This window comes from Phocoena sinus, chromosome 19 (genome assembly GCF_008692025.1).
Source record: "Phocoena sinus isolate mPhoSin1 chromosome 19, mPhoSin1.pri, whole genome shotgun sequence".
Lineage (NCBI taxonomy): Eukaryota > Metazoa > Chordata > Mammalia > Artiodactyla > Phocoenidae > Phocoena > Phocoena sinus.
Genome location: NC_045781.1, coordinates 11,472,039 through 11,593,934, shown reverse-complemented (window position 1 = coordinate 11,593,934; position 121,896 = coordinate 11,472,039). Strand labels below are relative to the sequence as shown.

The 121,896-nt window shown below is 51.6% G+C and overlaps 9 protein-coding genes across 20 annotated transcripts; 4 read left to right on the top strand and 5 right to left on the bottom strand.

The window, feature by feature from the left end:
* Positions 1 to 1,742: 1,742 nt before the first annotated feature.
* On the bottom strand, positions 1,743 to 16,438 carry TGFB1 (transforming growth factor beta 1). Of its 2 annotated transcripts, none has more exons than XM_032612091.1 (7): positions 15,179 to 16,438; positions 11,991 to 12,151; positions 10,024 to 10,141; positions 8,142 to 8,219; positions 7,807 to 7,954; positions 2,536 to 2,689; positions 1,743 to 2,032 (listed from the first exon to the last, which is right to left on the bottom strand). In XM_032612091.1, the coding sequence occupies exons 1-7, from the start codon at positions 15,531 to 15,533 to the stop codon at positions 1,874 to 1,876; spliced, it is 1,173 nt and encodes a 390-aa protein (XP_032467982.1). In that variant the 5' UTR covers positions 15,534 to 16,438; the 3' UTR covers positions 1,743 to 1,873. The 2 variants fall into 2 exon arrangements, with proteins under 2 accessions (XP_032467982.1, XP_032467981.1); XM_032612090.1 differs by having other exon boundaries at positions 7,807 to 7,957; positions 15,179 to 15,979.
* A 608-nt stretch (positions 16,439 to 17,046) lies between these two features.
* Positions 17,047 to 24,694, bottom strand: B9D2 (B9 domain containing 2). Of its 2 annotated transcripts, none has more exons than XM_032612093.1 (4): positions 24,036 to 24,694; positions 23,519 to 23,610; positions 20,483 to 20,608; positions 17,047 to 17,648 (listed from the first exon to the last, which is right to left on the bottom strand). In XM_032612093.1, exons 2-4 carry the CDS (start codon positions 23,604 to 23,606, stop codon positions 17,335 to 17,337), a joined length of 528 nt encoding a protein of 175 aa, XP_032467984.1. In that variant the 5' UTR covers positions 23,607 to 23,610; positions 24,036 to 24,694; the 3' UTR covers positions 17,047 to 17,334. The 2 variants fall into 2 exon arrangements, with proteins under 2 accessions (XP_032467984.1, XP_032467983.1); XM_032612092.1 differs by having other exon boundaries at positions 24,095 to 24,693.
* Positions 24,695 to 33,046: 8,352 nt separating this feature from the next.
* Positions 33,047 to 37,117, top strand: TMEM91 (transmembrane protein 91). The gene is given in 6 exon segments (XM_032613268.1): positions 33,047 to 33,248; positions 34,124 to 34,362; positions 36,195 to 36,227; positions 36,229 to 36,270; positions 36,273 to 36,347; positions 36,890 to 37,117. Coding segments are annotated over 5 exon segments (519 nt in total). The 5' UTR covers positions 33,047 to 33,248; positions 34,124 to 34,152; the 3' UTR covers positions 37,049 to 37,117.
* A 2,501-nt stretch (positions 37,118 to 39,618) lies between these two features.
* On the bottom strand, positions 39,619 to 47,610 carry EXOSC5 (exosome component 5). Of its 5 annotated transcripts, XM_032613267.1 has the most exons (7): positions 44,234 to 46,109; positions 44,100 to 44,158; positions 43,857 to 43,970; positions 42,993 to 43,114; positions 41,806 to 41,946; positions 40,737 to 40,826; positions 39,619 to 40,019 (listed from the first exon to the last, which is right to left on the bottom strand). In XM_032613267.1, exons 2-7 carry the CDS (start codon positions 44,134 to 44,136, stop codon positions 39,927 to 39,929), a joined length of 597 nt encoding a protein of 198 aa, XP_032469158.1. In that variant the 5' UTR covers positions 44,137 to 44,158; positions 44,234 to 46,109; the 3' UTR covers positions 39,619 to 39,926. The 5 variants fall into 5 exon arrangements, 3 of the variants coding, with proteins under 3 accessions (XP_032469158.1, XP_032469156.1, XP_032469157.1); XM_032613265.1 differs by lacking the exons at positions 44,100 to 44,158; positions 44,234 to 46,109 and adding an exon at positions 47,363 to 47,604 and having other exon boundaries at positions 42,993 to 43,113; positions 43,856 to 43,970; XM_032613266.1 differs by having other exon boundaries at positions 44,100 to 46,109.
* Positions 47,611 to 48,004: 394 nt separating this feature from the next.
* On the top strand, positions 48,005 to 66,413 carry BCKDHA (branched chain keto acid dehydrogenase E1 subunit alpha). Of its 4 annotated transcripts, none has more exons than XM_032613258.1 (9): positions 48,005 to 48,128; positions 55,943 to 56,122; positions 56,232 to 56,318; positions 59,990 to 60,098; positions 62,161 to 62,322; positions 64,017 to 64,223; positions 64,321 to 64,462; positions 64,695 to 64,866; positions 65,898 to 66,413. In XM_032613258.1, exons 1-9 carry the CDS (start codon positions 48,021 to 48,023, stop codon positions 66,066 to 66,068), a joined length of 1,338 nt encoding a protein of 445 aa, XP_032469149.1. In that variant the 5' UTR covers positions 48,005 to 48,020; the 3' UTR covers positions 66,069 to 66,413. The 4 variants fall into 4 exon arrangements, with proteins under 4 accessions (XP_032469149.1, XP_032469148.1, XP_032469150.1 ...); XM_032613257.1 differs by lacking the exon at positions 65,898 to 66,413 and adding an exon at positions 65,135 to 65,470; XM_032613259.1 differs by lacking the exon at positions 62,161 to 62,322 and having other exon boundaries at positions 65,898 to 66,408.
* Positions 66,414 to 66,565: 152 nt separating this feature from the next.
* B3GNT8 (UDP-GlcNAc:betaGal beta-1,3-N-acetylglucosaminyltransferase 8) lies at positions 66,566 to 68,664 on the bottom strand. 3 transcript variants are annotated; one of them, XM_032613262.1, is made up of 3 exons: positions 68,554 to 68,664; positions 66,963 to 68,197; positions 66,566 to 66,903 (listed from the first exon to the last, which is right to left on the bottom strand). In XM_032613262.1, the coding sequence occupies exon 2, from the start codon at positions 68,164 to 68,166 to the stop codon at positions 66,973 to 66,975; it is 1,194 nt and encodes a 397-aa protein (XP_032469153.1). In that variant the 5' UTR covers positions 68,167 to 68,197; positions 68,554 to 68,664; the 3' UTR covers positions 66,566 to 66,903; positions 66,963 to 66,972. The 3 variants fall into 3 exon arrangements, with proteins under 3 accessions (XP_032469153.1, XP_032469152.1, XP_032469155.1); XM_032613261.1 differs by having other exon boundaries at positions 66,566 to 68,197; XM_032613264.1 differs by lacking the exon at positions 68,554 to 68,664 and adding an exon at positions 68,481 to 68,506 and having other exon boundaries at positions 66,566 to 68,197.
* Positions 68,665 to 72,080: 3,416 nt separating this feature from the next.
* DMAC2 (distal membrane arm assembly complex 2) lies at positions 72,081 to 77,836 on the bottom strand. Its single transcript, XM_032614696.1, has 6 exons — positions 77,800 to 77,836; positions 76,445 to 76,641; positions 74,951 to 75,031; positions 74,064 to 74,197; positions 73,792 to 73,954; positions 72,081 to 73,410 (listed from the first exon to the last, which is right to left on the bottom strand). The coding sequence occupies exons 1-6, from the start codon at positions 77,815 to 77,817 to the stop codon at positions 73,230 to 73,232; spliced, it is 774 nt and encodes a 257-aa protein (XP_032470587.1). The 5' UTR covers positions 77,818 to 77,836; the 3' UTR covers positions 72,081 to 73,229.
* A 3,605-nt stretch (positions 77,837 to 81,441) lies between these two features.
* Positions 81,442 to 83,536, top strand: ERICH4 (glutamate rich 4). Its single transcript, XM_032613698.1, has 2 exons — positions 81,442 to 81,635; positions 82,779 to 83,536. Exons 1-2 carry the CDS (start codon positions 81,462 to 81,464, stop codon positions 82,968 to 82,970), a joined length of 366 nt encoding a protein of 121 aa, XP_032469589.1. The 5' UTR covers positions 81,442 to 81,461; the 3' UTR covers positions 82,971 to 83,536.
* A 12,845-nt stretch (positions 83,537 to 96,381) lies between these two features.
* On the top strand, positions 96,382 to 107,700 carry LOC116744511 (carcinoembryonic antigen-related cell adhesion molecule 7-like). Its single transcript, XM_032614343.1, is given in 5 exon segments — positions 96,382 to 96,541; positions 97,469 to 97,747; positions 97,750 to 97,839; positions 101,593 to 101,868; positions 105,532 to 107,700. Coding segments are annotated over 5 exon segments (885 nt in total). The 5' UTR covers positions 96,382 to 96,477; the 3' UTR covers positions 105,708 to 107,700.
* The last annotated feature ends 14,196 nt before the right edge of the window (positions 107,701 to 121,896 follow it).

The following is a 121,896-nucleotide window of genomic DNA, read 5'->3' as shown; positions in this document are numbered from 1 at the left end:
CACACCATCCTCCCCCAGGGCAGTCACTGAGCAAAGCAGGTCAAGGCCCCGGACCTGGACCTGAAGGGCCGGGGAGAGAGAGGGGGAACTGAAACCAGGGAGGAAGAGGGGAAACTGAGAAGCAAGAGAAAGAGGAAGCGGGAGAGAGTTCATCAGCAAGACCCCAGCAGATGGGAAGAAACACAGCAGAGGGAAACTCACCCCAGCTCAGGGTGCTGTCATTTCTCTCCTGGACAACTGGTCTCCCTGCAGTCACCCTCACACCCGTTCAGTCTACTCTCAACCATCAACCAGAGGGACCCTCTGAGCACTTAAGTCAAATCACATCCCTCTTCTGTTCCAAACCCTGTCATGGTGCCTTCCTCTCTCAGAGTACAAGTTCTCACAGGTCCCCACAGGCCTGATGTGGTCTGGAAGGCAGGACCAGTGCAGAAGTTGTGGGCATAAGCCCTCAACTCTAGCTGCCTGGGTTTGAATCCCAGCTGTGCCGTTTGCTAACTATGTGACCATAACAAATAAGTTAACCTCTCTGTGCCTCAGTATTCCCATCTGTGGAGTCGGGAGCAAATGATCTCCAAAGCAGGAGTTGGCAGACATTTTCTGTCAAGGGTCAGATAGTAAATATTTTTGACTTTGCACCGTTTCTACTCAACTCTGCCCCAGTAGCACTAAAACAGCCACAGACAGTACAGTACCAAGTGAGCATGGCTGTGCTCCAATAAAACTTTATTGACAGGGCTTCCCTGGTGGCGCGGTGGTTGAGAGTCCGCCTGCGGATGCAGGGGACACGGGTTCGTGCCCCGGTCCGGGAGGATCCCGCATGCCGTGGAGCGGCTGGGCCCGTTAGCCACGGTCGCTGGGCCTGCGTGTCCGGAGCCTGTGCTCCACAACGGGAGAGGCCACAAAGGTGCGAGGCCCGCTTACCGCAAAGGAAAAAAAAAAAAAAAAACTTTATTTACAGAAACAGGCAGCAAGTCAGAATTTGCCTGCAGGCAATAGTTTGCCAACCCATGCTCTCTTGGGCTGTGGGGAGAATGCCGTGAGCTAGTAGCTCCATACCTGGAGTGGAGAATTGTTATTATTCTCTGGCCTGTGTTACTTTCTGACTCAGATCTTAACACCCTTCCCCTTGCCCCTCCCTTCCAAACGCACTGGCCTCTTTCCTGCCTGTGTAGCTCACCCCAAGTTCATCTTTACTTCCAGGCCTTTGCTTTTGTCTTCCTACCAAGAACACCCTCCCCCACGCTGCCTTCTTGGCTTCCTTCAAGTCCCAAATGCCACCTCATCCAAGAAGCCCTCCCTCCTCCCCAAAGCCATCTCTTACCCATCCTGCTTTCTTGTTTTCGCACAACTTTACTATGTCTGTCTCCTCCCCAGAAAGTAGGTTCCTGGTAGGCAGGAACTATTCCCTTAACCTCTCTGGGCTTCCATTTCCTTACATTTAAAGTGGGTGTTATCAGAGTCTATCTCAGAGCTTTGTTATGGTGGTTAAATGAGTTAATTAACATAAGGGTCCAAGGTGCTCAATAAGTAAATCTAACCCTTGTTCACCAGGAGTAAGAAACATAACAAGCGCTAAGAAGTGTTTGTGTGAGGAGGGGCAAATGAATGATGGGCAGAGACAGGAGGAGGCAGATGTAAGTGTAAATGTAAGGAGATGCGGGGGGCATTGGTGGGGGGGGGAGGTCGGGGAACGTCGGAAGAGAAACCCTAGTTAGGCACCCAACGACACAGAGACCCAGTCCTCTCTCCACCTTTAATGGACCCCAGGTGGGCTTGGGCGCGGTGTCCTTAAATAGAACCCTGACGAGGCGGGCGGGGGGCGGGGCCGGGCCTGCCGGGGTGGGCGGGACCTGTCGGGAGGGGCGGGGCCTCAGCTGCACTTGCAGGAGCGCACGATCATGTTGGACAGCTGCTCCACCTTGGGCTTGCGGCCCACGTAGTACACGATGGGCAGCGGCTCCAGCGCCTGCGGCACGCAGCACGGCGCCGCCGACGCGCCCGGGTTGTGCTGGTTGTACAGGGCCAGGACCTGCGGGGCGGGTGGGCGGGGTCAGGGTCGGGGGTCATGGGGAGGGTACCCCCACCCCGCCAGCCTCTCCCCATCTCCCTCTGTCTTATCTCATTCCGTTTCTTTCTGTTTCTCTGCCTCTCCCCAGTTTCCACTCTTGGCTTGTGTCTCATTGTCTTTCTCCTTCCATCTTCCTAATTCTCTATCCTCCTGCCTTTTTCTCTCTCATTGCGTCCCTCCGTTTCTCTCTTTCTCCTTCCATCTCCCCACCTCTTCCCAAGCCCAAGTTATGCATCTCCATGGGTCTCCCCGTATCTCTGTCTCCCTCTGCCTCGCGTCTTTAACTGCTCAGACCCTGCCTCTAGTTTCTCTCCCATCCCTTTGCCACCTCCCCGCCAATCTCCCTGTCTCCTCTCTTTCTGACTACTATCTCGCCAATTCATCTGGTTTTACCTCTTTTTCTCCCTCTCCTCCCTCGGTTCCTGCTACCCTCATCCCACCCCCAGCCAGGGCTCCAGACGCACCTTGCTGTACTGCGTGTCCAGGCTCCAGATGTAGGGGCAGGGCCCCAGGCAGAAATTGGCGTGGTAGCCCTTGGGTTCGTGAATCCACTTCCAGCCCAGGTCCTTGCGGAAGTCAATGTAGAGCTGCCGAACGCAGCAGTTCTTTTCCGTAGAGCTGCAGGCCGGAGGGAGGGAGGAACCCGAGTCAGGAGAGCAGAGGGATGCCCCCCCTCCCCCGGCTGTGCATGTGTTTCACCCTGGTTGCCCGCCAGCACGGTCTCCATCTTGGTCTCCCTTGCAACCCCTGTGATGCTAACAGCATTAACAGTAATAGTAATGATCATCACTAACACTGATAAAGCACTTCCTCTAGTCCAGCACTGCGCTAAGGGCATCCTCATAAACATTATCTCAGGCAATGCTCAAGCCTGTAAGAAGCCAAATGAACGTCCAGAGGGGGCTACACCAACCACAGCACATCCACACACTGGAACATAAAAAACACAATGCAGCTCCACGTGTACTGATATGTTCTACGTGTGCAACAAATGTTCACTGAGCTACTACCATGTGCTGGGCTGCGGTCTACTGGGGACGCAGTACAAACAAAACAGACAGAAATCCCTGCCTTATGGGGCCACATACTAGAGACTGTCTGTCGCTCTGCTCTGAACAAGGCAAATGCGTCATGGACCACAAGGCGCTACCAGATCTGGCTGATCTCAACTCCCTCCCCACTCCCACTCTCACTCTCCTTCGGCCACATTACCATCCTCACCGTTCCTGAGTCCCAGCTCAGGACATTTGCACGTGCTGTTCCCTCTGCCTGGCTTGCTGTTCCCACAGATACCCACTCTGGCTCTGTTTCTTCACTCCGTTTGTATGTACGCTCAAATATCCCTCACTCAGGGACCCTTAACTCCTAGAACACTGCCTGGCATGCAGTAGGTGCTCAATAAGTATCAGTCAAACAAATGAATGTCGTCACCTCAGAGTCCTTCCTGGACCATCCTACCCAAAATACCAATCCAAATGTTTGTTAATTCCATACAGTGTATTAACCACATTCAGTTATGTGAGAAAACATGAAAATGACTGCAGCTGAAATGGGGCAAATCTTAATACTTGTTGATGCTGGATGAGAGTTCACGGGGGTTCCTTGTACCATCCTGGTTGCTTATGAATACATTTAAAGTTTCCCCTAATAAAAAAAATTTCAATCAGAAGAGGAAAAATAAATCATCACAATGACTTCTTTCTTTCCCCTTCCTCAGATTTGTTTTCCTTCTTGCCACCTACTCTTTTATTAGATACTGATTTATTTATCTGTTCGTTTGCTGTCTTCCTCTGAGGACAGGACTTTTTGTCTATTTTGTCCCTAAATGTGTCCCTGCAACACTGCCTGGCATATAGCAGGTGCTTAGCAAGTACTGGCTGTATAAAATAATTGATCAATATGTTAGGTCTTTTAAAAGCACATTGGAGGCACTTCCCTGGTGGTCCAGTGGTTAAGAATCCTCCTCCCAATGCAGGGGACGTGGGTCCGATCCCTGGTCGGGGAAATAAGATCCCACATCCTGCGGGGCAACTAAGCCTGCACCCCGCAACTACTGAGGCCACACACTCTAGAGCCTACTGAGGCGCCACAACTAGAGAGAAGCCAGCCCACGCACCACAACGAAGAGCCCGCTCACCGCAACAAAGAGCCCGTGTGCCGCAACTAAAATCCAATGCAGCCAAAAAAAATAAATACTTTTTAAAAAACAAAACAAAATAAAAAATAAAAGCACATTGGAGAGCGGTGGTATGTAAGACTCTACTGCCCTGGACTCATGATCTCTGTCCCAGGCTCGGATGCAAAAGTCAGTCCTCCCCAGTCTGCGGCCCTGGCTCCTTCATGTCTGGAAGGAAATGGGGCATTTTCTGTGCTGGCCCCTGGGGCCATGGTTGAGATGGGCTGGGAACTTAACTAAAAAGCTTGACTCATGGGCAGCTGAGAACACTTTAAATTCCGTGTTCATAACATATGAAAGAAACACTATGCAAAGTTACAGCTACAGTATGATCCAAATTCTGTTTTGAATAGAAGGACTGGAGGGCAATATATTAAAATGTTGACAGTGACATTTCATATGTGGCAATGTGATGGGGGATATCGTTCTGTGTTTTCCAAATTCTCGATAGTGGGTATGTGTTACTTTTAGAATCAGAAAATAAAATTTAAAGAAAGAAAATGCAGTACCCCCCCCCAAAAAAAAAGACTATACCATTTGGACAAAATAAAAAACATATACATGGCTATGTGTAAGTGTCTCATACAGAGACTCTCTGGGAGGAGACAGAAATACAATAAAAGCCTCCTCATAGAGGGGCTGGGGGCCGGAGCTGGAGGGTCTCTGAGTATCCTTTCTGGGTTTGATCCAAGTGCATGCATTTTCCTACTCAAGAATCAATAGAGGAAAAAAAAAATCAATAGCGGGAATTCCCTGGCGGTCCACTGGTTAAGACTCCATGATTCCACTGCAGGGGGCACGGGTTTGATCCCTGGTCAGGGAACTAAGATTCCGCATGTGTGTGGTGCAGCCAAAAAAAATATCAATAGAGAATTCCCTACAAGGCAGGTCTTATTATTATTCCCATTTGCAGGATGAAGAAATTGAGCCTCAGAGAAAGGGGGATGTTGTCTGTTCACTTGTAGCCTACACGTGGTGGAGTTTGGGGCCAGGTTCACAGCTAACTCTGTGCGGCCCTGGAGTCTGTGGCCTCATCTGCCCAGGGCAACCATGTCAGCTTAAGCAGAGGGGGAAGAGGCAATGTGACAGGATCACCCAGGGCAAGACAGGCCTCTCCCAAGAGCCACAGGACGTTGAGAAGGAAGTTAGGAAACTTAGATTCCTGTGAGTTCAGCCTGGCGCCTCCCCAGTCTGGCTGGGCCGCAGTTCCCTCATCTGTACAAAGATGCAAGGGATGTTGGATCAAATAAGATGTTGTTAAGGGCCCAGGAGGCGTCAGGAAATCCATGGATGGGCTGAGGGAGGGGCCTGAGCCCCCCAAACCATATGCACCTACGTGTGTATGTATAGGCATATTCTGGGGAAAAAAGGTTCCTGGCTTTCGACTTCTCAAGGGGTTCCCGGACTCACAAAAGGGGAAGAACCACTGTCCAGAATAATCTTTCATTTCTGGTCCAACTGTGCCAGGGTGCTGAGGTCCTAAGACTTGAAGTGTGTGATTCTATTATCCAACTCAACTGTTCTCCCTGTAGGGTCCCTGGAGCAGCAGCACCGCCTGGGAAATTGTGGGAAATGCAAATTCTCAGGCCCCACCCCAGACCCACTGAATCAGAAACTGGGGGTGGGGATGGGTGGGAGACAGCAGGCCACATTTAACAAGTCCTCCAGGTGACCCTGAGGTGCATGCCTGGGGCCTGCTGCTTTCCAGGTCCTGTGATACACGCAGCCCAGGCCCTTGCAACTCTGCCCTCCAGTCTACCAGGACCCAACAGGGCCTGACGAGTAAAAGAAACCCACTTGGGGGACTTGCCTGGCAGTCCAGTGGTTAAGACTCTGCACTTCCACTGCAGGGGGCAACAGTTTGATCCCCAGTCAGGGAACAACTCAGATCCCACATGCTGCGTGGCTCGGGCCAAAAAAGAAGAAAAAAAAAAAAAAAAAAAGAGCCAAATATGGTCTATACGCGGCAATTATTTGATACGTATTTTAATATTCTATTTTAAAGTCTACAGAACCATCTCTCTGTTTCCCCACTTTGTATTGTATTTGTTGAAGAAACTGGGTCAGGTTTCCCACGATCTAGATGTTGCTGACTGCACGACCATGGTGTTGTCTAACATGTTTCCCTGTTCTCATATTTCTGGAAAATTGGATCTACCACACTGATCAGCTTCAGGTTTGATTTTCTGGGAAGACTTCCTAAGTGACGTTGTGTCCCTCATGTGGCTGGCACTCTCTCACTGTAATAGTATAAGCTGCTGGCACTCAAGACCTCAATCCATTCATTCATCCACAGGACTGTTGGGCAGAGGGTGGGATCTGGTGGTGAAGGAGTTTGGGAGCAGAGCTGACTTTCCAGCAGGAGAACTGCATGTAACAAAGCCCAAAGGCACCATCAAAATATCAAGCAGGGGAGGGCCAAGGTCACATTATCACTCTACCCTCGGCAACATTCTAACTCTGAACTTCAACATTCTAGGACTACAGCTTTTCAGTTTTCTTAGACTGCAATACACCAGCCTCTCAAGATTCTAACACACCAACAGCTTTCCAGCTTTCTAGGATTCCCACATTCCAGCTCTCCAAGATCTTGGCATTCTTGAATTCCAATATTTCAAAACTGCATTCCAGGGCTTCCCCGGTGGCGCAGTGGTTGGGAGTCCGCCTGCCGATGCAGGGGACGCGGGTTCGTGCCCCGGTCCGGGAAGATCCCGCATGCCGCGGAGCGGCTGGGCCCGTGAGCCATGGCCACTGAGCCTGTGCCAACGGAGCCTGTGTTCCGCAACGGGAGAGGCCACAACAGTGAGAGGCCGGCGTACGGCAAAACAAACAAACAAACAAACAAAAAAACCTGCATTCCAACATTCCACAATTCTGAGCCTGTCACTCAAGAGGTCCAAGCTGCCACTTTCTAAGATCACAGCCTTCCAAGATTCTCACAAGATTCCAGCCCTGAGTCCCAACATTCTAGGTTACCGAGACTCTGGCTTTCTCCAACTCCAACATTTGTGGATGCAAATATTTTAACACAGGATTCCACTATTCTGGGCCCAATAGTCAAGGACTCCAATCTGCCGATACGGGAGACTCTAGTCTGTCAACAGTATAGGAATCCAACATGGGCAATCTTCCAGTTCTGAATTCCCAAGTTCTAGGATCCCAACGTCCCTTGAGTCCAACATTCTCAGATTTCAGTAATGAATACCGATTCTCACATCCTAGAATCCCCACATGCTCGAACCCCAACCTGCCAGCAGGACGGGAATCTAACGTGGCGACCTTCCAATATTGAATTCTCACATTCTCAGTGTTCAACGTTCTAATAGTCTCTGATTGCAACCCACCAGCAAGAGAGCCACCTGATCTCAGCATTCGAGGACTCCCAGTTCCCACATCCCAGCATCCTAGGCCTCACACCTCATCCCCTGAACGTTCCAGGCTGAAGGAGATGCCAGCCCAAGCATAGCACCAGCCAGGTGCCCAATTTGCGGTGCCTGCACAGCAGACGGCAAGGAGGCCCCCAGCCCAGAAGGCGTCAGGGAAAGGCTGCAAGGTTCACCTGAAGCAGTAGTTGGTGTCCAGGGCTCGGCGGTGCCGGGGGCTGTGCAGGTGCTGGGCCCTCTCCAGCGGGGTGGCCATGAGGAGCAGGAAGGGCCGGTTCATGCCATGAATGGTGGCGAGGTCACCCCGGCGGCCGGAACTGAACCCTGCTTTGGTTTGGGAGTCAGGAGGTAGGGAGGGTCGAGGAGACATACACACACTCTCAGATGGATGAATGGGAGATGGTCAAGGGGAAGAAACACACACATATACACACACACACACACACACACACACACACACACACACACATCACTGGTGGGCATGGGGCCGGGCCGGGGAGGTGGGCCTCACCGTTAATGTCCACTTGGAGTGTGTTATCTTTGCTGTCACAGGAACAGTGGGCACTGAGGCGAAAGCCCTCTATTTCCTCTGTGGGAGTGGAGAGAGGGAAGCCAGTGTGAGGGGGCGGCTCACCCAGCCCCTGGGAGAGGAGAAAGGAAGTAGCAAACCCCCGGAGTGGGGGGTGGGGGGACCTCCTTCCTGCCCCTTCCCCTGCCTGGCCTCTCACTGCACCCTCGTGCTCCAGTCCTTTGCCTTGCAGCCTCCTCCTCCTCCAGGTCTCAGCTCAAAGGCCACCTCCTCCTGGAAGCCCTCCAGGACACAGCCCCTCCCCCACTATGACAGCACTTCATTTTCTCCATAGCACTTACCCTGACGTTTGTATCTGGCTATTTATTCCCCTCTTTGTTCTCAGTGGCAAAGCAGGATACGTGGGGGCAGGGATCCTTGTTTTCTTGTTCCCCACTGGGCCTGGCCCACAGTCGTAAAAACAAACATCTCCTGAGTTCGCACTGGGTGCCAGACCCTGTTCTAAACACTTTTTGTGCGTTATTTCCTTTAATCCTCACCAAAGCTCCCCATTTTACAGATGAAGAAGCCAAGGCCCACGGAGAGGGGGTGACTTGCCCAAAGTGGGAAAAGGCAGGGCTGGGATGCAAGTGCCTGGGCTCTTGTCCCAGGGCCGGTGTGGAAGAAAGTTTTCTTGAATGAATGAGTGAATGCCTTTCTAAGCTCCCACTATGTGTTGGACCCTGTGCTGGGGGCTCTGGACTCAGCAATCAGCCCAGGACACTTGTCCCAGCACTCATCTGCTCCCTAACCCCCATCTTTTCCTCTAGCCAAACCATCACTTATCTCATGAGTCTCAACACCATCATCCTCATCCAGGAAGCCCTCCTGGACCCCTCCAGATGGGTTTGGATGCCCACTCTCGGCTCCCACAGCACTTATGGCCTCCCCCATCCCGGCCCTGGTCATTGTGGCCATCACAATGGGAGTCAGGTGGGCTCCCTGCTAGGGCTTTAGCAAGATTTCCTAGGTGTCTAGAAGTGACTGTGGGCCCCACGAGGGCAGGCCTAGAAGTTGTCATGGTTACCACTGTGTCCCCTACACCACCCGCACAGGGCCAGGCACATAGCAGGAGCCTACTGAGTGAAGGAATGAATGAGAGGGAGACTAGGAAGGGAGATGTGGGTACTGTGGACTCAGATGGGACAGGACAGACAGTCCTATTCTGGACAGATCAGGTGTGTCAGGCTCTCCCTGGACTTGAGGGCTCTGCACAGCCTATCACTCCGCCTTGAACACTCTTGCCCCTCCGTCTTTCCCAGGCTGGCTCCACTGATCCCTCAGACAACCGCTCTAATGTCCCCTCTTCCAGGAAGCCCTCCCTGATTTCCCAGGCTGGGTCAGGCACCGCCTCTGGGCTCCCCCTCCCAACCCTGCCCACTCTGGGACATTATTACCTGGTTTTCAGGTCTTTCCCCCAAATCCCTTAACCCGAGCAATGGATGATAAGCTTCATGAGGGCAAGTATGGTGCTGTTTTGGTTACTGTTGTGTCCCCAGCATCACCCAGCACAGGGCAGGTGCTCAGGAAATGGATTTACCATTAATCACTCAGGTTTGAGTGCCTGGAAGGAGGCCCAGGTCTGGGCTCTTTGGCACCAACACGGGGTGGGCGGTGCTAGGCAGGGGAGCCCCAGGACAAACAATGGGGTCAACCCCATTACAAAACAGGGGTTGGGGGGGGCTTCCCTGGTGGTCCAATGGTTAACAGTCCACGCTTCCACTGCAGGTTCGACCCCTGGTCGGGGAGCTAAGATCCCACATGCCACGCAGTGCGGCCAGAAAACACAAAAAAAATAGGGGTGGGGCAGACAAGCAGTCCTCACCTCCGTGGGTCAGCCACTGCCGCACAACTCCAGTGACGTCAAAGGACAGCCACTCCGGCGAGTCGCTGGGGGCCAGTAGCCGGTTGCTGAGGTAGCGCCAGGAATCATTGCTGTATTTCTGGGGGATAATGAATTGGGGGGAGAGACAGTGGGTAGATGCTGCCACACACCCCTCATGTACACTGCACCCCTGAATCCATCTCCTCCCCGAAAAGGGCTTCCACACAGTCCTGCAGACTGTCCCCTCCCAGACACCCAAACCGAGGGGCCCACAGGAGCCACCCACCCCACAGCAGCCCAGAGGGGAGAGAGAACCCCAGGCTGGGGGGGTCAAGGCACCTGGGCTGCTCATCCTCTATGCCTGACTCCGGCGTGGCCATGGAAAATTCCTCTCCCCTTTTGTCCTTGGTTTCCTAACTGATGAAATGCCAGGCGGCCCCTTTCAGCTTGGACAGCCCACGATGCCACAATTCTCCTACTGACATCGCAGGGGTCACTGACTATAGACAGTTCTGCAAATTTGGCCCCCCAAATTCTGAGAGTCTATCACGTTCCTTCTTTTTTGAAAAAAATGTATTTATTTTTTATTTATTTATTTTTGGCTGCTTTGGGTCTTCATTGCTACGCGCGGGCTTTCTCTAGTTGCGGCGAGCGGGGGCTACTCTTCGTTGCGGTGCGCGGGCTTCTCATTGCGGTGGCCTCTCCTGTTGCGGAGCACGGGCTCTAGGCGCACGGGCTTCAGTAGTTGTGGCACATGGGCTCAGTAGTTGTGGCTCGCGGGCTCCAGAGTGCAGGCTCAGTAGTTGTGGCACATGGGCTTAGTTGCTCTGTGGCATGTGGGATCTTCCCGGACCAGGGCTCGAACCCGTGTCCCCTGCGTTGGCAGGCAGATTCTTAACCACTGCGCCACCAGGGAAGTCCCGAGTTATCACTTTCTAGAAGTTATGTTAGAAGTCATTCCATAACGCCAGTGCTCAGTGGCACCCCAAGAATTACACATTCAATGAGCCTGAGACATTCCAGAGGACTCATGTTCTACAAACCCACGAGTCTGACATGCCACAAACCTAGACCTTGCAGACGCCTGACATCCATGTGGAATGATCCCCTGGGAGCTGGCAGGATAAAAGCCAATTCTCTAGACTCCAAGAAGTTAACATCAGACAAAGTTCCCTTGTTTTGGTTTTTTTTTTTGTTGCTGTATGCGGGCCTCTCACTGCTGTGGCCTGTCCCGCTGTGGAGCACAGGCTCCGGATGCGCAGGCCCAGCGGCCATGGCTCACGGGCCCAGCCGCTCCGCAGCACACGGGATCCCCCCGGACCGGGGCACGAACCCGTGTTCCCCGCATCGGCAGGCAGACTCTCAACCACTGCGCCACCAGGGAAGCCCAAAGTTCCCTTGTTGTAAGAGTCTAACACCTACTACTGAATCTAACGTTCCACATGACAAGGATTCTGGGTCACATAACCTTCAAGAGAATCCAGAACTTCTTGAGGCTCCAATCTTCCTGGAGACTCTTCTAGAAAAGAGTTAACCAAGAGAACTTTCTGTGATGATGGAAAAGTTCTTTATCTGTGGTGTCCAAAATAGCGGCTGCTAACCCCATGTGACTACAGGCCACTTGAACTATGGTCAGTGAGACTGAGGAACTGAATTTTTTCTTTTATTTAATTTTGATCAACTTAAATGGCCATATGTGGCTAGTGGCTACTGTGTGGGGACAGAGCACTTTGAAAGTCTGCAACCTTTACAGAGATTCAAACTTTCAAAAGTCCTGAGTTCTTAGAATCCAACTCCTAAGATTCCGGCCTGCTAAACGTTTAACCTTCTAGGGCTCTAGGAGTCTGAAAGCTTCAGAGTCCTGTGAGTCCACAGTCTGTGCCTTCAGGATCGGTCACTGTGGACCCTGAAGCCACCAGCCTTCCAGCCGCCCCAGCCCAGGCCACCTCTGGGGCCCTCGCCCCCACCTGGTACAGCTCCACGTGCTGCTCCACTTTTAACTTGAGCCTCAGCAGGCGCAGCTCTGCCCGAGAGAGCAACACAGGTTCGGGCACCGCTTCCCGGAGCTCCGACGTGTTGAAGAGCATATACATGCTGTGTGGGCTACGCTTGATTTTCCCATAGATTTCTAGGCAGAAGGAGCCGAGAGGGGGGATGTCAGGGTTTGACGGGGCAGGGGAGCTGGCGCACCCCAAGTCAAAGAGCCCTGGGTTGGAGTCTAACCCTGACACATTTTAGCTGTGTGACCTTAGGTGACTGGCTTCTCCTCTCTGGGTTTGTTTCCACCTCTTTAAACGGGATCTTATCCACCCTTCCCTCCCATCAACTGGGAAGTGCCCCCTCAGTACAAAGCTGGCACCGGGCTGGGCACTGCTCTACCTACTTAGGCCTCCCCAGCACTTGGAGCCTCAAACGCAAGTTATGTCACAGCACAGGGATCAAGGGCATTTGAATCGGACTGTGCCTCTACTGCCTTCTTTCTTGGGCAAGTCACAAGCCCTCTCGGAGCCTCAGTTTCCTATTCTTTGGGGAAAGATCAACCTGACATCAAGTCCTATGCCTCCCAACCCAGGCTCTCCTAACTGAAGCGCGGGAACTTTGGGCAAGTGAATTCCTCTCTGTGTGCCAGATTCTCACCTGTAAGACAAGGACTGATTACAGGTCGCTAGTGTGAAATAAGCGAGATGATGCAGATAAAGTATGTCGCACAGAGTCTGCATACAATGCTTACTCTAATGTGTGTGTTCACCAACCCCATGAGGAAGATACTACTAGTATACCCGTTTTATAGATGGGAAAACTGAGGCAAAGAGATGAAACAATTTGCCCCAAGATCACGCAGCCAGGAAGCTGCAGAGTGGGGATTCAAACTCAGCCAGTCTGATTCCAGAGACTGTGCTCTTAAGCCCTAGGTTATGCTGCCTCCCTGCTAATGAGACATTACTCTTGTTGTATTATTATTGTTTCCTTCCCCAGCTGGTTAGAAAAGACAAAGTTCATTCTAGGTAAGAATGGCTTCGGGGGCGGGGGAAGGGGAACAGAGAAAATTAGGAAGTTTTCTAGTCTAGGAAAAGGTGGGGGTTGGGAAAGAGCGGGGCAAGCCATGAACTCCTGGATCAACTGGGACAGCTGCTTTAGGCCTCTGCAGTGGGGGCATGGAAATGGTGGAGACATCCGATGAGAAAGGACAGAGGAAGCCCCTTCTGTGGGTCTCCTTCCCCTACTCCTCCCCTCTCTAGCCGGGCCAGCCCCTGCCCCGCACAAAAAAAAAAGCCCTATCTTGGCCCAGGAGTTACTCAGCAGACCCCAAAGGAAGGGTAGAGCCCAGGCCTGGGAGACAGATAGGGAAGAAGAGAGATAGAAGGGGCAGGAACGGTGAGAGGGAGAGATGGAGAGTAGGGTATGGAGGAGAAAAAGCGAGAGAGAGGGAAGAGATGGAGAGACAGAAACTGGGAGACCCAGACTGGGACAGAGAGAGTAACGGTGATGCGGGAGAGATGGAAAGGCAGAGATGGGAGACAGACACACGGGGAAGAGAGACACAGGGTTTGGGAGCGAGATGGAGGCAGAAGAGGAATGAAGAGAGATTGAAGGTATCAGTGTTGGAAAAATCTCTACAACCAAGCCCCGAGTTATCACTTTCTAGAAGTTATGTATGAAGCTACGACGGAAAAGGTGAGACGGAGATGTGGGAGGGTAGGGGTGTCATTCGGCTGAAGCGGCAACTGGGTACACAAATGGGCCAGAGACCCACAAGTCTAATGCCCAAGAGGGAAAGTGAAAGCAGGGGGGTCGCCCCCAAGCCTCTGGGCCACGCGGTACGCCTGGGTCTCCGCGGGCGCCGATGGGGCGGGCCCAGCGGTAGTGCCGCCCTGAGCTGGGGGTGAAGGGGGCGGGAGGCGCCGCTGCCACCGCGAGGGCGGGGACCGGACCTGCCTCGTCTCGCCCCAGGCTCCGCGCGCGATCCCCGCCCCCCGAGGCACGGGAAGGAAAGGAAGGGAGGGAGGGCTAGGCGGCCGGACGCTGGGGTTTCCCCAGCCTCCTAGAGAGGAACTAGGAGTTTGGGGTCCAGGCTCTCAGCATTCAGCTCTGCTGGGGTTCTCCTGTCCCCTTCCGGAAGCGCAGGCTCCTCCCCCCGCGCGTGGCACACACGTGGGGCTTCCTCACCCCTACCAGCTCGGTTTTCTCACCCGGGTATTGTAGAGTCGCACCCACCCACCTCTCCCTCTACGGCTCGACTCCTCACTCAGCCCTCTCCCTTCCATCCCGCGGCGTGGCGGAGGCTCGCTGCTCCCAGCATGGCACCGTCCATCTCTCCTCTGCCCGCTCCCAGGTCCACCTTTCCCACGCTTGTCTCTCCGCTCTGTATACCCCTTCCCACGACCCAGTATTCTAGGTTTCCTGGGGGCTCGCTTCCTCCGCTGGGCTTCCTCCTCTCACGTCCGTCTGCGAAATAGAGCACCTCCCGGCGCATCCCCGGCATCCCCCTGGGGTCTGGTCTCCGCTTCTCTCCCGCCAGTTTCCCCCACCCTACGACCTCGCGCCCCCTTTTGACCTCGCATTGATCACCCCCTCCCCGCCTCTCTCTCTAAGCCCTTCCCCAATCCCGCGTGTTCTTCGCACCGTGTGCAAATGCGTCCACTCTCCACTTTCTGGAACCTCTGGGGTTCGCTTCACCTAGTTTTTCTGTCCTTCTTGAATCTTCCTGCCTCATGACCCCTGAGCTCTGGGTCAGCTTTCCCCACTACCTCTCCTCTCCCCAATGCCGGGGTCCTCGCTTCTCCCAAAGCGAGCTCCCTCTCTGCGGGCCCCACCCACGACCCCTGCACTCTAGTGCACCCTGCAAGGGGAAGTCTTTTTCTACACTCCCACCCCGTAACTGCTTCGCTTCTCTCCCTCTTAGGGACTCCCCCCGCCCACGATCTCGCATGTTCCTGTAGCCCTCCAAAAGCGGTCCACTCCGCTCACTATCTCCTCTTCAAGACCAGATACCTGGGGGGTAGGGAGCTCAGCCCTATCCTCTTTGAGACTCCCCCTCCCAAGTTCCCGGCGCCCCCGGGGGTCCTCTTCCCCCAGCCAGTTTCCTCTACCGGTAATTTCCTCCCCGTGACCCCTGCACTCCGGCGCCCCCTGTCCCCTGCCCCTCCGAGCTCACCGTTGCTGTTTTCCACCATTAGCACGCGGGTGACCTCCTTGGCGTAGTAGTCCGCCTCTGGCTCAGGCTCAGGTTCGGCACTTTCCCCGGCCACCCGGTCACGGGTACTGTTGTAAAGGGCCAGTACGGCCTCGGGCAGCGGACCGGGCGGCACCTCCCCCTGGCTCGGGGGGCTGGCGAGCCGAAGCTTGGACAGAATCTGGCCGCGGATGGCCTCGATGCGCTTTCGCTTCACCAGCTCCATGTCGATGGTCTTGCAGGTGGACAGTCCGGCGGCCGGCCGGCCAGGCGGCAGCACTAGTAGCCACAGCAGCGGCAGCAGCAGCGGCAGCAGCCGCAGCCCCGAGGGCGGCATGGGGGAGGCGGCGCCCCCGGCACAGCCGAGAGCGCGAGCCGGGCTGGGGTGGGAAGAGGGAGGCCCAGCCCCTACAGGGGCTGGGGGGGGGGGTCTCCCGAGGAAAGGTAGGAGGGTCTGGGGAGGGAGGGAGTTGAGGCCCTCAGGGAGGACGGAGCGGAGCTGGAGGGGCGGCTCTGATGGGTGTGTTCTCGGTATCCCACGGCAAAAACCGAGATGAGCGAGATCTAGTACCAAAGGTGGGTGGTCTTGAATAGGAAAGCTGAGGCAGGTCTGAGATTAATCCCGTCTCCTGGATCCCGGAGGAGAAGGGTCCTTGGATGCGCGGGGGCTCAAGAGAGAGGCTAGGAGTTGGGGGCCGTGCGGAAGGGTGCGACCGATGTCTGGGGTCGAGTCCTCGCGGGAGTCGGGTATGAGGCTCCTGAGGGCTGGTCCGGAATGGGGGCGCCCGGGGAACGCCGTGTGGGGGGAAGGAAGGGAGCAAGCGTCCGAGGTGGTGCAGGGCGGAGGTGCGGTCTGGGGTCCCCCAGTCCTGCCTCGCGGAGCAGCGCTGCGCGAAGGTCCCCGCGCCTTTGGCTCCCAGCGGCAGCGGAAAAGTCTCAAAACTTTTTTCCTCTTCTCCCAACCAGCTCGTCCCTCCTCCCGCTCCTCCTCCCCCTCCTCCCCGCAGTGGCGGCGGCGGCGGCGGGGGCGGCGGCGGCGGCTCGTCTCAGACTCTGGGGCCTTGGGCTGCTCCTCGGCGGCTCCTTCCTCCGTTCCCGGCTGAGGCCGGCCCCGCGGGCGGCTTCGAGCCGGGGGGTGCCCCGGAGGGGGCGTCCCCCCTGCCCCCGGCCGGGGGCCTCGCTGTCTGGCGGATCCGCGGCGGGAGGAAGGGAGTGGGACGGCCTGGGGCGCGAAGGGCGGCGGCGGCGGCGACCGGCTGGGGCGGCGGGGGGTTTTTGAAGCCGCCCCGGCCCCACCCAGGAAGCGCGCGGGGCGGGGGCGGCCCTCAGGGGGAGGGCATGGGGGGGGCCGGTCCACAGTCCTCATCTCGCGTGGGCGGGCTCCGAGGGGGGTCCCTTAAGCCCTGGGGGGAGGGGGCGGGCACCCGGCTCCGCCCCACCAACAGGGTGCTGCCTCCTGGCGGCTGAGCGCTACCAAAGCGGGCGGCTGTGCTGCGTGTGGCTTTGAGGACTGTGCGAGGGTCACCGAGGGAATAAAGACCCGGCGGGGAGGGCTCAATCAGAGGATGGGGACGCAGGGTACAGGGACTCCGAGGACGACCACCCCGAGTGGAGAGTGGGAAGCTGGGGCAGTGGGGGAGAGGGTCAGCCAGAAGACAGGGAGCCAGTGGGGAGAGGGGCACAGAGGAGGGGGACCCCCAAGGAGTGGGGGCCATAAGAGCATCACCCAGAGTGTGGAGCGGGTCAGAGGTTGAGGCAGAGGACAGGGGAAGGGGGCCTGAGGAAGGAGGGTGACAGTGAGAGGATGGGGCACTGGACATCCAACAGATGGTCAGAAAAGCACTCACATCTGAAAGAACTGCTCTCCTTTACTGAGCCCTTCCATGTGCCAACAGCTTCTCTGCACCCAACCCCTGTGAGCCCACACATTTACTGCCCCCATTTTACAGATGGGGAAACTGGACCTGGGAGGGGCAGCCACTGGGCTTGAGATGCTAGTCAGGATAGAAGCCACACCAGTCTTGGCTGGGGTCAGGTCTGACAGTCTCCAGAGCCCATGCTTCTGACCCCTGTGCCATCCTGCCCCTCACCGGGTGTCCAGAGATATGGCTGGGGGCCAGCGGTCCATACAGGGTCCTTCAGCATTCGACGCCATAACGATCGAAGTGGCGCAGCAGCAGGCCCAGCTCAAGGTGCACGGTGCCACCGGCAGCAGTGTGCAGGCGATAGCGGTCAGCCCCACTGTAGATGGCATCTCCATGCAGCAGCTGAGGCCCGCCACCCACGAAGGCCCTTGCCAGCTGCTCCCGCCAGCTGCCTAGGGGCCGCCATGTGGGGCAGTCCAGCTGGTGGGTGCCTGGACTGCTGGGCACATGGCAAAAGCCGTAGCCTGCAAGCTGGCAGCGGCCGAAGCTGTCCTGGGACCATACCTGGAGATGGAGTCGGGGCCAACCTGCAGTATAGGAGGAAGGGAGGCAAAGTGGGATGGGTACAGCCCAGCAGGAGCTCCTGAAGATCCCAGGCCCGTCCTTCCCCGCCAGGTTTCTGCCCCAGCCTCCTCTCTGGACTCCTACCCCCACAGAGCAACCAAAGGGATCCTTCTGAATCCGTATTCCTCCCCTGCTCAAAACCCTTCTATGATTCCCCAGTGCACTCAGTATAAAGTCCGACCTGAACATTCAACGCCCTTTAGGTCTGGCATCTGTTGACTTCCCTCTCCGTGGCCTCTTCCTCTGTGTCCCCATCTCAGGGGAGCCCAGTCCCCAGGTGAGTATGTTGGGCCTTGCCCTCGATGCCTCCCTCCTTCCCTCCCCGTGGCCACACCCTGTCCTCTTTTCTGGCCTCAGGGCCTTTTTTCCTGCTCCCTCCAATCCAACTTTCACCTGGCAGCTGGAAGCATCTTTCTCTCCCTTCCATAGGTTTCCCAGTGTCCTCACTCAGAATATAATTCAGCTCCTCAGCCCGTAGGCAAAGCCCTTGGAGACCCAGCTCCATTTCACCCTCCTTTCTGAGTCCCTCTGTGCTAGGCCCTGTTCTAGAAGCTGGAGACACAGCAGTGAACAGAGCAGACAAAAATTCCTGCCCTTGTGCAGCTGACGTCTTAAACAACGAACACAGTAAATACACAAATTATAGGGTACGTCAGATGGTGATAACTGCTCTGAAGACAAACAAGCTGGGTACGGTTGGGGTAGGCATGCAGTTTTTGTTTTTTTAATATTTATTTATTTGGTTGCACTGGGTCTTAGTTGCAGCAGGCAGGCTCCTTAGTCGTGGCATGCGAACTCTTAGTTGCGGCATGCATGTGGGATCTAGTTCCCTGACCAGGGATCAAACCCGGGCCCCCTGCAGTGGGAGCGTGGAGTCTTAACCACTGGGCCACCAGGGAAGTCCTGGCATGCAGTTTTAGAAAGGGGGTGATCAAGCAAAACTTTCCTGAGGTGACATCTGGGTGAATGTTTAAAGGAGGAGAGGGAGTGGGGGCTATGTGGATATCTAGGGAAGAACGCTCCCAGCAGAGGGAATAGCTAGTGCAAAAGCCCTGAGGTAGGAGCTGCCTGGTGGGGCCGATGTGGCTGGAGCAGAGTGAGATGGCGGAGAGGGGGAGGAGGTGACAGAATCAGACTGAGCAGGGCCTTGTGATCCATGGTAAGGTTTTGCCTTTTACCCTGAGTGAGATGGGGACCACAGAGGGTTCTGAGCAGAGGAGGAATGTTACCTAACTTAGGTGTTCACGGGGGGACAGACTTACGGGGCTGAGGTGGGAATACCGGTAAAGAGGCTACTGTAATAGCCCAGTGAGAGGTGAGGGTGGACAGATCAGGGTGCTGGGAAGAGGGCAGGGGGAGTGGTGGGATTTAGGATTCATTTCAACGGTGGGGCTAATGGGATTTCCTGATGGACAAAATTGGGGCGGGTAGGAGAAAAGAGGAGGCAAGGATGATGCCCACATTCAGAGACTCGGGGTCCTTAAGAGCTGAAAGGACTGTTGCCTGCCTCACTTTCCAATCCATAACCCACAGGCAGCCAGAGGGATCTCTTAAAAGCAAAACCTGACTTGTCAATCACCTGCTCTGGCTCCCCAGTGCCTTCAGGATATGGCCTCCACTCTGCGGCCTGGCATTCAAGGCCTTGCAATGGCCTGTCCCCTGTCCCCTGTCCCCTGCCACCTCACCCCCCGCAGTCCTCCTGCTCTCCGCGGGTCCTCCAAACGCCCCTGGCTCACTTTCCCCCTTGAGGCTTCCGCACATGGTTTTCTGCCCAGAACCCTCTTTCATCTTTCTGTTTTAATAGCTCCTACTGTCCTTTCACAGCAAAGCTCAAACATCCCCCTCGTCCAGGAAGCCCTCCCTGAACCCCCCAGCAGGGTCAGGCACCTCCGCTGGCCTCCCATAGCCCTTCAAGATCCCCCATCCCAGTCCTGCCCACTCTGGGTTACCACTGTCTGAGGGCAGCTCTGTCTCTCCCAAGGGATGATGAACTGTGTGGGGATAGGGCTGGGGAGCTGTCTCAATCACTGATATCTCCCTGGCATCACCTGACACAGGGCAGGCACTCAGTAACTATTATTTATATGGTAGAAATATATGGCATATTTACCTAGGCTATTTCCTGGAATCCACCCCTCTTTTTTTTTTTTTTTTTTTTTTTTGGGGTACGCGGGCCTCTCACTGTTGTGGCCTCTCCCGTTGTGGAGCACAGGCTCCGGACGCGCAGCCTCAGCGGCCATGGCTCACGGGCCCAGCCGCTCCGCGGCACGTGGGATCTTCCCGGACCGGGGCACGAACCCGCGTCCCCTGCATCGGCAGGTGGACTCTCAACCACTGCGCCACCAGGGAAGCCCCACCCTCTTTAATGACCCAAATGTTCTGCCAGAAGAGGTGTTCTGACCCCTCCTCCCCCACGTATTCACCTCCCCTCTGAGCAGCTGAGGGGCCCTACCTGCAGAATAGCCACCAGCCCTCACCTCTCTCTCTCATAACCCCTCCCAGCTTCCTGCTGATTGAAGACTCTCTTGCTTTGTCTCTGTGAAAGCCACCTCCCTCTCCCCCTGGCTCTCCCCTTGACCTTGCCCCGTCCACCCCTGCCTCTGCCCCACTCCTAATGCACTCTAGAGCCGGCCTGGGGAGGCCTCAGCTCACCCTCTCCAGGGCCAAGCCTGGTCAGGAAAGGGACCCAAACGGCATGGGGGCAGGAACAGTACTTGATGTTTCCAGTCTCCGCAGCACTGAGTGCCTCTAACCCACCTCCCCTTAGTCTAGCCTGGGGCCCAGGCCAGGAACTCACCTTGTAGGCCTTTGGTGGCAAAGTGCAGGTCGATGGGATGGGACCAGTAGGCCATGTCCCCTATCTGGGGGGTGTCCACCTGTGTCTGGCCCTCCCGCACGCCTGACAGGAGCTTCCATGCTGCCCCTGCAGTGAGAGCCAGGACACGGATGAGGCAGGGCGGGGTGGGAGGCAGCCATCAGGAAGGGGATCCCACTGTGGCTATAGGACCCCATTTCTCCCTGGCACTGGGGAGTGGAGGGTTGCAAAGCATGGACCCTGGAGCCAAATGTCTGGGTACAAATCCTGGCACTATTTCTTCCTGCCCATGCAACCTTGGGCCAGTTACCTTTCTCTGCCTCCGTCTTCCCATCTGTAAGGTGGGTGTAATAATAATGCATTCCTCCCAGGCTTGTGAGAAGATTAAATGAGTTAATACACACGAGGCACTGAGAACAGTGTCTGGGGCACAGTGAGTGCCGGATGAGTGCTGGGGATCATTCTACTACAATTCTCACCCCACGTTTAGAGGCCTAGTCCAAGGACTAAGATGGAGCTGAGGCAGTCCTTCACAAGCAGAAGCACAGAGCAAATCGTGAACGGTGCATCGTAATAGCAATCCTACTGAGGGTGATAATAATAGCAAAAATGCACCGACTGCGTACTAAATGCCAGACGCTGCGCTAAGCGCTTTAGTAATGAATTCATTTAATCCACCCTCTGGGACTCTTAATCCCCACCCCACCCCCAGTTTACAGACTCTCCTCCACAGGAGAGTCTACAAGGCCTTACATGGCCCGGCCTGTGCCCCCCCCAACCCCTTCCTGAACTCATCTCCCATCACTTTCCCCATTCCTCACCACCCTCTAGCCTCAATGGTCCTATTTCTTTCCCCTCCTCAGGGCCTTTGCACTGGCTGTTCCCTCTGCCCAGAAAACTCAGCTCCTGGATGTCCCTATGCCTGGCTTTTTTTCATCCTTCAGGGATCAGCTCAAGTGCCACTTTCACAGAGGGGTTCTCCCTCACCCTCCTATCCCAAAACTAACCAGTCCCTCTCACATCATCTCTCATCTCATTTCTTCCTAGTACCTAGTACACTACCTGTAATCATTGCACTCACGTCTTTACCTGCTTGTTTCTTTTCTGTCTCCTCTGCTGTGAGCCCTGAGAGAGCAGGGATGTTGTAAACTACTGGATCCCTAGAACCTCAAACCCAGATCTTGGTACACAGAAGGTGTTCAATAAATGTTTGTTTTGGACAAATAAATGATCCTAGGAGGTGGGGGGCCAATACAATCCCCATTTTGCAGGTAAAGAAACCTTTACCTTTCATTCCACAAACCTTTACTGAACACCTACTCTGTGCCAAGCACTGTTCTCCATGCTGGGGCTACAGCAGGACCGCAGCAGACCAAGGTCCCATGGTGGAGCTGATTCAAATGGAGCTCTGCTTTCGTTTTTAGGTTTTCGTTATTTTTTTTTTTTTTTGGCTGTGCCACGCCGCATGTGGGATCTTAGTTCCCCGACCAGGGCTTGAACCCGTGTCCCCTGCAGGGGAAGCTCGGAGTCTTAACCACTGGACCGCCTGGGAAATCCCTCAAATGGAGCTCTGACTGACGGCAGAGACCAAGCCCTTTGTCTGACCGCGCCTTGGCTCTCTATTGGATTAACTGCCCCCTACCCCGCTTCTCCCTGACCGAGAGCCCCCTGAAATAATAAAAATCACGTCGGTTACTGCTCCCTTGCGGGCCAGGTGAGGAAAGCACCAAGCCTTGAGTCAGGGTCCTCACATACAAGACTTCCTAACACCCCTATGAAGGACAAATGGTCACGCTTTACAGATAAGAAAACTGAGGCTGCGAGAGGGAATAGCACTTGCCAGGGTCACAGCGCAGGTGAGTGGAGGAGGGCACTGGAAACCAAGTCTGATTCCAGGCCTTGCTTCTCAACCACCAACCTACCCACCAGTGAAATCGCAAAGAACCCCAGGCCTGAAAAGATGACGATGGCAATGGCCACACTCATTTCTTGGGCATTTATCTGTGCTAGGCAACATACCTAGGGCTTTAGGAACAAGAGCCCATCCAATTCTTACACAAGCCAGGCAAACACTGAGGACTTACAAGTCTAGGCCCTCTTCTAAGTGCTACTGATATTCATTTAGTCCTCACAGCAACCCCATGAGGTAGTGCTATTATTCCCATTTCATAGACAGGGAAATCGAGGCAGAGACAAGTGGCCAGGGTCACATAATTAATAAGCAAGAGCTGGTTTTGAAGCCCAGGCAGTCTGTGCTCTTAACCTCGGCACTCTGCTGCCTCTGCCGCCATTAGCTTTATTTTCAGACAAGGAAACTGAGGCTCAGAGAGGTCAAGCCCAAAGGCTTCCAATCAATAGGCAAGGGAGTGCGTATTTGAGCCCAGACCTGGTGGCCACCTGGTGGCCTGTGGCCCTAGCCGTCACACCACCCACCACACTATACTGCCTCTGATGGAGAGGCATGAACATTGAGACCTCCAAGGTCCCTCCTGGGCCTGTGTGGATCGACTTGGATAACTGTCAGAACAGGGTTCCTACATTCTCACAGAGAAATAGGAATACAGGAAGGTGGCCTCTCCTCTTCATTTCAACATGGAAACTTCCATTTTACATTAAGAGCTCAATACATGGAGATGGTTAAGCAAAGAGTTAAGATGGGGGAGGCACCAGAGCAGCCCTAAGACAGTGAATGAAGTCCAAGCAGTGTCGCTACCGCTGTCAAGTGTTTTGAGGACAGGGAGTGTGTGCTGGGGTAGCTGGGTGGGTCCAGCCTATAGTCTCATATCCTTAGGGAATGTGTGTTGAGAGAGTGGGAGTCTGAGTCCCCAGAGATGGGATGGGAAGGGATTAGAAGAAGGGAGCCTGAGACTCACATGAACAAAGCGTGGTCAGGGTTAGGAGTCCTGAGAGCCCATGGAAGCTGAGGATCAGGGACTGAGGTCAGGGGATCAAGGAAAGTAGGTGGAGGCGTCTAGGCTGCGGGGTCTTGGTGGGGAAATGAACCATGCCCGGGAATACCTGTGTGGATGCCCCACTTGCAGAAGAGGCTACTTTCCGAGAAACCGGTGGCCCCCATGATCTGCCCAATCACGTGCACCTCAGCCATGGCCCTGGGGAAAATATAATCACAGCCTTATGAGAAAAGTGTACAATTATCTCCACCTAATAGATGGGAAAACTGAGGCCCACCAAGTAAGGAGCAGTACTTGGGATTCCAAGCTAGTTTCGTCAAACCACTGAGGCTGCGGTCTTAACCATGATACTAACTGCCTCTCCAGGAGAGCCGCAGAAAAATGAGGGGCGAGAAACGGACGCTCCAAGGAGCTGGCATCTAACTCTGCCTGCCTCTAAAGAAACCTTTTCATCCCGCTCATTGCAGCAGAAAGTCCCGCCCCAGGGGCACATGGCTCCGCCCACAACACAAAGCACCGCCTCCTCGGGTCAGATTTCCGCCCCCCACCGCCATGAGGCGCATGCGTTCTAAGTGCAGGGCACCTTAGCTCCACCTCTGAGCCCGCGCATGCGTTATTCCTACCTCAGAGCGTCTAACGGTTAGGAGAGGCGAAAGCGGGGATTGGAGTTCATGGACCTGACCTGTCCCTCTCTCCGCAGGCGCTGACTTCCCAGGCCTAGCTCGCGCCTCTCGCAGGACCTTCCCGGCAGCAAGATTGCTGAGACGCCAATCCCTCCGAAGCCGCGCCCGCCTCCCGGCTCCCTGGTTGTTGCTGGGGCAACGGCAGCCTCCTCCCCTGGCCTTGTCCCCGCCCTGCGGGTCGCTAATTGGCCCTAGCAATCTGTGGGGGCGGGGCTAACCTGTGATGGACACTTTATCTCCCCCCTCTCCATTTTGGGAAAGGCGTCTCTCCAACCGCGAACCACGGTTCAGCCATTTGCGGCGTGGCCTTATGTGGCCATCTTGAGCGTGGCTGAGGAAGTTTGTGCACCAACTGTTTGTCCCAGACACTCTCATAACAGAATAAGCAAATCCATTGATGTCCCGTGCCCCCCTAAAACTCTCTCTCAATCGGGGCCACAAGTCAGAGACTTGAGCCAGAGCCAGGGGGGAAATCTCCCTCACGTCATTGTGTGCATCCCCCTGCCTCATAACTGGAAAAAAAAAACCCTCATTCAGAGAAGTTGGGGAGGGGGTTCCTTTTTAGAATTCCTCCAAGCTCCTCAAGAACTGATAAATTCAACTCCCTTCACTGTTGGTGCTGATTCTGAGCAAGCAGGGGGTGGGTTGGGGGAAGGGGTATGAGAAACGAGGAACTGAGGCCTCTTTATCTGCAAAAAATCCTGTTTTTGAAGACTGGACTCTGTCAGTGACTTGTGACCTTGCACAGCTCTAGGTCTCAGTTATCGCATCCATGTAATGGACACAAGGGGAATGACTGAGTCAGAGGCACTCACACATTGTGATTTCCTGAGCCGGTGCCTTCCCCACCGTAGTTCGTGCCTTATTCCTCCAGCCCAGACCGGGAGTCCAAAAGGAACTTATTCCTCTCCTTTTTGCAAAACGGGGACTGCAAAAGTTAGAGTCACCAGCTGAAAATTATAGGGAGAGGGCAACGTTTCAGTAGGATGGTATTTATATAGATAAAATAATTCAATAGGTATACAATTCAATAATATTTCACTAATAGGTATATTTGAAAGCTACCATTTATCGAGTGATTTCTCCGTGCCAGCAGCTGTAAATTGATTGTTTTGCATGCATGATCTCCTTTAATCCTCACAGATATCCCACAGGGTGGGTAATTATCAGCCTTACTTAAGATGAAGAAATTAGGGCAAAATCGTTTGCCTTAAACCAAATTGATGGGCTTCCCTGGTGGCGCAGTGGTTAAGAATCCCCCTGCAGGGGACACGGGTTCAAGCCCTGGTCCAGGAATATCCCACATGCCGCGGAGCAACTAAGCTCCTGCACCACACTACTGAGCCTGCGCTCTAGAGCCCTTGAGCCACAACTACTGAAGCCCGCACGTGCCTAGAGCCTGAGCTCGGCAGCAAGAGAAGCCACCGGCGATGAGAAGCCGGCGCGCCGCAACGAAGAGTAGCCCCCGCTCGCCGCAATTAGAGAAAGCCCACGCGCAGCAACGAAGACCCAACGCAGCCAAAATTAAAATAAATAAAAAATAAATTTATTTTTAAAAAACCCAAATTGATTATAGCTCTGTCTCACTCCGTCCCCACACCTTATGTTCTTAACTTCCTGCTGTCCTGCCTCTCTTGGATACACATCTCCCAGTATCAAAGGAATATGGAGGTTATGGGTGTCATCCTCAACTCCATCACTTACCACGTCCAACCAGTCATCAAAGTCCCGTACATGGGACTTCCCTGGTGGTCTAGTGGATAAGACTCCACGCTTCCACTTCAGCGGGCATGGAGTTCGATCCCTGGTTGGGGAACTAAGATCCTGCATACCACGTGGCATGGCCAAAAAACAAACAAAAGTCTCACACCATGCTCCTTCTTAAATATTTTTTTCTTCAGTTGGTTTCTTTCCCACTGGTTGACATTAGTGATTAAGACAATGCTTCCCAGTTCAACTACCTGGATTTAAGTCTTAGCTCTAGCTCTTCTGTGTGACCTTTAGCCTCTCTGTACCTTAGTTTCCTCATCTGTAACGTGAGAATGAGTGATGGTACCCACCTTGTTAGATTATTGTCAGGATTTAATGAATGTATGAAGCTGTTTTAAAATATGTCCACAGATTCTTTGACACTCCTTCTTTCACTAGATGGAGCCTAATTTCCCTCCTCTTGAGTATAGGCTGCACTTTGTAACTTGCTTCTAACCAGCAGAATATGGTAGAAGTGTTGCTGTGTGACTTCTTAGACTAAGCCATAAAAGGCATTGAGGCTTCTTCATCCACCTCTCTATTGAATGGCTCACTTTGAGAGAGACCAGCCACCATTTGTGACAGCAGTGAAGCAGCCAGCGGAGAGACCCAAATGGAGAACAACCGAGGCCCCTTGCCAACAAACCAGCACCCTGTGAGTGACCCATCTTGGAAGGACATCTTTCAGCCACATCAAATCTTCCAGTGACTGTTGCACCTGGCCAACATGCTGACTGTAGCTTCACGACACCCTGAGCGAGAACCAGCCAGGTAAGCCATCAACAGATTCCTAACCAACAGAAACTGTCTGACGGTAAATGTTTGTTTATTTATTTATTTATTTAGGCTGTGTTGGGTCTTCTTTGCTGCGCGCGGGCTTTCTCTAGGTGCGGCGAGGGGTGGCTTCTCCTGTTGCGGAGCACGGGCTCTAGGGCGTGCAGGCTTCAGTAGCTGTGGCTCGCGGGCTCTACAGCACAGGCCTAGAGCGCAGGCTCAGTAGTTGTGGCACACAGGCTTAGTCACTCCGCGCATGTGGGATCTTCCTGGACCAGGGATCGAACCCCTGTCCCCTGCATTGGTAGGAGGATTCTTAACCACTGCGCCACCCGGGAAGTCCCTGTTTGTTGTTTTAAGCCACTAAGTTTTGGGGGATAATTTGTTATGCAGAAATAATAACGAATACAAATGCCTAATGAAATTAGAGCAGGGCCTGGCACATAAGAGGCACTATAAATGTTTGTTATTATTGATGGTTTTTATTGTTTATGTTGTTGTTACTGAAATGGCATATTTTACATTTTTTTTACGAGCACACTGAATATGTACTTTTTATGCTTTTTTAAAAAATTTATTGATCTTAATTATTTATTTTTGGCTGTGTTGGGTCTTCGTTGCTGCGCGCGGGCTTTCTCTAGTTGCGGTGAGCGGGGGCTACTCTTAGTTGCAGTGCGCGGGCCTCTCATTGTGGTGGCTTCTCTTGTTGCCGAGCACGGGCTCTAGACGCGCGGGCTTCAGTAGTTGTGGCTCACAGGCTCTAGAGCACAGGCTCAGTAGTTGTGGCGCACAGGCTTAGTTGTTCCGCGGCATGTGACATCCTCCCAGACCAGGGCTGGAACCCATGTCCCCTGCATTGGCAGGCGGATTCTTAACCACTGCACCACCAGGGAAGTCCCTGTACTTTTTATTCTTAAAGTTTTAAAAATTGTGATAAAATACACATAACATAAAATTTACCATTTTCACCATCTTTACGTGTACAATTCAGTGGCATTAAGTACGTTCACATAATTGTGCAACCAATCTCTAGAACTCCTTTCATCTTACAAAACTGAAACTCTGTACCCATTAAACAAAAACTCCCCATCCCTCCCTTCCTCTAGCCCCTGGAAACCACCTATTTACTTTCTATTTCTATGAATTTGACTACTCTAGGTGCCCCATCTGAGTAGAATCATTATTTGTCCTTTTATTACCGGCTTATTTCATTTAGAGTAATTTAGCATAATGTCCTCAAGGATCATCCATGCTGTAGTGCATGTCAGAATTTCCTTTTTGTTGTTTTTAAGTGTATGACAATTATTTATTTATTTTGAAGTATGATTGACCTACAACACCATGTTAGTTCCAGGTGCACAGCATAACGATTCAGTATTTCTATACACTACAAAATGGTCATCAAAGAATTTCCTTCCTTTTTAAGGCTAAATAATATCCCATTGTATATATACACCCCATTTGCTTTATCCATTCATCTGTCGATGTATAGTTGGGTTGCTTCCACCTTTTGGCTATTGTGAATAACGCTGCTATGAACACGGGTGTACACATGTCTCTTCAAGACCGTGCTTTCAGGACTTCCCTGGTGGCACAGTGGTTAAGAATCGTCCTGCCAATGCAGGGTACATGGGTTTGATCCCTGGTCTGGGAAGATCCCACATGCCTCAGAGTAATTAAGCCCATGCACCACAACTACTGAGCCTGCATTCTAGAGCCCACGTGCCACAACTACTGAAGCCCGCGTGCCACAACTACTGAACCCACATGCCACAACTACTGAAACCTGTGCGCCTAGAGCCCATCTCTGCAACAAGAGAAGCCACCACAGTGAGAAGCACGCACACTGCAATGAAGAGTAACACCCCCTTCACCACAACTAGAGAAAGCCCACACACAGCAACGAAGACCCAACACAGCCAAAAATAAATCAATTTATTTTAAAATTTTATTAAATTTATTTTTTTAAAAAAAGACCCTGATTTCTGTTCTTTTGGGTATACACCCAGAAGTGGAATTGCTGAGTCATATGATAATTCTATTTTTAATTTTTTGAGGAAGTGCTGTACTGATTAACAGAGTGACTGTTCATATTCTTTTACATCTTGCTTTTTTTTTTTTTGGCGGCGCTGCACAGCTTGTGGGATCTTAGTTCCCTGACAGGGATTGAACCCAGGCCCTCGGCAGTGAAAGCTCTGAGTCCTAACCACTGGACCACCAGGGAATTCCCACACCTTGCATTTTTCACTCAGTGATACATCTTGGAAAGTTATCCATATCTTTAGATCTAACTCGCTCTTTTTCAAAAATAAATATTTTGAAGTGTACAGAAAAGTGCACAAATCATAAGTGAACAGCTGAATTAAATTTCATAAACTGAACACACCTGGTAACCAGAACTCAGTTCATGAAAACAACATGACCAGTCCCTCCAGGATGCCCTTCATGCCTGTTCCAGGATGCCCCCAAAGGAAACCACTAACTGGACTTCTAAAAATATGGATTAACTTTGCATGTTTTCGTACTTTATATAAATGAAATCTCGCAATATGCATTGTTTTGTGTCTGCTGTCTTTCGCTCGGTGCTTTTTTTTTTTTTTTTTTTGCGGTACGCGGGCCTCTCACTGTTGTGGCCTCTCCCGTTGTGGAGCACAGGCTCCGGACGCGCAGGCTCAGCGGCCATGGCTCACAGTCCCAGCCGCTCCGCGGCATGTGAGATCTTCCCGGACCGGGGCACGAACCCGTGTCCCCTGCATCAGCAGGCGGACTCTCAACCACTGCGCCACCAGGGAATCCCTGCTCAGTGTTTTGTTTGTGAAATTCATCCCATGCTATTGCATGTGACTGTAGCTCTTTCATTCTCATTGCTATGTAGTTTCCTCTGTGTGAAGATGCTACACTTTATCCATCTGTTGATGGGAATTTGTTTTTTGGTGGACATATGTTCATATCTGATTGGACTGCAATTGCTGGGTCATAGGATACGTTCAGCTATAGTAGAAACTGCCCAACAGTTTGCCTAGTGGTTGGACCAATTTGGATGCCCACCAGCAGTGTATGAGAGTTTCCCCACTCTATATCCTCACCAACACTTCCTGGTGGTGTCTTCTTTCATTTAGCCATTCTGGTGGGTGTATATTGGTATCGCACTGTGATTTTAATTTGCATTTCCCTAATGATTAGTTGAGTAACTTTTTTTTTTTTTTTTTTTAATTAATTCATTTATTTATTTATATTTTTGGCTGTGTAGGGTCTTCGTTTCTGTGCGAGAGCTTTCTCTAGTTGCAGCGAGCGGGGGCCACTCTTCATCGCCGTGCACGGGCCTCTCACTGTCGTGGCCTCTCTTGTTGCGGAGCACAGGCTCCAGACACACAGGCTCAGTAGTTGTGGCTCACGGGCCCAGTCGCTCCGTGGCATGTGGGATCTTCCCAGAGCCTGCAGGGCTTGAACCCGTGCCCCCTGCATTGGCAGGCAGATTCTCAACCACTGCGCCACCAGGGAAGCCCTTGAGTAACTTTTTAAATGTTCCTCTCTCCCTTGGATTTCCTCTTTCTGTGAAGTTGTGTTCAATTCTTTTGCTTGCTTTTCTGCATACATACACACACACACACACGCACACATATATTATATTCGTAAATATAATTCATAATATTATATTAGTAAAATTCTCCTAAGAACAAGGGGATCCTCCTATATAACCATAATACCAATTTAACATTTCCCCAAGTATCAGTTTAAGATTGATAGAAAACTATCATCTAATTTATAGTTTATGTTCAAATTTCTCCCATTGTCCCAATAACATACCTTTTAACCATCTGCTTTCCATCCGGGATCACACTTTGTTTAGTTGTCATGTTTCTTTTTTTTTTTTCGGTACATGGGCCTCTCACTGTTGTGGCCTCTGCCGTTGCGGAGCACAGGCTCCGGACGCGCAGGCTCAGCGGCCATGGCTCACGGGCCCAGCCACTCCGCGGCATGTGAGATCTTCCCGGACCGGGGCACGAACCCGCGTTCCCTGCATCGGCAGGCCGACTCTCAACCACTGCGCCACCAGGGCAGCCCTGTCATGTTTCTTTAGTCACCTTTAATCTAGAACTGGCTGCCAGCTTTTAAATTTTTGTTATTGTTTTGGCTTTCATGACACTGACATTTTTAAAGTGTACAGACCAAGTACTTTATAGAGTGTCCCTCAGTTGGGCTTTGACCCATGTTTTCTCATGATTCAATTCGGATGATGCATTTTTGGCAGAAAAACATCACAGAGATGATGTTGTGTCCTTTTCGGTGCATATCAGGAGGCACACGATGTTCATTTGTCCCGATACTGGTGATGTTAACTTCTATCACCTGGTTTTAGGTGGTGTCTGCTGGTGTTGTCCGTTAATACTATTTTTTTTCCCTTTGTAATTAATAAGTAATCTGTGGGAGGATATTTTGAGATAAATAAATATCCTGTTCCTCATCAAACTTTCACTCAGTGGTTTAGGCTTCTGTTGATGATCCTGGCTGGAATTTTGTGTTTAATATTCCAGGACCATCACAAACCCCAAGAGGCCTGGGCCTCTAGTGACATCCTGGAAGGGGTGGGGAGACTGTACGAGGCTGATGGTGGCCAGAGAGATCTGTTGGAAGTGAATAAATCTCTACGGTGGCCTAGGGGGTCGAAGGGACCCACATTGCTCAGGGATTTGGTAAAAAACTGAGGCTGGTGAGAATTCATGCCCTCACCCTACAAATATGTATCAAAGTCCTGCTTGGGGCCAGGCACTGTTCTAGGCCCTGAGGCACAGCAGTAAACAAAAGAGATCAAATCCCAGCCAAGCTGGAGCTGGCACTGGTGGGAGGATTCAAACCAGCAGAAATATGTAATATGTTTCATAGTGATAAGAGCGAGGTTAAGGAGATACAGAGTAACAAGTGTGTCTCTCCCCATTAAACAGTTCTGCCTCCTCTCCTTCTCATCTATGCTCCTGTGGGTCTCCCTGCCTGTTGTCTGCCAGAAACTCTGGCTGAGCCAAGGTCACTTCCAGACACTGTCTGTTCTCCCCAGGAGTGGGGCCTGTACCAGCTTCAGCGTCTGGACTCTTGGCACGGAGCCCCAGAGCCCTGGAGCGAGGGAACGCTGGCCTGCCCCACATCAGGAAGGGAATCCTCCAGTTTGGCTGTCTGGGACTGGTGAGATGGAGGGCTTCCGAGAAAGAGAAGCCAGTGCAAGCTGGGTGGCCTCCCTGAAGGAGGTGGAGGACTGCTGGGCGAGAAGAGTTCCTTAATTAGACTGATGAAGACGGATGTAAACAATTATATTCCTAAACACCATCAAACACGTTCAGAGTGCCTAGTTTGGGGCAAATGTTGGACATTTGTTATGGCATCTAATCTAAGTGCTTTATATATGTTATCACAGCTAAGAGGCAGGGGGTATTTACGCTATTTCACAGATGAAGAAATTGGGGTTCAGAGAGGTGATGCCATTTTCCAGAGGTCACACAGCGAGTGCTTTGAAGAGCCTGTAAAGGAACTCAGGTCTGTGTGGGTCCAAATACTAACTCATAACCACCACCTGTACCACCTGCTAAGCAGCACGCCATCCCTGGCCCACTCCCAGCACCGCCCCTTTCCCTGGAAGCCCCCACCGCACCTTCTGCCTCTGCTTTCTCCCCTCCACTTGGGCCGGCAAGAAATACAGCCCTGGGTTACAATCTGCGGGTCGGTCCTAGTACCAGTTGTTTACCTTGGCCAAGTGAGCACACATCTCTGAGCCTCAGTTTCCTTAACTGCCTAATAGGGATAGAAATAGAGCTACTGAGAGGAGTCCGTGCGTTGATGAACTTAGGGTATCTAACCCCCGCGCCGGGCGTAGTCTGCACTCAGTGACCCGGCGGCACCCTTTTAGGCAAGTTCTAACTCTCTGCGCCCGTTTCGTCCTGGCACGACAAGACAATCAATGATAGTGCCTCTTAGGTCGTTCTCGGGAATAAACGTGTATGTGTACATGTAAAGCACCAAGAACCGTGCCCACAGTTAGCCGGGGTTGCTGTTTTTACTGTTGGGGACGGGGGAGGGCAGTGGGGTGGGGACGGGGGAGGGCAGTGGGATGGAAGCAGGGCCAAGCCAGGAAGGCTCTGGAGAATCGGGGCGCCCCGTCCTCCGTCCTGCAGCGTTTGGGTCTAGGTTCGGGATGTCAGGGCCCGCTGACCTCGGAGACCTCCGCCTGCTCCTCCGCACCCAGGATGGCAAGGGCCAGCGCCGGGCGCTGACGTCGGCCTTCAAGGCCCCATTCCCCTCCCCCCACCCCGCCCACCGCGGCCTCCTCTGAGGGCGGAGCCCGGGAGCCCACCGCCCCGCCCCTGCGCGCCGCGGGCCCGGGGCGCTGAGAGGGGCGCGCAGCGGAGCTCTCAGACCCCGTACCCCGAGGCCCAGACCCCTAGGAGCGCGGGGCTCACTGAGTTCCCCCACCCTGAGCGGCAGGATCGGGGAGGGTGTCGGTGCGGAGAGCCCAGGAGGTCACGGCCTATAGCCGTGGGCTGTGAGAGGCGCAGCTGGGGGGTGGGGGTACCGCTCTTCTCCCGGGTCCTGGCGCTGGGGACAGGGAGGCAAAACCTTGGCCAGGAAATCGGCTCAAGCCAGGTTTGGACTGAGGGCGGGAGACTTGGGGACCCCCGCAGGGGGATTGTGAGGGCGAGAATAGTCTCCGTGGTTGAGTTGTGTGGTCGGTTGGTGGTGTTATGGGGGAAGTGTGCAAAGGTGGATTCTGGTAAAACAGGAGGTTGTAGCGGAGCGGGTGAGTGTGGGCCATGGATGTGGGTGGAGAAAGAGGGGTGTGTGGCCCCGGGTGTTTGGGCAGATGTGCAAGGGAAGTGATGGGGACAGGGGAGAGTGTCCAGGCTGCATGTGTGGGAAGCCTGTACATATATGTGCATCTGGGGAGAATCTGATGCTGGGGGGATTAGTATGAATGTGCAAGGAGTTATTTGGGGTGAGTGAGTAAGACCTTTGGGAGCTCCTGTTGTTTGGGGCAAGTATGCAAACAGTCCCTTGGGATGTGAATGTGCATAGGTGGAGGTGGGGATTGGGCTTGTCTGGATGGGTATGTGTGGCAGGTATTGAGAGTGTGCAGGCTTGGGGGCACAGGCGGTGTGTGAACTAAGCATCATTGGGGATGGGTGTGGGGGAGAGGGATGAGAGTGTCAACCCAGGATGGGTGTGTAGTTCATGGGCCAAGTAAGTGTGTAAGGCATGGTTTGGAATAAATGTGCAACAGGTATGTGGTTTTTGCCTGAGGAGAGAGAAGCCCTGGAACTGAATGTCCAGAGTCCTGAGTTCTCGTCACAACTTAGACCAACCTCTGTTACTCTCTGGGCCTCGGTTTTACTATCTGTAAAATGGGTCTGAGGATGGTTCAGCTACCTAGTCTCTGCCTGGAGTCTCTCCAAAGCCAGGAGTCAGGGGAAGGATAAAAGTGAGACTTTTACAACTTGTCTTTTTCTTTCCCCTACTCCCAGGAAGCCCCTCTGGGAGCCTCTCCCGAGCCATGGACAACCCCAGTCTTCCAGATCTCCAACAGCCTCTGCTGGTGGGTGTAGGCGGTGAGCCCCCTGTCCAGAAGCCTGGCGAGCCTGAGCCAGGGCCTCCCTTTCGAGAGACAGCCTTTGCAGAATCACTGAGGGATTGGCAGTTCCTGCCACCATCTCTTCCTTCTGTGAGTGCTGTACTTGGGGAGCCAGGGCTCCCTGACCTTGAGGTAGGAGCAGGACCACTAAGGTAGGCTCCTTAGTGGGAGGCTGGGGGAGGGGCTGGAGGTGAATCCAGCTGTGGCCAACATCCGGCAGGCTGCTGGCCAACTCCAGCTGCCAGCTGCTGGCCAGGAGTCTCACTTCGCAACTGCGTTTGGCCTTCCTGGGTTTCCAGGTGTGGTTTTTCCTGTTCTCCATCCCCCCTGGCTTCTTTACCTTTTTCTCTCCAGATTCATCTCTCATGTTTGTTCCCTTTGTGTCTGTTTGTCTTCCCTCTGATTTCTGACCCCCCTGTTCTCTATCAGTCCATGTCTTTCCAAAGCCGATGCATCTCTGTGCCTCTGTTTGCCCCTGGTCTCTCTCTCTTTCTCTCTTTTCCAATTAATGTCAATTTTTTTATAATTTCTTATTCCTTGTGCGTATTGTCAAGCTTGTCCTTTTATCTGCTAAACATGGTTTTCCAGTTGCTATTGCCACATAAGAAATCACCCCAAAGCTTAGTAGCTTAAAACAACAACAATCATTATCATGGCTCATGGTTTCCACGGGTTGGGAAACTTGGGAAGGACTTGGGTGTTTTCTGCCTCAGGGTCTTTCATGAGGTTGCGGTCAGCCAGTGGCTAGAGCTGGAACAGTCAGGGTCTGAAGCAGCTGGGGTCTGGTTGACTAAACTCTCTCTTTATGTAGTCTCAGGGCTTTCTGCAGGAGTCTCCCATGTGGGCTGGTTTGGGCTTACAGCACGGCGCCTTCAGGGCAGCCAAGACTCATGTGCCTCCAGCCTCCGGCAGGAGTGTTTCAGCAAAGCAGAAGCTGCCTCACCTTTTCTGACTTATGCTTGCAAGTCGCACTGCATTACTTCCACCACATTCTATCAATTACAAATGAATCATAGCCTTCCCAGACTCAAGGAAAGTGGACATAGACCTCACCCCTGATGAGATTATCAGTAAGAAGAGCATGTGGGAGGGGAGGAGATGAGTGTGGCCATTTTGGGAAACACGGGTCTGCCCCACTGTGGCAGTAAGCTTCACTTTGACATGGTTTGTGTCAAAGAATCCCATTATTTGAAGACCTTGAGGGCCTTATTACCTAGCTCTCCTCCGTGGTTCCTGTCTGCCTGGTTATCTTTGCATGCTGGTCACTGTATTTGAAAAATTGTTTTGAGAATGAAAGTACCTTCCTCAGGAGAGGATTTGGTTTGCTTTTGTCAGCTGTCTGGGGGTACTACCAGTGAAAGATCATTTTTAATCTAGTTCAAGGTCTGAATGAAAGGTTAATTTTTCATTCAGGGATTGATAAATGCCTGCAGGGCAGAAGGGGCCTTCTCTGTTCATTTGACCTCTCTGTTAAATTAACCTTGATTTTCACTTCAGTTTTGGCTTTACAGTAACTCCTTAAAGTCTTGTGAGCTATTTGATGCAAGATTTAAAAATATATATTTTTAACCTAGAACCTGTAGTTTCAGCAGGCAGGTTTGTCCTAGTAATTTAGGCCACCAGAGCTGGCTCCCCTAATCGCCATCTTTTGCAGGTTCCAGTCTCCATTGGTTTCTGTCTCCACTTCAGCAGTTTTTAACTCAGAGCTTATAAGCAGCTGTAGTATCCATGAGTGGACCTGTGAGCTTGAAATTGAACTCAAAGCTTTTGAGTGTGGGTGAGGCTTTTCTCTGGAGACAGGGTCCAGAGCTTCCCGTCAGAGGGGATCCAGGATGTGGGCAAGTGAAAGGGCCTACCTCTTGGAACATTTTTCTCTCTTGGTGTCTTTGGGGGCATGGGGAGTGGAGCAGTGGGGCAAGGAGGATGGGTGGAGATGACCACTTAGGCTGGTCTCCTGCCCATAGGATGTGTCATCCAGTGACAGTGACTCGGACTGGGGATGGGGGCGGCCTTCTCTCCCCACTCCTACCCCACGACCACCATTGGGCTTGGCTGTCTTCTCCATGCTGTGCTGTTTCTGGCCCGTGGGCATTGCCGCCTTCTGCCTGGCCCAGAAGGTCAGTCTGTGGGTGGAGCTGGGAGGGGGTTGGATAGAGAAGAGAAAAATGCATTCGAAAGAAAAGAAAAAAAAGAGGAGGCATACTTGGGGGGGGAAAAAAAAAGTGATGGAGAAAGGATTTACATAGAAACATTCAGGGGTAAAATGAGGCATTTTTCACAGAGGGCAGCCCAGAGTGGTGGTTAAGAACCTGAGCTCCAATCCTAGGCCTGCCACCCTCTGGTAAGGTTGTGGGCAAGCCACTTAAAACTCCTGGTGCCTCATTTTCCTCATCTGTAAAATGGGAACGAATAATTCCTGCCTCAGGGTCATTGTGAGGCTCAGCGAGTTAGAACTGTGGCATATAGTAATATATGCATATTTTTATTAATCACCCAGTATCCCCAGTGCCCAACTGTGCCTGACCCACAGTAGCTGCTCCCTATGTTTTGGAACATATGAATGAAATACATGGGTGTGTTGGGTGGGGGAGGGTCGGGCTGTGGGAAGCAGGGTGGGATGAGGGGATACCTGAGTCACCGCTGCCCAACGCCTCCACAGACCAACAAGGCTTGGGCCAAGGGGGACGTCCAGGGGGCAGGGGCCGCCTCCCGCCGCGCCTTCCTGCTGGGGGTCCTGGCCGTCGGGCTGGGCGTGTGCATGTACGCGGCCGCCCTGGTGACCCTGGCCGCCTACCTCGCCTGCCGGGACCCGCCCTAGTTGCCCCTGCGGTCCCCACTGTGAACCCAGGGGCCGGCCGCCCAGCGCGTCCGCGGTCGGAGTGGAGAATCCAGGTGGATGAGGCGGCGGCGGCAGCAGCGTCCAAAAATGGGGAGTGAGTCGGTTCTCCCCCTCCCCCGCACCACCCTTCCTGGAGGCCGCAAACAGCGATTAAACACCAGACACTCCTGCCGCCAAACCTGTGTCTGTCTGTGTGGGAAGGCGGAAGGGACGGGCCAGAGTGACAGGGTGCCCCCCGGGGTGCTTCCGGACACCTCGGAGCCAGAGAAGAAGGGAATCCGAGGAAGCTCGGCGGGCTTCCAAATTGCAAAATATTCTCTTCACGACGTGGGTGATACGTAGGGAAATTAGAGAAAGCCAGGTTCCAAGGCCTTCCTCCTCCAAGTTCACTGTGTAACCTCTGGCCCACGCACCTCTGAGCCTCACTTTTCCTCATCTGCAAAATGGGACTAATTTATCCCACACCTGGAGCAGTTCTGAAGACTAAATGAGTCGTACAGTGTAAACAGCAGCCTCCCCCAGAGCTCTTCGCCAGCAAATTGGCAGAATCCAACTCAGACTGCCTTACAGCCACAAAAGGGAAGCTGAGGGAGAACTGGATTGAGGCCTCAGATAAATAGTCTGGTCTCCCCATCTCTTGGCTTCACATGCACAGGCTCCGCCTCGTGGGGGAGGAAAATGGAGCAGGCAGTCTCTGGTACCGCCAAGGGTCCTCTTTCCCAGACACCCTCTCAGTGGCCCACCCGGGCTAGGAGAGCAGCCCATCACAGAGCCTGAGATTGGGAAGGGATGGGGCCTTCAGGCCTCAAAGTGCTGGCACTCTGGCAGGCAAAACAGCCCTAGGTTCTGAGCTTATCAGAGTACAGTCAAATGGAGCCTGATATTACCAAGTAATAAACTGAGAGTGGTTTAGTTTTGTCATTCCACTTAATGCCATTTAATCGTGCTTCTTAAGAAAACACTATCCCGTTTGTGCTCTCCTGCACTGTCTTCACGGAGTGTAATTTCAAGGTAAAGATATTTATGCATTTCCTTCTTGTTTACTGGGGATGAAACTGACACCTGCTCAAAGGGGGCAATTGTGGGCACCGTGTGGGCCAGTTTAAGCATGTGAAGTGTGCAGCACAGGGCCCCCAGATGTGTCATAAAACCCTACACGTCAGTGGCAGACAGGACCTGGCAGCCACGTGGCCCTCCTGTGGGACGTTATGCCCTGCTGGATGCTAGCGTGATCTTGGCTCCTGACCCCTGAATGGGAGGGTGGGGATCAAGTCAAATCAGAACTGAAAATACACCCACTTTCAAAAGCCCCTCAGGGGGTGCCATCACCCCTGAGAGAGAACCAAGAGGCCTTGGCCATTTCCTTTCACAGACAGGGACCCTCCGAGGTCCAGAATGCGCTGGCACCTCCAGTGTTTGTCTGCACAGTGAGGGCTATGGGTCTGGACCTTTTTTTTGGCCGCACCAAGTGGCACGCGGGATCCCCAACTAGGGATCGAAGCCGTGCGCCCTGCAGTGGATGCGTGGAGTCTTAGCTGCTGGACGGCCAGGGAAGTCCCTGGGTCTGGACACTTGAGTGGGGCCCGTGCTCCACCACTTAACTAGCTGGTGACCTCTGGCGGTTAACTGGCTTCTGAGCTTGTTCCCCTTACCTTATTCTTCTCTTTTTTTTGCGGTACATGGGCCTCTCACTGCCAGTGCCTCCCCCGCCCGCAGAGCACAGGCTCCGGATACGCAGGCTCAGCGGCCGTGGCTCACGGGCCTAGTTGCTCCGCGGCATGTGGGATCTTCCTGGACCGGGGCACGAACCTGCGCCACCCTGCATCGTCAGGCAGAACCCCAACCACTGCACCAACCAGGGAAGCCCTCTTTCTTGAATTTTATTTATATTTTTGGCTGCGTTGTGTCTTCGTTACTACACGCAGGCGCTCTCTGGTTGCAAGCGAGCGGGGGCTACTCTTGTGGAGCACGGGCTCTAGGCACGTGGGCTCAGGCAGCTGTGGCACGTGGGCTCAGTAGTTTGTGGCTCGAGGGCTGTAGAGCACAGGTTCAGTAGTTGTGGTGCACGGGCTTAAGTGCTCCTTGGCATGTGGGATCTTCCCGGACCAGGGCTCGAACCCATGTCCCCTGCATTGGCAGGCAGATGCATAACCACTGCGCCACCAGGGAAGTCCCTTGTTTCCTTACCTTAAAACAGACTGTAACAACAGCCACACCTCACAGGGTTGTCGTGTGGGTAAAGGCAGCATTCAGAGCCAGATTCCCCTCTGAGGCCCACGAAGGCCACTGCCTCCCTGACCATCTCCTTACTCTCCTTAGTCCTCTGCTCCCACTGGCCACCTTGCTGGTCCTTGAACCTCTGCCCGTCTCTGCCAGGGGGTCCTCCCCCAACATGTCCACGAGTCCCTGAGTTCGTCCCTGGCCTCTTCCTGGGCTTCCCTCAGATGTTCCCCTCTCCATGGAGGTGTCCTCGACTGATGTATTAAATCTGCCCTCCCCCGACTCACCTAAACCCATCTTCCCTGTTCGTTTTTCAATAGCATCCATCATCCAAAAAACACCAATTTTATTTGTCCATTACATCACTGCTCCTCGAACCTGGGATGTGGGCCTCATTCACTGCTGAGGCCTCAGCACCCAGCAGGGCCTGCACACTCTAACGGCAGCCCACTTCACCGGGCTGTTAGAATGAGTAGTCAGTCAATAAATGCACCATCCTACTAGTGTTTTCCTGGGGTGGGGTGGAGTCTGTGCCCCCCTGGGCCCAGGGGCTGGCTATAGCCACTTCCTCAGCAGGGCTGGGCTACCAGTTTATTTGATGCTGGAGGTGGGGGAGGGGCAGCTTGCCCAGTGTGCCTCAGCTCTTGGAGTAACGCCTCTGCAGAGATTCCCGGTAGAAGCGGAAGACGTGCTGGGAGGCAGCCTGGGCTGCAGCCAGGCACTGCTGGAGCTGGGAAGGGAGAGGGGCTTAGTGCTGCGGGGCCAGGCCTGCACCCACACGGCCTGACAGGCCGCACCTCCCAGTTCACCGGGAGCCCGCCCCCCAAGGGAGGCAGGTGGAGCAGGATTTACTCTCAGTGCATTTCCTTCTTCCCCACTTCATGGGCTCCTTCAAGGGGAAGAGGGCTCAGGGGTCAGGTTCCAGCAGCTCCAGGCCCTCAGACCAAAGGCATCAGGCATCCTGACCCTGGACGTGACCCCAACCTTGTTGAGCTCCGGGGCCAGATTGGAATTTTAGAGCCACAGGCCCTGTGACTCCAAATAGTCTTAAAAGCCATGGAACCTGAGACCCCAAATCTTTATGGCCTTGTATACCTGGATTCACAGGAGGGCCAGGTGGGAAATATTCTTGGAGACCATTTGGCCCAACAGGTGCCAAACTCTGTTTTTCAGACACACCCCGAGTTCCGGGGTGCACAGCTCTGAGCTGGAAGCTGGGAGGCCTCAAGGCGCCCCCATCTCTTGATTTCAACCTGTCCCTCTCTCATAAATTGGTCTTCCCTTTAAAATTCCCACAAAGGTTTCTATGGCTACAAAGTTTGAAAACTCCTATTTACAGAAGGGATGCAAGGACGAGGCCCTCCTTAAGCTTCCTAGGATTGGGACAGGACCTCATGTCAGGTGGGTGGGAAGGATCTGGCATTCACCCCCAATTGCACACTGGTACCTCAGCATCAGAGTAGAGCCCCTTAGTGGTGGACATCAGCAGCTTCCGTTCCACGCTGTCAAGTGCAAAGGTCAGGACTGCCCGGGCCTCCTAGGGATGAGGGGTACAAGGTGGGGGACCTGGGACTCTCCTCAGACACAATCTTAGCTGGTCCCAAAGAGGGGGTTGCTTTTCACTCAAGTATCAAGTGTATTTTTTTCTTTTTGGGCTACATACCACCCCTTCCCTGCTTCCTTGAGTAATCGCGACCCATGCCAAATTCTACCACATGGTTCTGACAGGGGCTTCAGAGCACAGTATCCTGCACCTCAGGGGCAGCAACCACAGTGCCGGTCATTCCCCGGTGCCTCCCATCTCCCTGCAGTGCTCTGTACCCCTGGGGCTGGAAGCCAGCAAACTGTATTTCCCAGATTCCCTGCCAGTTAGGTTCTACCAGGAATCTGGTGGGAGACTGGGAGGGAGGAGAGAGCATCTTGGTCCTCATTGCAGCAGGAGTTTGGGGTATATCACTGCCACAGGAGGCATGGAGATGGGGTGGGTTCTGGACTTCAGCAGCCAGGGCAAAGCCAGCCCATCTCTGTGCATCTAGATCTGACTGCATCAGTGTCTCCACCAGTACAGAGCAGGAGCTGGCTTCCGGCTTCTAATCTCTGGGTGTCCTCTTCTTCCCTTTGCTCCTTCAGCTCTTCCAATATGGTTATAACTAGTTCCTTGCATTAAATTCTGTCTGAAATCCCCCAGGGGTTTCTGCTTTCCCGACTGGATGTGACTGTTACAGTCCTGAGCAGATAACTGGGAATAACCAGAACCCTAGCACACTGTGACCTTGAGCCAATGAAGAAAAAACTCTTTCCTCCTTTGCTTTTGTTTTTGAACCTCTCAAAATCAGTTCCCTTTTTGCTTCAGCAGGTTAGAGTCGGGTTTCTAGCACTTACCCAGATGAACAGGGCAGAGCTTACCAGCTGAGACTGAGGTGGTACAAGCCAACTGTTTTGGAGAAGTGAGGCCTAGAGGAGGAGAGGAAGAGTGTCTGCCCAAGGCCTTTTACCACCCTGCCCTTCATACCTACCTTTTCTTGCTTGGCTGTGGGGTCCAGCAGGAGGGTCCCATCAGAGTCCAGAGCACAGGTGACCCCACAGAAGAGGGCCCGCATGGGCACACCTGCGTCCACCAGTGCCATGCAGGCGGCATTCAGGCAACAGGCCAGGAGCTGAGTGCCACAGGCAGTGGTTAAGAGTTTCTTTTTTTCTTCCATTTTTTGGCCGCACTGTGAAGCTTGTGGATCTTAGTTCCCCAATCAGGGATTAAACCCAGGCCCTCAGCAGTGAGAGAGCAGAGTCCTAACCACTGGACCGCCAGGGAATTCCCAGGTTAAGAGTTTCTACTGGAGGGCTGGTCAGCAGAACATATCCATGCCTCTATTCACCCTGCCAGTGCCTGTAGCAGACATCACTAATTGATCACAGAAAGGCAGAGTAGTTCTGGGATCACGTATCCTTGGGTTCCAGACCTGAATTTGCCACCTCTAAGCTGTGTGACCTTGAGCAAGTTATGTATTCCCTCTGAGCCTCAATCAGGGATCATAATGATATTCAACAGATATGCACCTTCAGGGAAACGGAGGGCAGAAGCCTTCCAAGATCACACAAGTAGGCAGTGGCAGAGCCAGGCCTGGAGCTGGGGTATCTAGAGCATGCAGTGCTACCAGGCAACAGATGGGCAGGGTGACAGAGGGAGGGGTCGGTGTCCTCAGGGAGCCCACAGTCCAGGGGAGAGGTGTGGCCCTGGCATAGTGCAAGGTGAGCACAGGCCTGAGTCAGACAGGTGGCCCCACCTCAGTTTCCTCAAGTCTTTCCTCCCCAGGGCCCAGTTTCACAATCAATCAGTCCCACCTCTGCCACTGACCCTCCATTGCCTCCCCTCTGTGAAATGGGTTCGCAACAGTCCTCCTTTTCCCTCATCTGTGAAGTGTCTGCCCAACGCAGGGCCATGCACCTGCAAAGCCATCTAGAAATGCCTGTTTCTGGTCCTTGGCCTCTTGATGCTGGAGGTGGTGGGAGGGGCAGCTTGCCCCAGTGGGACAAGTCCCTGAGTTCGATCTTTCAAGGCTGAGCTGCTGAACCTAAGGTTCTACCTGCTCAGGGCTCCCCCGGTGTTGAGCCTCAAATCCAAGCTCAGGGTCAGAGTTGAGGTCACTGGCACAGGCTTTGGATTCTGGAGGACTTCCTGGAGGAGGTGGCCTAGGGGAAAGGATACAGAGCCAGCATCGCTGACGACCTGCAGCACCACGGTTATGGAGGTGCGGGGGTGCAGAGCTCCCAGCACCACCGCTTCACACGTGTTTCTGATCAGCCGCTCCCGGCTCTTCTCCGCTACGCTGGGGAAATCAGGGGTGGGGTGGGGTTGTCAGGCTCTTCCCTTCCATCTGGCTCACCTTCCTCCATATGCCCCACCCAAGCCCTCTGGAAAAGGGCCTGCAGTCCCAGTCTGGGCTGCTGGAAGACCCTGAATGGATAACAGAGGAGTCCCAGTGGGAAGGAGGCAGGGCCTGACTGCCACCCACCAGACCCCTGCCACTTCCAGCACCCACCAAAGGAGCCTCCCGGGGGAAGAGAACCTCTGAGCTCCCATGTCCAGTGCTGCTGTCCACTCCCATCCCAGTGGGCCCAGCCCTGGGGAGTGAGGGGGACAGAGTAAAAGAGTGGAAAAAACAGGTTAATGGAAAGGAGGAGAGATGGAGCCAGGAAAGAGGAGGGGAAAGTGAAGATGGAGAGAGACAGGGAGAAAGAGAGAAAAGTGACAGAAACAGGGACTCAGAAGCAGAGAGTTGGAGAAAGAGACGGAAATAGCTGAGGGCAGGGGACGTCCCTGGTGGTCCAGTGGGTAAGATTCCGCACACCCAAAGCAGGGGGCCCACGTTCGATCCCTGGTTGGGGAACTAGATCCTGCATGCATGCCGCAACTAAGAGCCCGTATGACGCAACTAAGACCCGGCACAGCCAAAATAAATAAATATCAAAAAAAAAAGGAAAGAAATAGCTGAGGGGTGATGAGTGGGGAGGGGGGGAGTGGAGACCAGGAAAAGCAGTGAGGGAGACACCGGGTGAGAGGCCCAATTACCAGGCAGACCGATCTTCGGCCTCAGGGTCACCTCCAGTGTGGCCTTGTTGAAGATCTCTTTGCTGACTTTCACCTCTGCTGGCCCGTACACGCCTGCCAGGACGGAGGTATCCCCTGGGGAGACAGCATGGGACGCCTCACCCAAATCTTCCCTGCCTCTGGGGCCCAACGCCTGGCACTTAACATTGTGGGCCCTGAGCCAGGTGGCCAGGGGTTGCCCACATCACCCTCACTGTGGCTCACCATTTGTTGGCAGTGATTCTTTGAGCACTTGCTTCATTTCTCTGCCTCCATTTCCTCATCTGTAAAATGGGGATAACTACAGTACCTCCCTCACAGCTGTGAGGATTACATGAGATAAAAAGAAAACCACTTACGACTGTGCCTGTAAGTGCTGAGTGCCCCAAAGACTTTAGCTATTACTATAAACTTTAATGGGAAGTTCTTCCTGAGAGCTAAACTTTCTCCCTCTTACTGCTGCTGGTCCCAGCTTCTCCATCCAAAGCTTCCTTAGCCCAGCTCTCTTCCCTCAGGCACACATCCCCAAACTGTGCAGCAGTCAGGACACCTGAGAAAGAGATAATATCTGTGGGTGGGGCCTGCTTATTTCCTCCAGGCTCTGTAACCTCAGCCGATTTTGCTCACTTCTCTGAGCCTTAGTTTCACCATCTGCAGAATGAGGAGACTGGTCGTCAGCAGCAGCTTGCAAACTTTCCTGACCCTAACTCCCAATAAGAAATACGTTTTAGAGCAGGACCTAAAACTCACCCAAATCTGTGTGCATGTAAATGGAACAAAAGCCTCACAAAACAACTCTTACCGTTATTGCTTTGATATACTCTGATATCTTCTACTCTATTCCAGTTAAAAATAACCACGAATGACGCAGTGGTTCTCAACCCTGGCTGCACAACGGACTCACTGCGTAGCTTTAAAAGATACTGATGTCCAGGTCCCCCCCCCCAGAGAGCCTAATTCCATTGCTGGGAGTTGGGGCTCAGGTACCAGCAGCCTCAGAGCTCCACAGGCCATTCTACTGTGTAGCTGGGCCTGCAACCTGCAGTGGGAAGAAACGGAGCTCCAGCAAAGCTTCCGAACACTGGGCTGCGATCAGACTCACTACAGCAATTAATTCAAAAATGTAGAAGGCCAGCCTTAGTTGGGAGTGGGTAGGTTCTGAGGCTTTGCATTTTTAACCTCATCAGAGATTCTGAGGCCAGAAGCATGTGGGACACACTTCTGAAGGTCTGCAAAGGACCCTGCTCCAGGGTCCTGGGCTTTGGGGTTTTAGAACACAAAAGGGGCTCAGTATTTCTTAAGCGCTAAGGAACTCCAGGCATCTGCATTTAGCAAGAGAGCTAAGCCTTGGGGAGGTCCCGGGTAGAGGCCTTTTTTCCCTGGGGTTGGCGGGGAGGAGCTGCCACACAATGGAGGGGATTCTCCCAGCTCCAGGAGAACGCACCCGAAGGGGGAAATTATCCAAGCAGAACAAGAGCCACACTGGGGCCTTCCTTCCTGTTACTCCAGTGAGCACAAGAGTCCCTCCTCTCTGGACCCCACATCCATCTAACTCCTGCCCCATTTATCCGATTCTCTTACAGCAAAGCTCCTGAAGAGCTGTCTCCACTCACTGACTCTTTCTTTTCCTCCTTGACCCATCCCTCCACCAGAACAGCTTTTGACTGCGCCACCAATGACATACGTCCAAGTTGTCAACCCACAGGTCCTAGCCCATCCTCACGTGATGCAGCCTCTCAGTAGGACTAATGCGGTTGGTTGGCCCTTACAGCTCAAACACGTTCTTCTCTGGGCTCCAGGTCACCGCCCCTCTCTTGGTTTTCCTCCTACCTTACTATCTTCTCCTTCTCAGTGTCTTTTCCTAGCTCTGCACAAGCTAGAAGACCCAGGGCTTAGTCCTGGGACCGCTTCTCTTCTCCATCTATACTAATTTTCTTGGTGATCCCATCCAATCAGTAGCTTGAAATACCATTTACCAATCGGTAGCTTGAAATACTATTTATAGCCGAAGGATTCCAAATTCCAGACTTGTATGTACTACTGCCCAGTCCACACTGCCACGGGGATGTCTAGTATGCGTTGTAAATTTAATGTTCCCAACTGAACTCATCTTCTCCTAGCACAGCTGATCTGGGAAAAAAACTTTCGCGTTATCCCCGACTCCTTTTTTTTTCATATCCCCAAACCAAACCATCTGCAAAATCTGTCAGTTTTCCCTTCAGAATCTCACCCCCCTGCACTGCTTCCACTCTGGTCTGAGCCACCCTTACCTCCCCCTTTCCCCCTCTAACCTCAACAGTGCAGCCTGAGAGATTCTGTTAATATATATTCAGATCATGTCACATGGCTCCATTCTCAAACACTAGGCCTTACATGACGGGCAGGCCTCCTTACCTCCCTCCCGCCTCCTGTCTCTGCTGCAGCACACTTGTTCCCTGACTATTCCTCACCAAGCAAGTTTTGGCCTCAGAGGTTCCTAATGCTTGGTAAGTTTTCCTCTTGATCTCTTTAGGGTTTGCTCCCTTACCTTTAGGTTTTTATTCAGAAGGTACCATCTCAGTGAGGCCTTTCCTTACCATCCTAATTAAGACTGCAACCCTTTCTGGCACACCCTAATCCTCTTCTCTACTATATTTTTCTCCACAGCATTTTACTATATATTTTACTTAGTTATCTTTTGTCTGTCTCTTTGACTAGAACGTAAACTCCATTAGGGCTGGGATTTAAAAAAAAAATTTTATCCATGTATTCTCAGTGCTAGCAAAAATACGTGTGTTCAATGAAGGAATGAATGAAAGCAGGTTCTGTACCTGGGTCTGAGGTAATGCCCTAAGGCAGGCCTGAAGCATTTATGGGGTGATCCTTAGGCCTGTCTCCAGAGGAATATTTCCCGGGGTCAGGGAGGTGAGTCTAGTCTGAGAATTATTTAGCTAGGGGAAGGGGATATTTACCTAATAGGTAAGACCTGCCCCAATCTTAGGGATATAGAAAGAGTTGTGTATCCCAGTCAAAGGGATATTTACCCAATGGGTGGGGGTGGGGCTGGGGACATCACCCTCAATCTGATAAGTATCTACTTCGGTAGAAGATCTGCCACGGGTCCAGGGAGTTATTAAACCGCTAGTGGTGATCTGCCAGTCTACCGGGTATTTATGCGAACAAAGGGGTTTGCCTCACCCCGGGATGTATGGACGCAGGGTGCGTGTGTGGGAGGCGGGGTTGGAACCTAGTCAAGGGAGGACACCCGGGTAAGGAGATTTCCCCTTATTCTGGAGTATTCGTTCTTAAGAGGAGGTCTGCCCCTCCCTCATTCTGAGTACTTACCAAAGTGGAAATACCTTCTCCCGGCTAGTCTGGAGGGAGAGGTATATGTATGCAGTAGTATCCACCCCGGCAAGAAATGCACCAGTCCAGGAGGAATATTTACCAGCTAGCACAGTACACTGTAACCGCGCCCTAAAACGAATACGACCTGGGTGAGTTCCTACCTTGCAGGAAAGAGGCCGAGCCATCGGGCCGGGACAACAAATTCTGTTCGCAGGCAAAGTTCCGGAGGCTACAACCGGGACCCCGAGGGCCGGACTCTATTCCAGACTCAGCGCGGATCTTAGTCTCAGTCTGCATCACTCTCTCCATCGCCCCGGAGCCCACGTGCAGCCGGGATTGTCGCTTCCGCCCAGAAGCGCGGGCTTGCTTACAGACTGCGTACCTAGTGCGCACGCGCCGACCCGGGGCGGGGGAGGGGCGGTCTCCAGGATCAGCTCCCGCACGTGGCTCCGCGTTTACTAACAATTTGGTCCCTCCCACTCCCCCGCCCCTCCCACTCGAAAGTCCAGGAAAGCCGTTGGACAGAAGAGAGGGAAGGCCTTGACACGTCCTACCCGAGGTCCCCGGGCCCTGAAACCCTGAGGCTCTGGTCAGGTTGCCCTCTTCTTTGCCTGTTACAGGAACAACTGCGATGAGGCGGCCAGAGTAATTTTGGGGAAGCTAGATTGTTTTATCCATCTACATATGTGCCCTAGAGACCGCAGGACTAGTAGCAGCTGGTTTCTTGACAGGGTAATGCTGGCATTTGTGTCAGGCTTATGAAGTGGCAGCCCCAAGCTCGCCGTTCAGGGGCGGATCGGAGAGGGATTGTTAGCCAAGATGGCGGTGGCGGCTGCCGCGGCGAGGGTTTGGGGATCAAGTCGAGGCTTGGGCCGGGTTGGCCTTCTCCTTCTGCGGCGCTCAGGGGCTCGTGGGCTGGCTAGATCAGTGAGTACCTGGGACAACGGGGAGTTTTCTCCAAGGAGGTATAGGGATGTTTACGCTGTCTTCAGAGTGTGGGGGTCCCTCTAGGGAGTGGAGGAAGGGCTTTTACAGAAGGGACAAGGGCTGGGAGAACCCCTTGGAGAGGACACCCAAGGGAAGAACTTCCAGTTCCTTAGGAGGAGAAAAGCCAGGCAGCTTCTTTGTAACCCTGAAGGAGAGAGACAACTTGGAGAGAGCGAGGGAGCTTCTTATTAGTTGCCGCCGTACCCCAGGGGAGGCCGCTTGGAGGACGCGGAGTGGGGGGAGGTGTGACCTTTCCTCTCAGTGGTTGGAGAAAACTGCCTTTGTAAGGGACAGACTTTCTTCTCGGTAAAGACTCCCCCGCTTCAAGGAGGAGAAAAGAGAGATCAGGTTTCCCATCAGGGGCTTTTATGGTGCCCTTTGCTCCAACTCTGATTTTAAAGTGAATTGCGTAAAAATGTTTGATCCTGTGCCCCCGATAGAATGCCTTGTCGGTTTTGATGACTGTACAGAGAAGATGATCAATAAATATTTGTTGAATTAATGAGGGAGTGGGAGCGGGGGCGGGGGGAGAGAGGTCTTAGCCCACATTTCTTAGAAACACTTGAGAAATGCCTTGTTTCTTGTCAAAAGTGTTAGGTTGATACTGCTAATTGCTAGCTCACACAGCAGAAATCTAGTTAGAAGCCGCTATTTAGGGCACCATCCACACAGCCGGGGGCTGAGAAAAGCAGTGAACTAAGATTTCGCACATAAGAGAGTCGTGGTTAAGAAGATGGGCTCAGGAGCTAGACCATGTGGCACCATGTCCCTAATCTGCCACTTTCCAGCTCGGTAGCTTTGGGCAAGGGACTGCTCCTCTCTGGACCTAATTTCCCCCTCTGTAAAATGCTAACAATGGCCACATCTTAGGGTTGTGTAAATTAAATGTGTAAAGTGCTAAGAACAGGACCTGGTATATGACGAGTGCAATCAGAATGTTGGCCGCTGTTGAAAGTGAGGGTGGAGGGAAGGGACAGAAACTGGCCTCGGAGATGGGGGAAGAAGAAGAAAGGAGGTGGCCTTGGGAGGGTCTGGATTGGTGAGGGCCTTGGCGGGAAATCTATCAAGGTCTTGTGGGGTTGGGCCTGACGGTCTGATGCCCAAACCATTGGGAAGGGAAGATAGAATCTGTGGGAAGAAGCTCTAGCTAGGGAGAGAAATGGGGGCAAGAAGATGGGCTGGAGTGAGGTGTGGGGACACCTGGGAAGGGAGTTGAAGCAGGTAATTTCCGAAGGGCTGCTGGAGCAAGATGGAGGTGGAGAGTCCCTGCCTTTGGGCTGTTCTCAGTCAGTTTTGTTTTGTTTTTGAGCAGTCAGATTCCCCACAGCTGAGCTCCCTAGAGCCCATTGGTTGGGCCTGCGCGGTGGGGGTGGGCTGGACTGGGGCAGGAGTAGGGAAGGGTCATTCATGACTGATTAAATTGGCTTCCTTCCTGGCTCAGTCTCCTTGCTGCCCTTCACGCTTACTTCCCCTCCTTTTATTTATTTTTTTTTTTGGCGGGTTGGGTTGGGAGCAGGAGGTCTTTCAGAGTCTCTACGTTTTGTGTTTATATTTTTAGAGTCCCTGTTTTTTCTTCTCCACTTTTAAGTATTTCACTTTTTTTTTTTTTTGCGGTACGCGGGCCTCTCACTGTTGTGGCCTCTCCCATCGTGGAACACAGGCTCCGGACGCGCAGGCTCAGTGGCCATGGCTCACGGGCCCAGCCGCTCCACGGCATGTGGGATCTTCCCGGACCGGGGCACAAACCCGTGTCCCCTGCATCGGCAGGCGGACTCTCAACCACTGTGCCACCAGAGAAGCCCCTCACTTGTTTTTTTCTTAAGATTTAAAAAGGAAATTTTTTTTTTTTTTGAGGGGAGGGAAGGAGTAGTAGCATTTAGTCAAAGATTTTGAGCCTGATCTGGTCAATAGGACTTTTTGTAATGATAGGAGTGTTCTAAATCTATGTTGTCCAGTACAGTAGCCACTAGCCACACGTGGCTGCTGAGCACCAGAAATGTGGGTTAGCGTGACAGAGGAATTGCAGTTCTCATTTAATTTTTTTAAATGAATTTATTTATTTATTTATGGCTGCGTTGGGCTTTTTCTAATTGCGTTGGGCGGGGGGCTACTCTTTATTGCAGTGCACGGGCTTTTCATTGTCGTGGCTTCTCTTGTTGCGGAGCAGGGCTCTAGGCTCACAGGCTTCAGTAGTTGTGGCTCGTGGGCTCAGTAGTTGTGGCACGCGGGCTCAGTAGTTGTGGCGCACAGGCTTAGTTGCTCCGCGGCATGTGGGATCTTCCTGGACCAGGGCTCGAACCCGAGTCCTCTGCATTGGCAGGCGGATTCTTAACCACTGCGCCACCAGGGAAGTCCTTGGCTGGTCTTCATGAAGCACTTTATCTTTTATAGTGCCAACTGACACCGTTATTGCATTTTTAAATTTTTTTCATTATTGTATTTAATACTGCCATATTGCAAGGTATGTACTGGTAGTTTCCTTCTATTGCAGGGGAGGAGACTGAAGCTCAGAGAGGCGAGGTCTGAACTTGGAGCTCCGGACTCCAAAGCCTAGTCTCCTTGCACAGTACCAGGCTGCCAGGGGGAGAAGGAGTAGGGCTTCGGTTCAGGTCTTGCAACATCCTGTTTAGTCCACACGTGGTGTGTATCATCAGACTCTGCCTGGGGCTGGTGGGAAGAGGGGGTGGGCAGAGCCGGCCTCAGCCCCCATCATGCCCCCCCTTCACTGCCCTTCAGCCCCACTGGCCGTTTTCCCCTTTCCTTGGATGAGCTCCTCCCACCCGGAGGCCTTTGTAGGGATATGGTCCTTCAGGTGTCAGGCTAAGAGTTCACTTCCTCAGAGAAGCTTTCCTGACCCCATGACTGGTCTCAATGTGTAAGACAGGGACAATAGCAGTACCTCCCTCAGAGAGATACGCTGAGGGTGAAAGGAAACAGCTCTTAGGAAGCACTTACACGTACGTCCATGTGCTCGGTAAGGGCTCAAGAAATGGCGGCTGCTGCTTTCCCCCAGGAACAGTGAACCTGTCGTGGCCTTGACTGGTGCAGGGAAAGGATGCTTCCCATCTTCAGTGGCTGGGGATATTAGTGCTGCTAAAGCCGCCGGGTCCTTGAGGCCAGAGAAAGCCTGACGCATGTCCACGTTTCCCTGGCCTCCCCAGCCGGATCTCCCTGGAAGGGGATGCCGCTGATGAGGTCCCCGACATTCCTGAGCTGGAAGTAAAGCCAGGGTCAGCTTTGCACTCTTTGAGGCAGAGCGCCTCAGGCTCCAGAGAGAGAGCAGGCTTAGCTGGCCTCAGCTGTCCTAGCCTCCGAGGACTCGGTTACCGGGCACCACCCACACAGCCTTCCCAGGCCGGACCCCGCTCCTCTCTCCAGCTGCCCTGTAGTGGGCAGGCTGCCTGGCTTCAGATGCTCACATCACCGCGCATGACCTCCCTGGGTCACGGCCAAGTCACCGAACCCCTCTGAGCCTCGGGGCCACCTGTGTGGTACGGAGGTGTGGTCATGGCGCCTGCTTCACCTGGGTACCGTGCAGGTTCCGTGAGTCGCAGGCACCATACAGCAGGTGCCTAGTGTGTCACCGAGGCACGTAGTTAACTGCTGTGGTTAACGTGCTGCAGCCAGGTGGTCTCCAGGGTGCCAGGATCTCTCCTCTTGCCTCAGAGCCTTTGTCCTTCCCAAGGACTGACGTGTTCTCCCCCCAGCCTCTGCCTGGCTCACCCCTGCTCGTCCCTCAGGCCTCGGCTTCGCTCCGCCTTCTCCAGGAAGCTTTTCCTCCTGCATGCGATGCAGCTAGGGAAACGCTTCCTCCTCGAGCTACGGCAGGTGCTTTATACCCGCCTCACCACCAGCCAGTGAAATAGAAACTCTTATTTCCAAAAGGGGACGCGGGTTCAGGGAGACAGTCTCCTGCCCAAGGTGATGTGGCTGGAAAGGGACAGAGCCAGGCTTCAAACACAGGCCGCTTGGCTCTCCAGCCCTCATCCTACCCTGCCTGTGTGTTAACTAACCTCTCTGCGATCCTGCCTCCTCCGACATCGCCCCTCCTGACTATGACTGTGTGTTCAGTGTCTGTCATCCGTCTCTCCCCGTTGTCCCCAGCCCTCAGTTCAGGGCCTGACTTGGAGCAAATATTCAATGATTACTTGTTTGACCGCTACGGTCACCAAGTACACTTGTTAGCTAGTCATAGTTATCAGGTGTTTGTTACGTGTCAGGCACTGGGCTGAGCACTGTACACACAGGGGCTCTTTAAATCCTCAGGACCGGGCTTCCCTGGCAGCCCAGCGGTTGAGAATCCGTCTGCCAATGCAGGGGACGTGGGTTCGAGCCCTGGTCCGGGAAGATCCCACATGCCGTGGAGCAACTAAGCCCGTGCGCCACAACTACTGAGCCTGCGCGCCACAACTACTGAGCCCTCGTGCCAAAACTACTGAAGCCCGCGCGCCTAGAGCCCGTGCTCTGCAGCAAAAGAAGCCACCGCAATGAGAAGCCTGCGCACCGCAACGAGTGGCCCCTGTTGGCCGCAACTAGAGAAAGACCACGCACAGCAACGAAATAAATAAATAAATAAATAAATGCGGCCAAAAATAAATAAATTAAATAACTTAAAAGAAAAAACCAAAGCACTGTAAAACCGCCCTTGGTTTACACATGAGGAAACTGAGGCTCCGGAAGCTGTACTTACACTCCTGAGGGCAGCAGTCAGCTCAGAGTCCCTGCCCTTAACTGTGGCCCCGTAGGGAGTGGCTCGAGGAGGGGCCACCCCAGTACGTGTGGGGCAGACCTTGGCCTTCCAGAACAGGCGTCTGTGTCCTGTGTGGTAGGAGAGAGCGTGGCTTCAAGGCTTGTGTAAATCTGTGCAGCTTCTGCCATTGTAGGTCACTGCCACAGGACAAACCCACTCCCCCACCAAAAAGAAGGGAGAATGGGTGGAGACACGTATTTCCTCTGCAGGCATTTTACCACCCACTCCCATTATGGAGCATTTCCTCAGGGCCAGGCACTGTGCCAATCCCTTTGGTAGCTCAAGGAATCAACACAGTAACCATGGGGTAGGTACCACCTTCATCTCTACAGGCCCAGGAAGAGTGGGCACGGCCAAAGCCCAACTCCAGGGTACAGGGGGCATCAGTGTACCCTGACTGTAGCTCTCCAGCCTCTGGAGGCAGACAGTCCTGCCCTGACACCAGGGTTTGTTCGGAGCCCCATGACCCTGTCCTCCTGGCCCCTGGCCTCCCGTCCTAGAGCCCCTCCTCAGGTGGCATCTCCCGTGTCTCAGCCTCTCTCTGGAGTGTCCGCTGGAGCCTCGGTCTGGAATTACAATACCGTCTTGAGATGCAGTCAGCCCTTCTCCCAGCTCCTCTTTTCCCCATCTTCCCAGGGTGCCAGTCAGTTTCCTTTTTCCCATTTCCTGACCCTAGATTTTGTTTTTTTTCCTCTTTTACCAATTTTTGAGCATGTAACATGTCCCGTGCCTTTGCTGAACCCTTTGTGTGCCTTAGGAACTTTTTGCAGCAGCCCCCTGCAGCCTTTTTGCAGATAAGGAAATTTAGAGACCCAGTGTTTTGCAGAGGGCTGTGCAGTGAGCTGAGAAATTGGAACCCAGGTCATCCAGGTCAGTCTGATTCTAACTAAGCCAGTGCACTTAACCGCTCATTCATCCGTTGGGTCAGTAATTGGCTGTTGAAGTGTGTGCTCTGTAAACCAATGTGGACATGCTTCTTGCCTCCCTGGAGCTTGTGATGTGTGTGGGAGATACACATGAGACGAATGGATCCTCTAGGTGAATGGAAGGGTCCGGCCGCGTGAGCGCTCAGAAGGCGGAAGCACGGTCTGCAAGAGTTGGGCTGCTGCCGTGCTGTTGTCAGGCCTGGGCCCACCCTGCCGTTGGGAGTATAATTTCCTTTATATCCTCACAATCACAAATGCAGATAAATGCACACAGGTTCACATTCCCCTGCTGGAACCTGGGAACGCCTCTTTGCCGCAATTAAAGGAGGGAGGGCGGGGAACACATTTGAGCACCCATGTGTGAGCTCCAGCTCACGACAAGCCCAGACATTCTTCTTTAGCACCTATTGGAAGTGAAGCCACAGTTACTGAGCTGAGAGGAACCTGGCGACCGGTGGAAAGTAAAGATGCAGATGTGTGCAAAGTGGGCCAGCAGTGGCAGCTGGGGTTCGGGGCCTGGGTTTAGGGGTCTGGGTGTCAGCCCTGCCCAGGTTGGAAGCCCAGTCCTGACTTACCTGTTTTAGCCCTGGGGCCTGGCGCAGGGCAGTTATGTTACCTGCCTGAACCTGGGTTTCCTCGTCTGAAGGGCAGCAGTACATACTCTGCCTCACGGATGTGCTCTGAGGACTCAGTGAGGGTTCTGCACGCGGACCTCAGCCTGGTGCCCGGCAAAGGCTTTCTACAGGGGCACTGTTGCAGTGCTCAGCCTAGTTCAGGGCATTCTAGCTCAAGTGCTGAGAAATGGAATTCGTTCCCCTCCTGGTGCACGTGTAGGCTTCTCCCGGGCTCTCCCCAACAGGCCTCCTCTCAGCCGGGGGGGCCGGGGTGTGGTGCTTCCCACGGGGCTCCTTCCCAGGTCCACAAGGGGCATGCCATTGCGTTACCCCAGCTTCAAATGCTCTTTCCCTGACCCCTAGATATCCTTCAGGTCCCAGCTCTCCTATCACTTCCTCAGGGGAACCTTACCCTCTTTCCACTCTGCTCTCACCCCATGGCTTCTCCTGGGAGAATACGCGTCACCCTCATCCGCTCGGCGTTACTTGTTGAACCTCTGTCTTCCTTGCTGGGCGGCAGGGACAGGTGTCTTGCCTCGCTTAGGTCGCCAGAACCCACCACAGGCCGTGGAACGAAGCAGGTGCTCAAATATTTGTTGAATGAGCCAGTCTGGCTCCTGACTGGAGCGGAGAGGGTGGTAAAGTGTGTGGAGCAGTTTGCAGGTGGTGGGGAAAGAGGCCTTCCTGGTACAGAGAAGAGAGCAAGAGATGTGGTGGTAGAAACGATAATCGGCATCTTTTTGAGCCTTTACTATACGTACAAGTACTCTGCTCGCCATTTTATACACGTGATTTGTTTGAGCCGCGCAATGTTTCCATGCGGTGTTCTCCATTTTACAGGTTGAGAAACGGGAGACTTGGAGAGGGGAAGTCCCGTTCCCATGGTCACTCAGCAAGGGATTTGAACTTGGCAGGCTGACTCTTAAGGGCTCACAGACATAAGCTCTAAGCTGGGTGGCCTCCTTGTGGGTAGAGGGGTCAGTAAAGAGCCCTTCTGGCTGACTGGAGGTCGCTGTGCAGCGGTGTGTGTGTGTCTGTGGTAGCCGTGGGAGATGGAGAGGACGGGGTAGCGGCGGTCAGCCCTGGGGAGGCCTTGAATGCCAGGGTGAGGAGTTTGGGCCTCTGATAATAATAGCTACTGGTTCTTGAGCTGCCTGCCACTTTATTAGATTATTTAACCTTTACAGCAACCCTGTGTGATAGACATTATGATTTTTCACCCCAATTTTACAGCTGAGAGCTGAGACACAAAGCAGTTGTAGGAACTTGCCCAATGTGTGACACACTGGGAAGGTGGCCGAGCCGGGATTCAGACCCTGTGCATCAGGCCCCAGAGTCCACCGCGGCTGTGGTGGCTTAATCACCAGGCCGTGCTGCCTGCCGCTGCGGGGTTGAGCCTGCAGAGCCTCTGCTGCTCCTGACATGGGTGTCTGCTCCCCCCTCTCCCCCGCCTTCTCTCCGCAGCATCCCCAGAGGCAGCAGCAGCCCTTCTCGTCCCTGGATGACAAGCCCCAGTTCCCAGGGGCCTCGGCGGAGTTTGTAGACAAGCTCGATTTCATCCAGCCCAATGTCATCTCTGGGATCCCCATCTACCGCGTCATGGACCGGCAGGGCCAGATCATCAACCCCAGCGAGGATCCCCACGTGAGAGGCCGCTTCCCCCCCGACCCCGTGCCTCCATGCCCAGGCCCCTTGCCCGTCTCCTCCCCTCTGGTCCCAACTGGCCCACCTATGTCTGTGCCTCCATCTGCAGCTGCCCCAGGAGAAGGTGCTCAAATTCTACAAGACCATGACGCTGCTCAACACCATGGACCGCATCCTCTATGAGTCCCAGAGACAGGTGCGTGGGCACGGGCTGGGGAGAGGGGCATGGGATTACCTGAGGTCCCCCTACCTGTGTTTGGGCCAAAAGACAGCTCCCAAGGAGGCGGGAGTGCAGTGGAGAGCCTTGTCTTGAGGTCCCTAGAGTTCTTGGGGTTCTCCTGGGGCTCTGGAGGAAGAGGGTGGGAGGGTCCTGCCCAAGGGCAGAAGGGCGGACCAGATCATGGAAAGCCTGCTGTACGCCGGGCTGGGGGCTTAGCTGTGCTGGGAGAGGGCAGGCAGGAGAAGACTGGACTCCCCTTCCTGTCAGGCGCTCACAGTCCTGAGAAACAGGGTGGCTCTCGGTGCTTCTGGGAGTGCCCGTGTCCACTGTGCTGCGGTGGGACACTCAGCTGACAGAGACCCAGTCAAAGCAGTGTCAGCAAAGAGGGAATCGGGTGACTCGACTAACCGCAGGTCCATAAGGCCCTGTTTCAGGCACAGGGGAACCAGGGGGCTCAAAACCTGTTTTCAGACGTGTTTCTCTCTCTGAGTGTCTTTTTGGCTCTCCTTTGCCTTGGCTTCCTTCATTCTCAAGCTGCGGTGGTCTCTGGAAGCTCCAGGTTCACGGAGAGGTGGCAGAGAAAGGGTTCAGGGTACGGGCTCTGGAGCTAGACTGCAGTTCGAGTCCACATTCTGTCACTCTAGCTTTGTGGCCCTGGGAAAGTTGCTTAACCTTTCAGTGCTTCAGTTTTCTCGTCTCTAGCTACTTTATGGGGTTGCTGTGAGGATTGATGGTGACCTGTGTAGTGGCCTTAGGAACAGTGAGACTGGCATTTGTCATGGATACCAGTCTTGCAATTATTATCCTTTCTGTTTAGCAGTGGAAAGAGAATGTCTGGTCCCTAATGTTCCAGCAAAAGGCCCAGAGCTGATGCTTACTGGCCAGGCTTTGGTCACAGACCCCGCCTTGAGCCAGCCCGTGTGACTGGCCGGCCAAGCCGGGGCCACGCGCCCATCCCCAGGAACCAAGGGCGCAGAGGCCTGGAGTCCGTCCCTCCCAGGCTGCGGAGACGGAGAGCAGGAGCACGGGGCTCCTGTCAGGAAAGTGGGGAGGATGCTGGGCAGGCTCGTCCTCAGGGGTGGGGGTGGGCTTGGCAGTCTGCACTCGTATCAGGCCCCCAGGTGACCCCACTGTGACCCCACTGTGCACTGAAAGCACGAGGCCCACTGAGAACAGTTCCGAGCAGATCAGACGGGCAGCCAGCTCCCTGGTTCTCTTGCTCACAGGAGCACTGTGTGTGGCGTCTCCACCTGCCCAGAAACTTCCCTTGGCTCCTACCGTCCACAGGATCAAGACCTGTCCTTCCTGTCCACCCCGTCTCCCATTCACTGTGGCCTGGGCCATCTGCTCCCCTCTGTATGGCCTCAGTGCCAGGCCACCCCTCCCACCCTCTCTCACATGGCTGGGCTCCTTCCTGACCCCTGGGTTGTCTGCGCAGACGGGGGCTTTGGAACCTGGCAGACGTGGGTCCAGTCAGAAATGTGACTTTAGGCAGGTGATTTTTCCTGTCTTTGCCCCGGTTTCTTTAGTGTATTAAAACATAGAAATAATGAGAGAACCCACCCCACCCCACCCGACCAGGTGAGACCCGGCATGTAAAGCCCCTCGCCCGTTGGCTGACACAGGGAACCCTCAGTAAGATCAGCTCAGCCATCAGGTTTCAGCCTTCCTTAGCTAGGGTTATCTCAGCAGCACCCCATCCCAAGAGAAATAAAAGCAGTAGTTTAAACAGATTAATAGGTTTTTTCTTTGAATGAAAGAAATGCGAAAATAGGTGGTCGGGGCTGTATGGTGGCACCACAATGTCATTGGATACCCAGCACTGGCCTCTAGCCTCCAGGGCCCCTCATAAACCAAATGGCTGCTGGAGCCCCCTCCGTCATGTCTCGTTCCAGGCAGGAGGTAGAAGGAAGGTGGAAGGTCACACATGGCACCGCCCAGCTATCTCCCCACACCCACATTTATAGAACTTTCCAGGCAGTCCCACCAAAAAACATCACACGTTTCATCGGTCACTCCCAGCTGCAAGGGAGACTGGGAAAGTAGTCTTTTAGTCCGGGCAGGTGCTGTCTGTGGTGGAATGAGATCTGTTAGCAAAAAGGAAGAGGGATCTGCCCCTAGCCCAGGTCCTGCTTCCTCAGGGGGCCCTCCCTCAGGCTCCTCCCCACACCAACCTCGACAGCCCTGCCAGGCCCTCAGCACCCAGCATCCGCCCCACCCATTGCTTTCAATTGGCTCCCCACTTGGAAGAAAGCGTTCGTCTGTGGTTCCCCCCCTGCGACAGGAGGCCCCTGTGGAACACATGAGGCCTGGGTGCAGGGCGTCCTGCAGCTGCTGACCTGGTTGGCTCCATTTTTACCTTACATACAGTCCTGCTTACCTCCATCTCTGTGCCAGGGCTCCCGGATCTCCAGCCAGACTTCACCTCTTAGCCCCCGATCTGCTTGGCTTCTCACCCTGGGTGTCCCTCACCACATTCAGCCCATCCAGGCTTGAGCTCAGCACCTTCCTCCCGGACCCGCTCCTCTTCCGCCCTTAGGCCATTTCTCAGTGACGGTACCACCGTCCACCCATTTGCCCAAACTGGAGACCTCCTGGTATTCCCTGTTCCCTCCCACCCCCTCACTATCGCTTTCCCCTTTCGTTCACTCTGCCCTTAGGTATTTAGTTAGAAATCCATTCTGCTCGGCACCACCGTCAGGAACCCAGACTTCTTTTCTGCTTCACCATCGCGGGCGACTTGGCTTTCGGCCCGTGCTTCTTGCCTCACGTTCACAAGATGGCTGCCACAGGTCCAGGCTTCAGGGCTGTGTGCAAACCTGGAGGGAAGGGGTGGCAGCAGCTGCAGTGACCTCTTCTATCAAGAAAGCAAAAGCAGAATTCCGCTTAATTCTCTGCCTAGAGCTTGTGTCCTGTGGCCACTTCTGACTGTAAGGGAGGCTGGGAACTATACTTTTCCAGGCTCTGGGATTAGGGGGCTCAGGAGAAGGGAGTTGCCTTGGGCACCGGTGTAGCGAACCAACGGGGGCTGCCGCTCCCTGCACTGCTCACTCTGCTTCTCAAGACTCTCAGTCATCCTCTCCCTGCCGCCTGCCACCACCAGGCCAGGCCGCGCCCCCTCCCACCTGGCGCTTGGCACTCGTTCCTGTCTCCTCCATCCGTTCCCACGTGGTAGCCTGAGAGACATTTTTAAAACATCTCTCCCCTGAGAACTGTTGGCGGGTTACCGTGGTCCTCAGGGTAAAGTCCGGATACGTCGTTCCCTGCCTCTCTCTCCCTCCTCGTCGTTCTCCACCCCTCCCACTTGGTGTCCCAGCCCTTCTGACCTCATGGCCTTTCTTGTTCTCTCTGCCTGGAAACCTCCACCCTCCCTGCCTTTGCTCGGCATAGGCATTGCTCCTCGATGCCCCTCCACAGTGGGGCGGGTACCCCTTCAGCCCCCATCACGCAGCCCCATCACCCTGGCTGTAACCAACCTGGCGGTTCCTCTGTGAAGGCAGGAATGCCAGCATGGCCTGGCCCAGAGCCGGCCTCCAGGAGGCATCTGTTGAATCACAGAGTAGTCGGAAGTCGGTCAGTGTTCGGATGTTTCTGTGGCATTGCCCAGTCTAACTGAACCTGCCCTCTGGGCCCTCCTCCACCCCCAGGGCCGGATATCCTTCTACATGACCAACTATGGTGAGGAGGGGACGCACGTGGGGAGTGCAGCGGCCCTGGACAGCACGGACCTGGTGTTTGGCCAGTACCGGGAGGCAGGTACGTCTGCCCGTGGCCCGGCCCTGTGGAGCAGGTGCCAGGGACCTGGGTCTGTGGTCCCCATCGAGACTAGTCAGGCCCAGTCCCTCCTGCTATGAAGGCGAGGCCCACATCAGTTACCAATGTGCTCTTCTAGGAGCGGCACCTTGCCAGAGAGGCCTAAGGGTGCTTCCCCTCCGCGGAGGCCTGGCAGTTTTGTAGTTAAGAGCCTGTGCTCCTGACCATTCCATGCCCTGCTGGTGACCAGCTGTTCGATTTGGGGCAAGTCACTTCCGTTCTCTGAGCCTCAGTTTTCTCATCTAGGAAATAGAGATTATGATGGGATGGCAGCCCCTTGTGCTGTGGGGCTGCCGCGAGCCTGCAGTGAGGTCAGGCCGCGAGGGCCTCTTCCCAGGTGCCGTATCCTTCAGATGGGTGGGCGTGTTCCAGCCTGGGAGTGGCTAACTTCTGAGTGAACGAGGGAGAGGATGGAAGGAGCGACGACTAGGAATGAAGAAAACGGATGAGTGTTAAGGAGAGGCTGGGGGTGCAGGAGTGAGCCCGGGGAGCTGAGGGTGGGGCTCCACAGCAGTTGTTGGTATGGGCCCAGCGGGGAGCCAGGTCTGGCCCTCCCTCTCGGGTGCAGCACGACCTTGGGCAGGTTGCTTGACTGCTCCTCGCCTCAGTGCCCTCATCTACAGTGGGAGACGGTGGACCCTCCCAAGACGGTTGTTGAGGGGTTTCAGAGGGCAGGTGACGTAAAGCCCTCAGCACAGGGCCTGGCGTGGGGTAAGCACTCGGAGTCAAGGCGGTGTCGTGACCAAGGCCTCTCACCCGGGGACAGCTCTTCAGTGGGGAGGTGTGGCCTGGCCAGGCAGGCTGCCCAGAGCGCTCCCGGGACCAGCACAGCCTTCCAGTCTGCTCTCAGACTATCTACTGTCTCAGCTGCACCAGACCCCCCCACCCCACATGCTCCAGGGGAACAGATGCCCTGTGATACTGTCCGTGGTTCCGCATCATTAGGTTTGCCTGGGCATTGGGCCGCGAGCCAGGCCCCTGCCACGTTTGCTAAGCGCTTCCCACTGTTTCTGCTGAGGGGATCTCTCTGGGGAGGGCTCCAAGCAGTGCCTGGAGCGAGGGTCCTGGAGTTACGGGCGGCCGCTGGGCTCTGCACGTGGGGGCTGTTTGGGCCCCAGCCGCCTCTGCAGGAGTGAGCCGTCCTGCACCAAGGGTCATGGAAGGCCCTGCATCCAGACAGCTGCCGAGGTGCCTGTGCGGGGCAAGGAGGAAAGGCAGGCCCCGCTTGTCCCAGTCCTGACTGGGCAGCTACTTCCCATGTGACTCTGTGTCTCCTGTGAAGTGGGGAGAACAAGGGCACTGAGAACGGTAGCGCTCACTGAGCTGTCCTCAGTGCTGGAAACCCTGGAGCCTGTGTCGGTTCCCCTCACAGCAGAGTGGAGGCCCCTGCCCACCTCCCACTGGAGCGGCCGCAAGGGACCCCCACCAGCCCTACCAGCTGTGTGAGCCAGCTAGTGCAAAGCTCGCGTCAGAGAGGTGCGGCCTTGTGGCGCCTTTGATGACGAGGTGGGCATCCACCGGGGTTTTGTTTGAAGAAAGGATTTTGCTGCCATGAGCAGGTTTGAATATTTCCTCTCTAGTCCACAGGTCGTGAGCACGGCCCATACTTCTTTTTGGTTCATATGATGATTTTTTTTTAAGTAGATGAATTAGTGGATACTCTTAAAAATCAGGTAGCTTCCCCTCCTCTCCCCTAGCGCCCCCCCCCCAAAAAAAAAGCACGCTGGATTGCTCCTTTTGAAAAGCTGGACCATCTGGCCTCCCTGAGCAGAGGTTAGTTGGCTTGAACAGCAGCCGCCGTCTTGAGGCAGGCCTGTGCTTTCTGCTCTGCCCGCCTGCTTCCTGCACCCGCCTGGCCCCTATAAGCATCCGAACGCACCTTCCCTGCTGTAGGACAGTCAGCGGAACGGGTCCCGGGCAGGAAGGGCCTGGCCCAGGGGCCCTCACAGGGTTGGCCTGTCCCGCACACCACCCGCCACGGTAACCCTGCCTTCTCCTGCACCAGGCGTGCTCATGTACCGGAACTACCCCCTGGAACTGTTCATGGCCCAGTGCTACGGCAACGTGAGCGACCTGGGCAAGGGGCGCCAGATGCCCGTCCACTATGGCTGCAGGGAGCGCCATTTCGTCACCATCTCCTCTCCACTGGCCACGCAGATCCCTCAGGGTGAGGATGCGCGCCCCGGGCCCATCGTTACCCTGCTCGGGCCCTAGCCTCCTCCATCCCTTCCGGGGGCTTCCTGGTGGCGCCACGGTCCTAGCGCCGGTCTGGGCTCTAGACTTACACGACCCCTCTTGTCTGGGACCCTCGCAGGAGGGCTCTAGTGGCGTCTTCGCCCCATTCGGCAGGTTTGAGCACAATCACACTGTCAGTTTCTCAGGCTTGTGCCCAGCCCGTGTCCGTTCACCGGCACAGCCAGCTGCGTGGGATGGAGCGTGTGCCAGCTTCCTTACTAAGGGTCACCCGGCAGGTAGCAAGAAGAGTAGGCACTCAATTGTGGACCACGTGGCTCCAGAGCCTGGGTTCTCCACCCCGGCCCTGCCTGCCTCTGTCCCGAGTGACTCCCCTAAAGCTTACTCCGCAAGTCCACGATGCTTAGCGCAGTTGGTGTGGCTTCTGTTAAAGGTGACTGCTTGTGAAGCAGACCCGCCAGGGGGAGGGCTGTGGCCAGCCCCCGCCCCCCGCCCTGTGGAGCCGGCACTCGGTCGAGGGTCAGTCTGCTCCAGGGCAGACACGTGAACTGATGTGTACAGGGCTTAGAGTGCCTGGCATGTCAGAGGGCCCTGGGCACCTTCGCCCGGTGTGTTCTATCTGGGAACAGGAGCGGTTTGTGTCTGAGGTGGGAGGCGGACAGGGCAGCTTTCTGGGAAGAGGTAGCATTTTCACTGATTTCCATTTCGTAGGCTTTCCATAAGGTGGGGCCTGGCCCTCATCTTCCATTTGGGTGACCAGTTAAGTCACTCAGTTGGCCAGTGTATGGAGTCCATGCTGTGTGCTGGGTGCCATTCTAGGTGCACTGAACAAAGGCAGCAAAAACCTCAGCCTTCCTGGTGCTGACACTGGTGGGAGAGACGGACAATAAACAGGATGAACACATGGAGTATGTCAGGGGTGATAAGGCCCACAGGGAAAAGTAAAGCTGAGAGGGAACGGTTCAAGCTGAGAGGGAACGGTTCATGATGGGGGAAGGTGGGGACAGGTGTCAACAGGTGACAGGACAGACCAGAAGGTGAGAGGGAGCCGCTCGGGATGTGGAGGCAGGTGCCTGCTCGGTGACGTGTCTGAGGTGCCAGGAGGAGCCAGTGGGGCAGGGGTGAAGGGAGGGGTGCGCACAGGTGGGGTCTCAGGCTGTCGACTTTTGAAGACACTTTGACCCAGAGTGGACCCGAGCTGGGGGAGGGGGAGGAGTCCGCTGCAGAACCACCTGCCGGCTCGGCTGCTGCCCTGAGGGTAACAGCTTGGGTGGGAGGAGCAGGGGGCTGGGGAGGAGGCTGCTCGGGCCAGAGGTGGGGCTGGGACCACCAGGGAGAGGTTAGGGAATGGGGAGAAGGGGTCGGATTCTGGCTCCGTTTTGAAGGCCGAGCGGGCATGGGGGCGTGACAGAAAGTCAGGAGTCAAAGATGCTGAAGTTCGTGGCCTGAGCAGTTGGAAGGTTGGAAGGATGGAGCTGCCGTCAGCAGAGGGGAGGAGACTGTGGACGGGGCAGCTTCTGGGGGAGGGGGAGGGGCGGCTCAGGTGTTTTCTTTCCCCTCAGAGCCCGGCAACAGCTAGCCTGAGGGCCGGAGCCCCGGGTTGGGGTGCGAGGGTGTGGACGCGGGGAGGGTATGAGTGCAGGGAGACGCGTGTCTCTGCTCCTGCAGCGGTGGGGGCAGCCTACGCGGCCAAGCGGGCCAACGCCAACAGGGTCATCATCTGTTACTTCGGAGAGGGCGCGGCCAGTGAGGGGGACGCCCACGCCGGCTTCAACTTCGCGGCCACCCTCGAGTGCCCCGTCATCTTCTTCTGCCGGAACAACGGCTATGCCATCTCCACGCCCACCTCTGAGCAGTACCGCGGGGATGGCATCGGTACGGGCCCTGCGCCCTCTCCTTCCTCCCCTCTCCCCACTCCCTGCTCCTGTCTCACCTGAGCCCTGGGGCCTGACCTGCCTCCCTGTCCCTACAGCGGCTCGAGGCCCCGGATACGGCATCCTGTCCATTCGCGTGGACGGCAATGATGTTTTCGCTGTGTACAATGCCACCAAGGAGGCCCGGCGGCGGGCCGTGGCGGAGAACCAGCCCTTCCTCATTGAGGCCATGACCTACAGGTGGCTGCCGTCCCCCCCACCACCACCCCGTCGGCCCCCAGCCCCAACCGCTGCCGTCCTCAGCACCTCCCCCACGTTGATCACCGTCCCCGCGGTACAACCCCACTGCCCTGCACCGTGTAGCCCCTTCCGGCCTTTATTCCATTTCCCCCTCTCCCCTAGTCCACCTGTTCCTTCCTGACCTTCACCTGAGGGGCGCCAGCCTGACCCTGGGTCCCCCTCCCGCTGGTAGGATTGGACACCACAGCACCAGCGACGACAGCTCAGCGTACCGCTCAGTGGATGAGGTCAATTACTGGGACAAGCAGGACCACCCCATCTCCCGGCTGAGGCACTACCTGCAGAGCTGTGGCTGGTGGGACGATGAGCAGGAGAAGGCCTGGAGGAAGCAGTCCCGCAAAAAGGTGAGGAAGGGCCACCCTCCGCTGGAAACCACCCCAGGGGTTGTGTTCCGGGATGGTGTGTCACAGAGAACCCTGGAAGGATGGGGAGGCTGGGGGTTGGGGGCCACTGAATTGGCAGTCTCGGGGATAACCCTGGTGACGTCTCTAATGTCATGATGCCAGGACACGTGCACCTCAGCCGTGTTCTGCCCTCAGCTCCTTCGCCTCTGAAGGGGGATACTGGGGTACCCACCTCAGGAGCTTGTCTGAGGGTTTGCATCTGATCCAGATGGGGTGTAAGTGTCTGCCAGAGTCTGTGCACTGCCCTCCTCGGCCCTGGTCGTCAGACACCAGAAGCACTGCGGCCCAGTGGGCAGGGCAGACCCTGGTGTCAGGCAGCATGTGCTTCCTGGCTCTGCCCCTGACCACGTCCTCGTGGGCACATCCCTTCTCTTCGTGCCTCGGTCTCCTCACCTCTGAGCTGCCTGCTTCTTAGGGCTGCTGAGAGGCTGAACCAATTCCACACTCTTAGTGCCTGGCTCTGCTAAGGGTGGATTTGGGACATCAGTTGTCACCACTATTTTTTTTCCTTTTTAATTTATTAAATTTATTTATTTTGGGCTGCCCTGGGTCTTCGTTGCTGCGTGCGGTCTTTCTCTAGTTGCAGCGAGCGGGAGCTACTCTTCGTTGCGGTGCGCGGGGTTCTCATTGTGGTGGCTTCTCTTTGTTGCGGAGCAGGGGCCCTAGGCGCGCGGGCTTCAGTAGTTGTGGCGCGCGGGCTCTAGAGCACAGGCTCAGTAGTCGTGGCGCACGGGCTTAGCTGTTCCGCGGCATGTGGGATCTTCCCGGACCAGGCCTCGAACCCTTGTCCCCCGCATTGGCAGGCGGATTCTTAATCACTGTGCCACCAGGGAAGCCCGTCACCACTATTTCTGTTGTCCACGTGGGAACTTGAGGCTCAGGGGGCTTAACCCCTCGCCAGGATCCCACAGGTAGGAAGCATGTTCCTGGGTGAGAGGTCGGCTGCCTGCCCACTGCCGCTTGTCCCCCAGGTGATGGAGGCCTTTGAGCAGGCCGAGCGGAAGCTGAAGCCCAGCCCCAGCCTGCTCTTCTCAGACGTGTATCAGGAGATGCCTACCCAGCTCCGCAAGCAGCAGGAGTCTTTGGCCCGTCACCTCCAGACCTATGGGGAACACTACCCCCTGGATCACTTCGAGAAGTGAGGCTACTCGTCCCATCCCCACCTACGTCAACTCTGCCTCTGAGGGCAGAGGTGACGGGCAGGATGCTACCCCCTTCCCCTGACAGCTCCCTGCAGCACACTCGGGCCAGGGCAGCACTTGGGGCGGCTCCTGCCTCTCCATGCTGTTAACATTGGTGGGGCCTTGGTCAGCCTCTTCTTCGCCTTTAGTTACAGGGTCTTCTCCCAGGGGCTGGGCAAGGGCACCTCCAGGACTGGAAGCCCCTCAGGGCTGGGGGTGGACGTGGCAGGTCAGCCTGTGGAACTTACTCAGAGTGAGAGGTGGTCAGCAGGTAGTGAATAAACTATGTCTCTGCATTTGGCTTCATGCTACCTCTGGTTTCTGTTTCCTGGAGTTTGGGATGTGGGAGGAGAGGCCAGCATGACTGGTTTGGGACCACCGCTGCTTCTCCAGTTGAGATAAATAAGGCCAAGGCTGTTGAGCTATCTTCTTCCTCCAGAAACTTTTGTAAGCTGGAAGGTCAGCTTCAGCAAACAGGATGGGGGTGGGGTCCTCCGGAGATGGCCTCTTGTCTCCCATAGAACGGGTCAAAGCTGGTGTCCAGCAAGGTGACCAAGAGGCCATCGGAGCCGGCCTTGCCCAGTAAGGGTGGGGAGAGCGTCTGGTGTGAAGGTCAGGGTGCAGCTGAGCTTTGCTCCATAAACTGCCTCAAGGCCCCGTAGACAGAGACGACGACTCCAGGCCTCAGAAACTGAAAGACGGAAACAGTCTGTCGCCTCTTGGGGAGGCCCAGGGAGGGCTCAGGCAGCCTCCATTCCAGGACCTCCTTCCTTGCACCGAGGCCTAGAAAGAGAGGCTGAGCAAGGGGCTGGCGCCAAGGCACAGGCCAGGTCTGCCCGCCCCGCCCCGCCCTACCTCCAGAGTCTCAGCACTGGAGCTGAGGGTCCCGCAGCTGTTTCCAGAGCCGGACGCTGTCCTGGGGGCTGAGGGGCCGCACCAGCAGCAGTTCACGGAAAGCACAGGGGTCAGCAGTGCGGCCTGCCGGCCAGGCTGTGAAGAAGCCTTTGTGGGTCCTGGGGGCCAGGCCCAGGGCTTGGAAGCACAGGCCAGTGTAGACATCATCGAAGGGGAAGGGGGCCACGCGGGCCGCCGCCCGCAGCAGCCAGGGTGCCAAGCGGCCCGCGATGATGTAGCCGCCCCCACTTGCGTAGGCTGGGTAGCCGCCTTCAAAGAAGGACCCAGGCACGTAGAAGGGTCCTCCAGGCTTCCGGAGGGGCTTGGCCTGGGTGAAGACCTCACCCAGGTAGAGGCCACGGGCCGTGCTGGGCGGCAGGGCCTGCAGGTGGTCCAGAAGGGCGGGGACGCGCACGAAGGCATCATCCTGGGCTTGCAGGATGAAGTTCACGCTGGGGCAGTGGCGGCCCAGCCAGGCCAGCAGCAGGAGGTCCTTGAGCGTCTGGTTGAAGGGGGCGTCAAGGAAGTCCCAGAGCAGCAGGTCGCTGTAGCGGCGGCTCTCCCAGGCCACCAGGGAGCCTAGGTCAGGCCTCCCCTCGCCCGCCGGGGACCCCAGCAGGAAGAGCAGCCGGACCCTGGGAGCCGGCCTGCCCCACGTCTCCCTCACGGCCTGTCGTTCCGCAAAGCGCCCTGGTTCCGACTTGACGGCCAACAGCAGGTAGGGGATGTCGGGGTCCTCGCAGCTGGCCACCTGGCCGCCGCCACCCCTGGGCAGCCACCGTGGGAAGCTCCTGCAGGCTGCCGACAGCAGGAAGTGGCGGAGGTCCTCGGGGTAGGAGGCGAAGTCGGGGATCTCGGCCGCAGCGGCAGCTCCCCAAGCGCGGCAGCCCCCCACCTCAGTGCTGTTCCCACCGGGCAGGGTCCCCAGCCGCCACTGCTGCTGGTTCCAGTAGGCCGAGGGCAGCGGGTCAGTCTGGCCCAGACGGGCCGAGAGGTTAGCCGGCAGGGTGGGCTCGGGGCTGGCTGGCGTGGGGCCTGGTGGGGTGCTGTGGGGTCCCGGGTAGGCCTTACCCAGCCGGGGCTCGGACGTCCACTCGATGTACACTTTGAGGCTCAAGAGTGTGAGCAGTGCTGACAGGCAGAGAAGGCACTTGGGACAGCGCATGACCCGGCCCAGGAAAGGGCAGCTGCGGGAGCTGCAAAAGAGCCACAGAGGCCTTTTGGGGTGCAGGGGCGGGCCCTCGGGCCCTGCCGAGCCCTCCGAGGCTTCTCGTAGTCTCAGACCCTAAACCAGCCCTCCACCAACGACCCTGTACGAATCCCTATTCTACTCGCATTCCAGCACCCTGTTCTTTCCACTCAGCCCAGCTCCTTCTACTTTCGTAGAAACCCGGGAGGCTACCTATTCCCCATCCGCACCCCAGAGATCAGGGACTCCGCCATTCCAACCTCCCTCTCCCCGCAGTTCATCCCCCTTACCAGGAGTCAGCATCACCGGGGTCCAATCCTCGCCCGACAGTCCCCACCCCAGGCACGGCTCCCTCCCCTTTACCTCTGGGTCCGGCTCTGGCCAGCTCCGGCGCCCTGGGCCTTGGGCCGGCCCTCTGCCCTCGTCTGGCAGCACTGGTGTCTCCAGCACTGTTGTTCTCCAGCCCAGCCCAGCCCAGCCCAGCCCAGCCCAGCCCAGCCCAGCCCAGCCGGTCTGCGGGAGGCTGGGAGGGCCCCAGGGGCCGGGAGGGACTGGGGCGGGGCTGAGGGAGGGGGAGGGGGAGGGGGGAGGACAGGAGGCAGACCTGAGGGATGGGGCTGTGGCGTGTTGGGGCTGGTTTTCTGGTGAGACAGCGGGAAAGGTGCAGGGGTGGCTGCAGAGACCGGGAGCTGACAGGCGGGGGAGGGGAGAACCAGGGGGCCTGGGAGAGAGTCCGAGGGAGGGTAAGGCCGAGGGGCTGGGAAGTGTCAGAATGGCCCAAGGGCAGGCAGAGTCCTAAAGTGGCCTGGCTGGAGGCCAGGGGCAGGGCCTGGCCGGGGGAGGGGAGTGTGTGTGTGTGTGTGTGTGTGTGTGTGTGTGTGTGTGTGTGAGAGAGACTGTGCTGAAAGGGCATGGGTGACCTTGCCAGAGGTGGGGGTGTGTGGCCCGGAGTCAGGGTGGGGATGGGGAAGGGGGCTGGTGGGGAGGTGGGGATACAGGCAGAGACCGACATTGCAGAGAAAGAAGAGACAGCCAGGGAGACCCCGGGGGCAGGCAGGGAGGAGAGACAGGCGGCAGAGATTCAGGAAGGCCGGGAGGAGAGAGCTGCAAGAAGAGAGATGGGACGGGAAGGTGGAGACAGCTGGCGAGAGATAAGGGAAGCCCTTGTGGGGGAGGGTGGAGAGATGTGCAGGGGCAGGTGGAGGGACGACCGGGTGGGAGCAGAGAGCAGGGAGTCTGCCAACGGAGCCAGAACCAGGCAGAGGCAGCCAGACCCAGAGAGGAGCCGGGGAGGAGCAGATGGAAGGTGGGGGGGAGGGGGGGCCAAGCCAGAGGGCAGTGAAGGGGGGGTATCAGGAGCCCTGGAGCCGTGCTGACCCCCGTGCCTCCTCCATCCCTCTCTGGTCCCACACGCCGGCCCTGGCTCTGCCACGCCCTGAGGCCCTGGCTCTGCCTACAGCGGCATGGTGATTCCAGGGACACTCCCATCCGGCCCCCCGGGACCAGAGAGGGTGTCTGCCGGTGTTTCCGTCGCAGCCCTCCGGAGGCGTCTGCTGTTTGGACTGCATCATCTGTCTGGGGTGGCAGGCAGGTGGGGCCGCCTCATACCAGAACTCCTGGAGCCTGGGCTGGGACGCAGGGCCCCCCAGTGAACCCGGCCTGACCCCCTTCACCCCCACCTGGGTTGGGAACTGCCCAGATCACCTCAGGAGCCCTGTCCTGGACAGGCAGCAGCAGCAGCTGATCATCTGTCTTAGCTGATTCCCTCTCCCCAGGATTGAATAGTGGAGCCCATGGGACCAGATGGAGGAAGAGGGTATGGAGAAGGTGGGAAATACTGATGGAATAAAAGCCAGAGTGGGCTGGGGCCGGGCCCTGAGAAACCTTGGAAGGGGTCTCCAAGCCCTCTTCCCCCAAGGCCGGGGTGGGGCGGTCCAGGCCTCCCGACTCTTGGCTCATCTAGCTTTGCCCAGGGCGCGGAGGTTTCTCCACCGGGGGCCGAGCTGCCGTGTGCATCAGTCTGCAAATGCTCCAGTCAGGAGAAACCGCTCAGCAGCCGCAACAGGTAAAGTCGAATGTCGAGAATGACTGAAGAGGTGCCCTCTTGTGGAACGTGGTTGGGTGGGTGTGCGGGTTGAAAGCGGAGGACCCCACCTTCCTGTCTCCCCCAGCCTTTGAATCTCCCTCTCCAGATTATGCCAGGGTGGTTCTGGCTTCTCGCCTTAGTAACCATAGGTCACTGTTGAGTCCAAATGCCGACCAGCCAACTAAGCAAGCTGTCAGGACCACGCCAGCTGCACTGGCTAACTTGTTATACCCAGAAGCTCTAGTAAGTGCCCTCCTAGCGGTGAACTTGGCCCCATGCAGTGTAAGATCCACTCTCACTGGCCTAACACCCTGAGAACCCACTCCTGTGCAGGTTCCCCAGGGTTGACTCTACATCTGTTTGCAAGTCTTGCCCTTCAGTGTAAGAGCTGTTCCCTTCTGGGTCGTAGTGAGCACCTGTCCTCTGGAGCGTGCTGAGACTTGACCCTTGGCATCTGTGGGTCTAGTGGCAGCAGGGAATGCTTGTGAGCAGGATGGCTGGTGGTCTCCTCACACTGGTAAGGGAGGCTCCCAGTAACTTGGGAGTTCGAGATAATCTTTCCTTTGGGTCCAACCAGATGACCCGATTCCAGATTTCTGGATCCCACTGTTTACCAGTCAGTGCCCTCACTTTCGTATGAGAAACTTGTCGAGACTGGGAATTCAACTGTCATAACTCAGCAACTCGAAAACCCAAATGTTGTATTTTCAGCAGTATCTCCAAGTAAGAACTCTGGGGGGCGGTGGGGGACTGCCATGGGAGCTTTCCAGTTCTGCAGGGGTGACTTGAGCTGGGCTCTCCAGGCAACCTGCCTAGCCCTATCGTTGGAACTGTCATGACTGCCACAGCGTCAAGCGCAGTGGCCACAGGGCCTCCCAGGGCACAAGGCTTCAGTTGGCGCCTCATCGCGACCCCAGGCAATAGCGTGTTCGTGATGCGGTCGCATGCCTTAGATTTTGGGTTTTTTTTAAAAAAATGTTTATTTTATTTTATATTAGAGTTGATTAACAATGTTGTGTTAGTTTCAGGTGTACAGCAAAGTGATTAATATACATGTATCTCTTCTTTTTCAAATTCTTTTCCCCTTTAGGTTATTACAGAATATGGAGCACAGTTCCCTGTGTTATACATTAGGTCCTTGTTGGTTATCTATTTTTTATTTTTTAAATGTTTTTGGCCGCACTACGCGGCTTGTGGGGTCTTAGTTCCCCAACCAGGGATTGAACCTGTGCCCTCAGCAGCGGAAGCACGGGAGTCCTAACCACTGGACCACCAGGGAATTCCCTATCTATTGATATTTTAAATATAGCAGTGTGTACACGTCAATCTCAAACTCCCAGTCCATCCCTCCCCCGCACGCTTCCCCCCGGTAACCTTAAGCTTGGTTCTCTAAGTGAGTCTGTTCCTGTTTTTTAAGTTCATTTGTATCATTTTTTTTTTTAAGATTCTGTATATAAGTGATATATTATGATGTTTTTCTCTGTCTGACTTAATTCACTTAGTATGATAATCTCCAGGTCCATCCATGTTGCTGCAAATGGCATTATTTCATTCTTTTTAATGGCTAATATTCCATTGTATATATGTACATCTTCTTTATCCATTCATCTGTCGATGGACATTTAGCCCATGGATTTCTTATGTCTCCTTTCCCACTGCCGAGGAGCTTAGCAATGCACTCAAGCCAAAGGCGGGATGAAACCAACCCCCAAATCCCATCTTTGTGTGTTTATCTCTGGGAACACTCCAAATGCCAGTACTCTATCAGTTTGGATCCAGTCTAGAGAGAAGAAAAACCGTACGGTAATTTGAACAGGGAAAAGTTTAATACAGAGAATTAATGACTTTCACAGCAAAGTGAAATAAGGAGGGAGATTCATTGGTAAGGTGCCTTGGAATTTACTGGAAATCCACCTTCAGGGGTGTGGTGGAGAGGCATTCACAGGGAGGTGCGTCAGTGGAGGTTCTATAGAACTGCCAGGTCAGGGGTGGTGGGTGCCGGGGAAGCTGCTGACCACCTGACGCTTCAGGAAGCAGGTGCGCGGGGCAGTCATGTGCTGCAGGGCCGCTGAGCTGGCACTCCTGAGCGCCGCCAGGAAGCAAAGCCTGGCCTCTCTCGAGGAACGTCTCTCGAGCGCCCTCTACTGGCAAACCTTATCAGGCCACTTAGCAAAGGAAAAATATTTCAAAGGCCCAGATCAATTTTCAGAGCAAACAAGCAAGCTGAATTTGGAGCTGAGTCAGTAACTCAATAAGCGAGAACACTGTGGGACTTGGGATGCTCCCAGCATTTAGTGGGTGTGGCCCAGGGATGCTTCAGCCTGCAGTGAGCTTAAGTCGTCCCACACAGGGAAGAACCATCCCTATAAAATGCCCATAGCACCTTCTGTATCAGTCGGGTCCTGGCAGGAAACAGTAGCACACTCAAGTGAGATAATCCCACAAGGGTCTTCTGAGAAAAGTCGAGAAGTTTCTCTGACAAAAGTCAAGAGAAGTTTCTTGACATAGAGGTGGGCACGCTGTGGGAGAGTTCAACTTCCTGAGGCTACTTGAAGCCAGAAGCCCTTACCTCCCCCAGGCCTGAAGAGGCAGGAGAAGGGGGTTCCTAGAACTGGGAAGGAGAGAATGGTGTGGAAAGGGCTGCCTGACAGGCTGCCAGGAGCTGCGAGCTTCCCCCCAGGGTGCAGCCAGCCAGAGCACCCCCGCGGTAGGGGACAAGCCACCTCACTCCCCTTGCCTCTGACCTGCCAGTGCCTCTGATCCTAGCCCGGCCCCCCGAGGTGAGTGAAGCCAACTGGAAGCTAGAAGAAGGGTGAACTGTTAACCTCTCAGCACAGCCCGGCTGAGACCCAGCTCCACACGGACAGGGCCGAAGGCTAGGCAGGGACGGGGCTGCGGGCTGTGTGGCGGGACTGCTCCTCTGGCCCCAGCTTGAGGCCCTGGGCCCCGATGGCTAGGCAGGGACGGGGCTGCGGGCTGTGTGGCGGGACTGCTCCTCTGGCCGCAGCTTGAGGCCCTGGGCCCCGTCAGCCCCCAGAACCTCACAGTAGGGCAGCATCTCCTCCACCAAGATCTGAGTGAGGCCCGGGTTGGACACGGCAGGAAGGTGAGAGATGTCCAGTCTGCGGAGGTTCCTGAGGAGGCAAGGTTGGGGCGTGAGGACACGCATGAGGATGGCGTCTGTGGCAGCGGGTGTATGGGGGCGTACCCACCCCCACGTTAACCCCTAGCTTTCTAATAAAAATCTTTGTTCAACTACGTGAGACCCACCGTGTTCATTACAAACGGACACCGCTGGCTCCTACTGTTCTGCAACAGTGTACATTTCTTGGGGTCTCATTAAAACAAAAAGAAAGGCAGGCTAGGAGTCCTCCCATCCTCCTAGAGGCTCCCTGTGCCACTCATCTGTGCTGACCCACCACAAACACTCTAGGTCCACCGTGGAGGCAGGGATGTGGGAAGTGCCCAAGAGCGCCCCTCCCTGGCTGGGGGCCCAGCCTGAGCTGAGGTCTCACTGGAGGTGGTGGAGGCAGGCGAGGCCCCGTTCAGAGATGCGGGGGCAGCCGGCCAGCGAGAGCTCTTGTAGCGAGTTGGCTAGCTGGTGGAGGCGGCTGAGACACCAGTCATCCACGTGGGGACAGCACTGCAGCGACAGGGACTGGAGCTCCTTCAGGGCCACTGCAGGGGCAGAGGGCAGACGGCGCTGAGGGTCCTTCTGGAGCCCACCACGAAAGGGAAAGCGCAGAGCCTTGCCCATCTCCACCCCTCCCCGCCACACCCTACTCACAGACGTTGTCCAGGCCTTGGTAGTTGATGGCACAGCCACTGGCGTCAACAGCTTCTATAGGCACCTCCCAGAGCTTCCAGAGCTCACCAGAGAGACCACGCCCATTTGGCCGCATCCACTCCTTGTCCTGAAACCTGGAAGGGGAGAGAGGGAGTGTCAGCAGGGTCCCCCAGGCCACCAACCTCTTGAGAACACTCCCAGCCCCGTAATAAGAGAACATGGCACACTCACTACACACCAGGCCCTGTACTAAGGGCTTTATGTGTCTGGTCTCACTGGATCCCCTGACAACCCCATCAAAGATGGAACATCTGGCCAATTTTACATACCTGGAAGTTGAGGGTCGAAGAGATTACTGAGAACAGAGAAAAGAGCTATACAAGAATCCTTGTAGATGGGCAAAAGTTGAGATGTTTTCAGACAGGTACATCATTTCTAAGGAAGGTGCTGGAGGAAGTGCTCAAACCAAGTGAAAATTTTACTTGGAACCAAGATGAGGGACAGATGAAGCCTACATGAATTGTTTTCAAAAAAGGAAAGTAAAGGGGAAAAACAAAGGGACGAGGAGGAAGGCAAGAAAAAGGAGGGGAAAGGAGGAAGGAAAAGACGCACTAACGCCGACTGAGCCACGTGCTAAGCCAGCCTGTGACCTGTGACAAGTGTCCAGATTGCAAAGTATCTTTGAATCTTTACAGCGCACCTTGTAGGTTAGACACAACTACCATCCCATTTTACAGATGTCAGGAACAAGTCCCTAGCCACACAGCCAGGAGGGGGCAGACAGCAGGACACGCACGGAAGCCTGTCTGACTGACTGAAGAGCCCGGGGCTTAGAGAGCCGCTCTCCCGCCTCCCCCAACCCCATTCTGACACCTTTGCCATCATACTTGACTGCGCCTCCCTGCTTCAGGATGAAATAGGCACCTGCGACGTAGGGGCCATATCGCTCCTTGATGTAGGTGAAGGACCTGCCGGGAGAACAGTAGCCGAGGGTGAGCCTTGGGAACACCACACCCCTCGCCAGGCCCCAGTGCAGCTGAGAGGGTCAGAGTCCACAGCACAGGACTGAGACTGGCAAGCAGGAAAGACTGCAAATGTTTACTGAGGGCCTGTGAAGTGCTGGGCACTGGGGGACAGCGGTAATCAAAAGGCAGGTTAGTGTCCCTGCCCTTGTGAAGTTATTTCACCGGGGAAACAGGTAACTGGGAAGTAAAAACAAATTGCAGAGTGTCAATTCTGTGATAAAATTAACACCAAGGGACAGACCAGGAGTGGCTTGGGTCAGGGGTAGGGATAGAGGAGGCTAATTTAATTTGGGTGTTAAGAAATGCTGCTCGGAAGAGGTGACACTTGAGCAGAGACTTGAGTGTGGGAAAGAATGCAGAGGCCAAGGTAAGAATCTGCCAGGCTAAGGGAACAGCTAGTGCAAAGGCTCAGGGCTTGAATTACGATGGTTGAACGAATAGCAATAAGGACACCGAGCTAGCGGGGGTGAGGGGTGTCCCTGGTAGCACTCTCAGAGCTCAGTAGGGGCCAGGTTTTCGGCCTTTAGAGTTTGGCTTTTATTCTAGTTGCGGTTGGAAACCATTTGAGGGGTTTTTTTTTAAGATTTTTTTTTTTTTGATGTGGACCATTTTTAAAGTCTTTATTGTATTTGTTATAATAATGCTTCTGTTTTATGTTTTGGTCTTTTGGCCACGAGACATGAGGGATCTTAGCTCCACGACCAGGGACTGAACCTGCACCCCCTGTATTGGAAGGCAAAGTCTTAACCACTGGACTGCCACGGAAGACCCCATTTGAGGGTTTTAAACAAAGTAGTAATGTTATCTGTTTCCCTTTCTTAAGAGTCCTCTGGCTGCTGTGTAGACTATAATAGGGGCAAAAGGTGACCAGTTAGGAGATGACGGCAGTAATTGAACCATAAAATGAAAGGGCTCAGACCAGGCTATAAACAGCGAGGAGGTGACCGACCACTGGTCAAATTTGGGATATTCTGGTATTTTATTGATGGACTGATGTGGAGGGAAGGGATGCAAAGGGAGGAATCAGGGATTCCTTAGAATGTGGTCTGAACAACTGGGTAAGCAATGGTGCCGTTGACTGGGATGGAGAAGGCTTGGGGGTGAGAAGACTTTTTACGGGGGAAACCAAGGGTTAGTCACGTTAGGTCTGAAGTGCCAGCGAGACCTCCAAGAAGAGATGGGCATTGGGCTGCGTCTGTGAGCCGGAGGGCTTGGGAAGTGTGTGGGCCGGAGACGAAGATGCAAGTGGGCAAGGCTGGCACTGGAAGCCCCAGGGCTGCCAGGAGTGGCAAGGGCAGGGTGGGCACTGACTGGGGAGGCCTGAACAGCAGGGTCGTGCAGGCCAAGGGTTCTCACCGATTTTTCCGGAGCACCTTCAACACCTGCTTCTGGAGCAGGTACTCCCTCACAGCCTCCACATCATAGAAGTGGTCAGCCAGGAACTGGAGCAGCGTCCTCCCCTTCCTCTGACTGCCCTCCGGGTCCACTGACCTGCTGAGGCCACGGATGCCGCTGGTACCCCTGTTCCATACTGGAGCCACCAGGCGAAGGGACTGGGGAGGAGGAGAGGGGAGGAGAGGCTGAGCCCGGAGCCTCCTGTGAGACACACAGCCAGGTCCCCCTGCTTTTGCTCCCAAATCTCCCCTCCTCAGTGCTTCCCTGCTCACTTAATTCTTCTCTTAGAACTTCCAATTCTTTCAGATCCATAAAATTTCCCCATGTTTCCCCCAAGTTCCTCCCCTTAATCAACCTTAAATTCTCTTTGATTTGGCCAAAACGTCTTGGTTTTCCTAAATTCTCCCAATTTCCCCCTAAGTCCTCACTTTCTCTCAAAACCTCTATTATCTGAATTCTTAATGTCCCACAAATTCTCCCCTTAATTTTATCCAAATCCCACCAGACTTCCTGAATAACGCATTCCTTTCCCCCAAATATAATCTTAATTTCTCTTCAAACCACCCTTAGCTTATCTCTTAAAGCTCCCAAACTCTTCCTTCAATTTCCCCTCCAAACTTTTCTCTTAGTCTACCTCAATATCTTTTTGCTTTAACCAAGTTCTCCCGATAATTTTGTCCAAATCCTTACTTTACCTTAAAATTCCTCTTAAGTTCCCAACCTCTTACTTTAAGTTTTCCTAGGCCCATTCCTTGATTTTGCCCAATTCCTTCTAAATTCTCTCCACAATATGGCAAATCCTCCCCTTGATTTCCCCTAGGTCCTTCCCTTAGAATTCCCAAATTCACCTCTTGGATCCTGCCCCCACCCCCCATCATCCCTTTGATTTTCCATCAAAATTTCTAACTCTCCCATGACTTTCCCTCACCTTTGGTTCCCTACCCTTGCACCTCAAATCCCAGTTTCTCTGCCAGTCCCTCCCAAACCCTCAACCCTTGCAGGTCTCACTCTCGCCAGCCCCTCGGCTCCAGGAGCTCGCAGTCGGATCCCTCCCTCTGATTGGCTGGGCGCGCTTTCTCGGACCGCACGCGCTGCTTCCCCATTGGTTGCCACTGGTTTCTCTCCTCTGCGGCCTGTGAGCCTCACCGATCCTTCCCGGCCCCCGACGGCTACAGGTCTCCGTAGGCCCAGCTCGAGGCCTAGCGGGAGAGGCCCCCTGCTCCCCCTCGCTACTTGGTCCCTGGGTGCCGACAGAGGCCCTGAAAGCAGAGCGGACACTAATTGGGGGGGGGGCTCCAGAAGCTCCGTTCACTTACCGCCCCGGAGGCCGCCATCTCGCTAGGATTACGTAACCGGAAGGGGCCGGTCTTTTCTTACCTAACCCACCCGGTTCAGGGTTGGGCGCCTTCTCTTATGGCCACGCCCCCTCCATTTTCCCAGCCCGCCTCCTAAAGGAGCACACATTTATTACTCTTCTCGGGTTTAGGGATCGCTTGGAACTCCCTCTGCCTTGGGCCTTAAAATGGGACACGGCAGCCTTTCCCTAGGAGAGCGTGGGCAGTTCTTCCTGTCGGAATACCATCCTTCCCTCCGACTGCACTTTTAGTCCGCCTGAGGTTCCGTGTTCTTCTACCTCTAACTTGCTACCTCCTTAGAACAGGGAATGATGCGTTGAGAAACTGTCCGCCTCTTCTTTAAAGCAGGGTCAGGGAAGGGAAGCGTCCAGTAGATGGTGAGGTTAGACCTCAGGGTAAAGGATAGAGGTGAGATCTCAAGACTAGTATTGTGATGTGTTGGCAATTTCAGTTTGGAGTTCCAGGCTACATCTTAATGTGAAAATTCAATATGAAGTCTTGTGGATAGAATTACTCATTCATTCCTTCTACAAATATTTACTGAGTCCTACCACGTGGCAGGCACTGTTGCAGTAGTGAGGTTGCCATGGGACCAAGACTCTTTCTCAGGGAGTCGACATTCCAGGCAGGAAGAGGCTAGATAAGAAACACATGAATAAGCAAGATAATTTCAGACAGTGTTTGATAAGAGGCAAATAAAAACAGGCAATATAACAGGGAGTGACTGGGGCACAGGGCCATGAGCAAAGACCTCTGTGAAGTGGTGACATTTAAGTGGAGGTGAAGGATAACAAGGAAACAGCCATTCAAAGATCTGGGGGAGGGCTTCCCTGGTGGCGCAGTGGTTGAGAGTCCGCCTGCCGATGCAGGGGACGTGGGTTCGTGCCCCGGTCCGGGAGGATCCCACGTACCACCAAGCAGCTGGGCCCGTGAGCCATGGACACTGGGCCTGCGCGTCCGCAGTCTGTGCTCCGCAGCGGGAGAGGCTGCAGCAGTGAGAGGCCCGCGTACCGCAAAAACAAAAACAAAAACAAAGATCTGGGGGAAAAGTGTTTCAGGCAGAGAGGTACAGCCAGTGCAAAGGCCCAGAGGTGGGCCCAGCTTGCAGAGAGAGAGGTGGGAGACTGGGTCAGAGAGGTTAGCAAGAAACTGCTTTATTCCATTCGCCGGGGCATGCCACGATCTGATTTACATTTTGTAAAGATCATTTCTGCCAGGTGGAGAACAGACCTTAGAGAGCAAGGGGGGAAGAACGGAGCCAGCAAAGAGGCTACTGCAGTCGTCCAGACAAGAGATGAATGGGGGCAGCAGCAGGGACTGAGCAGTGGAAGTGCTAAGTGCTCAGATTATGAGTCTTTTTTTTTTTTTTTTTTTTGCGGTACGCGGGCCTCTCGCTGGACGCGGCCTCTCCGGTTGCGGAGCACAGGCTCCGAACGCGCAGGCCCAGCAGCCATGGCTCACGGGCCCAGCTGCTCGGTGGTACGTGGGATCCTCGCGGACCGGGGCACGAACCCGTGTCCCCTGCATCGGCAGGCAGACTCTCAACCACTGCGCCACCAGGGAAGCCCCTATGAGTCTGTTTTGAAGACAGAGCCAATAGTTCGAGAAACTAAAAGGATAGCGATGCCATTTTTGGAGAGGGGGAAACTGGGAAAGTAGCAGGTATGGAAGGGTAGGTGTGGTAGGCTGAATAGTTCCCCCGCCCCCCAAATGTCCACATCCTGACTCCTGGAACTCGTGAATATGTTACATTGTATGGTAAAGGGAACTTGAGATGGGGAGATTATCCTGGATAATCCCGACAGGCCCAATGTAATCACAAGAGTTCTATTTTTTTTTTCTTTATAAATGTATTTTTATTTATTTATTTATTTTTGGCTGCGTTGGGGCTTCGTTGCTGCACGCGGGCTTTCTCTAGTTGCAGCGAGCAGGGGCTACTCTTCGTTGCGGTGCACAAGCTTCTCATTGCGGTGGTTTCTCTTTGTTGAGAAGCACGGGCTCTAGGCGCGCGGGCTTCAGTAGTTGTGGCTCGCGGGTTTAGTTGCTTCGCGGCATGTAGGATCTTCCCAGACCAAGGCACGAACCAATGTCCCCTGCATTGGCAGGCGGATTCTTAACCACTGCGCCACCAGGGAAGTCCCAAGGGTTCTATTTTACTTTTTTTTTTTTTTTTTTTTTGGCCACGCTGCACAGCATGTGGGAATCAGTTCCCTGACCAGGGATCGAACCTGTGACCCCTGAAGTGGAAGTGCAGAGTCTTAACCGGTGGACCGCCAGGGAAGTCCCACAAGAGTCCTATTTATTTATATATTTATTTATTTTAAAATATTTATTTATTTATTTGTCTGCGCCAGGTCTTAGTTGCAGCATTCAGGATCTTTAGTTGTGGCGTGCGAACTCTTAGTTGCCTCATGTGGGATTTTAGTTCCCCGACCTGGGATCGAACCCCGGGCCCCCTGCGCTGGGAGTGCAGGGTCTTAGCCACTGGATCTCCAGGGAAGTCCCAGAGTCCTATTTAGATGGAGGCAGGAAAGTCAGTAAGTAGAGGACGTAATGACAGGTGCAAGAGGTTGGAATGTTGCAGGGAAGGGCGTATGAGCCAATGAATGCAGGTGGCTTCTGGAAACTGGGAAAGGCTAGGAAATGGATTCTCCCCCACAGCCTCCAGAAGGAACCCAGACCTGTGGACACACTTTAGACTTCTGACCTCTAGAACTGTAAGATAATAAGTCTGTGTTGTTTTAAGCCACTAAGTTTGTGGTCACTTGTTACAACAGCAATAGGAAACTAAGACAGTGGGGTAGATCCCAGCTGAGAGCTCTGTTTTGACCACATTCACCCTGAGATGCCTGAGACGTCCAGCAGGAGATGCTGAGTAGTGGTCTGGAGGTCAGGACTGGAGTCAGAGACTTGGGAGACTTGGGAGCCATTGGCATATAGGTGGAATTTTAACACCCCTGCAAGAGGGGTTCTAGCGGAGGGAGGCCCGCAGTGCCTCCCCACCTTCTCCATGACGGGCCCAAGCTGCTAGTGATAATGTCTCTGGGCAAGTCTAGGGTCGGCAGAACTGGCTGCTTAGCTGTGGGCCAACAGCCTGGACACCGAGGCACCCTGGCCAAGGGATTGTTTTCTCGGAAGCCACTCCTGGCTCCTCAGGCACATTGTCTGGGAAGCCCTGGGAGGGCCCGAGTGGAGAAGACTGGCAAGGACCAAGCCAGGGAAAGCCAGAGATCAAGCGGAGAAGAGGGCTGCAGGGGAGGCTGGGGAGGAGTGGGTGGGACCCAGGAGGGGGTGGGACGAGGTGAGGCCGGGCATCCACACACTGGGGAGGAGTCAGGCCTGAGAAGAGGCCGGGAGAGGTGGAGTTTGACCTCCGTCAGAGGGGCTGAGGTTGGATCCCTGTGAGCAGAGTTAAGGTTAGACTTTGATGAAAACAAAACAAAAACACACGAAGCTGCTCATTCTCAGTGGAGAATGGACTTTGGGTGGCCCGAGGGGTGGGGCTGGCCCTCTCCTACCCCCCACTGCCCTTTACTCCCCACACCCAGCCCCCGGCTCCCCAGGGGACTGGGTCACTCTGGACCTTGCTACTTCCTGCTCCTGGCTGCCACTGCTCAGAGACTATGGAGCTGTGGAAGCAGCTGAGGCAGGCTGGACTGGTGCCCCCAGGGCTGGGCCCACCCCCGCGGGCCCTGAGGGTGGTGCCCCCAGTGAAGAGGGTGGATCAGACCCTCATGTTCCCAGGGGCTGACACTGGAGGTGCCAGGGAGAGTCTGCTGTGGCTCTGGGAGGAGCTGGTGAGTGAGGGGTTTGGAGGGGTAAGAGATGGGGTGGGGGGAGTGGATAAATGAATAGGAATGAATGTAAGTAAAAAGGGCCAGAGATTGAAAGAAAGTCAGAGACAGGAGTAGAGAAATAGAGGCAGAGGCAGACACAGACACACCCAGAGAACGATGGACACAGACAGAGACACAGAAAGACACAAAGAGTGAGAGACAGGACTAGAGAGAGGCAGAGACAGAGAGACCCCGAAAAAGAGATGGAAAGCAGAGATTGAGAGCCGCAACGAGGACAGACTCATTAAATCTGAAAGACAGAGAGGTGGAGACAGTCCAAGGCAAGGGCAGAAAAATAGAGACAGACAGAAAGACAGGGATATGGAAGGACAGAGACAGACAGAGACAGCCAAGTAGAGACAGAGATGGAGACAGATCACAAGAGAGGGAGACCCAAGAAGAGAGACAAAGAGACTAAGGCTCAAGACACAGAGAAAGAACGAGAGAGATGGAGACAGCGAGGGACAATGAAATGGAGAGACCAAGACAAAGGGAGACAGGGCAGAGATCAGAGACAGAAGCAGGATGGCAGAGTCCCGGGACACAGTGAGGATCCCACCTGTGGTGCTGTGAGCCAGGACTGTTAAAGAGAAAGTAATTTATGACACCTGTTAAAGATGGCAAGGCTCTAGGTATGAAGACTGCTGTGATGGGGATTTTGCAGTAGAGGAGAGAGATTGGGCTCAGCTCTGAATACAGCATGGGCAAGGGGGAATTTACGGCCAAGGAGCAGGAGAGGGGTCAGGGGGTAGAAAATTCCAAGGAGGAAACATCAGGGGTATAGGGGGGATTCTGGCTCAACCTATCTAGCAGGATTCTTGCTGAAGGCAGGTCAGGGTGAGCCGCCATCACCTGGGGGAGGGTGGAGGGTGAGGAACCCGATCAAATAAGGAGGAGGGGGGATTCTTGCTAAAACTGGATTTTACAAAGAAGTGCTGATGGGCCTAGGAAAAGGTTCAGGATCCTGAGTAAAGTTTGGTCAGGCAAAGAATCTTTTCTGGGACTTGAGCTGAGACCTGCTGCCGCGCAGGTTTCATGGCAGAGGCACACTAACCCCTTGCCCTCTGGGGTGGGATGCCCATGACTCCCCCTTCCCACCCGCAGGTGAACCTCCGCCTAGTGGATGTCCAGCTGCTGGGCCAGCTATGCAGCCTGGGCTTGGAGATGGGGGCACTTCAAGAGGAGCTGATCACCTTCCTGGAAGAGGAGGAGGACAGAGAGCTGGAAGGGAAGCAGGAGGGGGCCTGCGGTCCAGCCCCAGGTCACCGCCTCCCCGACTTTGAAATGACTATCTGAGGCCCTGCTGCTGTGCTTTTGGACCCATGAATAGTATGCAAATTTATGCCAAGAAGATGGGGAGATTTGCAGGTCAAATCAACCTGCAAACGTCGATTTGGCATTGGCACGCGCTCCTTGAGCAAGTGCTTTCTCTGAAAATGTCGGAGATTAGATTGAGGGGTGGGCCCCTGAGCTGCGGGCATGTTTGCAGGGGATGTGGGAGGCTTGCAGAGAAACTCTAGGTGTATTTGCAGATGTGCTGCAGGTGTGTTGCAGGGGAGGCGTGGGTCTTTGCAAATATGATGGAGATGCGTGCAGATGGCTATTAAGTGCTTGAAAAGTGGCTAGGTCTGACTGAGGTGTGCTGTACGTGTAAAATACACGCCGAATTTCCAAGTTGGGTGTGATAAAAAGAATAGACAACATTTCAATAATCGTAAAAATTAATTACATTTTGAAATGATAATATTTGAAATGATAATATTCTGGGATAAATAAAAATGTGACTAAAGCTAATTTCTCACCTGTTTGTAAACTCTTACTGTGGTAAAATACATATAACATAAAAGTTACCATTTTGACTATTTTTTAAGTGTACAATTCAGTAGTGTGAAATATATTCACGTTGTTGTGTGAATGTGTTTTCATCTTGCAAAATGGAAACTGTACCCCTTAAACAACAAGTCCCCATTCCCCCTCCCCCAGCCCCTGGCAACCACCCTTCTACTTTGTGTCTCTATGAATTTGCCTACTCTAGGGACTTCATGTAAGTGGGATCACACAGTATTTGTCTTTTCGTGACTGGCCTATATCACTTAGCATAATGTCCTCAGGGTTCATCCATGTTGCAGTGTGTATCAGAATTTCCTTCCTTTTTAAGCCTGAATAATATTCCATACATGTGGTATGTACAACCACATTTTACTTGTCGATGGGCCCTTGGGTTGTTTCTACCTTTTTTGGCTGTGGTGAAATACGTTGCTCTGAACAAGGGTGTACAAATATCTGTCCAAGTCTCTGCTTTCAGTTCTTTTGGGTATGTACCCCAGAATTGGAATTCCTGGATTGTATGGTAAGTCTCTGTGTAATTATTTGAGGAAGTGCCATACCGTTGGCTGTACCATTTGTCATTCCCACCAACAGTGCACAAGAGTTCCAACTTTCCACCTCCTCGCCAACACGTTATTTTCTTTTTTTTTCTTTTTCCTTTTTTCATGATAGCCATCCTAATGTCTGTGAGGTGATACCTCATTGTGGTTTTGATTTGCATTTCCCTAATGACTGATGATGTTGAGCATCTTTTCCTGTGCTTATTCATCTATTTCTTTTTACATCTTAAAATATGACTGCTAGAAAGCTTAAAGTTACATAAGTAGCTCCCACTGTATTTCTCTTGCACTGCACTATTTCAGACGTTTGAAAAAGGAATGTGGGTGTGAGCAGATGAGCGGCGAGGTTTCCTCGTTATTCCCAGACGCGTTGCAATTGTGTTACAGCGCCACCTTCAGGAGACAGGCAGATAGAAGCAGGGCTGCAAATATAACTCCTGCCCAGGTCCACATTTGTAGAAAAGATGCCTAAGACAGCAGGTGGAGGGCTCCAGCCTGAGGAGAGACAGCTCTTCTGGGAAGACATTTGGACATTCTTCATAAAACCATTACTCCCAGTGAGGAAAAATACACGCTTGCGTTTCTTCGATTCTTCAAAACAATTTTCTGGTTGGGAGTGAGGATATTCCCAGAGAAGTGAGATGCTGGCAGGTGCTGAATTCCTGTCCGTGGGGATTTCTGTCTTCAGAAAAACCTGCTTCTACTCTAGAGCCCGCGAGCCACAACTACTGAAGCCCGCGCGCCTAGAACAAGAGAAGCCACTTCAGTGAGAAGCCCGCGCACTGCAACGAAGACCCAACACAGACAAAAATAAATAAATAAAATAAAATTTAAAAATACTCTGCTTCTTTTTGTGCACTGGAGTCACCCAAGACTCGAGGGGTTTGGGGATTTGGGCTCCATCCTCAAACTGGTCCTCCTTTGCCTACCTTAGCCAGGTCTGCAGCCGCTGGGAGTTCTCCTGTAGGGCGTGGTGCTGGGGAGAATGCTGGAAGTCAGACCCCAATACCCAGGGAAGGGGAAAGATAAAGCAGAGCCCCCTCTCCGATACTGGGCACTCTAGAAAGAGGCTGGGGGCAGTCCTGGTCTCTTGGCAGCTACATCGAGTCCGTGGGGGTCACCAGGGCTGGGGAGGTGGGGCTCCATGGCCACAAGGTCTGGGTCATGCTTCACAAATGCCAAGGTACTCTGCCTCTTGGGGAGAAAGAGACCGGGAGGAAGGGAGGCACAGACGGGAGACTGGAGGGGGCGACTTGGGAGGGAATGCTTACTGTTCAAGAACAGCATGGTGGGTGGCCCCTGATGTCTGGGTGGGAGTTGCTCTGGGCCATGTCCTGGGCCCTAGAGGTGACATCTATGGGGGAATCACCTCAGTCAAACACTCAGGGAAGCTTGGGTGAATGTGGTCAGCTCCCCCTCCCCAGTACTGTCCTTCTCAATGCCAACTTACTGAGCTACATCCAGTAATGATCAAGTCAGCACCAAGTCTGCCCTCTGGAGCTCCCAGCCCAGCAAGGTCGGGGGACCCCTTAACACACAGAGACAGCTAAGATGATCAGGGCCGGGATGGGGGAGCACGGACTCCCCCATCTGCCAACATCTCACTTCTCTGGGAATATCCTCACTCCCAAATAGAAAGTGTTTTGAAGAAGAATTGCAAAAATGTAAGCGTGCATTTTTCCTCACCGGGGAGCATGGAGCAGGAGGGGAGAGGATTCAGATAAGGCAAGAGGCCCAGCCTGAAACATCAGGAAAGTGTTCTTGGAAAAGAACCTAAGGAATAAGTAAATATGGGCCAAGCAGAGAAAGAGAATGGAAAAGAGTAACAAGAAGGAAAATTGCACATGCGAAAGTCCTAGAAGGTCTAGTGATCTAGCTTCTTGCTACTCAAAATGCGGTCCATGGACCAGCAGGATGAGCATTGCTGCAGCTATCTACTGCTGCGTAACAAACAACCCCCAAACTCAGTTATTTTAAGCAATGACAGCATGTATTTTGCACATGAATCTGCAGTCTGCGGGGATAATGTATGACGGGGACTTCCCTGGTGGTCCAGTGGGTGAGACTCTGTGCTCCCAATGCAAGGGGCCCTGGTTCGATCCCTGGTCGGCGAACTAGATCTCGCATGCATGCCACAATTAAGAAGTCTGCGTGCCGCAATTAAAAAAAAAAAAAGATCCCACATGCCACGAGGAAGATCCCACATGCTGCAACTGAGACCTGGTACAGCCAAAATAAATAATTAATTAATTAAAAAAAATTAATATACAAAGGGCAAGAATATACAAAGGGGAAAAGACAGTCTCTTCAGTAAATGGGAAAACTGGACAACTCATGTAAATGCATAAAATTAGGACATTTTCTAACACTATACACAAAAGTAAACTCAAAATGGATTAAAGACCTAAGTGTAAGATCTGAAGTCAAAAACACCTAGAATGGGGCTTCCCTGGTGGCGCAGTGGTTGGGAGTCCGCCTGCCGATGCAGGGGACACGGGTTCGTGCCCCGGTCTGGGAGGATCCCACATGCCGCGGAGCGGCTGGGCCCGTGAGCCATGGCCGCTGAGCCTGCGCGTCCGGAGCCTGTCCTCCGCAACGGGAGAGGCCACAGCGGTGAGAGGCCCGCGTAACGCATAAAAAAAAAAAAAAAAAACACCTAGAAGAAAACATAGGCAGAACACTTTTTGATATAAATCACAGCAATAATTTTTTTTGGATTTGTCTCCTAAGGCAAAGGCAAGGATGAATGGGTAAGCAACATGTCATGTATCCATACAATTGTACATTATTCAGCCATTAAAAGGAATGAAGGACTGATACACACCACATTATGGATGAACCTTGAAAACATTATGCTACACTAAGGAAGCCAGATACAAGGCCACATATGGTATGATTTCATTTATACAAAATATCCAAAAGAGGCAACTCCATAGAGAAAGTAGCTTAGTGGCTGCCAGGGGCGGAGAGGAGGGGAGAATGAGGAATGTTGCTTAATGGGCACAAGGTTTTATTTTGAGATGATGAAAATGTTCTGGAGTTAGTTACAGTGATGGTTGTCCAACATGAATACACTATAACCACTGAATTCTATACTTTAAAAGGGTGAATTTTATCTTATTTATTTTTTTATAATTTTTTGTTTTTTGACCATGCCACGTGGCATGTGGGATCTTATTTCTCCGACCAGGGATCCAACCTGCAACCCCTGCATTAGAAGAGCGGAATCTTAACCACTGGACGGCCAGGGAAGTCTAAAAGGGTGAATTTTATGATGTGTGAATTATATTTCAAAAAGCTACAGTGTTGGTCAGTAGAGGACCCTGGTGGGCTAGGATGGGGCTGGACCAAGCAGGGCTGTGGGGAGGGGAGGAGAGCCCCGGGGGAGGGAGGCTCAGGAGACCGATGGGCAGGGCTGGGGTGGGGAGGAGTTTAATCCTCGGGACTGGGGGACTGGGACACAGAGGAGGGTGATTCTGGGGGGAGATCACATTTGTGGTTCTGTTGCATCTTGAATGCGTGTATGGGAGGCGTGCAAAGGCCCATCTCGTGTGTGCACACACGTGGACATGTTAATGCCACTGCCTCTTGGCCTTTATGGCCAGGCCAACCCCTCCCCCAGGCTGTATCCCTTCTCAGAGTTCCCTCCCCCCACCTGCCCTCCACTCATCCCTCTCTCTGCCCCTCAATCTTCCTCTAGCTCTGTGCTGTCCAATATGGCATTCAACCGCTACGTGTGACTTCTGAGCACTTGAAATGTGGCTGGTGTGAACTGAGAGGTGCTGTTAAGTGTCAAATACCCGCCAGACTTCGAAGGCTTAGTATGAAACAAAGATTTGAAAGTACTCGCTGTTTTTGTTGTGGATTACATGTCAAAATGAGTGTGTTTTAGATACATTGGGTTAGATAAGCTATACTATTGAAATAATTTTCACCTCTTTTTCAATATGGCTATTAAAAAATGAAAAATTACATACCTGGCTTGTACTGTATTTCTATTGGACGCACACCTGCTGTGGCACGCTGTGTCCACCAGATGGCGCCAAATACAGGCCGCCGCAGCTTCACTAGAAACGGGAGAAACTGGGCGGAGCTGGCGTGGTAACCACATGTGAAGCCCTTTGAAGTAGGACCTTATTAAGGACGTTGAAATATGCTCTTCCCACACAGGAGGCCACTGTGGGGGGAGAACCCCCAAGATCTGATGAACAGGAGATAGACAGTATGGTAGGCTGAATGATTACCCACTAAGACATCACTGTTGTAATCCCTGGAACCTGTGAATGTTACCTTACAAAGACGGGACTTTGCTGATGTGATTCCATTAAAGATATTGATGGGAAGGTTATGGTGGATTATCCAGGTGAGCCCTAACCCACCTTGGCCTCTCTACTCTCCAGAATCACTGGGGCTTTGGACCTCCACCCCCCTCTCAAAGGCCCCAAGAGTAACTACCCGAGGCTGAAGCAGGCTGATTGGAAACAGGAAATGAACCCTCAGACCACCTGCACTTTGTACTTATCGAGCCCAGAGCTTCCCCTTCAAGGCAGGAGGTTCTCAAAAGCCCCAGGGTTCTTAACCCCAAATTTCTCCCTCAAAAATCTTTAATTATCGTAAAAAGCACAGAGCATTAAGTTTACCATCATAACCCTTAACCAGTATACAGTTCAGTGGCTGTTATATGCAGGCTGTTAGCTGTGCAACAGATCTCTGGCACGTTTTTATCAGCAGAACTGAAATTCTACACTTTAACAACTCCTCACTTTTTCCCTCCCCACCCTAGCCACAGGCAACCACTGTTCTTTTTCTGTTTCTATGTATTTGACTACTTCAGATATCTCATATACGGGGGAGCACACAGTGTCTGTCTTTTTGTGACTGACTTATTTCACTTAGCATAAAGTCCAGAAGTACCCTCTTTTCTAAGGCTGAATAATACTCCATTGTATGTATAGACCACATTTTCTTTTTCCATTCCTCTGTCTGTGGACATTTGGGTTGCATCCATCCCTTGGCTATTGTAAAGAATGCTGCAGTGAATATGGATGTGCAAATATCTCTTCAAAATCCTGCTTTCAGTTCTTTGGGATATAAAACCAGAAGTGAGTTTGCTGGATCATATGGTAAATCTATTTCTTGCTTTTGAAAGAAACTCCATATACTGTTTTCCACAGCAGATTCACTATTTTATGCTTCCACCAACAGTGCTCAAAGTTTCCAATTTCTTCACATTCCTGCCAACGCAGGTTATTTTCTGCATGCGTGTGTGTGTGTGTGTGTGTGTGTGTGTGTGTGCACGCATTTTATAGTGGCCATCATGATGGCCACTATAAAATGAATGTGAGGTAATATCCTACTGTTATTTTGATTTACATTCCTCTAATGATCAGTGATGTTGAGTATCTTTTCATAAGCTAGTTGGCCACTTGTATATCCTCTTTGGAGAAATGCCTATTCAAGTGTTTTGACCATGTTTTGATCAGGTAATTTGGGTTTTTTTTAGTGTTGTTGTTGTTGAATTGTAGGGTTTCTTTATATATTCTAGGCATTAACCCCTTAACAGATATATGATTTTCTTTTCTAATAAATTTATTTTATTTATTTATTTATGGCTGCATTGGGTCTTCGTTGCTGCACACGGGCTTTCTCTAGTTGCGGCGAGCAGGGGCTACTCCTTGTTGCGGTGCACGGGCTTCTCATTGTGGTGGCTTCTCTTGTTGTGGAGCACAGGCTCTAGGCGCGAGGTCTTCAGTAGTTGTGGCGCACAGGCTTAGTTGCTCCGCAGCGTGTGGGATCTTCCCAGACCAGGGATCGAACCCGTGTCCCCTGCATTGGCAGGCGGATTCTTTTTTTTTTTTTTTTTGCGGTACGCGGGCCTCTCACTGCTGTGGCCTCTTCCGTTGCGGAGCACAGGCTCCGGACGTGCAGGCTCAGTGGCCATGGCTCACGGGCCCAGCCGCTCCGCGGCACGTGGGATCTTCCCCGACCGGGACACGAACCCGTGTCCCCTGCATCGGCAGGCGGACTCTCAACCACTGCACCACCAGGGCAAGCCCTGTTTTTTGTTTTGTTTTACTGTTAATATTTCTCCCAGACTTCTTCCCCAAAGTAACTTTTGACCTTTTACCAGAGTGACTATACCTCAGGGAAAAAGACATAATCAGTTTTGGGGGGATTGATGGACACAGGCTCTGAACTGACACTAATTGCAGGTGACCCAAAATGTCACCGTAGCCCACCAGTCAGAGTAGGACCGTATGGAAATCAGACAAGCAATGGAGTTTTAGCTCCAGTCCATCTCACAAGAGCCCACTGGGTCCCTGAACTCATCTTGTGGTTATTTCCCCAGTTTTGAAATGCATAATTGGAGTAGATATATTCAGCAACTGGAAGAATCCCCACATTGGTTCCCTGACCTGTGGAGTGAGGGGGATAGGCCAAATGGAAGCCACTAGAACTGCCTCGACCTAGGAAAATAAATCAAAAGCAATACCACGTTCCTGGAGGGACTGCAGGGATTGGTGCCATCGAGGAACTGACGAATGTAGGGAGGGTGTGATATTGTGCTTTGTGATAAGAAGCAGACATTTGGTCTTCATCCCCATTTCTGACACAGAGCTCCTTAAAACCCTTGGAATTTCCCAAGTGCTTAGAGCGGAAGGTGTCTTTTGTTATGTTAATGAGGACTCTACTGGACTGCATCTAAAGATGAGGGCTGGTGGCTAGTGGACCCAAAGGAGTGATCAGAGGGTCGGAACTTTCCGTCCCATCCTGCCACTGGACAGCCACATGCAAAAGAGTAAAACTGGATGACTATCTTACACCATAAAGCAAAATTAACTCAGAATGGATGAAAGACTTGAATGTAAGACCTGAAACCATAAAAATCCTAGAAGACAAACATAAGCAGTAAGTTCCTTGACATTGCTCTTGGTGATGAGTTTTCGGATTTGACACCACAAGCAAAGGCAAGAAAAGCAAAAATCGACAAGTAGGACTACATCAAACTAAAAGGCTTCTGAGCAGTATAGGAAACAAACTATCAACAAAATGAAAAGGCAACCTACTGAATGGGAGATAAGATTTGCAGATCATATATCTGATAAGGGGTAAATACCCCAAATGTTTAAAGAACTGATACAACTCAATAGCACATAACCAAACGATCTGATTAAAACATGGGCAGAGGATCTGAGTAAGCATTTTTCCAAAGAAGACATACAGATGGCCAACAGGTACAGGAAACAGTGCTCAACACCACTAATCATCACGGAAATGCAGATCAAAACCGCATGAGCTATTACCTCACAGCTGTTAGAATGGCTGTTATCCAAGAGACAAGAAATAACGAGTGTTGGTGAGGGTGTGGAGAAAAGGAAACCCTTGTGCACTGTTGGTGAGAACGTAAATTGGTGCAGCCACTAGGGAAGACAGAATGGAGGTTACTCAAAAAGTTAGAAATAGAACTACCATATGACCTAGCAATTCCACTTCTGGGAATTTATCTGAAGAAAATGAAAACACTAACTTGAAAAGATTTATGAACCCTCATGTTATTGCAGCATTATTTACATTAGTCAAGATATGAAACGAACCTAAGTGTCCATCGACGGGTGAATGGATGAAGATAATGTGGTGTACATGTATATAACGGAATATTACTCAGCCATTAAAAACATGAAATCTTGCCATTTACTACAAACATGTATGGACCTTGAGGAGATTATGTTAAGTGAAATGTCAGAGAAAGACGAATGCTGTATAATCTCACTTATATGTGGAATTTAAAACAAATCAAAAAACCTCAAGCTCAAAAACAGAGGACAGATTGGTGGTTGCCAGAGATGAGGAGTGGGGTGTGTGTGAAATGGGTGAATGGAGTCAAAAGGTATATATTCGGGTTTGGGCTTCCCTGGTGGCGCAGTGGTTGAGAGTCCGCCTGCCGATGCAGGGGACACGGGTTCGTGTCCCGGTCGGGGAAGATCCCACGTGCCGCGGAGCGGCTGGGCCCGTGAGCCATGGCCGCTGAGCCTGCGTGTCCAGAGCCTGTGCTCCGCAACGGGAGAGGCTGCAACAGTGAGAGGCCCACGTACCGCAAAAAATAAAAATAAAATAAAAAATAAAAAAGGTATATATTCCAGTTTAAAATAAATAAACCATGGGGATGTAATGTACAGCAGGGTGACTATAGTTAGTAATACTGTATTACATATTTGAAAGTTGCTAAGAGAGTAGATCTTAAAAGTTCTCATCACAGGAATAAGATTCTGTAACTATGTATGGTGACAGACGTTAACTAGACCTCTTATGGTGATCATTTTGCAGTATATACAAATATTGAATCATTACGTTGTACACTTGAAAGTAATATATGTCAATTATACCTCAATTTAAATTTTTTAAAAATAAAGCACTCACTAAAAAAAGGACAGGGTTCAGAGAGCTTCCAGACTGGTGAACACATGGAGATTTGGGGAGAGTGGAACACTCAGAGAGCATGGAAGCTCTGTGCCTTTCCCCCCATACTTTGTCCTACGCATCTCTTCCATCTGGCTGTTCCTGAATTACATCTTTTAACAATAATCCCATAATCTGGTAAGTAAAATATTTTTCTGAGTTCTGCGAGCCGCTCTAGCAAATTAATCAAACCCAAGGAGAGGGCTGTTGGACACTCCCATCTGTAGCCGCTCTGTCAGAAGCACAGGTGACAACCTGGACTTGTGATTGGCATCTGAAGCGGGAGGGGAAGGCTTGGCAATCTTGTGAGGAAAAGGCCCACACAGTGGAACTGGTGACCAGAATCACGAGGAGGTGATTTCCACCATATCCTCTTTCAGCTCCATTTGGCCTGTACAGAAGACAGACGGGTCAAGGAGAAGGCACAGTGGATTGTTATATGCTTGTCCTATCTCAGGGGTTTATCACCTCTCCAGCCCTGCGTCATAATTTAGTGCACAGGGATCATGGTAGCCTTCTCCTTTCACAAGACATCCCTCTGGTCCTTGATGACATCATGCTGATTGGACTAAGAGAGCAAGAAGTAGCAACGACTCTAGGCCTAGTTTACAGACAGTTCTACTTGATATGCAGGCACCACGTGAAAGGGGAAATTGCAGCACTATAGCCCCTTTCTGAAACTTCCCTGAAGGTCAGAGTGAAGGGAAATTGTCTCGGTGGGCAGAACTTCAGGCAGTGCACCTGATTGTTCATTTTGCTTGGAAGGAGAAGCGGCCAGACGTGTGATTATACACTGATTCATGGGCTATGGCCAATGGTTTGGCTGGATGGTCTGGTTTGGCTGGATTTGGTAAGAACATGATTGGAAAATTGGTGACAAGGAGGTCTGGGGAAGAAATATGTGGATAAATCTCTCTGAATACTCACCATTCACTTCGGCAGAAGAAGATTTAAATAATCAAGTGGATAGAATGACCCATTCTGTGGACACCAGTCAGCCTCTTTCCCCAGCCACCCCTGCCTTCACCTGGTGGGCTTATGAACAAAGTGGCCACGGCGGCAGGGATGGAGGTTATACATGGGCTCAGCAACACAGACTTCCAGTCACCAAGGCCAACCTGGCTACAAGCCACTGCTGAGGGCCCAATCCGTCAGCTCAGAGACCAACTGGGCTTCTGATAGGGCACCATTCCACAGGGTGATCAGCCAGCTACCTGGTGGCAGGTTGATCATAGTGAAGCACCTCTGTTACGAAAGGACAGCATTTTGTTCTTACTGGAATAGGCAGTTACTCTGGATACAGATTTGCCTTCCCTGCAAGCAAAAGCTTCTGCCAAAGCTACCATTCATGGACTCAGAATGCCTTATCGTCCAGCATGGTTCTCCACACAGCATTGCTTCTGATCACAGCAAATGAAATGCGGCAGTGGGCCCGTGCTCATGGAATTCACTAGTCTTACCATCCTGGCACAACTGGCTTCACAGAAGAGTAGAGTGGTCTTTCGGAAACACAATTTCAGCACCAGCTAGGTGGCAATACCTTGCAGGGCCAGGGGAAGGTACTCCAGGAGGCTGGATATGCTCAGAATCAGAGTCCACTATGTGGTGCTGTTCTCCCACAGCCAGGACTCTCAGGTCCGGGAATCAAGAGGTGGAAATGGAAGCGATGCCACTCACTTACCTCTAATGATCCACTAGCAAAATTTACACTTCCTGTTCCCGTGACTTTATGTTCTGCTGGCCTAGAGGTCTTAGTTCCAAAGGGAGGAATGCTTCCACCGGGAGACACAAAAATGATTCCACTGACGCATCAGGGTTCCTGGCTTTCAAGCTGTCCAAAAAGTGTAGAACCTGGAGAGTACCAATCTCAGCTTCAACCCCCTTTCCTCACAGGGATCAGGGGTCAGAGAAAATGAGAGAGACTAGTGAGGCCCAGAGATTGTGAGGGGGCAGAGATCACAGGGATAGCTGCCTAGAACGGAAGCAGGTGAGGTCACTGGCTGAGGCTGTCCACAGAGTCCCAGGGAGAAGGTGGTACAGGAGAGAAACCCCAGGAATGGGGGAGGGAGAAGCAGAGGATCACAGGCGCTGCGGGAGCTACCCCGAGGCCCTGGGTGGGACTGTGTGTGTGAAGCCACCTCAAGACCAGGGGCCTCTCCATTCATAGCCTATGTGTACAGAGAGCGCCAACGACAACACTGGATAATAGTGGACTTAACACTTGAGAGTTCAGCCATGGGCATAGGGCACACATGAGGCCCAGCTATTGATGAACAAGAGGGAACCAGCTCCCTTCTCACCTGACCCAGGCCCCAGGAGCGAGAGGGGAATTTGACTGTCCATCCTTTCCCCCTCTGCTCCCCTGACACAGACCTTCCCCTCCTGACAAGCCTGGTTCCCTGCTCCTGCCTCTTCTTCCCATAGACCCATCACCTAGTGCTCCAGCCACATTCACTACTGTCTCCCAGGGATGCACACAGTATAACCTACTGGAGACAAACACAAACTCATCTACATTCCTGGAAATCTGAGCTTGGTGACATCTCATTAAGGAACGGGGCTGGAGTTCTTGCAGCAACAGAGACTGTGACTCACAGAGCTGGGACATGATGCAGCATTAACGTGATATGTAACCCATGTAAAAAGTTCATGGTGTTGAATAAACATGCAGAGCAGCGTGGCACGGTGACTGCTGCACTTCCCTCCTTGTCCACCAGAGAGCGGCAGAGTTATTCCACAGGCTAGAGCCTCCCCAAGGGCTACAGACCTCCCTCAGCCCCGCAGAATAGGACCCTCACCAGTGTCACCTTAGGCCACAGCTCTCCAAGCTCCCCACAATGGACAGCTCCTCCATCCAGCCAGGAGTTGGCCCACTTCACACCTTTAGGAACTACTATTCCTTCAGGTCATCAGTGTGTGTCCCAGGAAGCTGTGGCCCAGCTAGACCCCCATGGAGAGAGAAGGAGCGTCCCTCTCACCAGACATCACTCACTTTGCACCCTTTCCAGCCCCTCAATCCTTTCCTGGAGCCTTCTGGCAGGAACAGAAGGAAACCTTCTCAGAGCATTTGAGAACATTGGAAAGACCCTCCGTGTCACAAAGGGAAATAATATCCTGGTTTGGGGACCTCTAGGTGTCTGTGTGGTGCTACTGAAACTGTGCTCCACAGCCAGTATGATCAGCATCACCTGAGAGCTAGTTCGATGCAGACTCTCAGGTCCACCCAACACCTGCTGAGGCAGACGCTGTGCTTTAATAGGATCTGCAGACCCTCTGTGTCTGTGTGCACAAGAGAGGGGAAGAGTCTACCCCAGCCCACATTATGGGGTCTCAGCCTGGCTGGGCATACATGTCACCTGGGCAGCTGCTGAAACAGCATTTCTAAGGTGTCATCTGTGCATTCACAGTCTTTATAAAGTTCCACAGTGACTCCCATGCACAATGTGGGTGACATTCCTGTGACAAGGGTATGAGATGTAGCTGCAGGGCTCCTGCTCTAAAGGGAAAACCCAGAAGGGGAAGGGGAGGCTGTGGGGCAGAGGCTGACTGTGCACCCCAACTGCAAACTGTGGGGAATGCCCAGGACATTGAGCCCCAGGGTTGTGCTCCCCCCAACCAATGGCAAATAGTGTGTGTGTGTTTCTAGGCTGAGGAGTCAAGCTGAAAAAGGCAGAAAGAGCAGCGGTTCACAGGGAAATGAATTGTAAACAGAAAGGGAAGATGGAGGAAGAGAGAAGGCAGGCAGAAATGAGAGAGGAGGGAGAGGGAGAGGGAGGGCCCTGGGCAGAGACCCAGCCCCTGGCCCACGTGACCCAGCGAAGTGCTCCTGCCCCAGGAGGAGGCCCAGCACAGAGGGAGGAAGAACAGCAGAGCTCACACATCAGACAGCAGTGCTCGTGAGCGTTTCGGGAGCTGAAGCTCTTCTCACAGAGCGAGGGACACAGCAGACAGCAGACACCATGAAGCCCCCCTTAGCCCATGCCTGCAGAGGGTGCATCCCCTGGAACGGGCTCCTGCTGGCAGGTGAGAGGGGACAATTTTCAGGGTGTGGGCAGGGGTGGGAGAACAGAGACAGGCTGAGGTCTCTGGGGGAGACAGGGCTCTAAGAGTGGACAGAGGGCTTCTGTTTGGACCTGAGGGAAGAGGACATGGGAGCAGGGGAGGGTGGAGGGAGGGACTGAGCAACAGGAAAATCTCAATGAACTGGAATTGGTAAGGGGCAGGAAAACCTCAATTACTGTACATTTTCCAAATTATTCATCACTGAGCAGTAATTTTTCAAAAGTGGTGACAATAACAATTTATGTCAGGGTGTCAATCCAGAAAAAAACGCAACCAGGAAGCTAAACACTGTCCTTACCCACCACCCTTAGAAATTGACAAATAAACACCAGGCGGTGGAGGCCCTGGGAACACTCATTCCTTCCTCACCTGGTATTTGGAGCCTGGTCCAGGCCCTGGGTTACAACCAGGATCAGACAAGTCCCGGCCGTCCCAGAGCTCACACTCTATGGGGAGGAAGACAGACAAGCAAAGAGATCTAGAATGTGCTGTCAGGTGCTGACAAGTGTCATGAAGGAAACGGAGCAGGGAAAGGTCAAAAGTGAAGATGGAGGGTCTTCAGAGCAGGTGTCAGGGAGGGCAGCTCCCAACAGGCCCCTGAGTGTGAACAAGCGTGTGAGGGCAGCAAGGGAGTGAGCCAGGAAGACACCTGGGGAAACAGAGGAAATAACAAGCTCAGAGGGGCTGAAGTAATGGGGGTCATGCTGCTGACCCTGAGCCAGTAGCAAACACACATGCACACACAGACACAGACACACACACACACACACACGCACTACAAAAACACACACCAAGGCTGAGGGATGAAGAGCCCTGCTCAGGACCCAGGGCCCCATTTTTCCATCCCAACACATAGGTCAGAATATTAATTTCTCTCTTCCCTCCTAGTCCCACTCATAACCTTCTGGAAGCTGCTCACCACTGTGAAACCCACCATTGAATCGGTGCCCGTCAATGCTGCAGAAGGCACGGATGTGCTTCTACTTGTCCACAGTGTGACAAGGGATCTTCTAGGCTACAGCTGGTACAGAGGAGAAAGGGTAGAGAACAACCAACGAATTGCATCACATAGAATAGACGACAGTACAAGTACCACTGGGCTTGCACACAGCGGTCGAGAGACAATACACAGCGGTCGAGAGACAATATACCCCAATGGGTCCCTGCTGTCACCCAGCACGACACAGGATACTACACCCTGTTCATGATAAAGAATGATTTACAGACTGAAAGCCTAGCTGCACAGCTCCGCGTATACCGTGAGTGATTCCTCTCTGACCTCTGGGTGTGGGGTGGGGTGAATTCTATTCCCACACAGAGGACTGACAGGCCTGGACTGTGTCTCCATCCCCCTCTGTATCACATCCCAGGTTGGGGTTTGAACATTTAGTGCAGGACACACACACAGTGGAGACAAACTTCAAAGGATCAGAATTCTTTCGCAGAATCCGGACCCTGAAGACATTCTGTGCGGGAAGAAGGACCAGGCTGATGGAAGCAACACAGCAGAGGAAGATCAGCCGCAGTTCAACCCCCTGGGCCCCTCCCTGTGCCCATGACGCTGAGGAAGACCCTGTAGGACTCAGTATGGGCCTGGCCTGAGGGCCCCCTGGGACCCCCACAGAGAAGCTCAGCGCCGGGAAGCCCCTGCCCAGCTCCTCAGCTCCCGCCTCCAACAACCCCAGAGAACATTTGCCACTGTTGGGCTTTATCCTCCTGGACGGGGTTGACTGGGAGCAGTGACTTCCCAGCTGCCTGAGTCCCAAGGCTTCAGAGCTGGTCACCAGCCAGGGCTCAGCCCCAAGAGCCACATTTGGGCAGGGGTGGAGTCTGGGCCTTCACCTGAGACTCAGCATGGAGAGCAAGACAGGTTATTAGCCGACCACCTGGGGGACTGAGGAGACTCCAGAGGAAGGTCAGCATCCTTAGGGAGGAACAGAGGACAGAAGATGCTCCTGGCAGCTCCTTGACCACCGGGCACAGCCCAGGGAGCCCTCTCCTGTGGATGCAACTAATAATAGATGCAGTTTTTATGGTCAGCTCCTCTATGCTCAGCTTTAGGTCAGTTAATTATTAATGATTTAAGGTTAATACACAGGCAACATGGCAATCCTGAGACAATTTACCATTTTTTCTATTTTAATGAGGAGAAACTGAGTTAAAGGGGATTACACTCACTGAATCACAGTCACACAGACCATGACTGGCCAATCAGAGTCATGCCAAGATAACAGCCCCATCCTCTCCTCCATCCTGGGGGCTTTGTTGTGCATCTTTGGACCCAGAAGCCAGCTGTTGGTTCAGATCCTTTCTTCTTGGGCATCACCAGCTCAGAGGGAGACTCTGGCATGGAAAGTGAAAGGAAATGGAAAATGAATCCTGTTTACTCTAGAACTAAATGACCTGCAACAATGATCATAGTCAGTGACAGGAATGTCCAGGCCTTCCCTCTTCAGGTAGCAAATGCACAAGCTCCTTGCACTGGATGAGAAATCATTTATTTATGTGTTTCCTAATGTGCTGGGTGTCACTCCCGCTGGAATAACATGGGAAGGACTCGGTTTCCTCACTCTCCAACCTACACCTGCAAGCAGCATAGGGCCCAACAGGTAACCTCTCAATCTTTCCTTGATGAAGGAAGGATGAAAGGTATAAGAATGAGTGAATGACCTATAATCTCTTCAGGCACTGGAATCTGGATGCAGAATCCTAGGAGGTACTGGCCACACCTACTGCCTGTCTCTCCAGGGACCCATGTTCCATTCTCTGACCACCCGCCCCTAAAGCACGTTGGGAGCCAGGTCTCACGGTGACTGTGGGGCTGCTCGGCCATGGCAGGGTTTTCCAGGGCTGTAGGGGTCCTGCCTCTGGGCAGCAGTAGGGCTTTTGGATCTTTGATCTTTGACGGCACTTGTAACCCCCACTTTGAAGTCACTTGTAAATGGACATTTTTTGCTCTCTGCTGCTTCCATGTCTCGCATCTTCCTCCTCCTTCTTTCCAGCCGGGACTGGCCCTGCTCTGCACAGCTCCCCTACCCTTAAGCCTTCCACAGATACTCCCGCAAATGGCTGACTGCCCTGTTCCCGTCCTGCTAACACCTGTGGCCAGACCCACCCTCCCGGGCAACAGTAAAGGACACAGAAATCAGTGGGAGCAGCAGCCTCTGTGAGGCTCCAACAAGAGCCAGTTTCCCCAGGTCACCAGGAGAATGAGCTCCCACTTTGCCCTGGTCCAGGGCTCTTTCCCTCCATGATGCCAACAAGTGGAACATACCACGTAACAGGCGGTGAATCTAAGCCCTACATGACTCAACCAGGAAGTCAAAGGCAGAAAGACAGGTCTGCAGTCCCCAGTGGCTCACTTCACCTCTTTGATTTGTGACTCACATTCTTGTCCTTCTGTGAGCCTCCTGTTCCTCTCAGTGGTTCCCAAGACCTTCCCAGGGTGGGGCTGACAGACCCTGTGCCATCTGACTGCTTTACTGACTGTTTCATTGCCCGTGTGTCCTCATGATGGCACCTGTATCATAGGGCTCTCCGACGATGAGGTGCCCAAGCCACTGTCCTTTCACTTAGACTTGGCCCAACTCAGACAAATTTGATCCAGCTCTAGCTGTGTTTCCTGAGGTAGAAAGAAAAGAAAAGAAAACATGCCACACGCCAGTGGTGGGCCTCCTCCCCATTTGCCTGACTGTCCACAGAAATTGGTGACAGGGACCTCTTCTCCTAAAGTTATTAACATAACACAGAACGTTTCTACTAATTTAAATCATTCCTCTCTTTATAAAACAGACTCAGACCTCTCCCCGATCAATTCTGTCCAAGACTAAGGGCAGAGACGTTGGTTCTGCTGCCAAAGCCAGCCAGCATGTCCCCCTCACTCTTTTTTCTTTTTTTTTTAATATTTATTTATTTATTTTGGCTGGGTCTTAGCTGCGGCATGCAGGATCTTAAGTTGTGGCAGGTGGGCTTCTTAGTTGCGGCATGCGAACTCTTAGTTGGGGCATACATGCAGGATCTAGTTCCCCGACCAGGGATCGAAGCCGGGCCCTCTGCATTGGGAGCGCAGAGTCTTACCCACTGGACCACCAGGGAAGTCCCTCCCCCTCACTCTTTTCTAATCATTCTTTGGACTTGCCTAGCCTTTATGGGGTCACTGTCTTGTCAATCACCTTTAACACCTGGGCAGAACTGCCCCACCTCATGGCCCTGCAGCCTGAATACTGGACTGACCACCAGGCTTGCTCTGGGTCGTCCCATGTGTTATTTCTGCTCAAACACCCAGTTCCAGGCCATGTTGCCCAGTCTTCTTGGGGTTTAAGGACTATGGGATGGCCCATCATTACCTATCTCTAGGGAACCTTGGAAATCGAGGACTCAGTGAAAACACATCTCCGCCAGGCAATGTAGGTCTGTGCAGCTTGAAGGGTCTCAGGACCTGCATGTTCCAGGTGAACACCCCAAGGTCAGTCAGGTAGTCACCTGGTCAGTAAAATACTAAATGAGGGGGCTTCCCTGGTGGCACAGTGGTTGAGAGTCTGCCTGCCGATGCAGGGTACCTGGGTTCGTGCCCCGGTCCGGGAAGATCCCACATGCCGCAGAGCGGCTGGGCCCGTGAGCCGTGGCCGCTGAGCCTGCGCATCCGGAGCCTGTGCTCTGCAACGGGAGAGACCACAACCATGAGGGGCCCACGTACCACGAAAACAAACAAACAAACAAAAAACTAAATGAGGGAGCAAGGGGTCTCTAATTTCCAGGCCTATGTTACTGCTATCAAACCTTGATACATGACAGACACTTGAGGAAGTCCGTGCTTTCTCTCAGACATAAGGCAGGTGGCCTTATACTCTCTGAGTTCAGATGTTCATGCATTTGTCTTGTGATACAAAGACCTGCCTTATTCTTTAAGGACTCAGTTTGGCTCAGAGGTGAGAAATGCCAACTCTGACTGAAGATGCTATTGGAGGAATCAAGGTATAAAATGGGCAATGTTCTCTCTGTTGTCTTCACAGCGGTGTTGCCCACCCCAGTCATCACCAGCAACAACTGCAACCCCATGGAGCAGGACACTGTAGTGTTAACATGTGGGACTGAGACTCAGAACACCTCCCACAAGTGGTGGGTCAACAATCGGAGCCTCCCCAACAGCACCAGGCTGGAACTGTCTGAGGACAACAGGACTCTCACTTTATTCCATGTCACGAGGAATGACACAGGACCCTATATGTGTGAAACTAGGAACCCAGTGAGTGTCAGCCGCAGTGACCCATTCACCCTGAATGTCATCTGTGAGTAGCCTCTGTTCCTATGTGCCCCAGGCAGCCCGACTGAATCTCCACTGCTGGAGGCCAGACCACACCCATCCCTCTCAGGTCCAGGTACATGGACTCTCACCTCTGGATATCAGGCTGGCCATGACTTCCTGTCCCAGGCAAATCTGGGCAGGCCCAGCCTTGAGCCAAGTCTAGGAGGCAACAGTGGCTGACAGGGGTCTCTCACTGTTTTGCGGTACACGGGCCTCTCACTGTTGTGGCCTCTCCTGTTGCGGAGCACAGGCTCCAGACGCACAGGCTCAGCGGCCATGGCTCATGGGCCCAGTCGCTCCGCGGCATGTGGGATCTTCCTGGACCGGGGCACGAACCCGCGTCCCCTGCATCTGCAGGCGGACTCTCAACCACTGCGCCACCAGGGAAGCCCCGTAATACCACACTTTTGATTACTGTAGCTTTGTAACAAATTTTGAAATCAGGAAATGCGAGTCCTCCAACTCTGTTCTTCTTTTTCCAGATTTTTTTGGCTTTTAGGGGTCTCCTGAAATGCCATATGAATTTTAGGGCTGATTTTCTATTTCAGCAAAAAAAAAAAAAAGTCATTGGGGAATTTTGATAGGGATTGTGATGAATCTTAGATCACTTTGGGTAGTACTGTCATCTTAACCATGTTAAGTCTTCCAATCCATGGACATGGAATGTCTTTCCATTTATTTATGTCTTCTTTAATTTCTTTCAGCAGTGTTTATTTATAGTTTCTCAGTGTATAAGTCTTTCACATCCCTGGTTAATTCCTGAATATTTCATTATTTTTGATAGTATTGTAAATAAAATTTTCTTAATTTCCTTTTTGAATGTTTCATTGTTTGCGTATAGAAACAACTGATTTTTTAAATAGTATTTATTTAGTTATTTTTGGTTTTGGCTGCATTGGGCCTTCGTTGCTGTGCGTGGGCTTTCTCTAGTTGTGGCGAGCAGGGGCTAGTCTTCATTGTGGTGCACGGGCTTCTCATTGCGGTGGCTTCTCTTGTTGCGGAGCACGGGCTCTATGTGCGTGGGCTTCAGTAGTTGTGGCACGCAGGCACAGTAGTTGTGGCTTGCGGGCTCTAAAGCACAGGATGAGTAGTTGTGGTGCATGGGCTTAGTTGCTCTGCAGCATGTGGGATCTTCCCGGACCAGGGATTGAACCCATGTCCCCTGCATTGGCAGAAGGATTCTTAACCACTGCGCCACCAGGGAAGTCCTGAAACAACTGATTTTTACATGTTGATTTAGTATTCTCCAGCTTTGATTAATTTGTTTATTAGTTCTAACAGTTTTCTTGGGGATCTTTATGGTTTTCTACATGTAAGGTCATGTTATCTGCAAACAGAGATAATTTTACTCTTCTTTTCCAATTTGGATGTCCTTTATTTCTTTTTCTTGCCTGATTGCTCTGGCTAATACATCCAATACTATTTTGAAAAAAAGTGGAAAAAACAGGCATTGTTGTCTTGTTCCTGACCTTAGAGGAAGAACTTTCAATCTTTCACCATTCAGGATGATGTTAGCTGTGGGTTTTTTATATATGTCCTTTATTATGTTGAGGTGGTTTCCTTCTTTTCCTAGTTTGAGTGTTTTCATCATGAAAGGTTAGTGGATTTTTGTCAAGTGTTTTTTATTGGTTTAACCTCCTTACTTTATGTCTATTCATAGTCTCTATTTCTTTGTGATTTCATCTTGGCAGCTTTCATGTTTCTAGGAATTTGTCCATTTTGTAGAAGTTATCCAATTTGTTGCCAAATGATTATTCATAGTACTCATATTCTGTAGAATTGGTAGTAATGTTCCCACATTCATTTCTGATTTTAGTAATTTGAATCTTCTTTTCTTAGTCAACCTAATTAAAAATTTGTCAATTTTGTTAATATTTTTGAAGAACCAAATATTGGTTTTATTGATTCTCTCTACTGTTTTTCCATTCTCTAATTTATTTATCTCCATTCTAATTGCTATTGTTTCCTTCATTCTGCTAGCTTTGGTATGTTTTTTTTTTCCCTTGTTTTGTTTTTCGTGTCCCTTAAGTTGTAAATTTAGGTTGCTGACTTGAGATCTACTTTTTTAATGTAAGCATTTACAATTAGAAATTCTTGCACAGGATTCTTGACTTCTCTGAGCCTCAGATTCCTCAGCTGAAAATTGCAGTAAAAGTACCTGCTTCATGGTTTTGTTTCAGATTTAATGTAATATTCAATTAAACCCACAGCAAAATACACACAAAGGAAAATTTTTCCAAAAATGTTAGCTGCTATAATTACTACTATTATCAGTAGGTTATGTGAAATCGGGTACTCCGATTCAAGAACTACCTAACTCTAGATCCACCTCTTATTAGCCATATGACTTTGGGTTTTTCACTACTGGAAGCCTCAGATTTTCCATCTGTAAAATGGAAATAATGTTTATCTGACAGGGTTATTATATGAATTAAATGAGATATATGGGAAATATTATATATAGCACAGAATCTGGCACATAGTAAGTACATCATAACAATAGCTAACATTAGCATTAATTTTCAGTTTTGAGTTGAATGGTGAGGAAAACTGAAATAAAAAAGAACAAAGAGGGCTTCCCTGGTGGCGCAGTGGTTGAGAGTCCACCTGCCGATGCAGGGGACGTGGGTTCGTGCCCCGGTCCGGGAGGATCCCACATGCCATGGAGCAGCTAGGTCTGTGAGCCATGGCCGCTGAGCCTGTGCGTCTGGAGCCTGTGCTCCGCAGCGGGAGAGGCCACAACGGTGAGAGGCCCGCGTACCGCAAAAAAAAACCCAAAAAACAAAGAGGCAAAAGGTATTATATATTTGGGGAAGGAAGGCATAACACAAAAGACCCATAGGAACATGTTACTGAGTACATATGGAAGAGAGAAAAAAAGGAGTTGAGTGCAAAGTTTCACATCTAGTATGTTAGTTTTCATCCTGTGAGATGCATCTCAGATGGGATTCATTGGGAAAAATGCCTGTGAAGGAAAGTGGGGCAGGAGTGGGAAGAGCCTGGGAGGGTCCTCAGACCATGATGCATATTGGATCCCTGGGAAGGAGAAAGGGAAGGAGGAAGTTTTAGGCTGCAGTGCAGTTCTAAGAGAGTGTCTGCAAATCTGGTGAGGAGTCCTTGAACTAAAGTCACCCAACACAAAAAATTCATTTCTCGCAGAACTGGGATTGATTTCATATTCCTGCTGGGAACCTGTGTGAAGGGTGGTCTCTGTGCAGAGGGGCAGTGAATTCAAAGGGCCTTCCACCAATAAATCCCCACCAAGACACCTAACAGGCACATATTCATGGTGGCCACACCTGGGCCACACCCAGAGAAAGATGTACTCATGAAAAGATGGGAAGCTATAACATAGGAAAATAACCATCAGTGCTTCTTCCATTTCCAAAGCCTTCAAAAATATCTGAGTGCAGAAAGGCCACACTGGAATTGAGGCATGTCCAACCACCAACCTAGAAATACAGTCAGAGAGAAAAAGATTACAAAAATATAGTTGGCTAGTCACCTCACAGCAACCTTCCACAGAAATTTTATTCCTTGAAGGAACAAGTCGAGACTATTTCATATTGAGAGTTATTTCCCAGAGCACCCTCCACTGTAAAATAATGTCACCTTCATTGACTCTTCATTTTTCTTTCCATGACAGATGATTCAACACAAGGAAGTTTTTCTGGCCTCTCAGGTGGTGCTATTGCCGGCATCGTGACTGGAGTCCTGGCTGGCGTAGCTCTGATTGCACCCCTGGCTGGCGTAGCTCTGATTGCACCCCTGGCTGGCGTAGCTCTGATTGCACCCCTGGTGTATTTCCTGTATATGAGATAGACTGAAGGGTATGATGCCTTTCCTCTTGTTCTGCTTTCTCTGAGGCTAATCGTCATGCTCGGGAGAGGGAAGGAGACTTCATCTCTGTCTCTGGCCTGGATCTGCTCCTCATGCTTCCTAAAGCCCTGCTTCTTGGCACTAATTCTAATGGGTCTCTTCTTCCCTGGTCTTCATGCTTCCTGTGCCCTACTCTCTCTTGGACATAGTTATTCCCATCCCCACCTGGTTTAGAGGGGGCAGAACCAATTATGTTCCTCTGTCCCCAGTCAGGGAAGCCAAGGTCCAAGAAGGAAAACTAATGAGGAAATGAAAGAAGCAGGAGGAAGGGGGTCCTGCGCTCTGTCGACAACAGTAGCAGGAGGAGGGAGGGACAGGACAGGACGAGAACCTAAGAAAAGCAGAAACAACCAGAGGCCTCCTGGGCAATAAATAAAGTGACAAAGAAACAGCATCTACCTACAAGAGGGGAAAGGTGTCAGGGTAGAAATAAGCTCAGAAGCAGTTGGCATGAATGGCCCCAAATGTGAACAGCCAGTAAGAAGGAGAGGAGTAAACACCAGAAGGGATGATGGGTAGATTGAAGGAGGAGGTCCTCAGAGGAAAGAGGGCCAACCAAGGTATAAAGGAACACTGAGGAGCCCCAAGGAGTCATGCTGACAGGGTCCTTCCTAATTCAAGGAGCAAAGGTCCTGTGCCTGGGAATAGCAGTCACAGTGTCTGATATTTATTTAGGGCAAGTGACCAGCGCGATCTCACAGAGCACAAATCCTCAGACCACAACCAGAGTAAGTAAACCTGCTCACCTAGTGAGAGCTCGTATGTTCTACTATATACCCTGCCCTACCAGGGAATCCCGGATTTCCAAGTGAATCCCTACCTTCTGAATTATTAGAGGGGATCTCCGTTTCCCAAGCTTAAACTGGCATAGGTCCTCACGCCCTTCCTAGCCATGTAAGAGTCCCCTGAGACACAGCTGGGGGAGAGACACTCGCCCCTCCTAGGCCAGGCAAGCCAAGCAGGCCATGAGATGGACATGTTTCCAGGAGCCTTTTCCTCATCCTACCTCCTTCCCCCTCCTGCCTCTATTACGGATGCGGGCATCTCCTTTGGTGAGACTTTCCCTGCCTTTGGTGCTCTGGGTACTGTGGACCTCAATGCCCCTCCTTGCCGCTGGAGCCTGCTGCGGAGACACACACCTGGGCAAAACTCGGGCCTTGTGAACTGGAAGAAATCTTCAGAAGTGCACTGAGGCCTCTCCCCACCCCTCCTTGGTCTCATGCCCTGGGGTCTGGACCGCAGACTGAGGGAAGCGAATTCCTTAAGTCTTAATCATGGGCCACCCCCCCACTCCACCCTCTCACCACCTGCCACCTCCTTCAGCTAGAAGCACAACAGCTTAGGAACACCACGTTCTGAGGCAATACGTTAGTTCTGCATTAAATGACATAACAAAGGTAAAGCACCTGATACAATGCCCAGCTCAAGGAAGGCACTAGATGATTCTCCCTCTTCTGCCTCCAATCTGACCCTGCTCTTACCATCAAATGATAATTTCCAATCTAATAGATCTGAGGTCTTATTTCCTTTACTTTCTGATAATTGTACTGAATTTTTCTCATCTTAACCTTCAATAGAATATACATTTATATTGAAAAATGCTTCAATCATAAGTATATTTTAACAATGTTTAAGTTTCTACATACCTATGTAAACAGCACCCAAATCATTTAAAAAAAATCAACCCCCCCAACAAACACACACACAAAACGCTCCAGTTACTTCCCTCCAAAGGGTAGTGACTATCCTTATTTCCAGTGCATTAGGTTAGTTTTACCTGATTATGCACTTATATAAATGAAAAATACAGTGTATACATGTGTCTGGCTTCTTTGATTCAAAATTGTTTTGTGAGATTCATTCATATTGTTGTGTGCCTTTGTCGTTTATTTATTCTCATTGTTGTATCATCATATTCCATTGTAGCATTCCATAATCTATCTCTCCTAATGAACATTCAATAGGATGTTAGTAAGCAGAGAAAATGGGTAATAAAAGCCCTTCTCTGAACTAAAAGTTTCAAAGTGGTGAAAGCATGTGGTGCTGACTCACACTGGACAAGGTGAGGGCCTGGCCTACGACACTGATTTAACTGACTGCTGTTCATTCCTTTCAGATTGACGAAGTTGCGTATTCTGCCCGGAACTTCAATGCCCAGGAATCAAAGAAACCAACTTCAGCCTCCCATCCCCAATAGCCACAGAAACAGTTTATTCAGAAGTGAAAAATAAGTAATGCAACCAGTCCTGCTCACTGCACTTATTCCAAGCTTCTCGTCCCCATCCCTAGGAGATCCCTTTGCCCTCCGGGGAAAATGCGAATAGTGTCTTTCCCCCCCTTTCATCCCTAATGAGGCTCCTCCAGGCTGCCTGGTCACAGTCCCTTCCTTCAGTGTCAGTAGATGAAAAGGTACATCCAGGAGGAGGTCTGTAGGAAACCCAACCTTCCTTGTCATTGAACTTTGGCAAAGCAGACCTTGGGAGAGAGTTGCCAGAACCTCCACGCCTCCCCATTTCCTGACCTAAACTGGTTTCAAACTTGCTCATTCCTTCCCACCCCAGTCCTTTCATATTGGAGTTTAATTTGAATTTGCCATAATCTGGAAAATTATGTCCTTGATCCACTGAAATGCATGTGCCAGAAAAGGAAAGGAAAAGGAAAAACTTCTCCTGCTCTCTGAAGCCCGGTGTGAACCCACCATTCACAGGAAAACACATACATAACCAATTCTGAACTGGGAAATTCTATACCTTTGTCCACTTTCAGGGTTGTCTACCTGCAGGACCAGGGCTAAACAACTTACTACTTAGCTAGAATACCACCTAAACCTTTGAAAGCCTGTCTTCAGAGAACCTACTAGAAGCAACTAGAAAACAACTTCTCAAAGTCCATAAGTGAATCCTAATGGAAATTGCAAAAAATGCACATACTGTTTTAATAACTTTATGGACTTCATTAAAGGCAATGCTCAGAGATGGAGGGATTATCGCTTTAGAGGACAATCAGCTCTTAACAGAGACAATCTGCTGGGATTTGGGAAAGGAATCAGAAAGCTACCCTTCAGAGATGATCTAAATAATTGCTAAAGAATGCACAGTTTGTGGTACTGAGTTTTTCCCCTTCCTTCTGAGACATTCTGCAATTTTAATTGTTGTAACTCCTTTCTATGTGAAAGGGGTTGTTTACTTAATTTGCTATGTAAGCCAATCTGACTGCGTTAGGTGAAAGACGCCACCAAAACCCCTCAAGTCCCTCTGGCCAGGAGCGCCTCAAGCTTTTTATGTCAGGGGCTCCACATAGAAAATAAGAAGAAGCAGCTTTTTACATTCGTGGCCAGAAAGGGATCTCGCTCAGTTTCTAGGCACCTCAGACCAACCATCAGCACCATTCTATTCCGCGTTTCTGCCTGTGCACGTTCCATCTGCCCCACTCACCTTCTCAGGAAACCCTGGCCTCTGCTAAGGTGTGTTTGGTTCTTGAGAAGCAGGAGCACCTGCAGGGGACACGACCACCCACGCAGCTGGCCTCGTTTACAACCTAGAAAGCTGCACTGGTGCCGTTGCTCCTTAGGACGCAAGGGGAGGATCATAGCTCAGCTCTGGGCTTCGTGAAAGCCTCTGAAATTTGTTTTCTCCCATGGGGTCTATGAGACCCAATGTGTCAGCATAAAAAGGACGGGCAGGAGAAGGAGAGGCACGTCTACTTCCCACCCAGCCTCCTTCTGCATGGATGGAACCTCCTTGAGGCTGTTGAGAGAAAGGTTTTATTCCATATTCATTACTTGATCTAATGCTGTGTGGAACTGGCCCCCTCAAAGAGGGTTGGTTGGGAGTTCTCTGTACTCAGGTACCTCTTTCAGGGTTTTTTAACCCTGACACAGACTGTATATACCTCTTCTCATCCACACTATTCTGTGTAATTTAATTTTGCCTGGCTAAGGCCGCTTCTGAATTATTTGTAAAATTTGCTCTATATTTATAATAAAAATTATACATCAGGCATCAACATGCTGCCTCAAAGTTGGTACTATTTTCTACAATGTTTTCTTTACAGGCAGAAGAAACAGAAATTGCTTAATAGAGAGTCAGCGTGAGCCTATTTCTAAGTCCACATGGTATCTGATCTAGCGATCAGAGAATTCGCTCAATTCATTTGCCCACCTGCTAACAAAGTGAGTCTATCTGGAGCAACAAGCCACAGCTCCAACCTGCCTGGGAGAAACTGCCTGTCTTCCTCTGGGACAGAAGATGATTTCATGAGTAGAAGATCTCCTGGCCTCTTTACTAGGGACAAATCACACGTCCCACGCAGATGGCTCCAGTGAATCAGATGCAGCGATACAGCTTTCATTCCAACAATCTCCACGGCTTCAGGGGTATAGCAAGCTCTCTAGCACCCTCCCTCCTCCTTGTACCCTGTTCCTTTTTTTCTGCCCCTCAGAGGGTCAGAGCTCTTCTAACCTGGGTAACCTTCATTCCTTAATTAGCCTGTTATCTCATTTCCTTCACTTCCAAGCAATTGAAACGTGTGCTGTCTTTCTCCTTCCTCATGCCCTGGTTTCTCCCGGCCCTCTGCAGTGCTGGCTCCCTTCCCAAGACCACTGGAAGCAGCAGAAAATCAGCACCCATCTCTTGGCCAATTCAAAGGTACTTTCACTGTCCTCACATTGTTCACTTTTACCACATCTGAGACCACACACAACTTCTTCCTTCTGGACACTCTCCTCCTACCAGCCCCACCTGTGCATTGCACCCCGACCTCAGATTTCCTACTCAGACCTGCTTGTCTCGCTCCACACCACCCTCTTTCCACAGCTTCCATGACCTCTCTGCAGGGGGCTCCTTCATCTATATCTCTAGCCCGTCTACTTCCCAGACCTCATGACACTCACATCCAAATACCTTCTGAAATTGCTCCCCATCTGAACTGGCTTTCCCCCACAGGTCACTCACTCCTCTCAGTGACGCCACTGCTTCCTCGGCTCTTGCTCTTTCGTTTTCTAGATTCAATACATCGTCGAAGCCTGTTGATTCCTTGTTTAACATCTCTCAGTTATGTCATTCTCTCCATTCCCATACACCTAAATAAGCCAGGCCCTCAACACCTCTGCTGGAAATACTGCTTCCAGTACTGAAGTTAGAGTTAGCATCCCCCGACAACTAGGGCGCCTGCCGGCCCCTGGTGGGGAACTCTGACCCCCAAGGAGACGGAAGGAACCCCAGGGTGAACCGGTAGGATGTAGGGGGACCGAGGGGGGAGGAGAAGTGAAGGCCAGACAACATCGGCACCCCTGAGGCCGGGGAGATCAGGAGAGGCAGGTGGGAGGGACTCTCCGGGAAGAGCGGGAGAGGAGCAGAGGCCGTTTGCCCCTCTCACTTGGGCCCTGGGGAGCCTGCTGAGTTCGCAGGCATATCCCCTGCCCCCCAGACCCCTCTCCAGGCCACGTGGGTCCTTAGGGGCGTAGGAGGGAGACGGGGGACATCAGGAGAGGCAGGCAGGAGGGGCCCTCTGGGAGGAGCAGGAGAGGAGCCGAGGGTGATTGCCCCACCCACTCAAGCCCAGGAAGCCTGCTGGGCTCCCAGGTGAGGTCCCCCACCCTCTGATACCAGGGGTGGGGGGCACGCCTGGGCCCCTTCTGTTCTGTTAAGACTAAGCCCCACCCACCACAGCCCCCAGGGCCTTTTCCAGCCCTATGGGTCCTAAGCATAGGCCCCGCCCACTGCCCAAACCTCACCCTTGCTTAGGTCCCGCCCTCCACAGCCAAGGCCTTTTTCCCCTTTGTTTTTTCTTTTTTTCTTTTCCCTCCTCCTCCTCTTTTTTTTACTATTGTGGTACTGTTGCACCTTCTGGTTCATCTATATTTCTACATTTTTATTTTTATATTCTTTCTAACATATCTGTTATTTTCCTAGTCTAATTTTATTTTGTACTTTGCCATTGTTCTCTCTCTCTTTTTTTTTTTTTTTTTTGCCAACCCCACCCCACCCCGTGGCTTGCAGGATCTTGGTTCACAAGCTGGGGGTCGGGCTGAAGCATCTGTGGTGGGAGCTCCCTGTCAGAAGCCCTGGACTAACAGAGAACCTCAGAGCCCAGGGAATATTCATCAGAGTGAGGTTTCATGGAGGTCCTCATCTCAGCACCAAGACCCAGCTCTCCCCAACAGCCTACAAACTCCAGTGTTGGAAGCCTCAGGCCAAGCAACCAGTAAGACAAGAACACAACCCCACTCATTAAAAAAAAAAAAGAGATGGCAAAAAAATACGTCACAGATGAAGGAGCAAGGTAAAAACCTACAAGACCAAATAAATGAAGAGGAAATAGGCAATCTATCTGAAAAAGAATTCAGAGTAATGATAATAAAGATGATCCAGAATGTCGGAAATAGAATGGAAGCATGGATTGAGAAAATACAAGAAATGTTTAACAAAGATTTAGAAGAACTAAAGAACAAACAGAGATGAACAACACAATAACTGAAATGAAAAATACACTAGAAGGAATAAATAACAGAATAACGGAGGCAGAAGAACGAATAAGTGAGCTGGAAGACAAAATGGTGGAAATAACTGCCAAGGAGCAGAATAAAGAGAAAAGAATGAAAAGAATTGAAGACAATCTCAGAGACCTCTGGGACAACACTAAATGCACCAACATTCGAATTATAGGGGTCCCAGACAAAGAAGAGTAAAAGAAAGGGTCTGAGAAAATATTTGAAGAGATTATAGTGGAAAAGTTCCCTAACATGGGAAAGGTAATAGTCACCCAAGTCCAGGAAGCACAGAGAGTCCCATATAGGATAAACCCTAGGAGAAACACACCAAGATACATATTAATCAAACTAACAAAAATTAAATTCAAAGAAAAAATATTCAAAGCAGCAAGGAAAAAACAAAAAATAACATACAAAGGAATCCCCATAAGGTTATCAGCTGATTTTTCAGTGGAAACTCTGCAGGTCAGAAGGGAGTGGCAGGATATACTTAAAGTGATGAAAGAGAAAAACCTACAACCAAGGTTACTCTACCCAGCAAGGATCTCATTCAGATTTGATGGAGAAGTCAAAAGCTTTTCAGACAAACAAAAGCTAAGAGAATTCAGCACCACCAAACCAGCTTTACAACAAATGCTAAAGAAACTTCTCTAAGCAGGAAACACAAGAGAAGAAAAAGGCCCACAAAAACAAACCCAAAACAATTAAGAAAATGGTAATAGGAACATACATACTGATAATAACCTTGAATATAAATGGATTAAATGCCCCAAGCAAAAGGCACAGACTGGCTGAATGTATACAAAAACATGACCATTTATATGCTGTCTACAAGAGACCCACTTCAGACCTAGGGACACATACAGACTGAAAGTGAAGGGATGGAAAAAGATATTCCATGCAAATGGAAATCAAAAGAAAGCTGGAGTAGCAATATTCGTATCAGATAAAATAGACTTTAAAATAAAGAATGTTACAAGAGACAAGGAGGGACACTACATAATGATCAAAGGATCAATCCAAGAAGAAGATATAACAATTATAAATGTTTATGCACCCAACATAGGAGCACCTCAATACATAAGGCAAATGCTAACAACCATGAAAGGAGAAATAGACAGTAACACAATAATAGTAGGGGACTTTAACACCCCACTTACACCAATGGACAGATCATCCAAACAGAAAATAAATAAGGAAACACAAGCCTTAAATGACACATTAGAACAGATGGACTTAATTGATATTTATAGGGCATTCCACCCAAAAGTGGCAGAATACACTTTCTTCTCAAGTGCACATGGAACATTCTCCAGGATAGATCATATCTTGGGTCACAAATCAAGGCTCGGAAAATTTAAGAAAATTGAAATCATGTCAGGCATCTTTTCCGACCACAACCCTATGAGATTGGAAATCAATTACAGGAAAAAAACTGTAAAAAACACAAATACATGGAGGCTAAACAGTACACTACTAAATAACCAAGAGATCACTGAAGAAATCAAAGAAGAAATTAAAAAATACATAGAAACAAATGACAACAAAAACACGACGACCCAAAACCTATGGGACGCAGCAAAAGCAGTTCTATGAGGGAAGTTTATAGCAACTCAATCTCACGTCAAGAAACAAGAAAATCTCAAAAAAAAAATCTAACCCTACACTTAAAACAATTAGAGAAAGAACAACATAAATGAAATAGAAATAAATGAAATAGAAATGAAGAAAACTATAGCAAAGATCAATAAAACTAAAAGCTGGTTCTTTGAGAAGATAAACAAAATTGATAAACCCTTAGCCAGACTCATCAATGGGAGAGGATGCAAATCAATAAAATTAGAAATGAAAAAGGAGAGATCACAACTGACACTGCAGAAATATAAAGGATTATAAGAGACCACTACAAACAACTATATGCCAATAAAATGGACAACCATGAAGAAATGGAAAAATTCTTGGAAAGGTACAATTTTCCAAGCCTGAACCAGGAAGAATTAGAAAATATAAACAGACCTATCACAAGTAATGAAATTGAAGCCATAATTTAAAATCTTCCAAAAAACAAAAGTTCAGGACCAGATGGCTTCACAGGTGAATTCTATCAAACATTTAGAGAAGAGCTAACACTGATCTTTCTCAAACTCTTCCAAAAAATTGCAGAGGGAGAAATACTCCCAAATTCATTCTACGAAGCCACCATCATCCTGATACCAAAAACAGAAAACGATATCACAATAAAAGAAACTTATAGACCAATATCACTGATGAACATATACTGAACAAATACTAGCAAACAGAATCCAACAGCACATTAAAGGATCATACACCATGATCAAGTGAGATTTAACCCAGGGATGCAAGGATTCTTCAATATATGCAAATCAATCAATGTGATACACCACATTAACAAATTAAGGAATAAAAACCATATGATCATCTCAATACATGCAGAAAAGCTTTTGACAAAATTCAACACTGATTTATGATAAAAACTCTCCAGAAAGTGGGCACAGAGGGAACCTACCTCAACATAATAAAGGCCATATATGACAAACCCACAGCAAGCATCATACTCAGTGGTGAAAAACTGATCCACTAGGAACAGGAACAAGACAAGGATGTCCACTCTCACCACTCTTATTCAACAAAGTTTTGGAAGTCCTAGCCACAGCAATCAGAGAAGAAAAAGAAATAAAAGGAATACAAATTGGAAAAGAAGAAGTAAAACTGTCACTGTTTGCTGATGACAGGATACTATACATAGAGAATCCTAAAGATGCCACCAGAAAACTACTAGAACTAATCAGTGAATTTGGTAAGGTTGCAGGATACAAAATTAATGCACAGAAATCTCTGGCATTCCTATACGTATACCAACAATGAAAAATCAGAAAGAGAAATTAAGGAAACACTCCCATTTACCATTACAACAAAAAGAATAAAATACCTAGGAATAAACCTGCCTAAGGAAGCAAAAGACTTGTACTCAGAAAACTATAAAACACTGATGAAAGAAATCAAAGATGACATAAACAGATGGAGAAATATACCATGTTCTTAGATTGGAAGAATCGATATTGTGAAAATGACTATACTGCCCAATGCAATCTACAGAATCAGTGCAATTCCTATCAAACTACCAATGGCATTCTTCACAGAATTAGAACAAAAAATCTTACAATTCGTATGGAAACACAAAAGACCCCAAATAGCCAAAGCAATCTTGAGAAAGAAAAATGGAGTTGGAGGAATCAGGCTCCCTGACTTCAGACTATACCACAAAGGCACAGTAATCAAGACAGTATGGTACTGGTACAAAAACAGAAATACAGATCAATGGTACAGGATAGAATGCCCAGAGATAAACCCACACACATATGGGCACCTAATTTACGACAAAGGAGGCAAGAACATACAATGGAGAAAAGACAGCCTCTTCAATAAGTGGTGCTGGGAAAACTGGACAGCTACATGTCAAAAAATGAAATTAGAACACTACCTAACACCATACACAGAAATAAACTCCAGATGGATTAAAGCCTTAAATGTAAGACCAGACATTATAAAACTTTTAGAGGAAAACATAAGAAAAACACTCTTTGACATAAAACACAGCAAGATCTTTTTTGATCCATCTCCTAGAGTAACAGAAATAAAAACAAAAATAAACAAATGGGACTTAATTAAACTTAAAAGCTTTTGCAGAGCAAAGGAAACTATAAATAAGACAAAAAAACAACCTTCAGAATGGGAGAAAATCTTTGCAAATGAAACAACAGACAAAGGATTAATCTTCAAAATATACAAACAGCTCATGGAGCTCAATTAAAAAAAAAAAAAATCCAGACAAAAAATGAGCAGAAGACCTAAATAGACATTTCACCAAGGAAGACATATAGATGGCCAAGAAGCACATGAAAAGATGCTCAACATCACTGATTATTAGAGAAATGAAAAGCAAAACTACAATGAGGTATCACCTCACACCAGTCAGAATGGCCATTATCAAAAAAGCTAGAAACTAATAAATGCTGGAAAGGGTGTGGTGAAAAGGGAATCTTCCTACACGTTGGTGGGAATGTAAATTGATACAACCACTATGGAAAACAGCATGGAGGTTCCTTAAAAAACTAAAAATAGAACTACCATATGACCCAGCAATCCCACTACTGGACATACACCCTGAGAAAACCATAATTCAAAAAGAGACATGCACCACAATGTTCACTGCAGCACTATTTACAATAGCCAGGACATGGAACCAACCTAAATGTCCATCGACAGATGAATGGATAAAGATGTGGCACATATATACAATGGAATATTACTCAGCCATAAAAAGAAACTAAATTGAGTTATTTGTAGTGAGGTGGATGGACCTAGAGTCTGTCATACAGAGTGAAGTAAGTCAGAAAGAGAAAAACAAATACCGTATGCTAACGCATATATACGGAATCCAAAAAGAAGAAACAAGAAAAACAAATAACATATACTAACGCATATATACGGAATCCAAAAAAGAAAAAAATGCCCCGCAACTAGGTTCGTCAATCAACTGATGAACCTAGTTGCGGGGCAGGAATAAAGAGGTAGACATAGAGAATGGACTTGATGCCATGGGGTGGGAGGGTGAAGCTGGGGCGAAGTGAGAGTAGCATCGATGTATATACACTACCGAATGTAAAATAGTTGCCTGGTGGGAAGCAGCAGCATAGCAGAGGGAGATTGGCTCCGTGCTTTGCGATGATCTAGAGGGGTGGGATAGGGAGGATGGGAGGGAGGCTCAAGAGGGAGGGGATATGGGGACATATGTATGCATATGGCTGATTCCCTTTGTTGTGCAACAGAAACTAACATGGTATTGTGAAGCAATTATACTCCAAAAAAGATGTATTAAAAATAAAAAATAAAAAAAATGAAAGACTGATGTTACCAAGTGTTGTTGAGGATGGGAAACAACAGGTATTCTTACAGACTGCTGGTAGAAACATAAAATGGCACAACCACTCTGGAAAAGAGTTTGGCATTGTCTTATACATTTAAATGTACTTATACAGTCCAGCAATGCAACACCCAGGTATTTACCCAAGAGAAATGAAAATAGATAACCACACAAAGAGTTATACACGAACATTCATAGCAGCATTATTCATAATAGCCAAAAAGTGGAAACAACTCAAATATCCATCAACGTGTGCATGGATAAGCAGACTGGTATATCCATACAACGGAATATTAAATGGGAATTTTAAAAAAGGGGAGGGGGGCACAAACGACTACTAATATAAGATGGATGCATTTCTAAAACATTCTGCTATGCAAAAGAAGCCAGACACAAAGGAGCACATGCTCTATGATGTCATCTTAATGAAGTTTAAAAATAAACAATAGTAATTAATGGTGTTAGAATTCACCATAGTGGGGTAGAATTAACTATAAAGGTGCACACAAGAGCTTTTTGGGCTGATGGAAAGATTCTACATCTCATTTCAGGTGGTGATCACATGGGTGTGTACAGTTACCAAAAATCAAACTGTACACTTAAGATCTGTGTGCTTTTTAATGGATTTTAATTTTATCTGAATTTTTAAAAATAAAATAAACAAAGGAGCAGCTAATTCAACCTATCAGGTAAAAAGCACCTGTATTCATTTTCTACTTTTGCAAAACAAATTACCACAAATTTAGTGGCTTAAAGCAACACCCATTTTTTTAGCTTGCAGAATTCAGTTCCTTGAAGTTTTAAGACCGAGGTCCTCACTGTCCTGATACAAACACTCTCAGCTACTACAGGACCTTCTCAGGTCCTAGGCATGAGGCCCCCTCTATCTCAGTGATGGAGAACATCCCCTAAATCCAATCCCTCTTACACTTCTAATCTCTCTGATTTCCCCTTCTGAGACCAGCTGGATAAAACTGCTCACTTTTAAAGGGTTCCTGTGATTACACTAAGCCCACTTAGATCATCTCTTTTTGTTAAACTTAAAGTCAACTGATTAGTGACCCATTTACATCTGCAAAATCCCTTTTGCCACATAAGGTAACACAATCACGTGCATGATTACTCATCGTATATTCACAGTCCAGGGATTAGGAGTAAATCTTGGGGTACCATCCTAGAATGCTGCCTACCACAGCACCATATGAAAGTTGTTCATGCTCTCAGGGAGCTCCTTCAGGGTCCCTGTTCTGAGGAAATGGCAAAAAAGCCAAATGGGGGCGGTCTAAACTCAATTTGATATTACAAGAGACTAAAGACAAAAAACAGAGACAAGAAAGCAATGGCCCATTTCCTGCTAGCCTGTAAATCTAAGTCACAGGTGCATTCATTGCCCTCAAACCTTTAGTAATGTTCACAGGCACTGATAGTAGCTAGCACCGAAGTTAACCCCTAACTAAAGTTATCAGAAACCAAAAGCCATTCCAATAAACCAACCAAAAGTTACAGTAACGCTGCATTAACTCAACCAGGACATTTTATAAACTTCCGATGATTCATTTATTCAACATCACTTATTGAGGATGTACTATATGTCAAGCACTAAGCCACCTGCTGAGAACACATGATGATTATAAAATAAAGCCCTTGGGGCTTCCCTGGTGGCGCAGTGGTTGAGAGTCCGCCTGCCGATGCAGGGGACACGGGTTCGTGCCCCGGTCTGGGAAGATCCCACATGCCGTGGAGCGGCTGGGCCCGTGAGCCATGGCCGCTGAGCCTGCGCGTCCGGAGCCTGTGCTCTGCAACGGGAGAGGCCACGACAGTGAGAGGCCCGTGTACCGCAATAAAAAAAAAATATATTGAATAAATAAAGCCCTTATTTGGATTGTTTTTCAAAACTTCTGTGAAAAGAGGAGACAAAAAAGAAAAGTAACAAAAAATGGGAAGGGAAGGAAAGGGGAAAATTCTGAGGTAACTGCAGAAATTCAAATACTGAAAATTTTACGGTACTGAGGAAGTACTACTTTTTAGTGTGACAATGGTACTGTGATGATGTTTTTCAAAAAGCCCTTATATTTTAGTAACACAACTGAAATATTTACAGACGATATGATTTGATATCTGGGATTTGCTTCAAAACAATCCAGATTTGGAGAAGGGAGTATAGATGCAACAAGATTGGTCATGAAGGGGATTTCCCTGGTGGTCCAGTGACTAAGATTCTGCGCTCCCAATGCAGGGGGCCTGGGTTCGATCCCTGGTCAGGGAACTAGATCCTACATGCTGCAACTAAGAGTTCACACACCGCAACTTAAGATCCCACATGCTGCAATGAAGATCCCGCATGTGGCAATGAAGATCCCACATGCCTCAACTAAGACCCTACGCAGCCAAATAAATAAATAAATATTTTTTAAAAAAGACTGGCCATGAAATGATAATTGCTGAAGCTGCGTGATGAGTACACATAGATTCATTGTATTATTAGCTTTACTTTTGCAACTATTTGAAATTTTCAAGACAAAAAATCCTTGCTCTCCAGAAGCTTATAACACAAAAGTCAGATATTCCAACAAATAGACTGCTAAGTAGTTTAACAAAATATACACAAATTGCTAGTCCAGCTCTGGGTACAGTGACTGTCCTGGAATAGGCAGAAGGAGTCAGACAAGATGTCAAATGAGTGGCTCCCTTGACCAGAGTCTACAAGGAAGAGTCTTCCAGGCAGAAGGGCAGGTGAGTGGGTACAAAGGCATGTGGATGTGAAGCCACAGAGCTTCCGCACACTCTTCGGATGACTTACTAGAGGCCATGTTACTTAAGAGCACATGTTCTAGAGCCGGACCAGCTGTGCTGGAGTGCCTGCTCCTGAGTCCCTACTGTGAGACCTCAGGCAAGCTGTCTGTCATGTCTCTGTGCCTCAGATTATTCACCTATAAAATGCAGATTACAACAATACCTACTTCACAGGGCTGTTGTCAGGAGTCAATGCGTTAATCCATGTGCAAAGAGTTAAGAAAAAAATGGGTGAAGAATAAACATTAGCCGTTAGTGATGGAAGCGGTACCCCAGCCCACAATACCACACATCTTGAAAATCTCATCTAATTTCTATTTGTTACTTATCTTCTTTGATTAGACTGTATATTTGAAAATTAGGGACTATGTCTATTGATCTCTACAGCCCAGAACATAGCCTAAGGTCATGGCCATAACAGGCACCAATCGGTCAACTCTTCTTTCAGGCAGCAGGGGTGGGACCACCCAAAGGCTCTGTCTAGGCCCCTATTTATTCTTCTATGGATTAGACCCTGAATTCTTACAGTTCTTTGGCTTCCTTTCACTTCCCTTCCTTGTTTGCACCTTGTCCCTTACTCTGCTCCAGAGATGTTCATTCACTAATGGTGCTCTCTGGTCCACTTCCTGGCAGGTGATCCAACGCCTCCTTTATCTCTCTCCCCACTGCTATATTATCTAAACAGACACTGCAACACTTATTCTGCAACTCATAAAGGGTGAGAGGAGGATGAATTTATAGACCACTGGCCTCACACCTATCTGTGAGAAGTAGACACCTCTGGAAAAGAGAAAAGCAAGTAAGATGGTAGCCAGAACATAAGGCCTTCACACATAGCCCCACTACTGAAGAGAACCCAGAGACACATTAGTAATAATCAGCTAACACCTCACTAGGGTTTGGGGGTACTCAGAAACTTCTGGGGAGGAGAGAGAGGCACAATGGGCCAGGAGTCCAGTTTTATGTTAATTTTTGCTGTGCAGAATAATTTCTTTCTCCCCCACTAGTAGACATCCTCAATTACCCTCCAAAGCAGAGACTTAGAGAGGGAGATCCAGAGTCTGAGAACTCAGAAGACACAAGACATATAGACTCTAAAGATGAAGGATGAAGCTCAGATGCAGGTCGCTCTTGGATCGCAACTGTCTGTACAAAGTGCCCTCTGCCCTGAGCAGCAATCTGGGGCTGGAACATGATCCTGGTCTCCCCAAGAGTGGGAAGTGCTGGTAGAACATTAACAGCTATCTGAGCGCAGAAGGAAATGGAGCCCTCTGAAGGGCCTCTCCCTCTGAGAGCTGGGCAATTCAAGGCCATGTCCCAGCCCTAGGATTTGATGATTCTTTTCTTTTATAACGTTTGGGGAGGGATCACAGAGCAGAAATAGGACACTGGAAAGGACAGACTAAAAAGAACTGGTTAAGCATGCTTTGTTTAAAGGTCAAAGTCTTGTGAACCGTGCCAACCTCCCTTCCCTTCCTGGGCTCTCTGTGATGATGAGTCTTGCCCTGTGCTTTGAGCCCCACTGAACCCAGAACTCTTCTTGCTTGAGGACTAGAGAAGTCAAGGAAAAGGGGAACTGGAAACAGGAAGACAAATGAAAAAAGCAGGGTGGCAGGACTCTTAAAATACTCAGTGTGATAAGGAAATGAAACTGGACTTCTTGTAGGGCTCAGACTAGTTTTGAGAGCAGCTCTACATAAGTGACTAAAATATTTTGAGTAATGACAGAACTTTTGGAATAAAAAGGTAGCCAACTAGGACAACTACTTTTAAGGTGCCCATACTTATTTGGATATGATATACTTGTAAAAGGAATCCTATAACTCACTTGAGTCTCATAACTTTGTCTTAACATAGGACTGAAGAACAATTTGATACAACGGGGAGTTTAAGGAGAAAGGGAA

Coding starts and splice junctions, on each gene's coding strand:
- B3GNT8 (XM_032613261.1), bottom strand. CDS start 68,166: ATGCGCTGTCCCAAGTGCCTTCTCTGCCTGTCAGCACTGCTCACACTC.
- EXOSC5 (XM_032613265.1), bottom strand. CDS start 47,510: ATGGAGAGAGTGATGCAGACTGAGACTAAGATCCGCGCTGAGTCTGGA. Junction 43,971..47,362: donor CTCGGCCTCTTTCCTGCAAG/GTAGGAACTCAC, acceptor CTGTCTCCCCAG/GGGATACCTCCGTCCTGGCA. Junction 40,827..41,805: donor CCACAGCCAAGCAAGAAAAG/GTAGGTATGAAG, acceptor CCTCATCCCTAG/GAGGCCCGGGCAGTCCTGAC.
- ERICH4 (XM_032613698.1), top strand. CDS start 81,462: ATGGAGCTGTGGAAGCAGCTGAGGCAGGCTGGACTGGTGCCCCCAGGG. Junction 81,636..82,778: donor TGTGGCTCTGGGAGGAGCTG/GTGAGTGAGGGG, acceptor TCCCACCCGCAG/GTGAACCTCCGCCTAGTGGA.
- B9D2 (XM_032612093.1), bottom strand. CDS start 23,606: ATGGCTGAGGTGCACGTGATTGGGCAGATCATGGGGGCCACCGGTTTC. Junction 20,609..23,518: donor CAAGTGGGGCATCCACACAG/GTATTCCCGGGC, acceptor CTCTCACTGCAG/GGGCAGCATGGAAGCTCCTG. Junction 17,649..20,482: donor TGCCACCAAAGGCCTACAAG/GTGAGTTCCTGG, acceptor CCTATACTGCAG/GTTGGCCCCGACTCCATCTC.
- BCKDHA (XM_032613257.1), top strand. CDS start 48,021: ATGGCGGTGGCGGCTGCCGCGGCGAGGGTTTGGGGATCAAGTCGAGGC. Junction 60,099..62,160: donor TGGCCAGTACCGGGAGGCAG/GTACGTCTGCCC, acceptor CTCCTGCACCAG/GCGTGCTCATGTACCGGAAC. Junction 62,323..64,016: donor GGCCACGCAGATCCCTCAGG/GTGAGGATGCGC, acceptor CTGCTCCTGCAG/CGGTGGGGGCAGCCTACGCG.
- TGFB1 (XM_032612090.1), bottom strand. CDS start 15,533: ATGCCGCCCTCGGGGCTGCGGCTGCTGCCGCTGCTGCTGCCGCTGCTG. Junction 8,220..10,023: donor GCAGTGGCTGACCCACGGAG/GTGAGGACTGCT, acceptor CCACTCCCACAG/AGGAAATAGAGGGCTTTCGC. Junction 2,690..7,806: donor GACACCAACTACTGCTTCAG/GTGAACCTTGCA, acceptor TCCGGCCTGCAG/CTCTACGGAAAAGAACTGCT.
- DMAC2 (XM_032614696.1), bottom strand. Junction 74,198..74,950: donor AAGCAGGGAGGCGCAGTCAA/GTATGATGGCAA, acceptor CTCCCCTTCCAG/GTTTCAGGACAAGGAGTGGA. Junction 73,955..74,063: donor CCAAGGCCTGGACAACGTCT/GTGAGTAGGGTG, acceptor CTGCCCCTGCAG/TGGCCCTGAAGGAGCTCCAG.